Raw genomic sequence first — 131,477 nt, forward strand, 5'->3', positions numbered from 1 at the left:
GTGGTATATATTTTTTATAGCAATAAAATTTCCATTTTTCATTAGCACTCTCAATCAAGGTGTTAAATCACAAAAGTCTTCTAGGATGGAATTCCAGACCCCTGCCATGTAGTTGATTTCATGCTAGGACCAGCACACTAAATGTTGCACTTCCCTGTTGCACACTCATCGTCTCACTCACATTACTTTGGAAAGCAGCCACCAAAACTGAATCGTCCATGATAGATATATAATGATAGTTCATGGAATGATTGGCAGTATGATTTTAATGCAGGAATAGTAAGGGTGGACGAGACACCTTTATTTAGGGGGGTGGGGTCTAGATTGATAATGCCATGGTCTAGCTGTAAGTTGAAGACCAAAAAAAAGTTACTACCTGCTGGCAATAGTTGCCCTTCACCAACTAGACTATATTTCCTTATTTATAACTACATACATAGCTTGCTACACTGCTCCTCTAATGGCTCTAAGAACACTATGACTGCCCTATTAGAATATCTCAATCTTGACTGCTCTATTATAGTATCTCAAATTATTGATGCTATTGAGCTAAGCTCTCAATCACAGTTACAGATAATTTTAGGGGGAAAAACTCATAATTTTTTTACAGGGGCTACAGCTCCCCCTTGCCCCTGACTGGAATAGACTGTTTTACCATAAAGTTGTGTTAACAACTTTCAAGTGTAGCACAATAAGCACATAGTAAGCTTGTAAGTATGAACATAAGTAAGCACGTTTATCACTGCAAAGACTCCTTCATAATTAACTCTATAATAATTATCTGTATTAAGTAGTTGCATTGTGCTCAAAAAGTAGACAAACTGCCAGGTCTTTCATTCCTTATTCCAGCTCTTGCATCCATTTTCTACATCCTATAAAGCTATACAGTGAGGCGTACCGTACATTAACCTACCTACATGCCAGGTCACTTCAAAAACAAATTGTGTGATTAGTCTATTACATTACACATATGTAGTTTATAGTACAATATCCATGGCAGACAATAAAGAAATCATATATGTGTATGACCATATGCTTAAATAAATAAACACAATCACCAGTTTCTTATCCATCAATACGCTAAATATTGTGAAAGCTTAATAGCCAATTATTTCTTTACAAACTAGTTAGCTGAATTGATACCCCAAATGATTTGTATGCTTTTTAGTCTGCTCTAGCCATGCATTTATTAACTTTGATGACAGCTTCTTACAGCTGCACTCAACAATCAATGGAACAAAAAAATCAGTGATATGATAAGGGAAACAATGACATAACTATAGACAGAGATGCAAAATTAATAGATCTAGATGAACAGAAATTTGGCTTCATTAAAGCAGATAACACTGCAGATTGATGAGTATTTTCAAGATAAGTTTGTTATTTTGAACGGGTGTTGTTACACAGAGCAGTCCAATGTATATGGACCTATGACAAAGGTTAAATGTATTCTTTGGACAATAAAGTACACTAACGTGTTCAAGGAAGTATTCAACCACACACATCTCCTTACATTTAACTATCAAGTGCTTGCAATTGAATGTAAAAGTTCCAGCCCATACATACACAGATTCCATCTGGATGCATGCTCCAGGGCTCTGAGACAGTACTTTGGGTGGCCATTTTCACTTTAAAAATTAAGCAGCTACTAACAGTTGTGATTAATCTTTTGCTACAAGAATTGACCACCAAAACTGGGAGACCATGGCCTTGTGGTTCCCTAGCTGCCCTATTTTCACTACCTGTGCAAAACATGATAAAAGGACACTACAAAAACATGTGTAAAATACTGGTCTACTACACCTATAAAGTAATAGACTAGTCACATTGACAAATAAAACTGTTTTACCTCTATCTCAGTCATGAATCAATAATTTCACAAACTCATAGGCCATATACACAGCAGCATTAGGGTATTATGGCTATACCTACATTATTGAGTTGTTATTTGCTTAGGCAGTTGCACGAGATACACAATTATTATTGTTAATTTTTGTATAGGAAACCAGGTATATGTAAAATGTGAGATTACCTGAGCTGGCTCTGCAATAGAGTGCTCCAGCTGATACAAAATGATTACTTCATAACAAATGAATGGCACGGATTTCAAAATTCAATACTATTAGACTCTCCAGCAACTGCATCTTAAGATTTAAATGTCCATAAAATGCACACTTTCCAAGCAATCTATACAGCTGTTCAATTGACACAATCCAAAAGTAGATGGTAATTGTATACTGAACTACATGGTTTTACTTATAGGATACTGAATGTTCTATTAGAGTAGTAGCTTCCAATGACCTTTAAACTTTAAAAGTCTAGGATTTCACCACTTCTTAGAAACCTCAGATATTCTTCTGGATCTTCTTCTGATTTAAAGCTCCTAGGAAGACAGTTTCTAACAGTAGGAAAGAGGCAACCCACTAAAATCATTGAAGATCATTGCACTGAAAATTTCATCTCTGCCAGCCAGATGGTTAGAAAGGTCGCAGCTCTTTCAAACTTGGTGTGTAGAATACTTATACATCCAACTTCATTACCATCTTATGTGATAGGATTGGCTTCTCTTCTCTTGGCTGGTAGAGCACCTCGAACGAAAAGTTTTCTCAACCCATCCGCAGAAAATCAGCCTCCTTGGAAAACACAGGCAAACTTTTACTCACTTCTATACATGGTTTGGTAGGCCAACAACACTTGATATCACACTCAGAATCTGGGAGCTCTGGACGTCTTCTTTGGAGCGCACGGAATAAAGATCAATCACGTGAGATATTAAAATCATTGTGTTGCTCCAACAAGGGAACTCAGTTCCAAACCAAGGGTAGTATTAGTGATGGGGCACTAAGGGTAACATACTACGATAGTCGGGGATTTGTTTCTTGCAACTTCATTTTTCACGTTGCGGACCCTACCTGGGGGTTCTGAAGAACCGCCCTCTTGGAATAGGCTGGCAGCACTGCCGTACAAAGATCTAGTGTGATCGACTCGAGAAAATAAACTTGGTAGACTACATTTAACACTTTATGACTTCATAGGCAGTAGATTCTTAGCGTTATCTGGTCTCCTTTATCACTTGTGAGTTGTGACTCCTGCCACGGCAAAGTCCTTTGAGCGGGTCACTCTTTAGATTCGAAATGCTCTTTCACGTGAGTAATCTAGGCTAAATATAGAAGTGTGTCTCTAATATTTTCGTTCGGTGGATTCACGAGCGAGTTGAATGTTGTGTGTGCGCGTTCACTAGCAACCCCTGGTGGTACCGCGTAGTAGCGCACATAATTTATAGTCATTTGCGTGTCAGTTTAATATTGGTAAGCTTGTGACGGAGGTTTTTAAAAAAAAAACCACTACGGTGATGGGCGAGGGGTCACTAACTCACGAAAAAGGGGTACGGATTTCAAAATCTTGAACAAATTTCTCAAGATTTCACAAATTTCAAAAACTTTCACAAAATCGAACGAGAGCTGCGAAATCTGATTTTAAATTATACGTATAGGTCATAATAGGTGTAGTGACAAGTTCTGAAATTACTAAAATAAATAGGGGAGAAAGAAATAGAAGTTCATGCAGGAGCAAACCCTCACGAGATTGAGATAAATTGCAAAGCCATATAAAACCAGGAGCAGAGCCAAGACATAACTATTACAGGAAAACCAGGAAACAAGGCCAATCATTCAACATGAATCCCGTGCGAAACCCCTCAAAACCTGGAGCAACCGTCGAAGCTCTATCTGTGTGAAACCCCATGCACAAAACCAGGAGCATCTGTATGCTTTGTAGTTTGTGTGCTGCTAGTTTTGATAAGTTTGTGTTGCTAAGTAAATCCGAAGCGGAGCGGAACATCAGATTTCATTCTTACTTTTGTGCAGGAGCAGTTTGCGTGGATTCTCCTAGTTTTGTGCGGCTTCTTTCCTACAGCTCCTGGTTTTGTTTGGCTTCCACAACTCTCTTAATGTAAATCCGAAGCAGAGCGGAACATCGGATTTCATTCTTACTTTTGTGCAGAAGCAGTTTGCATGGATTCTCCTGGTTTTGTGCAGCTTCTTTCCTACAGCTCCTGGTTTTGTTTGGCTTCCACATCTCGCTAATGCAAATCCGAAGCAGAGCGGAACATCGGATTCAGTTTTTGAGCAGTTTGCAAAGCAGCATGGATTCTCCAGGTTTTGTGCGGCTTCTTTAACTTGCTTAATACAAATCCGAAGCGGAGCGGAACATCGGATTTTTCTAGCAGTTTGCATGGATTCTCTCCTGGCTTTGTTAAGCTTCCTTCCCACAGCTCCTGGTTTTGTGTGGCTTCCACAACTCGCTTAATACAAATTCGAAGCAGAGCGGAACATCGGATTTCATTCCTACTTTTGTGCAGGAGCAGTTGAGTGCAAGCTACGGTATATCCTAGAACGAGTATAGAATCATAATCACGATAAGAAAATAAGATTTCATATTTCAGGTATAGGATTTCATTGAAGGTGTACGAGATTTCGAATCAGTTGGTGACCCCTCGGTGATGGGTGGGCAAATTTTTATTTTTTTATTTATTTTAATACTTTTTAATGCAGTTCAGAACTGCATTAAAGGTCAGTGGGTAATAGATACCCACTGCCAAAGAAACATACATACAATACAGTGCAATAACTAATAATTACAACTGTTAGTTACTTATAATTACAATAGATAGTTAGAGATTGTTAAAATTGGTAGAAATTGGTGCTCTAGAGCAGCGGTGGCAAGGGCACAAAAGGTGAAATGTACAAGCTCTCTCAGGGTTGAAGTTATTAGTAAAATGCGACCATAAGTAGTTAGTTAAACGATATTTAATTGTGTTAGTAGATAGTGAAAGATCAATGACTGGTAAGTAATTGTATAGTCTGGCTATCCTGTTAAAGTAAAAATGATGTTGTGTTACTGATGATGTCCTTGGATGATTCAGTTTTTGGTTAATCCCAGATCTGGTGTTGCCTCTTGCAAAAGTAATGTAGTTGTAGATGTTAAAATTATCAGTGGGTGACTTTAAGGATTTTATTAGAAACAGTATATCTTGGAGTTCGTAGTGATACATGAGAGGCAGGAGATGCAGTTGTTCCAGTCTGAGTTTGTATGAGGATGTGTAATCGTTAAGAATATATTTAGTGGCTCTTCGTTGAATGCGTTCTAGTGCAGTAATGTCTCTTATTAGTTGAGGCCTCAATAGTTGTGAACAATATAATAGTTGTGATCTGACTAGTGCTAGGTATATACAAATGCACCCCCTTGCCCCCCCTTGGCTACGCCTCTGCCTGCTAACAATAATTACTGGCTCATCTCTACAGCTGTAACACTATTATTATTATTATTGGTAATACTGTGCAGACCTCTATTAGAGTATAGTGCACAGGTCACAACATACATACAAGTATACAAATTAAATAATTGCTAGTTTTTGCTTGAACCGATAAATATCATTGGAGTCAATCACATTTTGGGGTAGATCATTCCAGATTTTGATTGCCGAAGGGAAAAAGGAGTACATATAAGAATCAATCCGTGTCATTGGTTGCATAAATCTCATATTATGACCTCTGGCAGGGGCGGATACAGGGGGGGGGGGGGTCAAAGGGGGCTCTTGACCCCCCCTCCAAAAAATTTTAGTATACCAAGATCAAGATACTCTAATAGAGCAGTCACTCTAATAAAGCAATCATAGTATTAGAACAGTGTGTAGTGAGCTATTTAAGGATTTTTATGTACTTTATCAGCTATAAATGCGTGATTGGTGAGGTGGGCAACTATTGCCAGCTGGCTGTAACCTTTTTTTTTTTTTTTGGTCTCACCTAGTCTCGCGGCGCCCGACCCTAAAAAGAGGGTCTGGTGAAACTGTGTACAAAAAGTTTGGCGCCGCCGGAATGTTGGAGGCTCCAATCAGATCGCTCCATTTCAAATTGATTATGTAATGCGTACATTTCAAAAGATTCGCGGCTTACGGTTAATTACATCCGGTGACTCTGCCGCTTAAACTCATTGAGAAAACAGCCATACAATTCTGTTGGGTTCGTTTTAATGTTGAATAAATAAAGTAGCGCTATTAGTTTGGTGATGCTGTAAGCGGATCTGGTTGAATGGATGTTGTGACGTAAACAGTGCACTTACGTAACAGGTAAACGTCATCCAATAAACATTCCAGCGCTCAAACTTTTGTACACAGTTTCACCAGAGGGCGCCGCGAGACTAGGTCTCACCTTATCAAACCAGAGACAATGTAGTGCCTCAATTCATTTTTGACCCCCCCCCTTTCCATAAGTCTGGATCCGCCCCTGACCTCTGGTACTATGTACAGTGGATATGGGTGTCAGAAACGGATTCAGTGCTAAAGGAAAACATCTACGCTACAAGAATAGTCTCTATCACGCTGTATCACTGCTAGTACACATGTGTCGTATGTATATTCTAATTAATTAGTGCATGCGCTAGTGTCATGACTTGTAAGGAAGAGCCAGCAGCAGCACAGTTGCAGCTCGATAGTGGTGTCTCCAGTGTTGCAAGAGATGGATAATTTCTGGATTATTGTTTAAAAGCTGTTTCCAGCTTAGTCCGCGAGTCCAGTCCAGTCCGTGCAATAAAGTAGGCCCGCTGACACTGTTAAAATCACGAGTTTGAGTTCTGGCGCTTAAGCGCCGCAATGCCACCATACATACCCCATATAATTTATGCTATAAATCAGGGAGTGAGGTAATGCATTGATAAGTGCATTACTTCACCTTTCTCAACTGATAAATCATATTTATGTTTCCTTTCATGGATTATTATTATTATTTTTTTTAATTTATTAATGCTTTATAGTACACACATACAAGCATGAGCTTAGGTACACACACAGATACAAGAATTGACAATACACATGGTGTACTAAAGGTCTGTAGGCTTGTTCCTACAGCCAAAAGTAGTAATTATAAAATAATAATAAAAGAACACACGATAAATTGTCTAAAACAGTGTGTAGTTAATAGAGAAATGATCAGTAACACACCGACTACAGGGACAGTGGTAGTGCAGTGTATGGGGGTTGAGGGGGTCAAAGTTATGAATGAAATGATTCCAGAAGTGGGACTTGACTCTGTTCCTGATAGTGTCAATAGACAGATTAACGTCAATTAATAGAAGCGCATTCCATAATGATTAGTAAGCACTTGAAGGGTTCCCCCTAAGTTTCTACTCATTACATCAACGATACATTAGTGCATACAACTGAAAGATAACTACTGTATGTATAGTTCAAGTTGGTCCACCAGCACACTTTCATCAATGAATGCATCATCAGTACACAATCCCACTTCTACATCATCCATAGTAGCCATATCCAACTCCCTACAGAACCATGGTAGGTTGGGGTGATCACAACAAATGTTATTAGTGGGACAATCTAAACCATCCCACAAAGGGTCTGACAAGAGAAAAGCTTTAGTAGTTAGTATAGGAGGTCCATTATGACCACTTTCACAATAGTAATGGGGTACATTTAAGGAGGCCAGCTTATTACCAGGATTAGTAGCACAAGGAGAATTGGAATTGGAAGAAGGAAAAGAACTTACGCCAGAATATCCAACAGCATATGACCACATATGGTGAGGAGAGTTATCATGAGTTATAGACAATCCATCAAGTCCAGCAACAGGATCAACATGAGATGTTCTTAATCCATCAGTACCTCTTTTCTGATAGCCTCTAGCCATTCCACAAACTTTCTGGTAACTTATTCCTATAGATGAGAATAGTACAGGATAACATCCATCATTGACGCTTGGTGATCTACAGAAACTGATGCTATCATGTGAGCTCTTGTTCCATCCAATTGGACATTCATTTCCTCTGGTATGTTAACACTATAGCAATTCTAGTCCATCCACCAATATTACCACATTCTGATTGTTGCTCCATATCACAGTATACATGACGTAAACGATTAAAAGCCAATAATATAGACCTTCAGCACTTGTGCTGTAAAGCATTATAAACTAGTGTCCATTTGGTTCTACTTGGGGTACTTAGAGATAATGAGTTACTCTCTAGAGTTCCTATGGATATAATTACATGAAAATAACAAGGAGAAAACACCCTGACCACCTGGTAGACTCCTGTAAGCGTTCGAGCGTAAATCGGATGGCTGCAGGGTCGAGGCCACCCAGGTCCAGTCATGGATTTTTTCTCCTTGCTCCAACTTTTCAAACACACCTTCTGTAGCTAAAGCCTTTGAGCAGGCTGTAGGACCAGGTGTCCTACAGACCTTCAGCACTTGTGCTGTAAAGCATTAATAAATAAATAAATATCCTGACCTGTGAAATTCGAAATTCACTGCACATCGAAACATTCGACTTTTGCTTCGTTTAACTAAGGTACAGCATCATTACAGCAGTGCTAATGTATTTCAGGTGATTATTTCAGGTAAAACTTTTTACAAGGCTGTTTTTTAAAGTGCGAAAATTACGAAGCCATATGATTTCTTACCAATCTCTACTTATAAAGTACTATTATACCTAATGATATATATATATATATATATATATATATGGTAGTCTTGACTCTAAAACCTCCTTAAATACACAACATAATTTGGATTTGCTAACATTGGGATCAGTAGATGGTGAACGATAAATAGTACCAATTAGTAAATAGCTGTTACTGTACATCAGTACTAATAACATTGAAAATATCATCTTGACTGCCACTGAAGTAATATGCTGAAATAATGTATATGTATGCTATTTACTAATTGGTACTATTTATCGTTCACCATCTACTGATCCCAATGTTAGCAAATCCAAATTATGTTGTGTATTTAAGGAGGTTTTAGAGTCAAGACTACCATATTTATTGATAGCTGGTGACTTTAATTTGCCTGGCATTGATTGGAGTGATGATAATTTTTCTGGCAATTCGTACGTATGAGCAGGAATTCTATGATACAGTACAAGAATGTGTTTTATTTCAGCATGTTAATGAGCCAACACGTTTCAGACCAGGTCCATCCCCCATGTACTAGACCTAGTACTTACCAATGAAGAGAACATAGTAAAATCCATCAAATATTCTTCTGGACTGGGGTTGAGTGATCATTTGTGTTTGAATATTTCTCTTTCATGTTCTCCAATAACTATCAACCAGTCCAGCGATGTACCATCTTACAATTTTAACAAAGGGGATTATATGAAGCTTAAAAGCCTCCTTAACGAAACTGCCTGGTTGACAGAATTACAAGATCTAAATGTATGTCAGTCTTGGAATTTTTTTTATGCAACGTTTTAAGTCTGCTATGGAATGCTCTATCCCAAGGTACCATAAATCCTAAAGTAGAAAATTACCATATACTAATCATAAAGTAATTGATCTTAAACATAAGAAGAAACATTATGGAAAAGGTTCCGTAGAACTGGCAATCATTTGGATCATCTTAGGTTTACTCAAGTAAGAAATTCACTTAGACGCCTTACACATGACTTGAGGTCTAAGTTCGAGATGAGAATCGCTAAGGAAGTGAAGACCAACCCTAAAGCTTTTTGGCGATATGTAAATTCTAAGGTCAAAGTTAAACCCTTTATTCCTACCCTGGTTGATGAGTCACTTAATGATACTGAAGCAGCAACTGATGAAGGTAAAAAGATGTTGAACAAGTTTTTTACCTGCACATTCACCAGAAAATCCATGGATAACATCCCTGAGTTTCAAGACCGTGACTTTGTAACTAGTCTCGATGGTATATCAATTGATGCAGGCATTGTAAAAGAAAAGTTGTGTGATTTAAATTCTAGCAAAGCTACTGGACCTGATGAGCCCCCCCCCCCCCAGAGTGTTGAAGGAAGCTGCTGCTGAAATAAGCATACCTCTATCTATAATTTTTAAGAAGTCCTTAAGCGAGCGAGGGTAGACTACCCCCAGACTGGAAAGTAGCAACTATTATCCCAATCTTCAAGAAAGGAAACAAATCTACACCCTGTAATTACCGTCCTGTAAGTTTAACATCTGTTGTTTCCAAAGTTTTCGAATCTATTATTCGTGAGGGAATGTTAGAGCATTTGTTTAGCAACAATTTGATGTCACCATGTCAACACGGATTCCTCCCTCGTAAGTCTTGTATGACACAGTTACTGTGTGCACTTGATGATTGGACAGAGACTTTGGACAGTGGTAATTCAGTAGATGTTTTGTACCTTGACTTTAAGAAGGCTTTTGACTCTGTTCCTCATGAAAGGTTGCTCAAAACGATTTATGCATATGGTTTTAGAGGTGATCTGTTTAATTGGATACAAGACTTTTTGAAAGGGCACAGACAAAGAGTTTCTGTGAATGGTTCAATGTCTGGTTGGAGTGATGTAATAAGTGGAATACCTCAAGGATCAGTCTTGGGTCCTCACTTCTTTGCAATTTTCATCAATGATCTGCCATCATTATTAAGGAATACAGTTCTTTTATTTGCAGATCACACAAAAATATATTCCAGCATTAGTCGTGCTAACCCAATATCCTCTCTGCAAGATGATATTAATGCTTGCATTGAATGGTCAGTAATGTGGCAGTTGCCTTTCAACATTTCTAAATGTAAAATACTACATATAGGTCAGTTTAATCCAAGATATTGTTATAAGATGGATGGGATGGACATTGTTAAGGTAAATGAGGAAAAGGATTTAGGGGTGTTGATTGATTGCAATCTCAAGTTTCATAGTCAGTGTTCGGTAGTGGTTAACAAAGCTAATAGACTTCTTGGCCTTATTAAACAGACCTTTTCGGATATTTCTGTAGATTCATTTACATGTTTATACAAATCAATAGTACGTCCTATTTTAGAATATGGTAACTTGGTTTGGGGACCTTACTATAAAACAGACATCCAAAAATTAGAAAAAATCCAGCGGAAAGCAACTAGAATGATCAAATCTATAAGAAATCTTGACTACGAGGAACGATTGAAAGTGCTTAACTTGCCATCATTACATTACAGACGTTATAGAGGTGACATAATTGCTGTCTACAATATGCTACAAGATAAGTATGATATAGACTATTCTGATTTTTTTTACTTTTTCACCCATTACCCATACCAGAGGTCATACATTTAAGCTATTTAAATATTTTTCAAGAACAGATGCCAGGAAATATTTTTTTACAAGAAGAGTTGTTGAACCATGGAATAATTTACCCCAAGAAGTAGTATGTGCAGCATCAGTTGATGATTTTAAGAAATTGATTGACCAGTATTCATCTAACACTATGACTGTATAAATGTATGTAATTAGTCTACTTGTACTTTTTTTACCTGCTGATCAGGTGTAACAGGCTGTTTAGCCTTATAAATTACCTGTAATAAATAATAATAATAATAATCTCAGATAGGCTAACTAATCTTTATATGCATTGCAAGCATACATTTTTTTAGCTACATGCTATCAAAAATGCTCCCAACTTCAAACCTAAGAGGTCTAATTTTTAAAATTTTTCTTTAATACAGTCTTAAAACTGTATGTCTATCATTCATCCAGCTAAAATTATGCAACTGAATATAACTTGTGTACTAGAATTCCTCTTAGTGGAGTAAACACTGTTGTACACTAAACTTCTTGCCCCCCTTGACAGTGCCTCCTAGATCCGCCTATGGCCGTATTGTTAGTTATAAGCTTCGTATCCTTGCTGTTGGAAACTGTTACACTAATTTTCAAACATTCTAATGTTTGAGCGCAAAAATCGCGTCGTTTTGGCGGAATTTCAGCATATAGATGGCTCAGCGCCTCAGCCAGATGGCTAACATGCTTCAGTTATAACCACACCTCGCATGCAAGTACTTTACCTAGTATTGCATAGTCATTGCTAACCCACGGCGCAGTTGCTGCTCTGCTTGTCCTGTGCTCCAAAGGAAAAAACATTTTGCTTGTTGCCAGAAAAGCGCACAGGTCGTGTTGCCACCAGAAACTGGCCAATAAAATCAAACCACCGATACTTTGAGTTGATGATAGACTATACTTGAACAATATTGTTGAGAGTGAATATCATGGAATACGAAGAACCCTACGAATCACTGCAACAAAAAATCGCGTGATTTTAAGACATTTGCATCGTTTTTTTACCAGAAGAAAGTGACAAACTTGGCTGCTACGCGCTGGTGTTATTCAAGTTACACTTAGCCTAACACATGACAATAGCTAGGTAGTTGATTGGAGGATTGTTATTTGTTAATTCAACAATTCTTATATATTAATAATGTTCATGAAGAAAACAGCCACATAGCAATCCAATAATCTTGGGGTTAGTTTCGCGCAGCCAGATCACTATTTCAGCAATGGGGCTTATGTATTGGAGATTATAAGCGCCCTCGCTGAAAAATCTCCAATCGATAAGCCCTATCGCTGAAATAGTGGTCTGGCTGCGCGTGACTATGTTAGGGTGTGGTAATTTATGATTACGCAATAATTTTCATGTGATCTATCACGTGAAAATGTACCAGAAAATCTTCTTGTGTGTTCTTTTGGCTCACTTTATACGACAGAATGATGCTGCAAAGCCTAACATATTGATGTTTGTTATTGATGATCTGGGATGGAATGATACCAGCTACAAAGGGTCGGACATTAAAACACCGACCATTGACAAATTTGCCAACGAAGGAATTCGATTGCAACAATACTACGTCCAGCGATTTTGTTCTCCAACGAGATCTGCTATAATGGCTGGTCGTTATCCTTATCACATGGGATTAGCAAAGTCAGTAATAAGTGATGGTCGTCCATATGGCTTGCCATTAAATCAAACTACTATTGCAAACGAGTTGAAGAAAGGTGGCTATTCTACACATTGTGTAGGCAAGTGGGATCTCGGTATGCACAAGTGGGAATACACTCCAACATACAGGGGGTTTGATACCTTCTACGGATACTACAATTCTTGGGAAGATTACTTTTTGCACACGTTTGACTCTTACATTGACTTGAGGAACAATACTGCACCAGTTACTGACGAAAATGGAACTTACAGTACCTTCTTGTTTACTGAAGCTGTTGAACAAGTGATTGCTAAACACAATAGTAGCAAGGGGCCTTTCTTCATTTATGCTGCTTATCAGTCTGTTCATTTTCCTTTAGAAGCACCTCAAAGGTACACTGATGATCCTGCCTGTCAATCCATACCTTATGCCAATCGACGTATATTTTGTGGGATGCTACGAGCAGCTGATGAAGGAATAGGTAACATTACTATGAAGTTACAAGAGAGAAACTTGTTAGATGATACGGTTATTATATTTACAACAGACAATGGAGGACAGATGGCATATGGTGGCAACAACTGGCCATTAAGAGGCGGCAAAAAAACAGTGTTTGAAGGAGGTGTTCGAGGCACAGGATTTGTATGGAGTTCCAAGTTACCAAAACTTAACTATGATAATCATGAATTACTTCATGCCACTGACTGGCTACCGACAATAGTAGAAGGTATTGCAGGATTAGAGCTCGACAGAAACAAATGGAAATTAGATGGATACAATGTGTGGCCAGCTATCACACAGGACATTCAGACACCTCGTAAAGAACTACTGATAAATTTAGATCCTCCAACTCGTGGCTTTAGGGGGCAAGCAGCTATGAGGGTTGGAGATTGGAAGCTTATTACAGGTCTACCAAACTGCAGTATACAAGTACCACGACGAAAAAATAACACATGTCCTGATGGTTGGGTTCACTTAAATGGGTCAATAGATCATGGTCCATATACTCCATCATTCATATGGCTATTTAATATCAAAGAGGATCCAAATGAGAGGAACAATGTTGCGGATCAACATCCTGACATAGTTAAGCAGTTGAAGGAGAGAATAGAATATTACAATTCCACACATATTAAACAGTTAGATCCTGCTCACGATCCAAAGTCTGACCCTGCTAAATTTAATGGCGTGTGGACTCCTTGGCTAAAGTAGCAGTCTTTAACTTTGCACTGTATTCCTAGCCATTTAGCTATATATGTATAGAACACAGACTGTATTTTGAGTTTTACACTTTCATAGGTACAGTATACGTATGTCTGTTGTGATACTTTGTTTGACCTTGCTGTGATTAATCCTTCTATATACTACTAATTTTGCTATCCGGTATTAAATTTTCTGCATGCATGCATGCAGGCAAATTTGATTGACATCAAAGTATTGCAGTAGTGTACACATCTGTGAAAGTATTTCTGACTAATGTTATCATAATTGTGACCAGACATAGCCTTTCCAATTGCACATAATTATTTCTTTAAAGTTTGTTAAACCTCGTTTACACATATAGTATACAAATACCATGCACCACATCATAATATCATAATAGTTCTCTGAATGTTTTTTAAAACAATTCTCCATCCCCTACAGTCACCTATAACAGATGCTCTGCTGGGATTGAGTCCCACAAAGTTATTTGGTAACCCATATCTTGACTTATGTATGAATAATGGTACTACTTTGAATTTGGTCACATTTGTCAATATACCCCTATCATACCACCATAGTTTGCTGTAACTATGAAGATGATAAGCTAAAAGCTTAAGGAAATAATTATGATTAGTCCAAGTTGGGAATTGGAAAGGCTATAAGATGCCTTTTTGCATTTCTGGTCACATAAAAATATTATACAGTCTGTGTAGCTTGACAGTGTAATTATATTAATTTAATGGTGAACAAGAAATAGTGGACAGCTGGAGTAAAAAAACATAAACGTGACCCGTCTTTAAGTCTATATTGACATGACTTACAAAATCATAACTGTCAAGGTAAGCAACAACTTATAACTTTGCCAGCCCACAGCTCATTACATAGCACTAATTATAACAACTGAGAAGCTTATAAGATCCCTGTATGTACAATAGTACGTGTTCTACATAACTTATTCCTTAATCAACTGTGCTTCAAATTGAGCCCCATGTTCCAATGGAGTTGATCCAGGAGAGAGAACCTGCAAACCATGTTGTAGATTAACTTTTGTAGCTACGGTGAGTGCTTCTTGATTCGACATTGCATATGCTTCTGTCCATCATGTAAAATAATATGAGGTCACTAGATTGTATGAATTACCATTCTTGGTTTTTGGGAATGGCCTCATTATATCTACTGTTACCAGTTGAAGCCTGCTTTGTAGGGGCCAGCCTAATATGCCACCATAATGTAGAGCATAATACACAGATACCACAAAGCATTGAGCATATAATGCTAGTGCATAAAATGATGAATAATTTCAATTTTTCAGCAAATTCTATAGTCTATGGACCCCAGACACACATGCATTTCATTGGATATATTGCCCAATATATTCCATTACAATGGTCATTCAGTGTAATAAAGCTACCAAGCACCTTCCACAGACTTACTTGATTTAACTGCATAAACCAATTTGTGAAACCTAGTAGCAACTGTAACTGCAATTACCAGGTTTCAAAGTCATTTCAGATTAAATCAGGGGCGGAGGAAGTAGTTGATATGAGGGGGGGGCTGGGCTGACCCAGACTTAGTCTCTGGTTTGGTATGGTGAGACAAAAAAAAAAAAAAAAAAGGGTTGCAACCAACTGACAATAGCTGCCCACCTTACCAGCTACGCATTCATAGCTGATAAATTACATAAAAATCCTTACATAGCTTGCTACACACTGCTCTAATACTGTGACTGCTTTATTAGAGTGACTGCTCTATTAGAGTATCTCGATCTTTATCGCGGTTTTCAGCCCCACCAAGAAGGATAACTTCGGCGTGGTATCATTCTGAGGGGGGGCTTTGGCCCCCTAGCTCCCCCCTTCCACCACCTATGGATTAAATATTAAGCATAATGACAACTTTTCATAAGTTACTGTATAACATGCATCACCACAATGAAATAAAGTGAACATAATAATAATAATATTATTGAGCATAATAGGGAAAATTTTGAGCAGTGCAGCATAACACAATAGGTAAAAATTTTAGCATAATAGGCTGGTCCATACTGCTTTAATATTTTGTAATGGTCATAGTCTCTTTGGTATAGTTGCAGTACAACTTTCACATGTTAAACACCACTCCTTCAATGTCGATGAGTATCCAATCAGATAAGAAGAATTCGAATCTCTCTGAGTATTTTACGAAAGGTTTTCTTATGTCCCAAATGACCATCTGCTGTTCCTGCATGAGATTCATTAAGTATAATTATGTTCTAGCATATGTTTAGGTACTACTAGCTAATTGGCAAGTGTTGTATTTACCTTGGTAGTACCTGCAGTGAAGTATTCCATCAATTACTTCTAACTGGTTCTATGATCACCATGTGTCCATGTTTGCTTGGGTGTGCCTCTTGTACTGTTTTCATATGGATTTTTACCATCTTTATTGGCTTGTAAAAATTGGCTTGATGATTTCATCAGTAAGCTGGTTCCTTCAAAGAGCAATGCATCATCACAAGACCTGCAGCACCATTGGCTTTACTAATGATACTTTTAATGGAGTATGCAAGTGTAACTTGTAGAAACCTACAATGAGACATTCGTTAACCACCAGAAAATAGGCCAAACTGTATAAATTATCGGATATTGGCATTGCCTAAAGTGCTTGGAATCACTTCAACACTAATTTGGATGGTTATGGAAATTCGCAGATAGGAGTGTAAGTTTTGTGAACCTCAGTAGATTTCAGTGGTTCATAACAGCTAGCTAGTGGCTTTACAACTTGAAAATTCAACACTTGCATCTAAATGCAACAAATTGTCACATATCAATACTCATGCAGTATACAACAGAAGGTTATATGAATAAAATTCTTGTATTTTATTGTGTGATCAAAGAACAACTGAAAAACAGCCTTTCTTGGCTGATGTTGTTTTTCCTGACTAAATATTTGGAGAAAAAAAATTAAAAAGCAAGGGTAGAAAATATGGCCAGTCAGGCTCTGAAAGCTTCCAGCCAATTTTCAACATTTGAATGAGGCAAGCTATATATTACACTTGAAAATTCCATTATTCATTTTACTTATTTAAGCACTACATTAGCTTAAATCAAGCATAACTGTATGACCCCTAAGAATAATGCAGTTGACAGCATCATTAAGTGATAAATTCATTGATGATATATAAAGTGAGGCTTCAAAAATTGTGAGGTATGAAAATATTATGCCTTCCTCAAAAATGAATTCTATTTATATTTGAAATACCATTAGTACCATTAGTGGCCCATTACCCACAACTGTTGCAAGTAATTACTGCTAATGGGCTTAGTGTAAGCACTACAGTTTGATGGTAAAAATTGTACAAAATATTTTAATTCTGATGAATTGAATACTTCTCACTGTGCTGAATCATTGGTACAGAAACAACTTCTCTTGACTCTCTGGTGATAATGGTTTGCCTCATTTTTACTTTACCACTTTGAAAAGCTGATACACCCTTTCTCTAGCTAAAGTCTGTGAAGTTCAAATTTTCTCTATAGCTGCATGAGGTATGTGCATGAAGTCCAAACAATAACAGGTACATACATAGTATTAATACACAACAAAATGCTCGAAATCTCTACCACTTGACCACATAATTGGTGCCAAAGTGGAAATTATACTTATTGACAGATTTAATAAAATTGACCAGTCCTTCTCTTAGGCTCACATATAATGTATAGAAGTCTCCATACGCAAAGACATGCATTAAGGTAATTGAAGTTGATTGTGCAGTGAAGGGCTGCAAGATTTTTGACCAAGAACTTTGGCCTGGATCTAGTGTTACAGATTATCAGTTGGTCGGAATTCCTTGAAACATTACTGGAAAATTTGATGTATTGGCTACCATGCTAAATAAGATTCTATAGAATCTGTATACCTAACTACGTAATCATATTCCTATAATGGTTACCACAAAAATACAAGAGGTATACACAAAGATTTATAGGCAAATATACAAGGAATGGACTACCACAAGACATCATCAACCAACAAACTATTGACAACTTCAAATAATTATTATACAATCACCTTTAATTTTAATATACATTAGCACTTATGCCCCAGGCGGGCTCTGCTAATTAAACATTATAATAATAATAATACAAACTCTTTGCAAGCTTAAATATAAGCTCAAGTTTATTTGCACTCCTTTGCCCCTCAACTTGTAAAATGTGGAATAATTTACCAGCTATACAGTAGCTACATGCAGTTAGCTATTGAAGCAACATGAAGACTTTAAAGCCTGTCAGGACAATATTGAATTATTTTCGTACATAACTAATATAACCCAGCTATATACAGTATAGCTACTATTATAATAAGGCAGTGGTTACTGAACCAAAAATCGGTACAATAACGCCGGGGCTATTGAACCGACAGTCATGTGACACTTACGAAATGGACTTTTATGGGCTATAAGAAACCAACAACAAATTAAACATTAGAATGGTTGATTACATGAATCTAGTCTGCTTTAATAATCACATGAGCCATGTACTTTATAGTTCCGTGGATTTATGATTTGATTATGATTATGATTACTGAAAACACAGTTACAAACTGATATGTTCAGGTAAGGAAAACATTACAAATCACATAGATAAGAGTCAGTTATAATTTATCTAAAAATAATTGTAGAGATTGGGATTCAATAGTGTCAGTGGGTAAATTGTTCCAGTTGCAGATAGATTTGGGGTAATAGCTGAATTTATAATGGTCTGTTTTAGCAAACGGAATCTCAAAATGGAAAGGGTGGTGGTGGCAGGTGGGATATGTGGTGTTAGTGAAGTAATTTGGGACTGTTAAGACTGATGAGGAGTAAACAATGTTGTAGAAGAGTTTTAATCTAGTTACATATTGTCGGTGTTGAAGTGATGGCCATTGTAGATCTTCTAACATAGATGTAACACTGCTGTTATATCGGTAGTCTGACTTGACCCAATGAGCAGCACGTTGTTGTACCATTTCTATACTGTGTATGTTCTTCTGTAAGTATGGATCCCATACTGCTGATCCATATTCTAACAGTGGTCTCACTATACTGGTGTAGGCTAAACATTTAGTTTCTGCAGAACATCTGTAAAGGTTACGTTTAACAAAGTTTAGCATCCTTGTTGTTAGAGATAACTTGATTGATATGTGGTGAAAATGACATTTTTGAGTCAAAGAGAATTCCTAAATAAGGGTGTTGGGTAACTCGCTACAAAAAGTGATTTCTGATAGTATAGTTGAAATTAGAGGAAGATGTCAGTCTACTACAGGTAAGTACCACACACTTGGAAGTGTTTAATTCCATTAACCAAGTTTCAGTCCACTTTATTATAAGGTTGAGGTCATGTTGTAACAACAACTGATCTTGCTGACTATTGATGGTTCGATATACTATGTAATCATCTGCAAAAAGTTTCAAATGGGATGAGATGCCACACTTGATGTCATTAATGTAGAGCAAAAACATCAATGCGCCGAGAACAGTTCCTTGGGGAACACCTGACTGAACTTGCACAAAATTTGAAGCATGTCCATTCACAACAACACGCTGTGTTCGTTGAGTCAGCCAAATCTTTATCCAGTCATAAGTTGTACCTTGAATCCCATAGTGAGAAAGCTTGTTTAAGAGTCTACAATGTGGAACTGTATCAAATGCTTTCCTAAAATCAATGAAAATCATATCTACTTGGGAAGTATTATCCATGCATGGCCAATTGTATGTCTTCAACAACTGATATGAGCTGAGCCTCACACGAATGACCTGCTCTAAAACCAAATTGCTCATCGATTAATATGTTGTTGGTGTTCAGGTGCTCTGCAATGTGGTGATACATAATATGTTCTTATATCTTGCAACAAACTGAGGTTAGTGAAATTGGCCGATAATTGTTGGTGTTGCTTCTATCCCCCTTTTTAAACACAGGTGTTATGTTGGCTTTTAGCCAGTCATTTGGTATATTATGTCTAGATGTTAGGGACTGGATAAAGATAACAGTTAGAATTGGAGCAATCTCTTTTGCACAGAATCCTCATAGGAATGTTGTCAGGACCAGATTCCTTACTTGGATCTAGAGTTTCGAAGAAGTTTTGTACACCATCACATGAAACTGCAATATCTGGCATTATAGGATATGGAGTGCTGTTACAGTTTGGTATGTCAGTGGTATTCTCTTGAGTAAATACAGACTGAAATTTGTTGCTTAGAACAGTAGCTGTTGACAGTATTACCATTTTCATTTAAAGGAGGAAAACCATGTTGGTCTTTACGAATATTCTTTATGTATTTCCAGAAATTCTTGTGATTTGCCTTTCATTTTTGTTGAATAGGTTAGTTTGATATTTGGTATGAGCATTTCACGAATCGAATACAGTTTGTGATTTTATTTCTTAGAATACGATAGTCATTCCAAGCCTTTTCAGTTTGAAGAGATTTAACTTTGCGATATAAATGAGTTCGACGGTTTATTGTGGGATACGTGACTTGTGAGGTTCCTCTACCCGTACAGTAGTACTCTTCAGGAATCCGTCTACAATTTTATGTTGAAGAATGGCGGAACCACGGATGGTAACGGATTACGAAGTTGAAAACTAGTATGAAAGTTGGGACTTCACTAATGAAGAAGGCTGGCCACTGATCAGTAAAGTTTTGCAGAAAATCCAGTGTATAGCTACATGAGAGACTGCAGAACGTTTTGCTAAGTAAACAACTCCAAGGCTTGTGAAAAAGACTAAAGAAGAACTGAAATATATAATAAATGGCGTAATAACCCATGACACGTGATAAATACCTCAAATTCCAGACTAGGTTTGGAAAGAGCAGTGAATGGTGATGTAAACAAGTTATAGCAGAAGGAAATTTAAGCGCATCATTTTGAAGTTGAATATAACTTTCTAGTTCTATGGCAAATTCAATGGCAGGCAAGGAACTCTCTAATCCAACTTTTCAAACACACCTTATGTAGCTAAAGTCTTTGAGCAGGCTGTAGGACCAGGTGTCCTACAGACCTTCAGCACTTGTGCTGTAAAGTATTAATAAATAAATAAATAAAAATAATGGCATTCCTACCTCTTGATCCCTCACTACATTATAGTAGAGCGACTAAGCAACAAATTTTAATGGAAACATTCACTTTGTGATAAAAGCACCAAATTTTCTGTGGAAGTTGAGTAAGGTATACTAAATCATTTGAGATATGGTGCCACGTCAAACACATTGCCTTAGGGCATGTTTTGCAGCTTTAAAACTGGGTTATAAGCCTATTTCTAGCTGGTCAGGAACCATACAAGTGCACTCAGAGTCTTATACAATACAGATATTTCACTTGAGTTATAATTATGCACTATTAAATGTAGTATAAGTACTGTGAAAAACACCTTAATGTCCAAAGTGTCAAATGGCTAAGCAGTGTGAATTGGCAAGGGTTCAAATCCCAGGTTGGTCAAGTTTTTTTTGTATTTCCTTTGACAAAAAACAGACAAGTTTGGAAAAATCCTCTCGTGAACAGTCATTAGTACCAAGACTACCAACAAATAAAAGGATTACATCATTGGAAGGCACATGAATTGCAGTAATACAGCCATAGTGATCATGCTTCATACTCTGTACGGTGTGATGCATATCGGTTCAACTTTGAAGTACTGACTGTGTATATGGTATCAGTTTATTAGAAAACCTGAATCGGAAATAGACGTATCAGATATCAGTTGAAATGTGATATTGTTGCAGCCCTACAATTCAATAAATACAGAGCTACTCAACTTGGAATTTCTGCAATTAACTTAACTTTGTCTCTATGTTTAGGGGCTAACTTTCCTCAGTTGTACCTTAGCTGTCTTTCCAGTATGCAATCATAATCATGACTCAACACGCAAATATTGCATCAAAAGGAAATCTGAACATGCACTCCAACTATCAATTAGTAACTATAAACCTGAAAGAGTCAGAATGATGAAACAAATGCTGAGTCGAGGACCCTGTACGTACATTTATTGTCATGTAATAATTAGTAGTCAATAGCAAAGTCGTTTTCAGGGTTGCTACTCAGTGCTATAGAAAACGAACAGTAGAGAAACAACTTTGCAGTAAGTAAGCCACTGCGGAAAATATGGACTATTTCATGATACTCAGCAGAGAAGTAACTATATAATATGTGACCCTATTTTGGAAAACCATACATTTGGGCACACAGACCAATTTTCTTTTTTATAGCTACAATGGAGTGGTTATCTACCTTGTGTGAAAATTTTGTGATGATACAGTGAAGCATTCCAAAGATATGGCTAATTTACTATCTAATACATAACAAACTAACTTTTCATTATCAGTTTATAGAAGTGTATAGTGATCAGGTGTGACAAATTGATGACAAATCACTTTGTTGACAAAGATCTCCTTTCTCACAATCTAAAATGGATGAAAAGAGATCCTTGAGAGTTTAATCATGTGTTCTTTGTGCTTTTCCTCAATTAAATCACTTGTATTGTTGTCTAAAAACAAGAAAATGTTTGGTTTTGGGAATGAACAAATCACCCAATTTGTAAGATAATTGCTGTCCCACACATTGTGAAACTACTACATGGCCTGATATAATTGAGTATATCTCCTAGAATAAAGAAGCTATGGGTGTGAAATTTCACAGCAAGAAGGCTTAATAGTTGCTTTATCAGAATATGCAAAAAAATAATTTTAAAAAAATTGTTGAAAATTTCAACTGAGGATTCCCACAAATTTTGCATGTGCCCAAATGTATGCTTTTCCAAAATATGGTCACATATTATGTGATTGGATCTGTGAAAACCTGACATCATGGTGCATTTTTCATTTACTTAGCCAAGTGTATGCTCTGCATGGCGAAGTTTTAGCCTTGTGCGCTATTATTAGAGTTACAGCCCTACGAAGTAGCAACAACAGAAAGATCAATTTGCACAGCAAGTATTGGGAAAATAAACTACAGACGCTTACAAAAATGGCTGTAACTTACAAACACAAAGCAGTACAGCATTGTAACTTGCACCATTGTGTTTGCCATGAATAGGGGATTCCATTACTGGGTACGTGTTTCCTCCACCTTTCTTCACTACATAGAGAGACAAAATCAGTTAAGAAAGATCAATCGCATCGACATGACATAATATCTTTCTTTTAGTCTACTGCAACGAAACAAAGATTCTCCCCTTGAGTAGGCGAATAAGATGATATCCAGGTTTTTTATCATAAGATCCTTTCTTCACAAAGAATAAAGCATTTTAAAATTTTATGAATTTTTTTATCAATTACACAAATATTGTACCCATTACAATGAATGGCTTATACTAAACATTTAGGCTTGCATCATTATGTGAGATTTTTGCAGATCCAGTCACACATGCACTACCACAAATCGACACTTGGCATTGTCAGTGGAAGATTATAGGACACAAAGGTAAGTCTATGATGGATGTACTGTAGGTACTGAGATATGCAAAAAGGCATCAGTCAGGCGAATGCACAACCCAACAATGAAACAATCAAGTCTGTAGCCTTAGCAGTTATCAAGTTATGTTAGTGTGAAGGCATCAGTCAGTCAATCAGTCAGTCAATCAGTCATCAGACAATTCCACTGAATAATTAAAAAAATATTTATATCAACCTATTGGAAGCATTCCAGAAGGCACTTTTGCCAAACTGTCAAGACACCATGAAGGAATGTTTTGGGTGACAGAAAAGCCCAAATTTCATGATCCCTAATAGACAGTACTATTGTACTGTATGAAATAGTACTGTATGATTACATTGCTACACCAGTCCATATACCACATTTATACACCAAACGCACTACAGACACATATTATGTGTGATACCAAGGGTTTATAATACACATCAAACTTAATGTACGTATATACTGTAATCTGCGGCAACACAGTGGTGAATCAGTTGTATACCTATGAAACAATAGCACATAATTTGTATTTGTATTTTAAGGATAAAGGCTTATGCCAGTACATCCATAAACAAAATTAATTACGTACTTAGCTATTCTAATTACCATACAAAATCAAATAAGCAATTACTGTAGCAGTGTTTTAAAATCATTGATTGAGGGAGAATCAACAATAGATTGGGGTAATGAATTCCAGTCATTGATTACTCTGTTACTATAAAAATTAGATCTCATAAGAGTGTCACATGTACAGTACATGTACTTGGATACATGTAGTAAAAATATTTATGCACTCTGTACTATCAAACAGTACGGTAGTACTGTTTAAATAGGGTTTGCATCAAAAGTGACGAGCGCCGCCAAAAATACCGCCTTTAAAAACCAACTTGGAAACTTATTACGCGACGAGAATCACCTTTACGGAATAATATTAGTCCATCTAACATCAAATGAAGCGTAAAAAACAAGAAAACGCTTACTGGCGGCCGGATATAGAATTTTTTTAAATTGGTAAAACTGGAAATTTCGTCTCACTCACTCACTCACGGGAGCCTGTATTACGCGGAATAACGGAATAGCAGCAGTGGTTGGCTTAAAGCACTTCCACAGCCTGCTTTGGGTCTAGCTATTCCTCCTCACGATTTTACTATAGCTTTACGTTTGTGGCTTGGCATTCCTTTGTTCCCTTCTTTACCACTCTGTACTTGTCTATCTGTCATTGACCAGTTTGGTGATCATCTGCTGGGGTGCTCTCATGGTCCCTTGAGGATCCAGCGTCATAATGTTTTAGTGTCTGTTGTACACCATGCCTTGCTCCAAGATCACCCTGGTGTTCTTAGGGAGCAAGGCATTTCATCTGACCAATCTCGTCCTGGCGACATATACCACCCTGACTTTCATCTTGGTCATCCTGCCTATTTTGATCTCTCCGTCAGGAGTACCACTCAGTCTGCTGTCATATCTTCTGCTTCTTCTCAGGCTGGGGTGGCCGCTGCTGTTGGTGAGATAGCTAAGGACAACCAATACCAGGATATTGTGAATGATAATGGAGGAGATTTTATCCCTCTTGTATGTGAGACCTTTGGTGTTTGGTCACCATATGCCCTATCAATTTTAGGATCCATAGCTGACAGAACAACTGTTAGAAACGGTTTACCTAGAAAGTTTGCTAGGCGCCAACTTCTCCAGCAACTATCTGTGACTTTGTGGAGGTACAATGCGAAAATGATACTCCGCCAGTATTCGCTTACTGCTGAGGACGAATTTCCTGACTTTGACATTGGTTAAGTTAAGTATGTAGGTAGTAATAAGTATATAGTTAGGTAATAAGTAGTAGTATGGTCACTATGGTGTAGTTTTCAGTATGTACGTGTGTTATGTCCATAATTATTGTTATTTACAATAGCAGAATTACGGAATAAGCGAAAATCACATTCTAAATATTTTGTTATTGTTTATAGCATCTATAACATTTTTATATACATTCCTCACCGCGTAGAGAACACAATCACGATGGCACCGATCCTCGGGGCGATCTTTAAATATGATATGTACAAAGATATTCACTCTAGAACAATCTAACTAAGCTAAACTACTGTTAGATACACTTCACTACATAATCGCTAGAAAACTAGAAGTTCTTTGTGCTATACTTGCTCGTACCAGCTGTCACACGTGACTAGCTAGCTAGCTAACTGGCCGAATAGTTTAGGACAAAACAATCCACCCCCTAGGTAGCTACCCTGCATGCATGGAATAATCTGACCTTTCTTATAACTCTGTTACCATTTCCTAAAGTGTTTCAAATAAATTCGGAGAATAATACTGCTTTCAGTTCCCAACATCAGAGCTCCAACCTCGGCTCTACCACTTAGTATAACTCTATTAAATTCGGGCAGTTACTCGTGTGTGACAGCTGGTATGAGTAAGTATAGCATAAAGAATTTCTTGTTTTCTAGCAATTGTGTAGTGAAGTGTATTAAGGCCACTCCAAATAAGACTGTAGTTTCCCGTCCTGAGGTTTTCGTTTTTCGGTGCGGGCGGGAGGCTTATTATCATTATTCATTATTAAAGATTCGACTGCTCTATTAGAGTATCTCGATCTTGAGAGGATTTCGAGGTCATGAAAATGGCTTTTTTGCAAGCTAGCAACCATTAGAACCGTTCGTTTTAGGTTTCATCGTGCTTTTTAGCAATGCAAAATAAAAGGCTCCATGAGAAGTTTCCAGAAAGCAGCACAGGAAGTGGTTTTGGAAAATAACGACAATAATGACCATTTAATGCGGGTGCCCAGACGTGATGCGGGCGGAGGAAGGGAAACTACACTCTCATTTGGAGTGGCCTTACAGTGGGAATCCCTAAATTGGCATTAAATCCCTACTTTGGCATTGAACACAAAGTAATTGTTATACCATGCCAAAGTAAGAATTTCCCACTGAGCTATGCTGTAATAGCTACCATTGTTCTTCTCTTGTTTCACTACTTTTTTATTGCTTGGATCCCTACTTCATTTTTTAAATTTGTACTTTTTAATGTAACCGAATTTCGGAAAATCAACCATATGTGCACATTTGACACTTAAAGCTATTCTTAATACCTTAAATTACTAGAAATATTTTTATAACTCTGTTCTGCTCATAATGGCAACCCATTAAACATGAAAATTCTAATTATTTCATGTGCGCCCATATGGGTGATTTTCCAAAATTCGGTCACATAATTATACTAGTTACATATTCAGTTGTAAATGCATTCATATATTATGACAAAATTTTAATATTGGTGACACATGAAAGCAAATGTAACTACACACAATCAGGGATTCACAACAGTGACATCATTCCTATAGTTTTAGGTATGGACAATCCTTGTTACAGGTCCAGACTTACAAGTGGCCATACCTACTGTACATTGAATAATGTAAGCCCACAATGAAAGTTGAACAGAGGATGAAACTGTAACTGTAGCAGACCTGTAACAGATGCAGTCATATCCGTAATGGGAATTGTCCATAGCACACAACCATCTTGAATCCCTATTTTATATGGTTTGCTACAATTAGATGTAACACATGAGAATCAATTAATGCACACCATAAGCTGTAAAACACTTGATGGTAAAACATTCAATACAAATGCAGTAGGACATAAAATCATGTAGTCATTCTTATCACAAAATCTCACAGATTTGCTGCTACAATGCTTGTATTATGATATTGCCATCATGACACTGATGTGAAGGTAACAGGCTATACCAAATACATAAAAAGACCCTTTCGACCTTGAATGGCAGACAACAAAATACTTGCACAGCAGCTAGACCAGTGCTCTACTTTGGTATCCTAATAATAGAATAACACCAGCAGCCATTATTAAGAGGGTATAAATTGACCACTTGGATCAGAAATTACCAACAGGGGTATGATTGATGGTGCCAAGTCCCACAGGTGCACCATGGCATTAGTCACAAGCAATTCATCTAGGAACCATCTATAATTTTCAGCATTTTCACAAGCATACAGAGAGTACTCTCTATTTACCTATCCCCTACCCCTATCCGAAAGCGTACTATCAAAAATGATGCTTTATTGTATAATGAATTATTCAGACTTAACTGAACATTGCTAAATACTATGAACCATTACTTTACATGGGCTACTAAGACCACATTTTTTTTAAATATACAGGTGCCCCTCTAGTGTACTCTCTGTACTCTTGCAAAAGGGCTGAAAATAATGGATGAGCCTAACAACAAACAACTTGAAATTGTCCAGGAGATAGAAAAATCAACATGTACATTATACCGTGATCTAAGTGCATCTGAACAAATTTTGAATGTGTAGGCTTACTTAATTAAAATTATATTTTACATTGATTTGCAATGGTACAAAGTTCAGATAGAAATACTCTAATAGAGCAGTCAACCACTCTAATAGAACAACCATATTTCGTATTTCTCTTAAGAACTGTAAGTAGCTAGCTAGCTACTTTATTTACCTGTGCCAAACAGTAAAAAAATAGTCCAAAATTTTATAACAGAGTGTTAAAATCTGAAAATATTCCTGGAAGCATGCCTCAAGACCCCCAGAACAACATCCATGTCTGTTGTATGCTTCAAATGTCAAATTTGCTCAGTCCCTTAACTCTTTAGTCTGCACCTGATATAGTTACTGTACCAGAAGCAAGCACAGTTAAGCAGCCTACATTATACCTAACATAGTTATAATATTTTTTAAGTGACACCAAGAACTGGTCATTGTTGAGAGGGAACCATTTTAATGCTATTGTAGCATTACAATTACAAGAGCTAAAGTAAAAAGAACAATTATTAATATATCACAGTGATAATTCAGATTGTTAAATCAACAATATTCTGACTGTTGGGTGTTACAAAAAATAAAATAACAAATCTTGTCATTTTGACAGCTATTCAGAGTTATTTTATCAACACTTGTTTGATTAATTTGTGGAATAAAACTGTTGCAAGGCATGTAACCGCTAACTGTTATGATCAAACCATTTTTTTTAAATGGTCCTGTTGACATCGGCTACTTCAATCTGGAAGCAATCGATATGGATTTGTTTTCATTGTCTATGTGGTAGTTGCTATAGTGACATGATGTGTTTAAGTCTAGACTTTCAGAGCAATAGCATTAAGGCCAAGCAAAGTTGATTGCTAGTTTCCCATTTCCACCTGTACAATTTAATGTAGATGTCTCAAAATGTTCATTACATGCATAGTTATTGATTTTCAGAGTTTTAACATTGTATTGATGGGTTATTTTCTAACTATAAAGAATAATGACCTCCCATGCATCACACTTTCAAAATCTTGAAATGAGAAACTAACAATCAACTCTAATGATTGTACAATGTTAGTTCCTGTAAAATCCTCAAATGTACTGGTTGTGTCATTTATTGTTATGGCATGAGCTTTCTGCTTTACTGGCCACACAACTCCACGAGTCTTAATCCAGATGGATAAACAATTTTTATCTTTATAGTATGTTACTACAGAATTATTAATTGCTTGTACAAATATGGGCTTTTTACTCAAGTTAACTAAAACTACAACAATATTCAATGACAGATAACAGTTCAGTATCTCTATTCCACTGCCGAGCAAAATAAGACTTTTGTTGATCATCGAGGCTCACTTCGTTGGTGATGATGAAATACAAGGAATATCTATCGTGAACTATTTTTCGAAATCTATCCTTTTTTGCTTCTGGGTGGCGTTCTTCAAAGTCAAAATTGTAGCCATTGGGATACGGTGTATTAACTGAGTCGGTGAGGTCGAAATCAATTAACTTGGCATTTCCACCATCAGTAAATACGATGTTGGGCAACCTTACGTCAGAATGTACATAGTTGGCATGGTGGAGCAGGTCAAGTGCTTTAGCAACCGGCTTGAAGTCACCAAGAGTAAGTGTTTTATCAGTATTACGAATACCAGGAATATACTGGTATTGTAAAAGTTGGAAACGGCCATCATTTGTTAAGTTTTCAGCTTTCATTCCTTGTAAGTACTTTTCACCAAGAATTTCCTTGACCAACTCTACATTAGGCTTAGTGCCAATGAAAGTATCAAACAGCTTATAAACAAGGTTATCGCGCTTATAAACATTAGGTAAATACAAAACATCTTTCAGTACAACATTTCTCTGAGGCTCAACGTTGAACGACCCCTTACAATTGCAAACAGCACTAACAGCATATTTCAGAGCAGTAAAAAATTTTGCTAAATCTGTTGAATTATCACTCATCACTTCGCAGACTTTAATCGTAGCATGTTTTTTTTCATTTATTGGCCAGCACAAAAACAATGATAATTTGTCTGGCGTGCATGGCATTACAAGCATCGGCTTATACAGTTGAGCAACACTAACAACTGACTGAAAATAACCCAGACTTTCACTGTAAGCCACATTATATTCACAAAGATCCTTCTTGAAGTCAGAAACCAAGATAGGTGAAGATGGTACACCATTTTCCAACTGGGCAATGTAACTATCAGGTCTGTTGCTATGCTTTGAGTCTTTGACCAGTACAGGCTGATGAAGAACACATCCCTCTCGTACATCTTCAAATAAAAATCTGTCCAACGCTTGGGAAAATACAGAAGAATATGTATATTCTAAGCTATCCAACACTTTAGGTTGGTACTGATAAACTTTCATTAAACTCACAAACCTTTCAGAAAACTGTTGAGCAACAGGTATTGGAGAACCAGAATAACTTTCATACATACTTAAACTGAGCCAATTTTTATATACCTCAAACTCTTGAGAGAACTTTGTGATCGTTGTAGGTGGTTCTTTTGCTGCTTGTGAAATAGAGGAGGAATGGAAATACTGTGGAGGGCCTGGTTCAACTTTCCGCAGATACAAACATCTGCTTTCTAAACTTGTATCTAGAATAAATGTGTCGAGATCGTCTATTGCTCTACCCAAACAGTTGTAAGCAGTAGATTGCAGCTTAGCACCAACATTTTTACTGCTCTCCCGAATCACTGTTTGAATACTGTCACAATCATCACTCACGGTTACCTCTTTACCATCAATATTAAGTTTAAGCTCTACATCCTTGAAAATAAGTGGCTCAGTTTTGGAAGTGAAAAGTGACCATATCTCCAGCTTTTGATCAATTCTTTTTCTTTTGTGAAATGCAATTTGAAGACTGTCATTTTCCCGTAATTTAAATATTGCAGTGGATGGGCGACAGAACTTCTCGCAAGCTGGTTTACTTTCAAATTGGATGTAACATGAAAATCTCACGATAGTCAAGGGGTGATCCTGTGATGTTACAATCGTACCCAACTTTGTATACCCTAAAATTCTCCTGTTATATATGGTTATAAGGTAATCATGGAAATCTTCAATTTCAAAGCCCAAGTTCATGAATAGTTGTCTGACAGTTTCGGACGAAGGACACTCGAGACGATCAATAAAATCAACACACTTTACCCATATCTCCACTTCACCTAAGAATGAGGACACATAAGTACTACAAAACACACATAAACATGCTTACCTACTCCGGTACTGCTATGTGAAGATGTCTCCATACGTGGAATATTTTCTCCCTGGATACCAAACAAAACAAGTTGATCAATAAATCACAAGGTTTATATCACAATATAAACTTATTCTTTAATAGTTATACCATGGCCACGGCCCTTGGACACGGACATATATATCAGGCAAATCCTTCATGGCCATGGTACATCAAACAGTAAGTTTGTACTGTTTATGTAAGGACCCTCCCAAATACACAGTACATTTCAACTGCATGAAAACCTGCCCAACTTATATGTCTAAGTATTATTTTAGCACCTTAGGTTATTTTATTCATCCACAAAGTGGTTATTTGGTTTAAAATAGTATACGAATTAACGTTCCAATTTCCGGTCAATCACACCAGGTGTCAGCCTATAATTGAATTTGTCTGGAAATACTGTCCTTTCAAAGTTTATAGTGTTAGCATTGGGCTAGGATGGAGGCCAGACATGATGGTATTGACATGTAATTAAGTTATGTGTTTTTGGCTTGTACTGACCACAAAGGCATGCCCAAGTTAACCTCTGAGGTTAACAGTTTATTATGTTGTGCCAGCCTACTATCAGTCACTCAACAACCAAAGCACATATCGACACGGGACTTTAATGAAATTAAGTGCTCATCATCTGGCAACTCCAAGTTCAACTCCAAGCTCAACTCCAAGTTTGTTGTTACAAACAGCTACATACTTCCTTTCGTTCTCTACAAAGCTTTGAAGGTGTTGGTGTAGAAGAAAGCTTGAGCTACATTCCTGTCAAAATCACAAACAAACAGCAAAAGCACTAGCACATAGAACTGTTAACCCAGAGGTCCCGGGTTTGATTCCTACGCATGACAACTTTTTCTTTTCTTCTCAGCGCCACCTTTTTGTGACACACCGTTTCATGTGTCAGCTATTGACGAAGATTACTCGGCAATCTGTGCACATATTGACACGATTTACACGTGAAATGAAACGTTCACTATCTGGCTACGTCGCAAAGTTTATTGCAAGATTGTACGTGCATTCCTTTGTCCGTTACAGCACCTTGAAGGCCATGATGTAGAGAAAACTTCAGCTGCATTCCATTGCTAACCACACGATAAACAGCTCAGCTGGTAGTGGTTACTGCTGTATAGGGTGTGGGTTCACATCCCACTAGTGACAAAAAAAACCTGTTTTCTTTATTCATTTATTTTTATTTTTTAATTAATTTTTTATACACCTTTTTGGTGCATACTTTTTCTAACTGAACTTTTTCTCTCATAGCAAGTTCATAGCTTCCTGGTATTGCTACACCGCATATAGACTGTTGGAAAAGTATACAGTAGCACATTTGATAAGTATAGGGCAGGCATGGGAAGGCCAATTAGGTGCAGTTTGTATGTTTGTCCCATGTGTTCTATTAGAGTAAGAGCCTTACAGTGCCTGCATGATAAGGACCGCACCACATAATTTGCATATGTCTTAATAATTACTAGTTTAGCAATTCTGCTGTTTAGTTAACCCCATGTTTAACTAGTGCTTGCATGATGGTCGAATAAGGTTTATACAAGAAATAACCATGCATGCATGATACTTTAGGACATGATCTTTAATGTTTCATTCCCAATGCAGTGGTTCATGCCATTGTGGAATGTGAAATAGTCCTGCATGTAGGGCAGGTACCAATGCTAGTGTATTTATAATCTGATTGCCATTAGTACTTTTACTTGTGGTATTCATGATTTTTATTAAGGCACGAACACATGTTAGCTACAAGCGAAACATGCGTTCACACTTGTCGCCTGCCGCTCTTCATTAGGTTACGCTAGGCACGCCATCATCAGCAGCTTGTAACGCCTTGTGATTCCAGCTGGTAACATAGTCCCCTACATAAGCAGCTTACAATTACAATACAAACTACCAGCATACCCTATCACTCGAGAAAACAAGGCACGAACGCATGTTAGCTACAAGCGAAACATGCGTTCACACTTGTCGCCTTATAATAACACTTACTTTTAGACTAATTCACACTAGTGTAACTCTTGATCCATCAGACAATCATTTGCTAACACTTCAGCAACAATTTTAAAGTAAAAAACATGCTGCTCTTCCTCGTGTTCTCTGGCGCAAAACACAGGCGCTTAACATGGATACTACAAGTATGCGTAGTAATGCCAATTATGATGCAACAACCGCATGTGGTTTCTGGGTTGGCACTTAAACGGCTTCAAATATCAGCGAGCACCCTTAAAGTGTGTACAGGGGATAAAGGTGGGCACCACAAGAATAGCGACAAGGGACTTTTGTCTCCTCTACATGATATATGTTTGGGATACAGGGAATCTCTTTCATACATTAATCTTCACAGTAGTGCAGAATGTTTCAAAATGGCAAATGCTTACTACCACATAAATTTGGAGTGCATTCAAAGAAAGCATCCCAGTTTCACTGCAACTCAGGTAGAATGTTCCCCCCATCTGATGTATAAGAAATGCTCACAGATGTGCATTACAACTTTCTGCAACAGGCCATTGGCTACACGTGTTAATGTGGAACACACAAGTTAACATTAACTATATGGACATCAATTTAAGACTGGTTCTTTTTATGTTTTAATCAAAAAGCAGTGATCATGTTATTTAATTAATAAAAATGATAACTAATGTTAATAATAGCTGCTGCAGTAAATCGTGGGATTAAAAAGCTAAGACAGTCAATGTACTGAGCCTCTGGCAGGGCAGATCTGCAAGTAGAATTGAGCGGTATTTGGCATTAGTAGTTAACAACGGTATTAACTTAATACTGGTACGCTATTTAAATAAACCGAATACCGAAAGAAATGTGCCTGCACAAAATGAATGCCAATGAAGTGGACAACGAGGAGAGTAAAGAATAAACTGACAAAGAAGAAGATTGATACAGTGTGACGAAAAGATAAAACTAAATTGGTAGTTTGGGCACATTTCCGTGTTAATGATGGGAAGAACGTTTGTTTGTACTGTTAACAATCAGAAGTAGTGCATGATGAGAACATCTCCAACTTCTTTTCGCAGCTTCGAAGAAAGCATCCAGCTATGTACGACGTGGCAGTCAAGGCTAAAAAGCAGCAGCAGCAGAAAGAAAGAGGAAACACAGCACAAGCCCAAGTACAAGCAACCATGGGCATCAAGGAATCTTTCGCTCAAATGGAGAAGTACAATGAGAAGTCGAAACGATGGAAACAGATTACAGATGCCGACACAATATATTTGGCGAAGAATATGGCTCCATCTATACTGTTGAAAAGTCTGGATTCCAACAACTTGTTGGCACATTTGACAAGCAATATGAGGTACCTTCTAGAAAGTACTTCACCAAGACAGCCATCCCAACTTTGTATAACACTAGTATATTAAAAATTATGAATTTAAAAATGAAGTAGGGTTTCAAGCTATAAAAAGCAGTGAAACAAGAGATGAACAATGGTAGCTATTACAGCATAGCTCGGTGTCAAATCCCTAATTTGGCATGGTATAACAATTATTTTGTGTTCAATGCCAAAGTAGGGATTTCCCACTGAATTATGCTGTAATAGCTACCATTGTTCATCTCTTGTTTCACTACTTTTTATAGCTTGAAACCCTACTTCATTTTTAAATTCATAATTTTTAATATACTAGTTTGTTTAATTTTTTTGTTAAAGCATACAGCTAGCTATAAACGTGTGACTGTTTTATTAGGGTGACTGCTGTATTAGAGTATCTCTAGTCAGCCTGCGAAGTTGTGCTTGCCCCAAAAAGGGGTGTGGTCATTATGGTTTCGATCGATTATTAGACTAGAGTATCTCGAATCAGCCAACTTGAGGGTGTGTGGTCACAAATACAACTAGCGTCGTAAAAGGGGGGTGGTCATCGTGGTCTCGATCGATAGATCGATAATACGTAGGATAAAGAATGGGCGTGACCTTGTTACCTATCGTGGAGTACTGGTACCTCCGTACAGTCGGAGGCCATACAGTAGCGTAGCCTAAGCGCCTTAAATAATTTCGTGGCGTCTATTATGCTGCTTAAAGAAACAGGTGTTGATATGGAAAATTAATGCCTCGGTATGGTTTCGTTGGATGAAGAAGACAAGCAGCCTGACTGAAGATAAAAGAAAAGACAAGGCGCACACTCGTCAGAACCCCAAAAAGCACATCCCACCAGTGAGTTTGTTGTTGTGGCGTAAAATGGTGACCGTGCGCTGCTTCGTTTTGGGCTCTAGGCTTGCGACTGTGGTCAGTGAGTGAGTGAGTGAGACGAAATTTCAAGTTTTGATGATTTTTAAAAAATTCTATATCCGGCCACCAGTAAGTGTTTTCTTGTTTTTAACGCTACATTTGATGTTAGATGGACTAACATTATTTCGTAAAGGTGATTTTCGTCGCGTAAGAAGTTTCTAAGCTGGTTTTTAAGGGCAGTATTTTTGGCGGCGCACGTCACTTTTGATGCAAACCCTACTTAAACAGTACTACCGTACTGTTTGACTACCAGGGATACAGTAGCTGCAGAGATCAGTGATGTGAGGTATTTTTCAGCAACAACAGATTTGTGGAATGAAGCCTAACTTGTCTTACACAGTCCATTTTATTCGTAACTGGAAATTAAGGTCAAGGTGTCTTCAAACCTCATTCATGCCAGAGGATCACACTGGTGAAAATCTAGCAGAAGCTATGAGATGTAGTGTAGAGGCTTGGGAATTGGAAGAAAGCAATCAGGTTTGCTTGACAACAGATAGTGGGGCCTATATAGTGAATGCGGCATAAAGACTGGACTGGATGAGACTGTCTTGCTTTGGTCACAACCTACATGGTGCTATTACCAATTCTATCAAGAGTGATGATCGATGTACAAGAACTTTAGGACTAGCTAGTAAGATTGGCTGACCTTAAGCATAGGTGACCGTATCAGACAGGTGTCTATCTGCAAGGTATTCAGATATTTCTGTGATCTTCTAGGGCGTGGTTGCTAGTGATGATACAACCCAGTGATTTCAATTGTGGGTTATAAAATTGTCGTCCTTGACTCAGGTGTTTACTTTGCATGAATTTGATGGTAGGACCTGTGACTTACAAGTTTGACCACCGTCACAGATCTATCCGCAGTACATGCCTGTGTGTCACCCCTTGCCACTGCCCTCGTTAGCTGCTAACAGTATGCAAGGACTAGCCCACAACGTACTTATGCACCTATCAATGTTAACCGACACACCCCACCCCTGGAGGTCCCCATACACCAACTGGGGATTTGACATCTACGTCTTACCCCATCCCTGGAGCTTTTGACAGCAGAAGTATAAATTATTTTTATACGTAAATCAAATCCCCTATAGAAATCTTTCTTATGAGGTGGGGACACAGTGGGGGTATTGATGAGTTTCCTTGCCCCAGTACTGGGAAATTTGACACTAGAATTTGTCAAATCCTCACCCTACCACAGTTGAGGAGGTGGGGCATTACATGGATAGGTTCATTACAATTTCCACTTATCAGATAACTTTATTGCCGAGAGTAATCGAAGAGAGGATGGTCCACACTTGCCTTCTGTGATAGTCCTGTTGTGTATAACTATACAGGTGGTATACATTTTGGCCAAGTATTCTAATTTATTAGTGCATGCTTTATCTTTGTGTTTCATATTTAAAACGAGAGACAGAACCGAGATTACCAGCAGTCATAGTTCAAACATTGAAATCTCTCCAACATTGTAAGAGCTAGTTTACTATTAGAAAGCCTGTTTTCAGCTCAGTGTGCGTGGAATAAAGTAGGCCATCTTAAATAAGTGGGTGGCTAGTTTACTGCTGTCCTCAAAGATACTCAAGACTTTATTTATCAAACGATCTTTTGAACAAATCATTGATGTTCTTGCTACTGACATGGATACATCACATGCTCCCACCCAACCGAGTACACCCTCTCCTCACTTTCATGGTCTTAAACCAATTGAAGCTGTTGATGAGTTGAACAGTGTAAACCCATTCATAAGCTCACTGAGCCTACAGAAGTGAAGTGAACAAATGAAGTAGTAACACACCTGTGTAAGAAAAAATTAGACATTTTACATTACGTTTTCAACTACAGAATTTTTATAAAAAAATTTATTTAACAGAATTTTCTAGTGACTGACGGACTGACTGACTGATACCTTCAGACAAGCGTAACTCGATAACGGCTAAGACTATGGGCTTGATTTTGTAACTGTTCGATGTCTCTTCAGCCTGACAGGTGTCTTTTGGCATACAGTGGTACCTACAATGCATTCTTCGTGGACTTACCAGTGTCCTCCTTTGTGTCCCATTCATCTTTGCTGACAGCGAAAAGTGTCAATTTGGTGATAGCATGTGATGGCTTCCCTTTGTAACGAAAATCGTCCGTATTTGTCATAGTGGCTATTTTGATAGCAGAGGTGCTTTTCAAACAGTTCTTGATTCGTACTGCTGTGTAACGAATTGAATATATAGCCGACAACGAAGCATAATGGATACTTCACTTTTCAGACGATAACTGCGAGGATAATTGATATAAAGGGGCATGCGGCACCATTTCTTTCGGTATGCATCTATTAGTGCTGCACCAATGATCGGTTGAATTATCGGTAACAACCAATATTAGCTAATTTTACAAGTATCGGTATCGGCTACGAAGCGGAAATAATTTGCCGATTAACCGAAACCCACAATCAATTGTTAAATTGATGGCAATGAACAGGTGAAAGTAAAGAAGGTGGTGAATGTAGCAGTAAGTGGTTTGCTGTAACTATTTTGGCTTGCTTGTTTGCACAAGTATGGTTGCAAGGCTATAATAGGCTGTGTATATTTATCGGCCGCCCACGCAATTAGTTGATCACTCTTCACAAAGGGTCTGTAGTCCCACTAAAAACACTGTTTGATACACTGGCTTAGCTGTTTTATAACTACTTGGCTTCCTTTTCCATGAAAGGAGATAGTAGCAAAACTGTATAAAACATTGTAAAAGTCGGACGCCCACGCAATTAATTAATTGATTACATTATCATTACAAATGCAGTTTATACACATAAACTTTAGGTGATTTTCTGCTCCTCCTCCTCCTCTGTTCTGAAGAATTGAAGAATATCGGTAAATATCAGCATATCGGTTACAGGAATAGGGAAACAATCGGTATCGGCAAATGTAAAAAAATGCATATCGGTGCAACACTAGCATCGATTGCACAGGTGCTTTTCAAACAGTTCTTTATTCAAATGCTACGTAATGGGTTGAGCATACCTGACAACGAAGCGTAATAGATACTTTACTTTTCAGACGACAATTGGTGCGTGCAGTGCCATTTCACATGCGGCATGCGTGGGTTCAACCGGTAATAAATTATTTACAAAAAAAATTACCGTAAGTTCTCTAAATATTCGACACCCTAATTACAATAGGGAAATAATTTCTCTAAAAAAATTTGGCAAGTATGCCACGTTGAGCAGTAAGTCTGCACCTTCATGTTGTCAGATACTAGTAGTGAAGCTATCTTTTTATCTCTTTGTGAATCTGATGATGAGTATAAGCGCCGAAGACGCGAAGGAGCGTGATACTAGTGGTTCCAACATTTGACTAATTATTTAAACCTCAGTTCACGTAGGGCATTCATCCTATATTCACTGCTACTCAGTGATTTATTGCATCATCACCATCAAGCTGTTTATCTTCAAAGGAAGCCATGATGAGTCTAAGTACTTGTGTGCTATTTGTAAACTAAAAGAGACTGAACAACTCTTAACAATGAACTAAGTAGCCATATGTTTTGTAAGCTCTCTGTGCTGTACTGAGGACCAGAAACAGAGCTGTGTTGAAATAATTCTTTTAATTACCCTACCAGTATTACTGACACTCTATGGCTGCATATTAACTGCTAGCACCTGTTAACATAACCAAGCACAGCCCAGGAAATTACTGCTCTCTTTATAAGGACATGTTTCATTAACAAAAGATAGAACACAGCTATACCCTGAGTGTTACGCTCCTTCGTGCCTCTGGCGCTTATAACCTCCTGGTATGATAAAACTAGTGACGAGAAATCAAGAGACTCACTGTCAGGTGGCGAAATTGAAGATTGTACTATAACGAATGTTGAACCACGCCAACTAAACCATGGTGACAGTAGTGTGGATTCAGATATTGAATGTATTGGGGTTGAGTTACCTAAGCCACCTAGCCTTAAACGGCAACGCAAGACCATACTGGATTACTTTCCTAAAGAAACTGCACCCGGCTCGTCCCAACGTGAATATCCAGAATTTCTTCGGAGGTATGAGCCAACGGATGTACCATGTCGACCTGCCCGTGGAAGCAAAAGTAACTCACAGAAAAAGCTGTCTCCAAATGATCTCGCTAGTGCTTCACGTCAAGACAGTATTTAAAGCTCTCCCCACTGTGGTAAAGAAAAACGTTGGTCATACAAAACATACAGTCTCAGTCAAATAATAACAGTTGTACAATATGCTCAGAGTATGCTGCTAGCATGCGCTATAAAGTAGCCCAATCAACTATCTATGGATGGAAAGATGTCGATAAAACTCCTGCTGCTGGTGCAAAAGCTAAAAGGAAGTTTCCATCCTCCAGGAAAGGGAAGCATTTGAAGAAAGGTGCTGGTTGACCCACGACATATTCTAAAGAAATTGATGAAAATTTGCTAGCTTGGGTATTAAAGCAAAGAGACCTGCACTTACCAGTTTGAAGGTTGGAGTTAAAGCTCAAAGCTAAAGCATTAATCTATCCAACTTACCCAAATTTTAAAGCCTCTAATGGTTGGGTAGAGAAGTTTATGTGCCGTCACTCTTTGTCTCTAAGGTTAGAATGCCATTGCCCAATCTCTGTGTTGTGTGATTTGAAATTATTGTGTTAAATCATGTCATTCTTTTATCCTATAGGGCAAAGACCAGCATACAACAGAAATTGCCTGCACAGTTTGAAAACCAGCTGGAGAGCTTTGTGAAGCAAGTGAAAGAGTTGCGGAAAGCACACAGTTTTTCTCCAGAATTGATCATCAACATGGATGAGACTCCATTATATTTTGACATGCCTGCATCTCGCACTATTCATAAAAAGGGAGAAAGGCAAATCAGAGTCAAGTCAACCGGCGCAGAAAAATGACATTTTACAGTCGCATTATCTTGTACTGCATCAGGAAAAATGCTTCCTCCAATGATTATCTTCAAAGAGAAAAGAGCACTGAAGAAATTGCATGTTCCAAAAGGAGCTGTTGGTATGGTTCAGAAAAAGGCGTGGAATGATGCACCATTGACTAAAGTGTGGATCAAGAGAATATTGACTAAATACACTCAGAAAAGACATGCTTTGCTTGTCTGGGATACCTTTTTGGGTCACATGACTGAGGATGTATCAGAATTACTGTCCAGACACAATGTGACATCAGCAGTTATTCCAGGTGGGTGTACTAGTATGGTGCAACCACTGGATGTTTGCTTGAACAAGCCATTCAAAGGCTTGTTTCGGAACAAGTGGATGGATTATATGCAGCAAGCCATATCTCAAAATGAAGCAAGTTGCACAAAGCCCACAAATAAACAACAAGTTGTAGATTGGGTTGTTCAGTCCAGTGACAGTCTTGGTTCAAAAGAAGTTGTCAAAAAGTCTTTCTTAGTGTGTGGAATAACAAATGCTTTAGATGGCTCATAAAATAGTTTGATTTGTTGCAGCAAAGAGCTTCCAGATATGCGCATTGCTTATGGAGTTACAGTTGATGATGACAGTGCATCAGAGAGTGATGATCCTTTCAACAGTTGTGATCATACACTAGCAGCAGCAGATTGGAGAGTGATAACACTACTTTACTATTACTATTATAAATTTAAAAATAAAGTAGGAATCCAAGCGATAAAAAGTAGTGAAACAAGAGAAGAACAATGGTAGCTATTACAGCATAGCTCGGTGGGAAATCCCTACTTTGGCACTGAACACAAAATAATGGCTATACCATGCCAAAGTAGGGATTTCCCACCAAGCTATGCTGTAATAGCTACCACTGTTCTTCTCTTGTTTCACTACTTTTTATTGCTTGGATTCCTACTTTATTTTTAAATTTATAATTTTTAATATACTAGTTCGTTTAGTTTTTTGTTAAGGCATACAGCTAGCTACAAACATGTGACTGTTCTATTAGGGTGACTGCTGTGTTAGAGTTTCTCAAGGCAGCCTGCAAGATGTGTGCTTGCCAAAAAGGGGAGTGGTTTCGATCGATTATAGAGTATGTCGAGTCAGCCTTCCAAATTGAAGGTGTGTGGTGACTGAAATACAGCTAATGCAAAAGGGGTGTGTCATCATGGTTTCAATTGATAGATCGATAATGAGTAGAATGAAGAATGGGCGTGATCTTGTGACCTATCATGAAGCTATCTAGTACCAGTACCTCCGTACAGTACCCTCCGTCATAGATTATATCAGTAAGGAATATAATCTATTCCTCCGTACAGTAACGTAGTCTAAGCGCCTTAAATAACCTTGTGGCGTATATTATGCTGTTTAAAGAAAGTGTTGATACAGAAAATTCATTGTTTGTCAAATTTGCTTTCACAGGTGTCAAATTTGTCAATATGGTTTCGTTGGATGAAGAAGATAAGCAGCCTGATTGAAGATAAAAGAAAAGACAAGGCGCAGAGGGCACACACTCGTCGGAACCCCAAAAGGTACATCCCACTGGTGAGTTTGTTATTGTGGCATAAAATGGTGGCCGTGCACTGCTTCGTTTGGGCTCTAGGCTTGCGACTGTGGTTAGTGAGTGAGGCTAAAATTCAAGTTTTGGCGATTTTAAAAAAATTTATATCCGGCCATCTGTAAGCGTTTTGTTGCATTTAATGCTGTTTTATGTACTACTAGCATTGGTACCTGCCCTACATGCAGGGATCACTTTATAATAGTAACCAAGCATTAAACATCAGTGCCATTCATGCCCTGCAGCATACATGGTGGTAACATTTTAATACCAACATTTTGCCAAAATCATGGGAAGCATGCAGGTACCCCTGAACTTGCAGAATTGCAGTAGCTAAACTACTATACTGTAGTAATGTGTATGCTTATAACACATAGGTGTGAACAATGTGGACGGTTTGTAATACCTGTCCTATTATGCAGGCTATAGTTACATGTAGCATCATTTGATAAAAGATTGACCACAAAAGACATTATTTATAGGTACCTACCCTATAATGTAGAAGTTGCCATATTGTGCATTATAATATATTGTGGGCATGCACATCATGTAATGGAAACCATGTATTAAAATTCATGTAACTATGTTGCATGTATAATGAATGTCACTTTTAAATAAAGACCATTAAATACCATTAGGCCATCCTGCAAGTACGCTGGAATGATGTGAGCATACAGATAATTTTAAACAGGAAAGCTGTGTGTAGCTACATAAGCAAATACAACTGTAATATTGTACTACCTGTCCATACCTATCAAGACACACGGTAGTGTGTCATGCGGCCCAAGAAGCTGGCGCACAACACCCGTGAGTATATTGACAGGAAGAACGAAAATGCAATTTTCGCACCTCCGTAGCTCTGTGCTGTCTTGATGAAACAAGACGATTTTTGCTGTGGACACTCCCTCCAACTTCAGTACTCCACATTCCAAATTTGAGCGAAATTGCTTCAAGCGTTCCCGAGATATGCAACTTCAAAAATTGGCTTAGTTTATTCGTGTTTTTTTTTCTTCTTCATCTTATTTTTCTTCCTATTTTCGCACACTTCAAAAACCGCTATAAAACGCGAACACAATATCCGATTGCCTTGAAATTTGGCACACAGAAGGGGGATATAAAGGCGCATCTCTGTACCAAATTTGGCTGGAATACGATAAACAGGCAAAGAGTTATTAGCGATTATTCACGGAAAATAACACCAATATGCTGTCACGCCTACAGGGTAAACCGCTTACGGGAAGAAGCTGAAAATCGGTGGGTGAATAGGTTAACTATTGAACCTCAAACCTTTTGTGGTTTGAAAGAAATCGAGCTAAAAACCAGGAAGATACAACGAAAAAACCAACAGTGTGTAACAATTATGCAATCGAGATTAACTAATAGAAAAACGACTACTTTCCACGCCCACCAGAAAAATCGCTTGGGGTAATGCTTTGAAATTCACCGTACAGATGGAGTAATCATCTTAGAAAGGATCTTCAATGGTGTGGAAGAATCAGACTTAAAGCCACGGAGTTATAACACGAAATCAAACTTGGTGTAGCAAGTGCGAGATCGAGATACTCTAATAGAGCAGTCACCCTGAAAAGAATTCAAAAGATCAGCTAGAAACTAGTAACCTGTATAGAGATAAGCTACAAACAATTCACCCTGTAGAGATATCAGCTAGAAGAAGTTACCTTGTAGGGAGTTCAACTACGTAGTTCAGCTAGAAAAAGTCACCTTGTAGAGAGTTCAGCTACAAAGAAACCACCATGTAGAGAGTTCAGCTACAAACAAATCGCCCTGTAGAGGGATCAACTAGAAGAAATTACCTTGTAGAGAGTTCAGCTACTAACTAGTGACCCTGTAGAGACATCAGCTAGAAGAAGTTACCTTGTAGAGAGTTCGGCTACAAACAAGTCATCCTGTAGAGAGATCAGCTAGAAGAAGTTACCTTGTAGATAGTTCAGTTACAAACAGTTCACCCTGTAGAGAGATCAGCTAGAAGGACTCACCTTGTAGAGTGTTCAGTTGCAAAGAAACCATGCACCATGTAGAGTTCTGTAATAAATATATGTATTATATATATATATATATAATTTGTACATTTATTGATAAAATCAGAAATATTTAAGTATTCATCTGCTTCATCTTTTCTTCTTTCCTGTGGAAAAGAAAAAAAGATTAGTTTAAAAAGCCCCAAAGCTGGCCATAGGTCGGCTTTGGGGTATACAAATACAAAAAGAAGTGAAATCTAATCCAAAACAGCCAAGCTGTAAAAAAAGAGTGCGACCCTCAAAAAGGCTATGGTGAAAAAAGATGTGAAATCCAAGGTGGCGGCCAAGAAATGGCTGTGATGGTAGGTTAATGGTAAAAATTTTAATAACAACAATTCAGGTGAATTTTGTGCCAAGACCAAGCGGCACCAAAATTCACCTGAATTGTTGTTATTAAAATTTTTACCATTAACCCATTAACCTACCATCACAGCCATTTCTTGGCCGCCACCTTGGATTTCACATCTTTTTTCACCATAGCCTTTTTGAGGGCTGCACTCTTTTTTTACAGCTTGGCTGTTTTGGATTAGATAATATTATGTCTACCACACAGGCGTAAACTACATATTATGTGATATTAGTATAGTACCTGCCATGTAGGCCATACATATGACAATTAACTTACTGACAACAAAAAGCAACTACATAATGGTAGGGTGCAGTACATGCCTACAGTGCAGGCTGAGCTTTGTATGTTAACAATACTACAACATTCCCTCCTGTTCCCTTTACTACACCACAACCTATTGTCATCATCTCTATCCTCCATGATCCCTACATTTACAGTACTGTATGAGTAATACTGTATAAGTAAGCTACTACTGACTATTATCACCTATTGTCATCACCTTTGTGCAGTAAAATTAGCTACCACAAACTATTATCAACCAGTACAGTGGAACCTGTTAATCAGGACACTTGACACCTACATAATCTGGACACTTGGTAATGCTCCTAAAGTATCCCTTAGCATGTAACTGAACTGAAAATTCAGGAAACCTTGACAATCAGGACACTTTTGGTCAGTCCCTAATACACAGTCTTCACTGTAGAGTGAGAAAAACCTGTTACCAAAAAGACTGCCAAAATGAAGAAAAGTTGTAACCAAAAGGTTTGGAAAAAGAAAAAAAAGTGATACAACTGGGATTTGACGTCCCATCCTACCGGTTTCCAGCCTAACGCTCTACCACATGGACAAAATGTCACTTGTGGTTACAGAGTCTTTAAAAGTTGTTTATCAAGACATGCTTAAGTTGAATGGAATAGGTGTTTACTTGTGGTTTGCATGCGGTTTACAGAAAGAATTCGAGCGAATTTTTATCTGCACCCTTGCACTAATCGCGCTGTAAATCACCAACGACGGTGGTTAGAAGCTTCATTTAAAAGCAAGGTAATTCTTAGCACTTAGTTTGGCACAAAAAATGCTTCGATATGTGCATCAGCTGGCAAGAAAATCATTGGACGCCATCGAAATTGTAGACGGACAGACGGCTTTTCAGCTTTATATATATAAATATGGACTAGTACTATTCCGTAAAAGTGATTTTCGTCTCGTAAGATATCTCTAGGATGATTTTTAAAGGCAGAATTTTGGGCGGCGCACGAAAATTTCACCTGGATTCCTACTTAAACGGTACAACTGTACCGTTTGATACTGCCTATAGTCTTATAATCATGCTTACCTAGAAGTGAATTTATAATGATATGCTTACTTAACTTCGTGTAAATCAGCACATTTCAAGTATAAAGTTTACCATACACCTTTGGCTGTTTGAATTTACAAATGTACAGTGTACAATGATATTATGGAAGTACACTAATAGTTGGTAGGTCTAGTTCTTCCAAAGCTCATCATAGTATCTGTACATTTCTGGGTGCCCCCGAAAACTGCAACGCACAAGGGATCTCCATACCACCGACCTCCCTACAGTATCTTCGCAATCCAGTTACTTCATCAGTTATCTTGCCATCATGTCTTGTAAAATAATGACTAATCCTGGAAATTTCACGAGAAATGTGGCCTACAATTACTCCAGCATTGTCCACCTTACATACACTCATTGCATAGCGATCATGTCCGTTGCGAGGTTGATGCAATCTTCTCCAACTGGCGGGTCCCACACAGCTCTATACACATGGTACCCTCTGACCGTAGTACTAATGTTCAATACTGCTGGACTGTAACATAAACCATGTCTTTCTGTAGGTACACCATGGCTGTTGGATTTCCAGACTAAGAAACACTACCTCCAGCAGCAATCCAGAATTCAATACACCTAGAACGCACTTTGGACTCAATTCACATACATTTCAGGAACCCATCTTCATATGGATCCCTAATAAATTAATCAAATTGTGTGCTCTCTAATTGCTAATTACTCAGTGTATGTATCTATATAGCTAAGTGTAAACCTACACTTTGGATGCCTAAAATGAAGCACGTGTACTAGGTTAAACGCCACACCTCGACGATAGCACACCCATCTAGCAAGTTTGAGTAGGAACAGGAGAGTATATAGTTTAGAATTACACACAGATTAGGGTGAAAAGGTTGCGGCTATTGACTTATATAAACTGAAAATCTCACTGCCGGTGCGACGTTTAACCAAGTAAACACATTACAGGAGCCACTGGCACTAAACTATAATACATACTACTACATAACATAACTGCATCACTTCTAATTCAGCACGGCAGCCACACTTCTTTTCGTTGCTGCCGGAACGTCCGACCCACTGATGTCTGCCCGGGCACCTCGTCCTTATCCAAGTCTTATAATGCTCTTGCTTCATTAATCCTTCTTAGTATAAATTGGTTTCACAACCGTGCCGAGTGACAATGAATGAATGGGTCACAGAGTCCAAGTGCCTTCATGGTGACGCCGCTTAATCTGCTGCCCAGCAAAACTCTAGTTTCATCTCCAGCTTAGGAACTTAGTAGACTACAATGTACATCAATAAACTCCATCAGACGTCACAACAATTTTTGCCTTGCTTAAAACGTCCACAAACTGACAAATTTAAATCCGCCTCAACTATGTTAAATGCGCGCTAAAGTATTAGAGTACTAAAGCTCTATATATAGTAACGAAAGCTATATATATAGCTTCTAATGAGCGACCTGCCAATCGCCATACAACGGTATCACACTGTACGCTATTATTGTCAGTATTATCTTAAGCACTAAAACAACAATTGTGAACAGCTGTACAAGGCAGAAACTACATGTATAGTACGAAGAAAACTGATATTATTTATTGCTACAGCTAGCTAGGTACAGAGCACATAACTTACATACATTGAAATATGTCACATGTCTACAGACCTGGACTCACCATGACCAAGCCAATTGTCCCAGTCATCCAATATAAAAGTTTTGCTCTCATCACTACTATTTTCTGAGTCATTGTCTTGAGCTGTTCGTTTCCTGTATTCCTTTCGTTTCTTCTGGTCTGGTTTTCTTGATTTTGCTTTCCACCACAATTCAATGCATGGATCAGGATCAAAGTCTTTCATTGAAACACCATCTGCAATTACAGTCAGCATATCCCACAAGGAGTTGTTCCCAAGTGACGACCTCCTATCTACCTTGATTATCTTCAATACTGAAAAAATCCTCTCCAATTTTCCATTAGATATAGGCAATGTAAACAACAATCGTGAGAGTGCTAGCATGTTTGACCAACTAGACGAATTAGGGCAATGAAATAACCTCCACCATACGGCACAGTAATCCAGTGTAGAAAGAGAAATAAATTGTGTAGCATACAATTGCATGTCGCAGAATTCCTCTCTAAGTTTGCTAACATCTACTCCAGCAGATGACAGTGGAAATTTAAACCTTTCTCCCAACCTGAGAATAGGTTCCAAAGGATCTGCTTTCCCAGCTTCATCCTCAACCTCACTCTCACAGTTATCTTCGTCTAAAGACCTCTGCCATCCCTGGGTTGCCAAAACAAAAATAGCATCTCGAATAAGTTTCAGATCTGACCATGCCAGCCTGCTTTTCATGCAAGACGTTACTGTTGTGCAGAATTTTTGATGGTTGTTCTCAAAAAATGATTTAGCTTGTGTTACATTTTTCAACTGCTGCCCTTGATAACTACGACCATTATCCAATTTAGTAATAGTAGTGCAGTAAGTTCTCCATTGTTCCAAAGGTTTAACACTAAGTTTGTTGATTTCCTTGACAGTACGAACCAAGCTTGAGAATGCACCTAGCACATCAAGATCATCTTCCTGCAGTACTCTTGAAAAAATAGCACATGGTGACAACAGGTCAACAAAAAAAGCACAGCCTAATAAGTACTTCGCATCTAACCACTTATGCATGTAACCCTGTAATTTGGCACGGTCCACAGATTTTACAGAGGGGTCTTTAGATAAAGTAGTGAGGTGTGTAGTGTAAGCCCCAAACTTGGATAGTACACGTTTCATAGCATTTAACTTGTGTGCTACTCACCTTGACCCACTTGCACGCAATGGCCTAACTACTGCATCATCAAACTCCACACATTCACGTAAATCTGTGACGACGACTTCTAATTCCTGACATTTCTTAGGAGATTTTTCATAGATGTAGTAAAGACGGATAAGCATATCATCCACAAGATCAAAAACAGTGCCTTTTAATGCATCTTTCAAAGCAAGCTCTTGTCTGTGTGCTAAACACCATGTCCAAAACACCCACTCCAATTCTGCCTCCACCAAGCCTTTTAACCCAGCAGCAGCGATGTTTGCACTTGCACCATCAGTACCTATGCCAACCAGAGTTTTGCAATTCTCCTTATCTAATACTGCAACACCAATATGCTGAAAAACACTTTGCAGACATTCAAACAATCCTTTACCATCTGCACTCTGAGGCCAGGAGACTGTAAAAAAATCCATCCTGGAGTGAACCTTTTCATCATCTCCGTTAATATCACATCATTGCACCAGAAATACTTCATCGTCAATTTTTGCTACATCTGTTGAACCATCCATGAGGATAGAATAGAACTTGTAGTCCGGTAGTCAAATGCAAAAAAAGCCATGTACCCAGAAAAAAATGGTATAAAAGAAATTTTGGTATCATTCTGTGTGAAATTTAATGGAGAATAACATATCCAAAATCCCAAAAAATCCATCTTGGGAAAAAAATTTTTACTGTTGTTTAAATGTTTGTATGTAATTTCTGTAACAAATGGTTGACAGCTGGTGTCTAATAGAATAGTAATCACCTGCTACAGCTTACTTGTTGAGTTGATATTTGAGGAAAATGGATCACAAGCACAGTGCTAAGGTTGTGCATTGCATTAGTTTGGAATTGGCAAGTCCAAGTGATAGCTGATGAAAATAAGTTTTTACGCAGTGCTTAAAGGGGTAAAGTACACTCTACATTTAACCTGCTTATGAAGGACAGTTTCTGAGGTTCCTGTGAACTTCTATGATTACAATTTTACCTCTAAAAAGGAATAACAGTAAAATTTCAATCCTCTTGCTCCTTCCAACAACTTCATCTCTTATATTCTATCTTAAAGAAACATGCAAATCTCACGTATATGGCCAGCACATTCGTGAGGTTGAACATGCCACCTATGCACCCATCACAATTAGCTCACGAAGCTACTATCTTTTATAAGCCTTTGACTTTTCTTTTATCCACTAAGCGAGGGATGAGTATTCAGTAGTTTTAGGTGTGCTTCATTGTTGTCTGGGATTTTCATTGCTTTGATCAGCTATCCACTGTATTTGTAGGGCATGTTCTTGTGTATACACTAGGGCTCCACTGCAAAAGATTTAGTGAGTACGGAGTCCCTTGTATTAATAATGTTTGGGTGTTCTCTCTTTGATGGTCCTTATGAATATTTTAATATTGGTATCACGATTATGATAAATTTTATATTGATACATCTGTGTAATCACACACATTCCTACTGGAAAACTCAGTGAACAAAGTATATTGTGATAGTTGTACGTGGCAGATCACATAAATGATTTTAATGCAAAAATGGCTGGCAATAATTTTGTTAACAGTAGTGTGAGTACCTGGATGTCTCAAGGTACACACCCACCCATGTCGCCAAGTGCATATGTCTTTCAAATGTGTTACTGTAAATGCGTGATCAGCTTCACCTCCCAGGAACCATAATAAGGATTTGACTATTATACAATCAAATTCCCTACGGCACCACGTGGCATCATTCGACATCATATGTACTTGGGCTACTGTAGGGGCATTGTTTGAAAGTAGAGCGAGATAATGATATACTTACTATGACCATGATACACATAGGGCTGCACCGATTCCACTTTTTACCGATACTTCAAATACCAAGTACTCAGCTGGGAAGTATCTGCAAGTACAAGTACCGATACCAAGTACCTTAAAGTAGCTACTTCATAGTGCACACATTTATTATATAGTGCATTTCATGGTATTCTTGTACACGTTTTCAGTATGGTTCATGTTTATAATGAAGTAGCCAATCAAGATTCACAGAGAAAGAAGTCACTGAAATTCAAACCAGTGGATATTCCAGTATTCTTCTGGAGAAGTGTAGATAATATCATAATGGTGCTTACAAAAACACAAAATATTCTAATATTGAAACAGTCTACCTGATTGCTCTATTAGAGTTATTGACTGTTCTATTAAAGTATATCGATCTTTTTCTCAGTAAAGCGTTTTCACACGTACGTTTTTCGGCATAGATCAGCACAATTTTGCTGGTAGTTAACTATTAGTGTTATACTTGATGTTTTTAGGTGTCCACTGTGCTAGTTTTATTCTCGCACGTGATAAGAATCGGTATATGCAACAATATAATGGCCGATTCCGATACTTCATGAAAACAGCAGTATCGGCCCGATACCGATACCGATACTAGAATCGGTGCAGCCCTAGATACATATATGCTCAGAAGCCATGGCTAGCTACATTCACCCTCTACTATTCTTGTAAGGGGAGAGGAGAGGAATAATATAGATATATACAGATATTCACTTCCTGTTATGAATAAATGAATGATTGCATTAAACTTTAGCCTGTGTGAGATGCATTCATAAAAAATGTAGTTACTGTAGGTATGTAACCATAAGCACTGATCTTGTTATAGCTACACAATGATCAAAATATTGATCATGCTTTTTTTGTCATTTTCAAATAAAACTGCAGAGCAAGGGTGTGTAATATTTCTCAAGATCAGAGTATGTAGGTAAGACTCAGTACATCTTCAATATCAAACGACCAGAATGATTTTATGGCAAAAGATGGCACCATAGGACCTGTGATTAAAATCAGTCTTTGGAGAGGCAAACTGTGAGCAATATAAAGGATGAAGGCACATACTGTAACATCAACCCTTTAAAGGGAGTGCTGCAGTTTGGAAAGTGTTTTCTTAATCCTGATACTGATAACGACACGGCTGTTGCAAAGAAAGCTACAGGTAATTAGCTTTTGCTACGTAGTTTAAAAGCTCCTCCAGGGCAGACTGAGATACGAATATACTGAAGAACCAAACACCCTGTATTACATCTCAGTATGCATTCATCTCAGAAATCTAAGTAAGGTTTGTGAAGCCAAAATTTCTATGATTCAACTAATGCACAGTTCAAGTAATCAGGAGGATGTGAGATTAGGAGCTAACATCAGTAGCATGCTGCAGTGCAGAAGGCATGTAATCAAAACTAACTGCTTTTACATAGTTCTTTAAGTAAAACAGAATGCATTGAGCTAGCAGTAGCTTCTTATCATTGAATGGGAGGCAGAGGCATACACTGTAGCTTGCAGGATTACCTATGTATGTAATGTGCAGCTTTTCTCTGTTGCTGGTATAGTGAGGAGAACTGTGTACAATGCTATCATTTTGAAAAACAGCTTTCTGATTGTCACTACACTAAGAAGTCTTAGCTAATGCTTTCCCTGTAACTTTGCAGAATAAAATCAACCATAAATTACAGTATGTCTTTTAGCATTTTATAGACAGGCACTAGGCCAGTTGTTTCCAAATGAAAAGGTGACTGATAGGTGACTACCTATATCTGGTGTAAATGCCAGCAGCAGAGTATGGCATCCTATTGAGTAAAACTATTAGCTGGCCACACCATATCCACATCAGTTTGCTAGTTAAAAGATCAGAATTTTCTTTAGCTGCTCTTTCACAGGAGCCAGATACTTCAGTAGTATCCTTAGCCACCTATCCAGCTGCAGCAGCCACCCCATGGACAGCACAGAAAGCAGAGGAGGAAATTATATGCAGACTGAGTAGTACTGCAAACAGAGACATCGAAATAGGCAGGATAGCCGTGTTGATAATCAGGATCAAATATAACTCCTGCATTCTATAGGTAGCTACTATAAAATTAGGTTTACACTAACATGTGGGATTCTTGCAGATTCGGTTACAATTTGTCAACATAATTACTACAAATCATTTGTGAACAAATCTCTGCTATTGAACTCAGTGTTTAGAGTAATAGCTTTTAAGAGGAGGTGATTTCATTCCACTAGTTGTGGAATCTTTTGGGGTAAGGACACCTTTTGCAACATCAATTCTTAGACCCATTACTGATCGTAATTCAATCCAAAGTGGCTAGGAGAAACTTACATCAACAACTTTCAGTGTGTTCATGCTGAACAAACAATGCCAGGATTATTTTTATGATATTGGGCTCACAAGGTTTGGATGATGACTTTTCCTTTTCCCCATAATTGTACTCTCGTTGTTTTAGACACATCATAGTTGTTATACATGTAGCTATAGTTTATAGTCACAATTTGTAATTTCATGTGTAATTGTACGCATGTAAAATAGCCACGGTTTCCCCCTGATTTTATAAACACAATGCCTTTGGGTGAAATATTTTGGAATTTTTGAGTGCTTCTTTCTCAATGAAGGAAGGTGCTAATAGCAAAAACTTTGATAGCATAGTGATCCCCAAAGCAATAGGAGTTTGTAAATCTTTGTTTCATGTCTGTACCCCCAAGGAGACAAAACGTATGAGCATTAGTCTGCCTTGTGTTGGACAAGCAGATCACCATAGTTTTGTTCTCGTGTTGTCAATTTCACCTGGCGGTGGTTGTAGGAAGAGTCTGGAAGACAAAACTTATGTAGCAATGGATTCGCCTGTTCATGGAGAATCTGATGATGCAAGTTGCATCTTGGTAGAGGACTGCAATCGTAAGTTATGACCATTTAATTAAGTGCCTGTAGTTTATATTCTGTATTGTCACTGTACAAATTGATTTTAGTTCTGTTGTTACCACTTTGTAGTAGTGTCACTTCAAAAGTGCTTGGCTTCTAGAGCTGAAACTTCAGTTTACCATTCCTTGGCTATCTAAAGAAAATGGAAATATGAAAATAATGAACTAGTACTAACGTGTGGGGTTCTTGCAGATCCAGTCACGATTGTTAGCAGCTACTTGTTCTTTGCACATACCGATTGAAAGTACTTGGACATTTTAAACTGATATAAAACAAATTCCCCAAGGGGGATTTTTTGGGACTTTGGACATGTTGTTCTATGAGAAAAGAGCTTTAAAACGATACCAAACTTTCTTTTATACAATTTTTTCCGGGTTACAAGTTTCATCTACCAGACTATTGGCAGTCATAACAATGTCACACAAAGTTTTCCTTCTTGATTCTGCAATGTATGCACATTTCCAGCATTTTCATTAATGTATGCAGTTCCAATATCGACACCATGGCGAGTTTAGAGTTCGCAGATGGATGGATACTTGCTAAATTCTAGCTTGTTCTTGGCCACAAAATATGCGATGTCAAATTTCCTCCTTAGTCTATCCTTGTGTTCCTCTGACAATCCCTGCAGCTGTACAAACTTATAAATTCCACTACTGGATGCCCCCTCTAGCACAGAACTAGCGCCAGATTCCTTGTTACAAAGGGACATTACATATAGATGTTGGTCGCTTCGTGCATGATCTTTTATGTTACTCGTCCTGACTGAATCAGCTCCTATCAACTACTTATCGCTATAGTTCCGCTTACATTTTATCCTAGCCTTGTACTTCAAACAAACTTTGCACTTTAGCTTTTCGACTATCTTCTTCCTCCTTTTCCACTAACATCACAGTCGAGCCAAGAGATTGTTTGAAATTTTTTGTCAAATTCCAATCGCCACTTTAAGTAAGTTGAAAAACTGACGCTTCGTTTCTTCACTTCATTGGTAGTGATGACTGAGCCTCGCTCTGAGCATGTTCGCTTTCGGCTTGACTCTGTTGATACAATTTGAACAGAATCACTAGAATCATTGATGTGGGAATCCATAATACCGTAGTCACCTCCAGCAAGCTTTACTCACATGTAATCACGTGAGAAATGCTCCTGCGAAGCCGCAAGTCTCGCACGCATTCTTACATTGCTACTGTTCTCTACGCAGCTCTCATATTCTGTTGTGCGTAAGTTTTACTCTTATGATTTATCAAGTTGGATCCATCAAGTTTAATTACTAACTAATTGTGTGCGCTCAGGCTGCTGGCAATTTTGCCTGTCGGATATGTGACCGAGCAAACCAGTAAATGATAGGCCAAAACACAACTTTGCTCGGAAATTGGCTGATGGCCGACTGTTATTTCTAGCACTGCACACAGCAGGTTGGTGACACCACCTCTATGTGCTAACAGAGAACATCACTATTTGTTGCTGCCAATGAAACAGGTATTACTTACCCTTCAGGAATGATATAGCCTGCTACAAGCCCCTAACTGCCAGGCAACACTGTAGGTACACCCCTATCATACAGCAAGCTAGTAGGTACATCCCTGCCTGGTAGGTACAGTGGAATCCCTCTTAACGGACACCTCTGAATGGCGGACAGCCTCTTTATAACGGACAATTAATAAAGTTCAAATGGAACTTCCAATACCTGTGTAGATTAAGGGTGCTCTGTACAGTTGCGCGTATGGCTTCCTGTAAATTATGTTTTCTGCTATAACTTACGAACCGATTAAACTATTCTGCTAAACTCTTTTTATTTGCAATAAGCTATCACTACTGCACAGTTTAGTCCAAATCCCATGTCTTCACTCACTGTAGAAGGCGAGTTATAAATTTTCGCTTCAAACTAGAACTAGTCCCACAGTTTATGCCCTAGAAACTTGATTCTTTAATAATACATTATTGAAAACTGTACAAACACACATGCGTTTCTATTTTTGTTCTCTGGCTTCTCAGTCATCAGATACTCTTCTTCCGCTTTTGTGCTGGCACTAATCAGTCTTCTTTACCTCCACGCCATTCCTCGCCAGAAGGAGCTATCAAAAAACGACAAACGCTCTTTTAATGCATAAATATCATGGTTGCCCATCTGAAATTTTCATGCCTATCGGGTCTAAAATGACGAACTAGTTCTAATTTTAGTATCAAGGTGTAAAAACTGAGGCGCCCGCAGCCACAGTTATTGTTTCTTAATTGCATAAACAGAAGATAATCAGTAAATTACGGATCGCTATATTCATTAGACCATGATGAAGAAGATACAACACTTACTTTGCTTCCTTCATGTATATCGCTCTTCTATAGCGGACACCTCTCTATTTGTAAACCGGACACTCCACAGCAATTCCCAGACATGGCAACTTACACCTTGCTAAGTAACAAAGGTTCATTGCCAGTTACAACAATCAATCGAACTACATCATTTAATGCAGAAAGCACTGTATTCTACAAAATGCAAGACAAATTGCTGAAGTTACAAGAAGCCGTATAAATGTGCACGCAAGTACTGCTGTTAATGCTCTTAACCAGGTCTTCTGAAAATAGTAGCTGGTGCACTTTAAGAATAAGCTACAAGCTACTGTAACATAATCTGTATAGCCAAACATCTTGATAACTAATCAAATACGGAGTAATCCGGGTAAGTCTTTATGGGAGCATGTATAAAATTTTATGGTGCCGAATTGTCTGGATAGTGTAGTAGAGGCCACCACACACCATAGGTAACCCATACTCAATAACATCACTTCTGTTGCTATTAAACTAATCATATCTGGTTCACATGGTACCATAACTCATCTTGCTCCACCACTTGGTCTAGTCTCGTGCCTTAACTGATTTTTTATATTAAAAAATTAGAAAAACCCTTAAATAAGGACACCTCCATATAAAGGACATAATTATTTCATTTCTCCAATGGTGTCCGTCTTAGAGGGGTTCCACTGTACACCCCTACTATACAGCAAGCTGGTAGGCATGCCTCTACCATACAGAAAACTGGTAGGTGCACCTCTACCATACAGCAAGCTGGTAGCACGCCGTACCATAAAGTAGCAGATAGGTGCACTCCTGCCATATACCAAGCTAGTAGACCACACAGCAAGCTGTTAGGTGCACCCCACCACGCCACAAGTTGGTAGATACACCCCTACCATAAAGTAACTGGTAGGTGTACCCCTATCATACAGCAAGCTGGTAGGTACACCCTACCATACAGCAAGCTGGTAGATGAACCTACAGAAAGCTCGTACATATACCCCTACTATACAGCAAAACAGCAGGTGCACCCATACTTAAAAGGAAGAATAGTACCAGACTAAATTATTTCATCTGAACATGCACCCCAACTATTAATTAATGAAAAGTTAATGGCCTATTGCTTTGTTTTTAGCCTTGTTCACCCCAATTATACTGTATTATAAACGAAGAATAGCACAAAAGGTGCCTCTGCAATCAATCCACCAACAACAGAAAATACATTTGTCTGAGCGTTTGCCCCTACCATGTAAAGTTAATGGCCATTAATAGCAGGTATATTTCCTGTTCAGCTATGGTAGAGTACAAGCAAAGAGGCAACTCTGCCAGTCAGTATGGAGAAGCCACATTGATGTACTACTGCTAAACAACCACTTTACACCGTCAGCAAAAGTAAATGGACTGGAAGGAGGACAGATCATGATGTGTGAATTGTACATACTGCGGTATACCAAAAGCCACCAGTCCGGCTGAACAACATCTAGCATTAAAAATAATCAAGCATGCAGTGCTAGCCATTGTTGAGTTATGCTTGTCTGAAGGCATTAGTTAGTAGCAGTCAATAAGCTAGAATATTATTATGTTAAATAAAAAGAAATAAAATTTCGTAGCAACCTATTGGAAGCATTTTTGGCTGCTCTAGGGCTTGTCAGTACTCCTCATGCCAAATCGAGCAAAACTGCCTAAAAGTAAAATACAAGCTCTCAAAGTTTGGCTTTTTTGTTTAAGGGGTTACATTACAGAACTTACATTTCCTAATTTTTCCTTATACAAGTTCATTTACTTATCAAATATGTAACATTATTATGACTAGTGAACCCACGCATACCACATCAAAAGAATGCTGTAAAGGACGGACAATCGATAAACAACAAGTCCCCAGATGATGTTTGCTAAAGTCCAGCCTAGATACATGGTTTGGATGCCAAGTAAAATGGTCTCTAACTTGACACTTAAAAAGTACATCCAAAAAGATATGATTATTAAAGAAAGAAGGTGCGATCATCAGCTGAATTTGAATCCACAAAACCATAATACAAGAACGGATTGCTGGGGTGTCAATTTAAACCACAAATCCCTATTTTGGCTTAAAATCACAAAAACAGAGAATTTCATGAACACCAAGACAAATAGGGATTCGCGTGTTACATTACCACCCCAGTGATCCCTTCCTATCCCATTACTTATTTCAATATCCCTATTCCTTATTTACAGGTAAAAAATTTAATATGCTTATGCAATTGTTATCAACATTCAGCCATGCCAAGTTTTACAAATATGAGACTCCAATAACACATACCTGTCCTGCCATCTTGGGTCTCTTGGCTGACGGCTCTTCAAAACTACATCAAACCAAAATTGACCAGATTAAATGTACAAACATCAAAACATGCAATAGTCTATACACAAGAGTTTACAAAAACTGGAAAAGGGGGAACAGGGATTGCTGAAACAAGAAGGGATTGCTGGGGGTAATGTAAATCACACATCACTATTTTCAGGCACATTCATTGTGTACACTAGACAACTGCCACAGTATACTTGCTGAGATGTGTAGCTAAGTTGGGTAGAACTTTTGTAAAGTGATAGCATTGAGATTGAGATCTTTTTAAATAGCTGATTAAAGATGCTATGATCCAATTTGTTCCTACTTCTCTTCCCAAGACCAAGACAAATACATCTCACTAAGTATAGGTTAGGAACCTAGACCGAGGCTCTTCGTGGTTTCTAAAACACGAAGAGCCGAGGGCGTGGTTCCTAACCGACTTAGAAAATGCGGGCGTTATATATATCGCTATGTAGGTGGAACCATTGTGGGATTGAGTTATATGTCGTTTCAAAATCGTCACAGTGTTAAAACAAGTCATGCGACCATGGCCACTAGTAGAGAAGATTGAACGTGTTTTCGAATTAAAGCTTGTAACTAGCTACATTATCGCTGCTTCTGTTAGCTGGTGGATCAAACAAAGAGTGATAGCTACTGTGACAATAAAGTTAAAGCCAGCACTACCAAGGGTTTAAAGTAAGTGGTAACATTGTTGTCAATGGTTAATAATACTTGGTCTGGCGCTAGGCCTTCTGTGACTAAGCCAGTATATACATGATTTCACACCTACATAACTTTTTTTTACAAGAAACAAATAAACATTCTACAAGAAAGCTTACCTATTTAGTTCTTTTAATAGGGAGTCCGCTTAAAGTACAGTAAAAGCATATTAAACAGGCTTGAAACATTGACGGGCATTAAATAGAACTCCGTTATATTTCTGGAATTCTCCGCTTATGATAGCAAACGTACCTACAACGTTATAGTCTAGCTCCCATAATCGAATTGGTGTAGGTGTGCTTATAAAAGGAATGGAGTAGGTCAAGCTCTGTTGGTCTATGGGCTCTTAGCCTGTATATGCTTTGCAGAGCATGCATAGCAAATCAATGATCAAAAGTGAGATTTGCAATGCTGAGGTCTATCTGTTAGCAGGTTTCTAACTAAGTTAGTTAGAGGCCTGCTAGCAGGTTTCTAACCATTTTAGAAACCTACTAGCAGGTTTCTTCATGGTTTTTAAAGACCTCATTATCTGCCAAAGATCAAAGCATACTATGCATAGCATTTTCTAAAAGCATATCTGAAGCAATCAAACATAAACATGTTGCTTTATTAGATAGTATATTAAAAATTATGAATTTAAAAATAAAGTAGGAATCCAAGCAATAAAAAGTAGTGAAACAAGAGAAGAACGATGGTAGCTATTACAGCATAGCTCGGTGGGAAATCCCTACTTTGGCATGATATAGCCATTATTTTAGTGTTCAATGCCAAAGTAGGAATTTCCCACCAAGCTATGCTGTAATAGCTACCATCGTTCTTCTCTTGTTTCACTACTTTTTATCGCTTGGAATCCTACTTTATTTTTAAATTTTTAATTTTTAATATACTAGTTTGTTTAGTTTTTTTGTTAAGGCATACAGCTAGCTATAAACATGTGACTGTTCTATTAGGGTGACTGCTGTGTTAGAGTATCTCGAGGCAGCCTGCAAGATGTGTTTGCCCAAAAAGGGGCGTGGTTTCGATCGATTATAGAGTATGTCGAGTCAGCCTTCCAAATTGAAGGTGTGTGGTCACTGAAATACAGCTAGTGCAAAAAGGGTGTGTCATCGTGGTTACAATCGATAGATCGATAATGAGTAGAATGAAGAATGGGCGTAATCTTGTGACCTATCGTGAAGCTATCTAGCTAGTACCAGTACCTCCGTACAGTACCTCCGTCATAGATTATATCAGTAAGGAATATAATCTATTCATCTGTACAGTAGTGTAGTCTAAATGCCTTAAATAATCTTGTGGCGTCTATTATGCTGCTTAAAGAAAGTGTTGATACGGAAAATTAATGCCTCGATATGGTTTCATTGGATGAAGAAGAAGACAAGCAGCCTGATTGAAGATAAAAGAAAAGACAAGGCGCAGAGGGCACACACTTGTCGGAACCCCAAAAGGCACATCCCACTGGTGAGTTTGCTATTGTTACGTAAAATGGTGGCCGTGCACTGCTTCGTTTGGCCTCTAGGCTTGCGACTGTGGTCAGGCAGTCAGTCTAAAATTCAAAGTTTTGGCAATTTTTAAAATTCTTTAACCTGCCACCTGTAAGTGTTTTGTTGTATTTGATGCTGTTTTATGTATTATATGGACTAGTACTATTCCGTAAAGGTGATTTTCGTCTCGTAAGATATCTCTAGGGTGATTTTTGGCGGCGTGCGGAAATTTCACATGGATTCCTACTTAGTACCGTTTGATACAGAAAGTCAAGGTCTTGCTTATGATATAAAGCTAAGACTTAGAGCTGCCCAACTGTCTCACGATTAGTCATGAACGATCTCTTTTAAAGCTTTTTATTTTACAAACAAAAGGTTAAGCCAAGTATTGGATCCCTAGAGGAGAATAATGGACTTATGCAATTTGGTTACTCTCCTCCTGTATCATACACTATGAAGAATTATGCTTTGAATGTGTCTACTGTCTTGGAAATGATGAATGGGGAAAAGTACCTTGGTATATGGTGCACAAGTTATTTGAAACCATCTTTACTCTGTCAAAAAGCTGTGGCTAAGGCTTTATAGATTCTCGACCTTATTAGAATATCTTTAAGGTTAATTTTACTGATACGTTTGGTTATATTATATAAAATGTTTGTTTAGCCACACTTGGAATGTTGTGAACAAACTTTAGTCTCTACTTGGCCAAGGATATTGACATTCTTGAAAAAGTACAGAAGTGCAACAAAATCTGTAGCCTTGAAAATCTTAATTTCTCATTCTCTGTATTGCAGACACCAAAGAGGTAATAAGATTGAAACACACAAAATACTGAACAGATACTATGGCACAGAACCACCCACATTTTTCACTTTAACCATCTTATCTTCTACCTGAGGTCACTCAATCTATTCAAAAAGTAACATTTGCAATACAAACATATACATATAGTTCATTGTGGGTGATATTTTGTGTTGGCTATATACCAAAAGCAGGGTTTTGTCTGGGAGTTTCTGAGTGGTGGCAAAAGTTAAAAAGAAGTGATATACTATGTGTTGCATTAGAATGTTGTGTGTTATATTAGAGTACATTTGAAGTTCATCAGTGATATATGCACTGGTCAGATTTAAGGTACTGGTTGGTTTATAAAGGTTAAGGTTTCTATGTAGCACCTGCCATTAGTCTCACTATCAGAGCAGTTTTGCTTGTGCAGAGTTCTGCACACACTGGTTGACAGTGGTTCAAAGTGACCAGTAAAACCTCAATACTTATTTTCAGCATAGCCTTGTGGCCACCACTAAACCATCATCAAATGCCAATTGTATCTGCCCCCCTCCCCACATCATTATACTACGCAGCAGTGTAACCATCAATATAACTAATTGTCTATATCTTATCACCAACTAATTACGATAGTATCGACATATTGTGGCAGCATTATAACACTCAAGCAGCAATTCGATGATTATTCGAAGCAATCGACGCTCACAAAGGCTTGCAATCTAGCCTGGCAATATTGCATTGCCTAGGCATCCTAGCCCATTACTTACATAATTATACAACCAGGTACTAAGAATAATAAGAAATGTGACTAATATTATACCATAAATGAATAAATAAGTAATGTTTAAGAAAACTACAAAGCCTAGGGCTACGCACTAACTAGCTATATAATTGAAGACACAAACATATAATTATACCTTTTTGCACTGGTAAATGAACAAACGTGGTATTCTATATAATGCCCATTACAAGGTGTGGGCAACCATGCTCGATTACTACTGTATAGCTGGTAATTTTCGAAAGGTTTTTATTTTCAAATATTTCGAAGAGGCCCTTCTCTTCAAAAATAAATCCCCACGTCCGGTTGTTCTTCGAAAATAAATTCCCACAAGTGAAAGCAACGATCCAACTTTTGGCAATTTGCTTGTGTATTCCTTGAGTTTAGCTCAGTATTACTGATGATAATGGGTAAACTGTATCATTACTGTGCCAATAACCAGAAAACAGGTAATCCAGAATAAGAATTGATGCCGTCTGCTCTAGAATCTATGGTAGCTAGATAGCAGTAACTATGATCGAGTGCGATGGAGCCAGTGAATTTACTCCACTTGAGACTCACTCAGTCTTCTCTCCAGTGCACAGGGATGGAAATTATTCCATCAGTAAGTCAGTTTTTGGCAAGCATTCATGCATCTTCATTTTGTGACACGAATTGCCGTTTATTTGAAATTTATCCGGATTTTGAAATATGCAATCTTCGAAATTAAAATACTTCGAAAGTCAGATTTTGCTTCTTGTGTGAAACTTTGTTTTGAAAATAACCCGCTATACGGTATCAAAGCCAGCGGCTGGATCTTCCCGCTTAACGAACAACATGATCAGTCATGGCCTCTTTTTTCTAATTGTGTATCCGTGGCCTCATTTTAGGCCACACATAGTCCACCTCGTGTTGAAAACATATGTTAAATGCCTTGGCATTATTACCTTAGGTCAAAAAATCGATGCGGCAACCATTCAAATTCGACCAACACTCAAATGCTTGTAAACGATGTTAAGGCCTTATTTTCACAATTGATTGTGGGCCCATTTAAGTGCGGCAACTACTGAAAGTGTGGCGTTTAACCTATTAAATATGGGAACTGAAATTAACAATTATAGGTGACAGCAGTAAATGTGTAGGGTATGGTGACTGACGGGATGATTATGAGATTTACACTGCCTCTTTAATTTTATTTCACATCTCATTGCGGTCTGCTCTTGTAAACTCCAACCATGTCTTACACTTTAACTCGTGAAAATCACTCTAAGGGTGTGGCAGTTGAGAGGTATAGATGTGGCTTTCATTGCCTTCTATTTTGGGATAATCAAGAGAACAGTCACTCTAACAAGTACACGAAAAAATTTGGAATTTTCAACCAGAGTAGGGACCATAGCACATCGATGAAGAGATGCACAGTAGGGATATAACACTTCTTATTGTTTTACTGTGATTTAATATCATGGACTACTCCTACTTGTTTCAGTACTTTTTATCGATGTGCTATGGTCCCTACTCTAGTTGAAAATTCCAAATTTTTTCGTGTACTTGTTTGTTAACTTTTTTTGTAAATAATTTTATTATGACTGGTGAACCCACGCATACCGCATCTGAAATGGCGCCGTGCACCCCAGCTATATCAATTATCGTCTGAAAAGTGAAGTATCCATTACGCTTCACTGTCGGCTATGTTCAACCCGTTACACAGCAATACGAATCAAGAACTGCTTGAAAAGCGCCTTTGCAATCAAAATAGCCACTATGAAAAATACGGACGATTTCCGTTTCGAAGAGAAGCCATCACGTGCCAGCGCCAAATCGACACCTTTCCCTGTCAGCAAAGATGAATGGGACACAAAGGAGGACACTGGTAAGTCCATGAAGAATGCATTGTACGTACTGCGGTATGCCAAAAGGCACCTGTCGGGCCGAAGCGATGTCGAACAGTGAAAAAATCAAGCCCATAGCCTTACCCGTTATCGAGTTACGCTTGTCCAAAGGCATCAGTCAGTTACTTACTTACTTAGTCAGTAGAAAATTCCGTCGAATAAAAAAATTTTTAAATTCCGTAGCAACTTGTTGAAAGCATTTTGGGTCGATCTGAAAGCTTGTTTGGGCTTAGTTTTACCTCACCAATACTGCCTCATCGTCGTCAGGGAAAATTAAGGCTGACTTTTGGGTGATTTTATTTCGTGGGCCACGCCTACTGCTTTGTGGTCCCTACTATACAGTTACTATCGTACTGTATGATATAGGTTGTTAATAGGTAGGACTCCTTCAGGATTCATTAGTGATTGTAATTACATACCTATATATCACTCATGCTTGAACGGCCTATAATACTGTGAATTTGTAATTCTTATACCCACACTCTGCCAGCTATGTACTATACATACATTCCCTATTAGTGATTGTAGTCGGTTCCATGTGCCCCGAGCCTATATATATAACCAAGTACTGAGAATAATAAGGAATGCAGTTACCTCATAAATAAATAGCTATGTCCACACAACAAGCAACGTAATTGGAGGTCATTACTTATTGTTGGAGGTTAGTTTAACACGTTTGATAGTGTTGCTTTGCATTATTCTTGCGTGGCCAGACTCCTCAGGGCCTTTAACTTGTAGTTTGATTGGGAAAAGGAATACTGCTTAGCTATTTTGCAAGCCATTATCAGGAAGTGCGGTTTCCAGATGGTAAGCTTGCATGATGCATATAATTCACCTAGAGTTGGGCAGTATTGCATTTTACAATTTTTGATACGGTATTTAGAAAAATACCTTGGTACAACTAATACCTTCAGTATCAGTGGAACCTGTCTAAGTGGCCACCTCATTGAAATCTACCTGTCTGCTGATGATGCTGCCACCTACACATAGTATTAAGGTCTGCCAGTTGGTCTCCAGCTTAGACAGGCTCATTATATTCCACTGTATTTTGAAACAGACATCTATGTATGATTATATAGCTTTGTACTTTTATGATATATAACTCATTATGATTGGGAGTGTATAAACAGTGGAATGGACTACTGGAATGGCTCATTATATTCCACTGTATTTTGAAACAGACATCTATGTATGATTATATAGCTTTGTACTTTTATGATATATAACTCATTATGATTGGGAGTGTATAAACAGTGGAATGGACTACTGGAATGGCTCATCATATTACACTGTATTTTGAAACAGACATCTATGTATGATTATATAGCTTTGTACTTTTATGATATATAACTCATTATGATTGGGAGTGTATAAACAGTGGAATGGACTACTGGAATGATGGAATGGAATTTTTTAATGTTAATTGTCAGTTTTTACATCCAAATAAGTACAACTCCTCTCCTTAAGTAAGCAAATAAATAGGATCACCTCACCATAGACAAAGTTTACCAATGTATTGTACTGTAAAGTCAGTTATGAACATGCACGATAGCAGTTTATTGGGAATACCAAGAAGACTCCTTTCTTAACCCTTGTTCCCAAATGATAAAAAGTTAGCTACTGTAGCTAGCTGATTATATGTACACATTGTAAAAGTACATTCGAATTATTCATTCATTTATTATCAACTTTACCAGTTAGGCACTGGAGGGTGAAAACGAAACAGAAGGCAGAGTGGTTACTACTGTCCTAGGAGCCTAAGTGTAAATCTTTGGGTAAAGTGAAATGGGACTATCTTGTTAGCATTTACCTTTTCCACAATTGTGTCGAAAAACAAATTTAAGCTAAAGTTCGTTGTGGCAGTGCCACATTGCACAACGAACTGAACTTTCATTAAGACAGTTTCAGACAAGTAATAAAGTGTTGATTTATAAGTCATACAAGTGTTGTGGTGAGGAAAAACATGCTAGAAGAGCTGACTTCAAGGGGAATCCTATTTATTTGCTTACTTAAGGGGTAGAGTTGTACTTATTAGGATGTAAAAACTGATATTGAAACTTTAAAAAATCCTTTCCACCATTCCAGTAGTCCATTCCACTGTTTATACACTCCCATTATGATTGTAACCTTTTTCATATATGAAATAATAACAATTGTGTACATTACATCAAGTAAAGACTCTATTCAAATGATAACCCACACAGTATTCACATACGTAGCAAATTAGCAATACACAGTAATACAATTAAGTGACTGATTCAGAGTTAAGCAAGATGCTGGGACAGAAATACCAACTTGTCAACCATTGTAGGCTGCGATGGGGTGTGACAATCTTCTCTGAAGTGCACAAAAACACGTTCAGATGGTGAACTTGTTGCACACACTGACAGGCATTTCGTAGCCAAGTGAGACAAGCAAGGGTAATTACGGCACTCAATACACCACCATTCCAATGGGTCATCTTCAACACCTATGCATGGCCTGTCTGTGTAAGATTGTATCTCCTTCACCACTTTGTCTCTTGGTGTCAGCCTTCGCTGTTCACTCTCATTGGAACTCCTCAAAATTCTTGCAAACTTGGACCTCTTTGGAGGAGGCTACGCATCACAAGTGTCACTACCTCTCATAGCAACTGAGGTAGCTAACCCTAATTCTAAGGTATACATCTAATCCTCACTGGTTCTTTGAAAGCTGACTGGTTTTCCTCAGCTATATGCTCTAATTTAAACCTTGGATCTAAGAAAGAAGAGATATCTAGGACAGCGTTGAAACCAGGTTGGGTCATCCGGGTCTGATTCAGTTTACAAATTATCTGGGTCTGACCCGGATTGGATGTAAGAAATGAAATTGATTTTCTGACGACATGTAACTTATAAACGCTAGTCGCATAGCTCTTTTGTGAGCCACGCCCACTTATCGCATTACAAACATACCCTCAGCCACACCTATTTATTAGTAAGTGCAGTCTGTAGCACGAAACTGTGTCCGTTGCTGTCTGCAAGCTTACGTTGAGCCACGCCCACTAATCGATTATTGCATGAGTTGCTATAGTCTAGTCTTGCAGCAGGATAAGTACTTTTGTGAGCCACACCCACTTTAATATATCAGGAAATTGTAATACTTGGTATGTAAGAAGCCACACCCAATTGCTATCTGTAAAACTTGAAGACCTTGACAGAAAGAAATCATGCATTTCTTGTTTACTTGAACTTTAGTTAATGCACAACATGAGTGGAGTCATTTTTGGTTTTTCCTGGTAGGTTAAAAAAAGAAAAGCCTACCAGGTTTATCCAGGGGCTGCCTTGGGCTGGGAAGTCTCAAATGCTGCCTTGGGCTGGAAAGTCTCAAATTTATGTTTAGCTTATTATGATTTTGGCTAGCCCTCACTCTTCTGTTTTGTATACCAGCAACATGTACAACACTGATGAGCTGTAATAGTAGCTTTATGCAGTGTAAATCCTTCAGTGTGTGCTTTTGTGTGTTAAAGCAAGAGTTCATAATATATATATATATATTATGAACTCTTGATTAAAGTCATTAACAATAGCCCACGCTTGATGGCGCACAACCCAATGTGGTGCTGTGTTGTGGTTGGCCGTAAGGGTAATAGTATGATGAGGGAGGTATTACTGATACCGATACCACTGGTATCAGTATCAATACCAAAAGTGGTATCGGTCCACCTTTAGTTTTGGCTCGATATCTTCTTCTTGGATCACACAAACAATTGATCTCGATTTGTCGTCCAATAACACCTGTACGAGAAAACACTAGAGTCCCCCAAGTAGAGGTTGCCATTTTTTGATACTTTTCAGTCACTACAGATCTTTGAACCAGTACTGCAGAAATACCATTCATGAGCTTTACAAGGATTTTGTGTGAAACGAAAAATCTTTTTGTTTGGGAATAGTTTGTGTGGGTAAAGAGCACAAAAGAGAGAATATCGCTATAGCAAAAACTGACTTGGGTGAGAGATCCATTTATTCCTGTTCCTGCTAATCAGGGGGTGTGACCATTTCAATATAAGCACATTAGCTGCTACAGCACATGATGAAAGCCACATAGTGCCTAAAAATTAACACAAGGAGCATTTATGAAGCTAATGTACCATATGGCTTCTACTGTAGTGGTGAATGGGTTAAGCAAAAGCAGGAGGAACTTGGTATTCCACAGCACAAATTTATTTCACCAGTAGCCACTAGATGGGAGTCAATCAATGAAATGGTTTTTCGCGTTGTTGAGCAACAACAGGTGTTGTGTTGTGTTGTGTTGACTTGTTACCACAGCAAATGGCGTTTGATGCCATCGGACTAAGTTAGATATGGTTGTCAGTTGAGTTTTTAGTATAGCATTGAGCACTTCTAGGGGTTTTGTCAAAACTACAAATTTATTTTTAGTTTTCTAAATGACATAATGCGTAATATTCATGGCTTTTAGGGTAAACAATGTATATGCACAATTATTTGGACCTTACATGGTTTTAAATATGTCATCTCACCACTGCACAAGTATATTATCCACTTTTACCTAATAACTAACTTTATACCACACCCTAGATTGCAACAGGTCTATTAGTTGTGCCCAGACTAGGGCCGGAAGAAAGCTTTGGAAGCTTCGAAACCTTTGAATGTCTTGTAACCTTCGAAGGTGGTTTTACCCATGTAAAGCTTCGTAACCATGGATACTGCCAGATCTAATCAATCAAAAAGCCATGTGCTTCTTGCAAATATCATTGACAAAATTATGGTATAGTTGTAGTCTAAGCAGTTGCACTAGAGCTATACTACAGCTGCAACATAGAATGAGACCATAAGGGTATACACCTAACAATTACTAACATGACATAATCTACAAAGCTCTGAAGCTTCAGTGATTTTCTCGCAAAAAGCTTCAGAGAGTAATATTTGATCTTTGTTCCAGCTCTAGCCCAGACCACGCCCACATGTGTCTTCAAAACCAACATTTACTTTCAGGCTAGTTCACATCGGTAATGCTCTTGGACTCCCAGACGATTGTTTTCTTGGCTGTTTCTTAGTCTTTTGCGGATACCGTTAGCATAGAAATTTTCGTGGTGTATAAATTTTCGTGGATTTCGTGGTTTGCAACTGATCCACAAAAATTAATCCATTTAGAAACTCACGTCTCAGCTCTTGCAGGCCTATATTTCCTTGTACAATTAACGCACATCATAGTATATTTATAATAGCTATAGCTAATGTGCTATGTACCACTTGATGATGATATGTGCACCTGTTCACCAGTGCCAAATAGATACTGATGGCCTTGTTCAAGTATCTAAGTCCTGTTTCCTCTGATTTCAGCAGGCAAGATTCTTTTGTCCCCCACAAAATGGTTTGGCTTAATCCTAGATAACTAAGTACGCCAGCGTGAGCCTAAGCTATAAACCTTAAATGCGACCTAAAAGCACGAATTTTGCTCCCCGTGGCTCCTCTAGAAAATAAACTGGTCTATCGTCGAGATAAAACCACGAAAATTACACCCACGAAATTTAATACACTTGCACACCTGTCTTTTTGGCAAACCACGAAAATTTTATCAATGAAATTTAATACGCTTATGGTACTTCCAGTGATGCATAACATTGCCAATTATGATGTAATACCCACATGTGGTTAAGTGGGCAAACCCTTGGATGGCTTCAGCAACCCACTATCACCCTCACTTTCACCCTGCTAGCACCCTCAACGTCACCCTACATAATAATTAAGAACATACAGACTAGTACCCGGGATTGGAATCATCCATTTTTAATGCTGGATCATAAGTAGTAGCTATACCTTTGAATTTATTACACAGAAGACCAGTTGTACAGTTGTAACTACTACACTTTTGCACGACTAGAACCTACTTGTTGTGTTGTCTTCTTTACTGGTAAGTCTCTATCAACACTTCACAGAAGCATCATGGATCCCAAAGAGTGCTGTATCGAAAAGTTTACGCTTCACATTGACGTAATACATGATGTCATAAGGATATTATGAGATTTCTCTTTACAGTCGAGTGTTTCTTATTGTGTGTCGTCAGCGCCATCTGGACTGACATTAGAACTTGAACAGCTGCTCTTGACAAATCATTATCTACATAATCCTGTAGGTAACAAGGCCCTCAATGCTTATAATTCTAATTGATAAGTGCTGTGCTGAGAAAAAGTGGTCTGATCTCACCACACGAGACTAACTCCTATGGTCTGGGTGCAAGACTAGCCCAGATCATACTCTTTCACAAGGAAGGCACCCAAAAACTAAGTGTCATGCATTAGTATTGTACAGAGAATGGCGTATTTTGCTATCCCTTTTTTTTTTGAAGGAAGTAACAATGGTCCGGCAATCCCATTTGCATCGGACTCATGTGAGATAATTCCAATCCTGGGCACTTGTCTGTTAAAAGAAGCTCAATCAGATGGAGGACCTTTAACTGATCTGATAGACCCGAGTGGCAAAGTAGGTCAAAGGGACAGAGCGTAGCCAGACCATTAATTTTCTTTTTTGAGTAGAAAAGGTAGGGTCTGATACAATGACAATAGAAATCCAGTTTAAACTTAGCTTTCAGTGAGCATTGATTTGGTAAAGCCTAAACTTCATAACCTTGTTAACAAGCGATGCATACACTATCTCAATTATTAAGGGTAAGCAATTATGTCCAATGGCTTCCGTGAATTAAAGTGTGTGTCTTATATGAAGCTGTAAAACAAACACAGATACTGTTCTTCACCTGATGAATAACACTTGTTTTAGTTGAGACATTGAACTTCTCTTTAATGCAAATCTGAGTGAAATCCTCTGAAGTATGTACAAATTATGGCGTGGTTACAAAATTAGCAATAAAATCAATTCTACAGCTAATTGTGAAACAATTCTTGCAGTGGCTTGTAATAACGTTATCTTTAAAAGTATGGAAACAGATTTTTAGGAATGACTACTATGGATTCAAAAGAGGAGATTACTGTTTTTCATAGAAAATTTAGAGAGTTCAATAGCTCATTTGATAAAGTATTTCAAAAAATTACTTCCATACTTTTGTTTTAAAGTCAGCACTTCTAACTGGAGATGTTGATTTTTACTTACCACAAACACATTTGATGCAAAAGGGGATGGAAAACAAGCACAGATCACTGAAAACCAAGATTTTGCATATGAAGTCATAGGAATTAGTAGTGTGCCCCATTAACAGAGCTACAAAGTTTAAGGTTTTGCCAATTAATGCTCACCAAAACCTGGTAATTGCACTCAGTAAAACTGATTTTCAGCGGAGCCTTACACATACATACACAAAACACAACTAGCCATGCCAAAAGTTTGAAAAGGATTCAGACACTACTTTCCGGCCTGCCCGCACAAAAAGAAAATACTGTTGCTACTGCTCTGGCAGTAACATGCATAAAAAATCAAACAAACAAAAAAGTGACTGAGCACTGATTCAAACCCGGGATCTCCCATACTCAAGTCAAGTGCTCTAACCACTATGCCACGGTGCTTTCAGGTACCCATCTCCTTTAGTTTGTACCTTATAAATGTAGAACAGAAGTGACCTCTATATAAAGTAACAAAAGTGAAGAAACCAACCGATCCTAACTTCAGGTTTGCCAACATAATGATGTCTTTAACTGTCTGTATGAAGGTGCGAGCTAGGGTTGGAGCGAGCCAGGCCAACCCTAGCTCGCCTAGAACTCCCCAAAAACTTTCCCTCATACAACTAGCGTGCTTGATACTCCGAGTCACTGCCGGAAAAATAGCAACTGAATAATTTTTTTTTCAGGCTGCCGGAACCCGCCGGAACAAATAGCAACTTCGAAAAAAGAAAAAGTACTGGTCTGGCTACGCGAGATGACAAATACAACAAAATCATTACAAAACAAGTTACACAATTATATTCCACTCTAACCTTGACGAATCCACCTTTAATTGCAGAAAGAAGAACCGCAAAACAACATTCACTAAGACGGAGCAACTCGTGACTTCAGTACAAACTAGACAAACTTAATCAACCAGTTTCCAACACATGTGATTTGCTCTGCTGTGATGGGTACCCAGGCCTCGACAAAAAGTTGTCTGCCCGGGGGGAGGGCACGGGGTCCATCGATTAGAATTATAAGCGCCGTAGTATCCAACAGAACAGAGCAAATCACATGTGTTAAAAACTGGTTGATCAGGTTTAGGGTTTCCAACTCAAAATAGGAAGGTGCTTCCTTTTGTTGTTTCTGGTGATTTTCACACATATTGACCTTTAAGATAAAGCAAACAAGTGCTAATTTATTATTAGATTGTTTGTAGCATTGGGTATCAACATAAGTTTAATACACAAAAACATACAAAAAGTGGTCACGTGACCAAAAATGTCATATAGTTAAATTGAGCAACTTATTAGAAAATCACTGTGTTTTGGGGTGATTGAAGCCACAATTAATGTATTTTCTTGCCTTATAATGAAGAATACTACATCTTGTAGTGCTATAGCACATCCTTTATAACTGTAATGGGATTTTTGGCCAAGTGACCACTTTTGGGTATTTACAGCTAAAACTGCAGTGATGTTGAAAGCAATAGACAGTTTAATAATATATTAGCACTTGTTTGATTTATCCTAAGGTTAACCTGTGTGAATATTATCAGAAACAATGAAAAAGACTGATGCATCATCCTGTTTTGCAGTGGAAATTCTACATGAAGGGATTTTTGGTCACGTGACCACTTTTTGGATATTTACATATGTTAAATTGTGTAGATAGTGACTGCTGCAAACAATCCAATAACAAATTAGCACTTGTTTGCTTTATCTTAAAGGTAAATCTGTCTGAAAATCTCCCAAAACAACAGAATGAAGCACCTTCCTATTTTGAGTGGAAACCCTATCAGGTTTGTCTAAATTTAGTGTTCACGAGTCGGTGAAGGGTTCTTCTTTCTGCAATTAAAGGTGGATTCGTCAAGGTTAGAGTGGAACATAATTGTGTAACTTGTTTTGTAATGATTTTGTTGTATTTGTCATCTCGCGTAGCCAGACCAGCACCTTGCTCCGGCAGCCGGAAAAACTGTTATTTTTCCGGCAGTAACTCAAGTATCAAGCACACTAGTTGTATGCAGGTAGATTTTTGGTCAGTTCTAGGCGAGCTACGGTTGTCCCTAGTCTCGTCCCCCAGACCCTTCCTCAAAATCTAAAATCGATAAGCGCGCTTGAAGAAGGGTCTGTGGGACGAGAGCGGGGACTAGTCTGGCCGGCAGCGCCCGCCCCTTCGCTTTTGGAGTAATCTGGTAACCTTAGTATCGTGGATTGCGCATCCGTGGTCATTTAAGCGCTTTGGGGCCATGGTCACACGTGATTAATAACCAATCACATTGAAGTAGCAATGTCCTGGTCTTATTCAAATGATTTGCGGTGGCGCATTGTCTGGCATCATGTTTGTTTAAGAAAGCCAGCTGAAGATGTGGCCAAGACACTTTTTGTTAGCGAAAGAACTGTGTTGAGGTATGCTGAGAGGTTTAACGCTACGGGTCAGGTGGAAAAAACAGTACGACAAAATGGTTGCTGTTCTAAACTGAGCGAAAACGATAAATACCTTTTAATTGACCTCATATTGTCTAATCCAGGAATATTTCTGAGAGAACTACAAGCAGAATTGCAGAAGGCAGGATGTCAGGTTGATGTATCTACCATATGTCGTGCAGTGAATAAAATTGGGCTCAATCGACAGAAGATTACACACATAGCTTTACCAAGATCAGAGTTACTGAGGGCACAGTTCATTGCTGAAATGTCTGCATTTGATCCAGCGATGATTTTATGGATAGACGAAACAGGCTGTGATAGGAGGAATGCACTGCGTCAATATGGGTATGGCATTCGAGGTCTTGCTCCTCAGGACCACCAGCTGCAGCTCAGGGGAGTACGTTACTCTGCTATAGGCATACTATCAATGGATGGTGTGCGGGATGTGTACATTACAGAAAACACTGTCAATGGAGATACCTTTTTGGACTTTTTGTATACCCACCTGCTGCCTCTTTTGATGCCATTTGATGGAATTAATCATAATTCCATAGTCGTTTTGGACAACGCTTCCATTCACCATACCGATGCTGCCGTGAATGCCATTTGTGGTGTTGGAGCCTTGGTCAGGTTCTTACCACCTTATTCACCAGACTTAAACCCAATAGATTGTGTTTTTGGAGAAGTTAAACAGTTTCTGCAAGCAAATAACTTATTGCTGGATACATCACTGTCAATAGCAAGCATATTACTGATGACATTTCAGTCAGTTACAGTGGATAACTGTAGACAATATATAAAGTTTTCTGGATATGTCTGAGAATATCATGCGCAACTGATAACTTCAATTTTTCATTGACCTGTATTTCAACTTTACTGATTAGAAGATACAAAAGCTACAGTGACATGTGCATACATACGCATACACACATTCATATTAAAATCATGAATTACGGGTGAAGTCTTGAACAAAGTTAAGGTTTCAGTTTTGTAAGTTGGTCCAATATAGGTTTCTTCTGTTCAATAAATTCGGATTGTGTGATAGCACCACAATCAAATAGCTGATACAGATCTCGTAACTGTTGTAGGTAACTGGCCCTTAAGTTAGCCACTTTCTCTGGTGAGATTGATGTTGATGATGTACATGAATCAGGCTTGTTAGGAGCAGCACTAATTGAAGTGATATTCTTTGCCATTTCTGACATGGCATTTGTCAGGGCATGTACAGTACTATTACTGTTTGACGACTTCTGGCGACCACAGAATGCTGGATTGCCGGGTCGATCATCCAAAGACCTGTAATAATGTACAACTATACATAACACACCACATTATACTAGCTACCACATACACACTTACTTGTGAGTACCAACATCAACCATTTCCCCCCAGAGTCTGTACTGAATGTTAGTAAATCTAGTTCCATGCCTTTCCCGTAACTGTGAGATTATAGATTCCACTCCCTTGTTCTTTTCTTCAAGTGCACTTAATTTCTTACGTTTCTTTTTCTGTGGCAAAGGATCATCACTGTCACTGCTATGTTCATTTTGCTTTGGTGCATAATACCACAAGGTGACACTCTCTCCGTTCATACCACATTTCCATACCTCATCGATGTCAGCTGAGGAACATATGGTCAGTTTGCTACCACCTTTTAGGTACCCTATTGAACAATCCGGGTCAGCTGAAATTAAACTTGCTCCAAACTGCTTTCTCAACTCCGTTCGCATCAAAGTTGGTGTTAAAATGGCTTCTTTAGTCACTCCTCTAAGAACACAAGTCTCAAAGTCCTTTTTCTTTAGTGGGTTGAATATTTTAACATTAAAACTCAACGTGGGTTTTACTGGTGTATTCACTGGCACAAGAGGACTGCGACTAGTAACAGCTGTGACTGGAGGAGTATTTCTTGACGCTTGACTGAGTAGCTGTAACAACATTGGCAAAGAATTCTGAGTAGGTGGCGGGTTTCTTGGGGGAACAACAGGTGCATTATTGGACACCGGCACTGTCACAGTTTTGCCATGCTCACTGGACGTCGCTGTGGTGTTCCTTGCTCCCACCACATTCACAACTGTTGTGACCGTAGGCGTACTATTACCACCGAGATTACCGCCAGTATTTTCCGCGGACATTCTGCCACACCAAGACTCAAGCCAAGATCCAGTTGATCTCGTGCCTCAAACAAATTTCATTGGCTATTCTTGATTTCCCTAAACTTTCAAATGACCACGGATGCGCAATCCCCGATATATAGTACTTGTGCTACTACCACTATAGTGGTAGAGCCAATCAAATCGCAGCATCCAGTTTAAACAAGTATTTGTGATGTAAAACGTGTACTTTGCGCCATGAATAACACAATAACCATAGTTAGCGAATTTGGAATAGTTGGAAGGCAGCTGATACTCTCCGAGTGAGACTCCGAGATACACACGCCATAGACCTACATTGAGAAGTATTAAGTTTTGTGCTTTCTTTGCCGAGTTACAACAGCCTGAAAACAGATAAATTATTATATTACCACTCATCACGCGCAATTTGAAACCACCTTTGAATTCCAGTAGCACAAGTACTGTATACTACAGTTACCAGACCCTTACTCTAAAAGCGAAGGAGCGGGCGCTGCCAGACTAGGACAAGACTAGGTTGCAATTGGCCTGGCTTGCCCCAACCCTAGCTCACCTCGAACTCACCTTCATATAGTGAAAGACATCATTATGCTGGCAAACCTCAAGTTAGAGTTGGGTTCAGCCTTGGTTTCTTCTTCTAGTCTCTGGTGGCCAGACCTTTTTTTTTCATTTGGTCGGGAAAAAAAAGGGTCTGGTCTGGTTTAATACTCGCACTTGTTCTCAAAATCCTGGTTGTGGTTGGGATTTATTCTATGCACGCGTATTAATGAATTCTCGAAGTATGCTCAAATGGACGTTAAATCTGCCATTGACTGGGCAATTGAAAAGATAGGATTCTAGTGATGAACAGGCAAGCTACGGTTTTGTAATGTTTACATTGATTATAATAAGCTCGGATAGAATAAATCCCGAGGATTTTGAGAACAAGTACGTGTATTCGGACCAGACCCCGACCAAATGAAAAAGAAAAAAAAGCGGTCTGGCCACGCGAAACTATTATTCACCTTTGTTACTTTATATAGAGGTCACTTCAGTTCTACATTTATAAGGTAGAAACTAAAGGAGATGGGTACCTGGAAGCACCTAGGCATACAGTGGAACCCCTCTAAGACGGACACCATTGGGGAAATGAAATATGTCCTTTATATGGAGGTGTCCTTATCTAAGGGTTTTTTTAAATAATCAGTTTTAATGCACAAGACTAGACCAAGTGGTGGAGCGAGATGGGTTATGGTACCATGTAAACCAGGTATGATCAGTTTAATAGCATGGGTGTCCCATGGTGTGTGGTCTCTACTACCTTACCCAAATAATTAAGCACCACAAAAATTTTATACATGCTCTCATAAAGACTTGTCTGGATTACTCTGTATTTTATTTAGTTAACAAGATGGCTGGCTATACAGGTTATGTACCGTATATACTAGTTGAAGCGCCGCCGCGAGTGCAATATGGAAAAAAATAGCACGAGGGCGTGGGCAAGAGACTAATACAGCACGAGACGAAGCCAAGTGCTGTATTAGGTTTGAGACCATGCCGAGTGCTATTTTTCCATATTGCACAAGCAATGGTGGTGCTTTAACTGGTTTATTGTACTAAAGTAGTGGCTGTGAAAAGTGGGGGTGACACCAAGTAGCAGGAGGTAAGTGCCTATCCACGTAAGTTCGAGACCATGTGTATTCAGTGCAGTGATTAACTATTCGAGGCCATTATTCATACTCGTTCATATGGCTAGCTACGTAGCTTTAATTGATTTGAGCTGCCGAGAGCGACAGTAAGCGGCCAATTGCTTCTTTCTCAGTTGAGGCCTGACTTAATGCCCATGAGTAAGTCTGTGACTTTGTTATAGAGAGGCTTGCTATCGTGTTTAGCGGGTGAGAGTGCATTTATAGAAGCCATGGTGTGGCACTGGGATAGTCTGGCAGCGCCCGCCCCTTCATTTTTAGAGTAAGGGCCTGGAAACTGTAGTATATGGTACTTGTGCTACTACCACTATAATGGTAGAGCCAATCAAATCGCAGTATCCAGTTTAAATAAGTATTTGTGACATAAAACGAGTAGTTTGCGCCATGAAAAACACAATAACCATGGCGACCGAGTTATGAACAGTTGGAAAAACAGCTGATACTCTCCGAGCGACACTCCAAGATACACATGCCGTAATGATTTACGTTGAGAAGTATGAAGTTTTGTGCTTTCTTCAACAAGTTACAACAACATGAACAGTTAATTTATTACGTTACGCGCAATTTGAAACCACATTTGAATTCCGATCGCACAAGTACCGTATACTGCGGTTACCAGACCCTTACTCTAAAAGCAAAGGGGCGGGCACTGCCAGACTAGCGCTGGAAACGATACCACGAAGGTAACTGGAAGCGAATTAACTTATCATGTTCCACCTGGCTTTACAGGAGTCATTTTGTAGTGTTGATAACGCCATGTGCTCTGTTCCTTTGCTAACTGCATTCGCTAAGAATGGCTTTCAGGGTAATTCGCCCACTTGTGTTTAGGTCATGGCATTGTTCTATGTGTTTATGATCTGTCATAATTGTTGAATAGCTTCATAACATTGTAATGGTTTGGTGAAAGGAATGCGATAGCATATCATGCTTTGGTCAACTTGTTTACTGTTTCAACAGTGCTGTATTGGGATCAAAGGGAAAATACAGCACACTTGGGCAAATACAGCATAGTTGAAACAAATACAGCACCCTGCCAGCTTTGAAGTGTGCAGCCAGGTGTACAATATGGAAATAAAAGTACACTTTTCACTTTGATCTTTTCACCCAAAGTACAATAAAGCCTAAATATTTTGAGGGAAAATTTTTTTGCAGTTTTGGGTGTTGTCAGCAAAAATTTTACGCTTGAAATATTTAGACCTCCATATAGTCTAATACATTTTGGGAGTGTTTGTAAATCCGCGAAAATTTTATTTTTAGCAACATTGCTCAACCTCAAAATATTTGTCCTTTTAGGCTGTACGGTAGTTTATCCTGTAATGCAGTTAAAGTGCACCAGCTACTATTTTCAGAAGACCTGGCTAAGAACATTAACAGATTTTTCAAAATCAATACGGTGTAAAGTATCTAAACCAAAACAGCCAAGCTGTAAAAAAAAGAGTGTGGCCCCCCAAAAAGCCAAGGTGATGCACAAATTCACCTGAATTGTCGTAATTAAATTTTTTGCCATTAGCCTACCATCATAGCCATCCACCTTGGATTTCACATCTTTTTTCACCTTGGCCTTTTTGGGGGCCACACTCATTTTTTATAGCTTGGATGTTTTGGTTTAGATATTACTTCTTTTTGCATTGCAAGCCACAAAGCTGGCCATATGGCTGTGATGCTTCCTTTTAACTTGTAAGGAATTGTGAAAGAAAGGAAGTAATTGTGTGTATAGCTTTTGTATGATGAAATATTTGTATATTTAACACTGAATGATGATTATCACATATTGTAGTTATAAGGTGACTTCTTACATAACTAAACTGTAGCTGAAACTCTCATTGTTTGTAGCTGAACTCTCTACAGAATGATTTGTTTCTAGCTGAATTCTCTACAGGGTGATTCGTTTGCAACTGAACTCTCTACAAGATGATTTGTTTCTAGCTGATCTCTCTATAGGGTAACTTGTTTGTAGCTGAACTCTCTACAGGATGGTTTCTTTGTAGCTGATCTCTCTACAGGGTGACTTGTTTCTAGCTGATCTCTGGATGACTTGTTTATAGCTGATCTCTCTACACGGTGACTTGTTTCTAGCTGAACTCTCTATAGGGTTATCTGTTTGTAATTGAACTCTCTACAGGATAGTTTCGTAGTAGCTGCTCTCTCTACAGGGTGACTTGTTTCTAGCTGATCTCTCTACAGGGTGAACTTGTTTCTAGCTGATCTCTCTACAGGGTGAACTTGTTTCTGGCTGAACTCTCTATAGATGATTTGTTTGTAGCTGAACTCTGGTTTCTTTGTAGCTGAACTCTCTACAAGGTGATTTCTTCTAGCTGATCTCTCTACATGGTGATCTGTTCGTAGCTGAACTCTCTACAGGGTGATTTGTTTGTAGCTGAACTCTTTATATGATGGTTTCTTTGTAGCTGAACTCTGTACAAGGTAACTTCTTCTACATCTCTCTACAGGGTGACTTGTTTGTAGCTGAACTATCTGCAGGGTGATTTGTTTGTAGTTGAACTCTCTACAAGGTGATCCTTCTAGCTGATCTCTCTTCAGGATGACTTTTTCTAGCTGAACTCTCTACAGGGTGATCTGTTCATAGCTGAACTCTCTACAGGGTGATTTGTTTGCAGCTGAACTCTCTACATGGTGGTTTCTTTGTAACTGAACTCTCTATAAGGTGATGTCTTGTAGTTGATCTCTCTATTGGATGACGAATTGTTTCTAGCTGATCTTTCTATAGAGTTATAACATGTTTGTATAGCTGAACTCTTTACAGAGTGGTTTTTTTGATTGGTTGCTGAACTCTCCAGCTACACGGTGACTTGTTTGTACTACAGAGTGACCTGTTTGTAGCTGAACTGTCTACAGAGTGACTTACTTGTAGCTGAATATTGCATAAAGTAACTTGTTTGTAGCTGATCTAGATGAACTCTCTACTGGGTAGTAGCTGAACCCTCTACGCAGTGATTTGTTTGTAGCTCTCTACAGAGTGACTTGTTGTAGCTGAACTCTCTACAAGGTGACTTGTTTATAGCCAGTATTGGGAGTAATGCGTTACGTAATATTATTACTTTTGTGGTAACTAAGTAATATAACGAAATACGCTATAAAAACAGGTAATATATCTCAAGTTACTTTACTTACAAATGTATCGTGTTACCTAAATAATGTAGTTACTGTAACGAGTCTATTGTTACATAATATTATTACTACAAGTAACGGAGTTACTAATTTCGTTAGTAATCCACTGAGTAATACCTAGCCACAACGAAGTAATGAAGCATATTCACCAGCTTTTTACTTATAACCAAGATTTGCACATTGTCCAACAACGCAATCATGTCACGTGGTAAGGTGGTAGTTTCACACGTGACAGCTTAAGGCTGTGGACACAAAGTAATATAATATGTAATATTATTATAGTTACTTTATTTTATTGGTAATATGTAACTGTAACTAAATAGTTCAGTTGCAAGTAATATGTAACTAGTTACTTATAAAAAGTAACTTTCCCAACACTGTTTATAGCTGAATTCTCTTCAGTATGACTTATAATGTTCTGAATATCTACAGCAACATATTTGTAGCTGAACTCTCTACAGGGTGACTTGCCTGTAGCGAAATTGTGTATAAGATTAACTGTTTGTAGCTGAACTCCCTACAGAATAACTTGCAATGTAAATTATGTAATATAATTCTATAATGGAGTAGGTTATAAACGTAGCTGAATGCTCTACTATAGTATGTTCACGTTGAGCTGAATCCTCAAAAACATTTAATAACTCATGGATGCAATTACACACGATCTTGAAATTTGGCTCGTTTATAGTACTGCTTGACCCGCTAAAAATATTTCAAAATCTTTTTGTTCAAATGTTTGAGATAATATTTACGGCCAATCAAAATTTTCACAATACATTTCCTATGGGGAAGCCATATAAGTACAGTGTCCATTACAGCCCTTTCCCGAATTTGTTATGAAGCCAAACCGTACATGTCTGTTGTTGACACTTTTGCTGTTACCAATAATCATCTGGTTGGCAGAACTGTTAACTCTGTTGAGAAAAAATCCACTTTTAATTTTTAGCTGTTTTTCAGGATTCAGCTCAACGTGAACATACTATAGGGTGACTGTTCTATTAGAGTATCTCGATCTCGCGTAGTTGGCTTTGAAATCATAACTCAGTGGTTTGTAATCCTATTCTTCTGTACTACTGCAAGGACTTTCTATGATAATTATTCCAGCTACACACCGATTTTCAGCTCACTGCTCTAAGCGGTTTGCCTGGTAGGCGCGAAAACTAATAGTTTTTTTATTCATAAAAATCGATTGCCTAATTGTGACACAGGTTGGGTTTTGTGTCATATCTCGTTGGCCTTTAACTGGATTCCTTTAAAACCACAAAAAGGCACTCCTACGATAGTTACTCCATCTACATAACAATTTTCAGCTCATTCTTTCAAGCGGTTTACCCTGTGGGCGTGACAGACCTTCGACCTTATTTTACGCAAATAATCGATCATAACACCGTGAATGTTCATTGGATTCCTACCAAACTTGATACTGAGATTCGCCTTAATGAGCCCTTTAAGTGTGCCAAATTTCAGCCCAATTGGAGCACGCAATCGTGTTTTATGGCGGATTTTGCAAAGTGTGCGAGAAGAAGAGAAGAAAAAATCCCAAACTTTGGTCGCTCGTATCTCGGAAATGGCTGGAGTGATGTTCTTCAATTTGGAATGTGGACTCCCCTACCTAGCCGGCACTTCTGTAGCAACTTTGGTTCAATCGGATAAGGAATCACGGAGCTACAAAGATGTGAAAATTGTGTTTACTTTCTTCCTGTTAATATACTCACAGTGTGGCGCACCGGCTTCTTGGGCCACACGACACACTACCGTGTGTCTTGATATTATTGCGGTTATTGATTGTTTTTTAGAAATTCATGTAATGCAAAACTGATACAAAAGTCCATCCAGGGGCGGAGGGGGGTTTCCAGGGGTTTCAGGAAACCCCTTTGGATTTTACACAGTGCTTGAAACATTAAGAAATTGACACTTCAGGTTTCCAGAATCTGGAATCTGTCATGGAACAGGACACATTTTAAACTTTTATCTTATAAATAATAGTTTCTAACATGATAGCAACGCTTATAGCATTGTTCTGAATTATGATTTTGGTGAAAAGATCGAGATACTCTAATAGAGCAGTCAGGCAATATAAACTACTCTAATATAACAGTCACTTAGCTGTAGTGGAAACCCCTTTTCAAAATTCCTGCGTACGCCCCTGCCATCTGTAGCTAACATACACTTATTTAAAAAATGGAACTAAAAAGTTGATGAAGTTATTACAAACAAGTTTGCTGAAAAATTTTTTTGCTAATGATAAATTGAATACAATTTTGCTGATAGCTAGGAAGTCATGAGGAAGTTAAAGATTAGCTGATAAGAGTATCAGTAGATTTACATTTCTGGTAGTAAACGGTTTGTTTATTTGTTACAGACGTATCCAGATTTAGAGAAGATTCTTTCTGAATGAACACTTGTTGCACACACACACAAGTAATGTTTAGCTAGGCGGACCAATGCAGGGTGGACTCTGCCTCTGTATCCACCACTGGAGGGCATCAGTACCTGTTGGCATTACTGCCTCATCACAATATTCTTTCACCTGGTGTTTTACATGTTCCGTAGTACTGAGAGAAGAGCTAGCCTTCACAAGAGAAGGAACATCATCAGCAATGTGCTCCAATACAGCTCCCAAGCCCTTCAATTTTTTTGTTGGTATAATTGTTTCTGTGTTTGGTTCTTCCACCACAGGACTACAATGAACCAAAGCTTCTTGCATCATTTCAGCTGTGTCATCATGAACCACGATAGTGGGTTCATAATAGGGATCACAGAAGAATTTTTGAAAATCCTAATAGAGCAGTCACCTAAAACCAGCCTTAGAAAGCAGACTCAAGCATAAAACAACACTCAGAAGGCTTATTATCAAACACTGAACTCATACAAACGGTGATATAGCAGTAAAAATAGTCTAGACGAAATTTGGAAACATTCAAAAATTACGAATTTTACGCAAATTGTTCATATTATTATTCATAATATCATTATTATTATTTTGTTTCACTCGTGTACAGCCCAAGGCTTCCATTTTTTCGCGATAAAAAACTACACAGCCTTACTCACTGAGTCCTTCCACGTGTCCATGACCCATTAATTAACCCGTACTCCACAGATCGCTAACCGGCCTCCACCTCGATAAATTTCTAAGTTCTTCGCCATTGCTTGCTGTTCCGTATACGAAAGAAGCCGTAGAAGAACAAAATTATGGGGTCTTGTGTGCTCAGGGATACGTATTGTTCGACTATAGTCTTTATAACGTTAATAGATGGCAGATTGAAGTTGTGCAGCACTCTTTTACCTTACAATATCGCCATAATAGGGTCTCTAGTGAGCTGTCCGTCTTCGCTACGAGAAGCCGTTCAAGTGTGCATGCAAGGTATCCAGTTTATTCTTCCTAGCCATCACAGTGAGTGCTTTGTTTGTCCATTATAGGGGGAAGATAAATGGTAGCGCTGATATCATGGCTGCTTTTCACACGCAAAAAAGGTGTTTATTACAACCCTACCACTTAAAAATATTTTGTGGTCTAACCACATATCATCAACAACCCTCCCATATGGTATCTATGTCATAAACAACTTACAGAGTGTGAAGCCTGACAGTCTTATATGGGAGGATTGTGTGCTACTGTGCTTATGTCACTGTAACTACCTACTGTGTACTTATTCTAGCACATTCTCCGATCAGCTAGTGACATTGACAGTTGCAAACATTTAGCTATGACCACATGCTAACCAGACTTTGCTGACTATACCTATGGTGTTCACTTTGTGACACACTGTTGCTAGCAGGCTACACCTAGGCTTTCCAGGGCTAGAGCCCAGTCTAAGTCCTGGCAATTGGAACTCAATATGCCAGTTTAAAGTACTCCTGCATGGGTAATGACTGCCAAATCCCTGGTAATCATGTAAGACTGGCTACGCCACTGGCCACTAGTAGTGACATTGTGATTTGCACATGCAGACACCGGCATAGGAAGACTTTTCGGCCAAGCCTAGCCATCTCCTATTTAGCTTGGGTAATACCAACTCACACGGTTGCTGCTGCATTCAGCCTTGTTCATACGTGCATTTATACAAAGGTGTTGTAAAGCGTCATCGCTACAATAATAGCACTACAGCTACAATGTATAGCTATCTCTTCACTACCTATTCTGCTAGACAACTCTACACCTATAATGCACTTGCTTGATATATGCATCGTTATATCACGTGAAAATTTATCTTCTCTTTTGAAAAAAAAATTGGACTCTACAGGAATTATAACACTAACACCCCGTTTACACTACAGGTCGATTCAGCGGAGATCGACTCGGATTGAATTGGACCGGTTTCAGAGCGGCGTTTATACTTGAAATTTTAGTTGCTCTCAGCATTCAAAAAATAAAACCACAATTGCATTTTCAAAAAATGTCTGACTTAGCCGAAACATTACTGCTTGCTTCACAATGTGCAATACCATCTAAACAGAGAAGTGATTCTAGGAAGCGTGTCATGAAGAAAATTCGACAGAAGAGGTAGAAACTGGTAGCTGTGACGATGTCTATGATGCTTTCATTGTATTGTGATGATGCCATCCGAAATCCCAAGTAAGTTTGGATGTTTCCTCGATCGTCGAATTGGTGGGAAGACATTGTTTTAAGTAACTTTGGCCAGCATGACTGGATGCAAAATTTTAGAATGAGTAAACAGTCGTTTGATTATTTGTGTGATCAGCTAAGGGATATATTGGAGAAGCAAACAACAAACCTGAGAAAGCCATTAACTGTGGAACAACGTGTGGCCATAACATTGTGGATATTAGCTACAACATCTGAGTATCGTACAGTGGCCCATCTGTTTGGGGTAGCTAGATGTACAGCGTGTGTTGTGGTCCATGAAACATGTGATGCTATTGTCACAAACTTAATGACCATGTACATTTCTTTTCCCACTGGTGAACAGTTGAGTGCAGTTGTTCAGGGTTTTAAGGCCAAGTGGGGTTTTCCACAGTGTGCCAGCTCTATTGATGGTTCTCATATTTCAGTGACTCCTCCTGCTATGAACCACACAGACTACTATAATAGGAAAGGGTTTTATTCTATGATTGTACAAGCAGTGGTAGACCATAACTGCTTGTTTAGGAATGTCTGTGTAGGTTGGCCGGGAAGTGTGCATGATGCTAGGGTATTTGCTAATTCTCTTTTACATCATAAAGTGATTAACAAACAGCTCCTTCTAGGTAACACTGTACAAATTGGTGGCTGTGATATACCCACACTGTTGGTAGAAGATAGTGCATACCCTATACAATCATGGCTAATGAAACCCTTTGCCCATTCCCCCACATTATCTCAAGAGCAAAAGCAATTTAACTACACTTTGTCAAGAGCTCGAGTTGTGGTAGAAATTGCATTCGGGAGACTGAAAGCACGATGGCAACGTCTATCCAAGAAGATGGACTTCCACATTGATAATGTGCCACGTGTTATTACAGCTTGCTGTGTGCTACATAATTTCTGTGAGGTACATGGGGACTCTTTTGATGAAGACTGGCTACAAGACAATATTGATGGCAGTGAAACAGAGAGCTCTTGTGATGATCACCACTACATCAACAGCAGTCGTGAAGGAGTAGCTACAAGGAACGTGTTAGTGGAATATTTGTCATCATAAACTTTAGTAATACAACAATAACACATTATGCACAATCATGTACTCAATGGTTCATAATATACTCACAAGAGTCACAACCTATCATTAGGATTGAAATACCCTGGTTGCGGGGAGAACGGTTGGTACATAGGATATTGAGCAGGGCTAGGGGGAGGCAAATGGCTTACCAACATCTTCATCATTTTCTTTTGAAATTCCTGATCCTTTTGCTTCATTCTCTCTTCAAATTCCATGTGTTTCTCTTCTAACTCAACATACATCTTTTCTGATTCCTTTAATCCATCTGTAACAGTTTTCATGGCTTTTGTCATGATATCTTCCATAACTTCTGCTTTAGCACGCTTCCTCTTCTTCCCCTTACCCTTGACAATCTTTTCAACATTACCAGTGGGTTTAGCCGTCTCTCTCTAATTCATCTTCATCGTCCCCTTCCCCTTCGTTATCCTCATCAGTTAAATCTTTATTCTTTTCTTCATTACCCTTTTCTTCCTCATCTGTTGTGATCTTCTCTATACTAGATGTTGATGCACAAGCCAAGTCTTGTAATGTGTCCAAAACAACTGGTGGTGTGACGGATGGTCTGTTACCCATAATATCATTAATTCTATCATAAAACTTCCACTGCTTCCGCTTATTTCCTGTCTCTTTGTGGCCATCTTTGATCTTTTTGTATTCTTGCTTCAGCTTTTAAACTTTTCCACACACCTGTTCTCCAGTCTTCTCAACACCGTACACGCGCAGTTCCTCCGCCATTCGGTCATACACATGTTTATTTCTTTTGGATCCTTCAAGCTGTTCTTGGGTGTTGTCCTCCCCCCATATCTCCAATAATCTGAACACTTCACTGTCCGTCCATGTGAGGGTCGCCATGCCACTGTGAATCTGCACGTAATTCTTTGTATATGTACCCCGTTTATCAATGGTGGAATCAAACTTCTAGTGCGAACTTGTTTACACCTTGAACTTGGAGCGGTCTAGAGCGAACTTGTTTACACCTTGAACTTGGAGCGGTCTAGAGCGACACAGACCCCTATACCCAGCAGGTCCAAAATGGAGCGATTTGGTGCAGTTCGCTTTAATTATTGTTTACACTGGTTCGTAAACCGCTCCAGTCTGCACCAATTCGAAATAGAATGCTAGTGTAAACGGGCTGTAACAGTTACCATTCTTATAACTTGTATCATAGAGTTTCAATCTTGTCCTTCTGTTAGAACAAACACCTAAGACATCTTGTTCTTCTTCAAGTCTCCTGTGCTGTCATTAACACTGTCTCCTGTATGATAGGTGCACAATCAGTAATTCTTCTGACAGGTAGGTAGCTCATATAGCAGTGTGTTTTCAGCAATGGTACCAAGTGTGACGATGATGACTCAAACACTGAGTATAGACTAGGAATTAATGTATCCTGCCTTATATTTTGTGTGTGTGTACAAATCAGGATGAAAATATAGTCTTTATCATAGATTACAAAATTAATATTTCATTAATATATCTAATGAGTTAGCCTTTTAAACTAAGGAATCTCTGTTAGCTTACTACACTATAATGTGTCAATTAACTTATAATCTGTAAATGGATTTGGAATAAAGTACACAAACTAGACATATTAAAAATTTCACTGGGATGGTAATGTAAACCACAAATCCCTATTTTGACTCTCTATAATACAAAATTAATAATGCATTAAGATATCTAGTTATTGAGTTAACCTTTTAAACTGAAGAATCTCTGTTACACTGTAGCTTCCTACACTAATGTGCCAATTAACTTATAATCCATATATGGATTTGGAAAAAAGTACACAAACTAGACATATTAAAAATTAAAATTTTAAAATAAGAAATAGGGATCGCTGAAAAAAGCCACGAAACAAGCAAGGGATCGCTGGGGTGGTAATGTAAACCACAAATCCCTATTTTGACTCTATAAATGTTCCATTTGAGTATAAAGAGTCAAAATAGGGATTTGTGGTTTACATTACCACCCCAGCGATCCCTTCTTGTTTCGTGGCTTTTTTCAGCGATCCCTATTTCTTATTTTAAATTTTTAATATGTCTATCATAGTTAGACACACATTTCTTGAACCTCGGATCAAGAAAAGCAGCTTTGTCCAATAGCTGCTAGATCCTGTCATCATTATATCGCTTGCTTATATCATTGTTTATCTTCTGCTTAATCTCTTTGATAAACCTCGAATCTGTGTCTTCATCCTCTGTCAGAACATCAGCTATGCACTTCATAACTGGACGGATTGCTGACACCGTAACAGTTTTCTCAGCAGAAAGAGCATCTGTCAAGTAGGAAAAGGGTTCAAGTACTTAAGAGAGTGCCTCTATAACCCCGAATTCTTCATCTGTGAGCAATTTGTGCTAGTTCTTGTGATCCTCTGGGAGTACTGCACCTATAGCTTGCTGATGCTCAATGATGCGAGTAATCATTGCATATGTAGACCCCCATTGAGTGACGGAAGCCATAGAGATTCTTGCTTTTCTTTTAAGTCACAATTCCGCTTCCAACTCCTGCTAAAAGTTTCAACAAGTGCCCGACATTTCTTCATAACTATCTCCACCCTGTATATCTGCAGACTCTTAGAGATAGCAAGGTCCAGACTATGGCCGAAGCATGACAATCGCAGTATATCTTGATCAGAGAAGGCTGCAATGAAGTTTGATCCGTTGTCCGTGGTGACACAAGTTAACTTGTCCAAAGGTAAGTTTCAAAATATTGGTAAGTGCATCATGAAAGATGAATTAAAAATTGGAAATTTTAAAATGGGAATAGGGATCGCTGAAAAAAAGCCACAAAACAAGAAGGGATCGCTGGGGTGGTAATGTAAACCACAAATCCCTATTTTGACTCTGTCATAAATCTTTAGTTACATGCTCTGTCATTTTGAAGTGAGTAGAGATTTGTGGTTTACATTACCACCGACAGAGAGTCAAAATAGGGATTTGTGGTTTACATTACCATTCTTGTTTTGTGGCTTTTTTCAGCGATCCCTATTCCCATTTTAAAATTTCCAATTTTTAATTCATCTAGTTTGTGTACTTTTTAATTAATCCAGTAATGGATTATGAGATTTCTTTTATTGATAATAAAGACTGTTGTGAATAGTGTAATTTTGCATTCTGCATAGTAACACTGTCAACATTTCAGTACACACATGAAACTGATCAAATTGCAATGTGCATACAGACTGAGAGTCTCCTAATATGAGCTACAATTTACATTACTGGTGCCTTTAATAGCCATCAAATTCAGTGCAACGATTGTAGTTATACACTTGACTGCATTATTAGAGTATTTAAGTAACTGCTCTATTAGAGTATTTAATCTGGATAACCCGCCCACGTACAATAATCACAGAGCGAAAACCACCTTGCAACAAAGTCATCAGCCCAGATTAAGCTTCCTGGCCTATACTGAGTTTAATAAAGACAGATTCTATTAGCCACAAGCAGCGCACACCAAAAAAGCTAACTTTGAGTTCGATCTTGTATGGCTTCTCGAGCATAATGGCTTTTTGGCAGGAGGAAACGGCCCGGTTTGGGCTGTTTCCATCCGAAAACGAAATCAAAAATAGGTCATGGACATGCACAATGATCCATTCAGCAAGCCTTGCTACTTTTTATCCCTGGATTCTCCTTGTAAACTTCGCTATGCCTGTGAAAGAATAATAATAATATTATGAATAATAATAATATGAACAAACTGGCATATTTCAGTTTTGTCTGAAATACACATACTGTTTCCTTTTCACTTGATACTTAGTACTGGACCTATACTCATTGCAAAGAACCATCAGAGGGTTGTTTTGAGTTGAAGGATGCTTTTCAAGGTGGTTTTTAGGTGTACTTTCTATTAGGATTTTTGCAAAAAAACATGGGCGATCCCTATTATGAACCCACTATCGTGGTTCATGATATTTATTCCTGTATGATCTTGGAACATTGGTGTTGTTTCTAGGTTGATTGATTTCAAATTCCACCCATGATCAATGTGATTTAGAGTCAAACTCAGGAAGGATCATGTGATGCACTTGTCCAAAAGTCAGTGGTAATGTGAAACTCCATCTATCTGTGGTTTGATCTTCATGTCTCGCATGTGGGCATACAACTGAGGTAACTCTTTCTCTGAAAAGTGCTTTCTGGAAGGACAATTATACCTGGGCTTAAGTTTATACATTAGACTACGAAAACCTGTTTCCTTAACAGTAGATGTTGGATGCATTCCCATTGGTAAGAAATTACAAACTGCCTTGTTTATTTCTCATGCTTGAGATGAGTTGGGCAGATACTGCCAAGCACGGTTGATTGATTCAACTAGAGTAAGTTGGGTGGGGTCCTTTTCTTGAATGCTTGAGGTCAAAAGGGTTGATGACTGTGACGTACCTTGCTGTTGCTCTCGGGCAAGTAAAGAAGATGCTTCCGTATACAAACGAGAATGTTGTTCGCATGAATGTGTAAACAAGTTACTGGTGTTTCCATTCTTCGCCGAAACGTTTTGTTTACATGTTCTACAAACAGGTCTGTCTTCTAACTTTTTTCTTATGTATCCATTTTCATCGAGCTTTAGGCCAAAATAGTTCCAGATAACACTTCTCGAGTTAATCTTCTTGCCAAGCATGTTTTTATCCATTTTTACGGCACATTCGCTTGAGATACCGTGTGGTATACCACAGTATTTCAAATATCACGATATTTTAATTACGTTTCGGTTTATGTTAGTACCGTAATTGTATTGAAATATTGATTTACTGCCCAACACTAATTAACAGCACTAGTACTTGTATATGCATTCATATGGCTTCTCATAACTTCACTGGACTCAAGTATGGGAGGCCCCCGGTTCGAGTCTGCACTCAGTCTCCTTTTTGTTTCCTTAGGTAGTTATTAAAATTCACATAACTGCCAAAGCAGTAGCAACAGTGTTTTCTTTTTGTGTGGGCAGGAAAGTAGGGTCTGACAATAGAAATCCTTTTCCTTTCTGCATACAGTAGTTAATAGTTATGTATGTGCAGGGCTCCACTGAAAATCAGTTTTACTGAGTGGATTCCCTGTCAATTACCAGCTTTTGGTGAACATTAATTGGCGAAACCTTAAACTTCATAGCCCTGGTGCATGCATCACTGGATTATGACAGTAAGACTATACCAAATCAACGCTCAAACGCATACTCTCAGATTGTCTAAATCCTGTGGCAATAATATCAACGGTCAAACTTAGCTTAGGCAATATTTAGTGGCTCTATCTGTAATATGAACAGATGCACTGATGCCTTGTTGATTCTAACTTAAAATCTGGTTGTGCAGGTGATATCATGAATACCTTAGAGATCGGGGAGGATGGGCCGGAATTAAATAAAAATCATGAATACCACAAGTAAAAGTACTAATGGCAATCAGATTATAAATACACTAGCATTGGTACCTGCCCTACATGCAGGACTATTTCACATTCCACAATAGCATGAACCACTGCATTGGGAATGAAACATTAAAGATCATGTCCTAAAGTATCATGCATGCATGGTGATTTCTTGTATAAACCTTATTCGACCATCATGCAAGCACTAATTAAAATGTTGTGAACATGGGGTTAACTAAACAGCAGAATTGCTAAACCAGTAATTATCAAATTATGTGGTGCTGTCCTTATCATGCAAGCACTGTAAGGCTCTTACTCTAATAGAACACACAGGACAAACATACAGACTGCACCAAATTGGCCTGCCCTATACTTATCAAATGTGCTACTATATACTTTTCCAACAGTCCATATGTAATGTAGCAATACCATGATGCTATGAACTTGCTATGAGAAAAAAGTTCGGTTAGAAAAAGTATGCACCAAAAAAGTGTATTAAAAAATAAAATAATAAATGTAAAAAAAAAAAACATGTTTTTTTGTCACTAGCGGGATTCAAACCCATACCCTATACAGCAGTAACCACTACCAGCTGAGCTGTTTATCGTGTGGTTAGCAATGGAATGCAGCTAAAGTTTTCTCTACATCATGGCCTTCAAGGTGCTGTAACGGACAAAGGAATGCATGTAGAATCTTGCAATAAACTTTGCAACGTAGCCAGATGGTGAGCATTTCATTTCACTTGTGAATCGTGTTGATATGAGCACAGATTGCCGAGTAATCTTGGTCAATAGCTGACACATGAAACAGTGTGTCACGAAAAGGTGGCGCTGAGAAGAAAAGAAAAAAGTTGTCATGGGCAGGAATCGAGCCCGGGACCTCTGGGTTAACAGTTCTATGCGCTAACGCTTTTGCTGTTTGTTCGTGGTTTTGGCTGTTTGTTCGTGGTTTTTACAGGAATGTAGCTCAAGTTTTCCTCTATACCAACGCCTTCAAAGCTTTGTAGAGAACGAAAGGAAGTATGTAGCTGTTTGTAACAACAAACTTGGAGTTGCCAGATGATGAGCGCTTAATTTCGTTAAAGTCCCGTGTCGATATGTGATTTGGTTGTTGAGTGACTGATAGTAGGCTGGCACAACATAATAAATTGTTAACCTCAGAGGTTAACTTGGGCATGCCTTTGTGGTCAGTACAAGCCAAAAACACATAACTTAGTCACATGTCAATACCATCATGTCTGGCCTCCATCCTAGCCCAATCCTAACACTATAAACTTTGAAAGGACAGTATTTCCAGACAAATTCAATTATAGGCTGACACCTGGTGTGATTGACCGGAAATTGGAACGTTATTTTGCATACTGTAGTTGAAGATGAGTTTACTTGTGACATGACCAAATTCAACCACTTTTGTTGTTGTTCATATGGAATAATTTTCTTCACACAATAGACTTCTTAGTTGGTGCTTTGCTTCCCTTTCTTCCTGCCATTTGTTGCGTCAAATTTGTCATTGATAATCTGGTTAAATTTAGTGTGATAGCTTTTTGCCCTTTTAGGAGCCTTTGAAAATGTACTGTAATTTTTAACAAAAGCTTCCAATAAATTATTATCTTCAGCAGCTGCAACACAATGTGCATAGATCAATCGTTGCATGAAGTTTGGTCAGTCTTCGTCACATTTAACGGCCATCTTTAGTCACTGTGACAAAGTGAGGCTTCTTGGAGGTACTAGCCGCCATACGATCTGAGGCTGCACAACCAGGAGCTAGTTATTTGTTATACGTTCAACTGCTTATACCCAAATGTGGCTTGAAACCAACGTAGGGATCCCAGACTGCAAAGATGCAACTTCAACATCTACTTAAAGCTTGTGATTTTTATTTGCAATAACGTTACCGGTTGATTCAATACTCTGTTCTCGTAGCAGTCTGTAAGCCTACAACACAAGCTTTGTGAAACTTTCTCTTAGCGTTTTTTCACTGTTCATCATTCAGTACAGTAAACCAATCACTTGCAGCTACCAACACACTCTGATATTGTTCTTTTAAGATGTACTGTCTAGGGCTGAAACGATTAGCCGAATCTTTGGATTAGTATTCGTTTGCATTGTAGCCGAATAATAAAATAAACAAACGATTATATGTACGTGATCACTATATGGTGACCTGTGATTTATATAGCTGTCAGCAATTCTGAATGAAGAGGAAGATGATGCTAATGAAATTGTGGGCCCAAAAAAGAAATAATTGTGGGTTTCACTGGTTGTAGTGATACCATTTTAAACCAAATAACCACTTTGTGGATGAATAAAATAACCTAAGGTGCTAAAATAAACACTTAGACATATAGGTTAGGAATGTTTGTGGCAGGTTTTCATGTAGTTGAAATGTACTGTGTATTTGGGAGGGTCCCTACATAAACAGTACAACCGTACTGTTTGATATACCATGGCCACGAAGGATTTGCCTGATATATATGCCCGTGTCCAAGGGCCGTGGCCATGGTATAACTATTAAAGAATATGTTTATATTGTGATATAACCTTGTGATTTATTGATCAACTTGTTTTGTTTGGTATCCAGGGAGAAAATATTCCACGTATGGAGACATCTTCACATAGCAGTACCGGAGTAGGTAAGCATGTTTATGTGTGTTTTGTAGTACTTATGTGTCCTCATTCTTAGGTGAAGTAGAGATATGGGTAAATTTTGACAATTTTGTTGAACGTTACGAGCGTCCTTCATCCGAAACTGTGAAACAACTATTCGTAAATTTGGACTTTGAAATTGAAGATTTCCTTGATTACCTTATAACCATAAATAACAGGAGAATTTTAGGGTTGACGAAGTTGGGTACGATTGTAACATCGCAGGATCACCCCTTGACTATCATGAGATTTTCATGTTACATCCAATTTGAAAGTAAACCAGCTTGCGAGAAGTTCTGTCACCCATCCACTGCAATATTTAAATTACGGGAAAATGACAGTCTTCAAATTGCATTTCACAAAAGAAAAAGAATTGATGAAAAGCTGCAGATATGGTCACTTTTCACTTCCAAAACTGAGCCACTCATTTTCAAGGATGTAGAGCTTAAACTTAATATTGATGGTAAAGAGGTAATCGTGAGTGATGATTGTGACAGTATTCAAACAGTGATTCAGGTGGGAAGTGAAAATGTTGGTGCTAAGCTACAACCTACTGCTTACAACTGTTTGGGTAGAGCAATAGATGATCTCGACACATTTATTCTAGATACAAGTTTTAAAAGCCGATGTTTGTATCTGCGGAAAGTTGAACCAGGCCCTCCACAGTATTTCCATTCCTTTTCAATTTTACAAGCAGCAAAAGAATCACCGACAACGATCACAAAGTTCTCTCAAGAGTTTGAGGTATATAAAAATTGGCTCAGTTTAAGTATGTTTGAAAGTTATTCTGGTTCTCCAATACCTGTTGCTCAACAGTTTTCTGAAAGGTTTGTGAGTTTAATGAAAGTTTATCAGTACCAACCTAAAGTGTTGGATAGCTTAGAATATACGTATTCTTCTGTATTTTCCCAAGCGTTGGACAGATTTTTATTTGAAGATGTAGGAGAGGGATGTGTTCTTCATCAGCCTGTACTGGTGGAAGACTCGAACCATAGCAACAGACCTGATAGTTACATTGCCCGACTGAAAGGTGGTGTGCCATCCTCACCTATCTTGGTTTCTGACTTCAAGCAGGATCTTCATGATTATAATGTGGCTTACAATGAAAGTCTGGGTTATTTTCAGTCAGTTGTCAGTGTTGCTCAACTGTATGAGCCGATGCTTGTAATGCCATGCACGCCAGACAAATTATCATTGTTTTTGTGCTGGCCAATAAATGAAAAAGAACATGCTACGATTAAAGTCTGCGAAGTGACGACTGATAATTCAACAGGTTTAGCAAAATATTTTACTACTCTGAAATATGCTGTTAGTGCTGTTTGCAATTGTAAGGGGTCGTTCAACGTTGAGCCTCAGAGAAATGTTGTACTGAAAGAAGTTTTGTATTTACCTAATGTTTATAAGCATGATAACCTTGTTTATAAGCTATTTGATACTTTCATTGGCACTAAGCCTAATGTAGAGTTGGTCAAGGAAATTCTTGGTGAAAACTACTTACAAGGAATGAAAGCTGAAAAATTAACAAATGATGGCCGTTTCCAACTTTTACAATACCAGTATATTCCTGGTATTTGTACTACTGATAAAACAGTTACTCTTGGTGACTTCAAGCCGGTTGCTGAAGCACTTGACCAGCTCCACCATGCCAACTACGTACATTCTGACGTAAGGTTGCCAAACATTGTATTTACTGATGGTGGAAATGCCAAGTTAATCGATTTCGACCTCACCGACTTGGTTAATACGCCGTATCCCAATGGCTACAATTTTGACTTTGAAGAACGCCACCCAGAAGCAAAAAAGGATAGATTTCGAAAAATAGTTCACGATAGATATTCCTTGTATTTCATCATTACCAATGAAGTGAGCCTCGATGATCAACAAAAGTCTTATTTTGCTCGGCAGTGGAATAGAGATACTGAACTGTTATCTGTCATTGAATATTGTTGTAGTTTTAGTTAACTTGAGTAAAAAGCCCATATTTGTACAAGCAGTTAATAATTCTGTAGTAACAGATTATAAAGATAAAAATTGTTCATCCATCTGGATTAAGACTCGTGGAGTTGTGTGGCCAGTAAAGCAGAAAGCTCATGCCATAACAAATGATACAACTGGTAAATTTGAGGATTTTACAGGAACTAACATTGTGCAATCATTAGAGTTGATTGCTAATTTCAAGATTTTTAAAGTGTGATGCATGGGAGGTCATTATTCTTTATAGTTAGAAAAAAAAACCATCAATACAATGTTAAAACTCTGAAAATCAATAACTATGCATATAATGAAAATTTTGAGACATCTACATTAAATCGTACAGGTGGAAATGGGAAACTAGCAATCAACTTTGCTTGGCCTTAATGCTATTGCTCTGAAAGTCTAGACTTAAACACATCATGTCACTATAGCAACTACCACATAGACAATGAAAACAAATCCATATTGATTGCTTCCAGATTGAGGTAGCCAACATCAACGGGGACCATTTTTTTTTAAATTATTTGATCACAGTTAGCGGTTACATGCCTTGCAACAGTTTTATTCCACAAAATTAAACAAGTGTTGATAAAATAACAACTCTGGATAGCTGTCAAATTGACAATAAGATTTGTTACATAATTTTTTATGACTACAACAGTCAGAATATTGTTGATTTAACAATTTGAATTATCACTGTGACATATTAAGAATTGTTCTTTTGACTTGAGCTTTTGTAATTGTAATGCTACAATAGTGTTAAAATAGTTCCCTCTCAACAATGACCAGTTCCTGGTGTCACTTAAGGTTGCCAGTTTCCAAGCATCTCCTACCATGATCCTTGTAACATGTAGCTGGTAGGCATCCAGTTAGTAATTGAACAGTAAAGTGGCAAATGCTAACTGATTGGTAGTTTAAATTCACCTATTTTCCAGAAAATTGTGTAATTTGAAATTGAATCTGGTAGCAATATTGACAGTTTAAAAATATTATATTGTGTTAGGTATAATGTAGGCTGCTTAATTGTGCTTGCTTCTGGTACAGTATCAGGTGCAGACTAAAGAGTTAAGGGACTGAGCAAATTTGACATTTGAAGCATACAACAGGCATGGATGTTGTTCTGGGGGTCTTGGGGCATTCCCCCAGGAAGATTTTCAGATTTTAACACTCTGTTATAAGATTTTGACTATTTTTTTTACTGTGTTGGCACAGGTAAATAAAGTAGCTAGCTAGCTACTTACAGTTCTTAAGAGAAATACAAAATATGGTTGTTCTATTAGAGTGGTTGACTGCTCTATTAGAGTATTTCTATCTGAACTTTTGTACCATTGCAAATCAATGTAAATATAATTTTAATTACCGGAATACACTTGACCAGTTTCTGGAAACCTTAGAAACTCCCCCGTATGGATGATTGTCATTACACCCATAGTTTCCTCATTTGGTATTACGATATCACCTTCTCAGTTTTGCTAAGCAGCTTCTCTACAATTGTGTATGTTGCCATTTGTTGCTTTCTGTCACTATTTGTGCTATCAAAAAATACTGATGTTAGTCAGAGGCACGATGAGGTTCAATGGCAAGAAGTACATGGCAATGAAAGGTGCTATACTAAATGTGAATTTGTGCTGACACTATAGCACAATGACTCATGAGCTGACATTGTGCAAGAAACTGCTCTCAATGAGACTACATGATAAGGCCACTATTTAATGCTTTCCTGTTTTTCATCACATGTATTTTTACTACCACACGTATTTCCCCATTGTTAAAAGATTTAACCATTATTTCATCTGATTAACCAAATATTGAGCATGTGCAGCTATAATTTTGACATACTATTTTGACCAATTAGACATCTTTGACTAGTGAACAAGTATATATACTAGAACCTTCATTCATTGGTCTTCTAGTGTGATGAATACTTGCAACCATGCAATCATAGGCTAAGTGACACTTTGTCAGGCTTCTACAAAGTGGTCAAGTAAGCCTCCACATTCAAAATTTGTTCAGACGCACTTAGATCATGGTATAATGTACATGTTGATTTTTCTATCCCCTGGACAATTTCAAGTTGTTTGTTGTTAGGCTCATCCATTATTTTCAGCATTTTTGCAAGAGTACAGAGAGTACACTAGATCTAGAGGAGCACCTGTATGCTTTTAAAAATGCGGTCCTAGTAGCCCATGTAAAGTAACGGTTCATAGTATTTAGCAATGTTCAGTTAAGTCCGAATAATTCATTATACAATAAAGCATCAACATTTTTGATAGTACACTTTCAGATGGGGGTAGGGGATAGGTAAATAGAGAGTACTCTCTGTATGCTTGTGAAAATGCTGAAAATTATAGATGGTCCCTAGATGAATTGCTTGTGACTAATGCCATGGTGCACCTGTGGGACTTGGCACCATCAATCATACCCCTGTTGGTAATTTCTGATCCAAGTGGTCAATTTATACCCTCTTAATAATGGCTGCTGGTATTATTCTATTATGAGGATACCAAAGTAGAGCACTGGTCTAGCTGCTGTGCAAGTATTTTGTTGTATGCCATTCGAGGGTCGAAAGGGCTTTTTCTATGTATTTGGTATAGCCTGTTACCTTCACATCAGTGTCATGATGGCAATATCATAATACAAGCATTATAGCAGCAAATCTGTGAGATTTTGTGATAAGAGTGACTACATGATTTTATGTCCTGCTGCATTTGTATTGAATGTTTTGCCATCAAGTGTTTTACAGCTTATGGTGTGCATTAATTGATTCTTGTGTGTTACATCTAATTGTAGCAAACCATAAAACAGAGATTCAAGATGGTGACAATTCTCATTACGGGTATGACTGCATCTGTTACAGGTCTGCTACAGTTACAGTTTCATCCTCTGTTCAACTTTCATCGTGGACTTACCATTATTCAATGTACAGTAGGTATGGCCACTTTTAAGTCTAGACCTGTAACAAGGATTTTCCATACCTAAAACTATAGAAATGATGTCACTGTTGTGAACCCCTGAATGTACGTAGTTACATTTGCTTTCATGTGTCACCAATATTAAAATTTTGTCATATATGAATGCATTTACAACTAAATATGTAATAGTACAGAGTGTATAAATATTTTTTACTACATGTATCCAAGTACATGTACTGGTACATGTGATACTCTCGTGTGTTATTGTTTCATAGGTATACAACTGATTCACCACTGTGTTGCTGCAGATTACAGTATATACATACATTAAGTTTGATGTGTATTATAAACTCTTGGTATCACACATATGTGCCTGTAGTGCGTTTGGTGTATAAATGTGGTATATTGTTATTGTTGTTGTTATTGTTAGCACTTTACAGTGACCAGCACTGAAGGTCTGACAGCAACATGTGCTGCAGCCTTAGGATTACGTAACCTAATTTCAGGGACTTAGACCTAATGACTTGACTTACTGACTGACTGATAAGGTGTAACAGAAAAGGGGCCAAAGTAAGGAAAAAAATCCCTCCAACCCCAGGATTCGGACTAGCAATGTACTATTTCATACAGTACAATAGTACTGTCTATTAGGGATCATGAAATTTGGGCTTTTCTGTCACCCAAAACATTCCTTCATGGTGTCTTGACAGTTTGGCAAAAGTGCCTTCTGGAATGCTTCCAATAGGTTGATATAAATTTTTTTTAAATTATTCAGTGGAATTGTCTGATTGACTGACTGATTGACTGACTGATGCCTTCACACTAACATAACTTGATAACTGCTAAGGCTACAGACTTGATTGTTTCATTGTTGGGTTGTGCATTCGCCTGACTGATGCCTTTTTGTATACCTCAGTACCTACAGTACATCCATCATAGACTTACCTTTGTGTCCTATAATCTTCCACTGACAATGCCAAGTGTCGATTTGTGGTAGTGCATGTGTGACTGGATCTGCAAAAATCTCACATAATGATGCAAGCCTAAATGTTTAGTATAAGCCATTCATTGTAATGGGTACAATATTTGTGTAATTGATAAAAAAATTCATAAAATTTTAAAATGCTTTATTCTTTGTGAAGAAAGGGTCTTATGATAAAAAACCTGGATATCATCTTATTTGCCTACTCAAGGGGAGAATCTTTGTTTCGTTGCAGTAGACTAAAAGAAAGATATATTATGTCATGTTGATGCAATTGATTTTTATTTATTTATTTATTTATTTATTTATTTATTTATTAAGGCTTTACAGCACAAGTGCTGAAGGTCTGTAGGACACCTGGTCCTACAGCCTGTTTAAAGTTGTTACAGAAAGTGTGTTTGAAAAGGTGGAGAAAGGAGAAAAAATCCATGACTGGACCTAGGCAGCCTCGAACCTGCAGCTATCCGATTAACGCTCGAACGCTTACAGGAGTCTGTTCTTAACTGATTTTGTCTCTCTATGTAGTGAAGAAAGGTGGAGGAAAAACGTACCCAGTAATGGAATCCCCTATTCATGGCAAACACAATGGTGCAAGTTACAATGCTGTACTGCTTTGTGTTTGTATGTTACAGCCATTTTTGTAAGCATCTGTAGTTTATTTTCCCAATACTTGCTGTGCAAATTGATCTTTCTGTTGTTGCTACTTCGTAGGGCTGTAACTCTAATAATAGCGCACAAGGCTAAAACTTCGCCATGCAGAGCATACACTTGGCTAAGTAAATGAAAAATGCACCATGATGTCAGGTTTTCACAGATCCAATCACATAATATGTGACCATATTTTGGAAAACCATACATTTGGGCACATGCAAAATTTGTGGGAATCATCAGTTGAAATTTTCAACAATTTTTTTAAAATTATTTTTTTTTGCATATTCTGATAAAGCAACTATTAAGCCTTCTTGCTGTGAAATTTCACACCCATAGCTTCTTTATTCTAGGAGATATACTCAATTATATCAGGCCATGTAGTAGTTTCACAATGTGTGGGACAGCAATTATCTTACAAATTGGGTGATTTGTTCATTCCCAAAACCAAACATTTTCTTGTTTTTAGACAACAATACAAGTGATTTAATTGAGGAAAAGCACAAAGAACACATGATTAAACTCTCAAGGATCTCTTTTGATCCATTTTAGATTGTGAGAAAGGAGATCTTTGTCAACAAAGTGATTTGTCATCAATTTGTCACACCTGATCACTATACACTTCTATAAACTGATAATGAAAAGTTAGTTTGTTATGTATTAGATAGTAAATTAGCCATATCTTTGGAATGCTTCAATGTATCATCACAAAATTTTCACACAAGGTAGATAACCACTCCATTGTAGCTATAAAAAAGAAAATTGGTCTGTGTGCCCAAATGTATGGTTTTCCAAAATAGGGTCACATATTATATAGTTACTTCTCTGCTGAGTATCATGAAATAGTCCATATTTTCCGCAGTGGCTTACTTACTGCAAAGTTGTTTCTCTACTGTTCATTTTCTATAGCAGAGTAGCAACCCTGAAAACGACTTTGCTATTGACTACTAATTATTACATGACAATAAATGTACGTACAGGGTCCTCGACTCAGCATTTGTTTCATCATTCTGACTCTTTCAGGTTTATAGTTACTAATTGATAGTTGGAGTGCATGTTCAGATTTCCTTTTGATGCAATATTTGCGTGTTGAGTCATGATTATGATTGCATACTGGAAAGACAGCTAAGGTACAACTGAGGAAAGTTAGCCCCTAAAAATAGAGACAAAGTTAAGTTAATTGCAGAAATTCCAAGTTGAGTAGCTCTGTATTTATTGAATTGTAGGGCTGCAACAATATCACATTTCAACTGATATCTGATACGTCTATTTCCGATACAGGTTTTCTAATAAACTGATACCATATACACAGTCAGTACTTCAAAGTTGAACCGATATGCATCACACCGTACAGAGTATGAAGCATGATCACTATGGCTGTATTACTGCAATTCATGTGCCTTCCAATGATGTAATCCTTTTATTTGTTGGTAGTCTTGGTACTAATGACTGTTCACGAGAGGATTTTTCCAAACTTGTCTGTCAAGGAAATACAAAAAAAAACTTGACCAACCTGGGATTTGAACCCTTGCCAATTCACACTGCTTAGCCATTTGACACTTTGGACATCAAGGTGTTTTTCACAGTACTTATACTACATTTAATAGTGCATAATTATAACTCAAGTGAAATATCTGTATTGTATAAGACTCTGAGTGCACTTGTATGGTTCCTGACCAGCTAGAAATAGGCTTATAACCCAGTTTTAAAGCTGCAAAACATGCCCTAAGGCAATGTGTTTGACGTGGCACCATATCTCAAATGATTTAGTATACCTTACTCAACTTCCACAGAAAATTTGGTGCTTTTATCACAAAGTGAATGTTTCCATTAAAATTTGTTGCTTGGTCGCTCTACTATAATGTAGTGAGGGATCAAGAGGTAGGAATGCCATTAGAGAGTTCCTTGCCTGCCATTGAATTTGCCATAGAACTAGAAAGTTATATTCAACTTCAAAATGATGCGCTTAAATTTCCTTCTGCTATAACTTGTTTACATCACCATTCACTGCTCTTTCCAAACCTAGTCTGGAATTTGAGGTATTTATCACGTGTCATGGGTTATTACGCCATTTATTATATATTTCAGTTCTTCTTTAGTCTTTTTCACAAGCCTTGGAGTTGTTTACTTAGCAAAACGTTCTGCAGTCTCTCATGTAGCTATACACTGGATTTTCTGCAAAACTTTACTGATCAGTGGCCAGCCTTCTTCATTAGTGAAGTCCCAACTTTCATACTAGTTTTCAACTTCGTAATCCGTTACCATCCGTGGTTCCGCCATTCTTCAACATAAAATTGTAGACGGATTCCTGAAGAGTACTACTGTACGGGTAGAGGAACCTCACAAGTCACGTATCCCACAATAAACCGTTGAACTCATTTATATCGCAAAGTTAAATCTCTTCAAACTGAAAAGGCTTGGAATGACTATCGTATTCTAAGAAATAAAATCACAAACTGTATTCGATTCGTGAAATGCTCATACCAAATATCAAACTAACCTATTCAACAAAAATGAAAGGTAAATCACAAGAATTTCTGGAAATACATAAAGAATATTCGTAAAGACCAACATGGTTTTCCTCCTTTAAATGAAAATGGTAATACTGTCAACAGCTACTGTTCTAAGCAACAAATTTCAGTGTGTATTTACTCAAGAGAATACCACTGACATACCAAACTGTAACAGCACTCCATATCCTATAATGCCAGATATTGCAGTTTCATGTGATGGTGTACAAAACTTCTTCGAAACTCTAGATCCAAGTAAGGAATCTGGTCCTGACAACATTCCTATGAGGATTCTGTGCAAAAGAGATTGCTCCAATTCTAACTGTTATCTTTATCCAGTCCCTAACATCTAGACATAATATTATACCAAATGACTGGCTAAAAGCCAACATAACACCTGTGTTTAAAAAGGGGGATAGAAGCAACACCAACAATTATCGGCCAATTTCACTAACCTCAGTTTGTTGCAAGATATAAGAACATATTATGTATCACCACATTGCAGAGCACCTGAACACCAACAACATATTAATCGATGAGCAATTTGGTTTTAGAGCAGGTCATTCGTGTGAGGCTCAGCTCATATCAGTTGTTGAAGACATACAATTGGCCATGCATGGATAATACATCCCAAGTAGATATGATTTTCATTGATTTTAGGAAAGCATTTGATACAGTTCCACATTGTAGACTCTTAAACAAGCTTTCTCACTATGGGATTCAAGGTACAACTTATGACTGGATAAAGATTTGGCTGACTCAACAAACACAGCGTGTTGTTGTGAATGGACATGCTTCAAATTTTGTGCAAGTTCAGTCAGGTGTTCCCCAAGGAACTGTTCTCGGCCCATTGATGTTTTTGCTCTACATTAATGACATCAAGTGTGGCATCTCATCCCATTTGAAACTTTTTGCAGATGATTACATAGTATATCGAACCATCAATAGTCAGCAAGATCAGTTGTTGTTACAACATGACCTCAACCTTATAACAAAGTGGACTGAAACTTGGTTAATGGAATTAAACACTTCCAAGTGTGTGGTACTTACCTGTAGTAGACTGACATCTTCCTCTAATTTCAACTATACTATCAGAAATCACTTTTTGTAGCGAGTTACCCAACACCCTTATTTAGGAATTCTCTTTGACTCAAAAATGTCATTTTCACCACATATCAATCAAGTTATCTCTAACAACAAGGATGCTAAACTTTGTTAAACGTAACCTTTACAGATGTTCTGCAGAAACTAAATGTTTAGCTTACACCAGTATAGTGAGACCACTGTTAGAATATGGATCAGCAGTATGGGATCCCTACTTACAGAAGAACATACACAGTATAGAAATGGTACAACAACGTGCTGCTCGTTGGGTCAAGTCAGACTACCGATATAACAGCAGTGTTACATCTATGTTAGAAGATCTACAATGGCCATCACTTCAACACCGACAATATGTAACTAGATTAAAACTCTTCTACAACATTGTTTACTCCTCATCAGTCTTAACAGTCCCAAATTACTTCACTAACACCACATATCCCACCTGCCACCACCACGCTTTCCATTTTGAGATTCCGTTTGCTAAAACAGACCATTATAAATTCAGCTATTACCCCAAATCTATCTGCAACTGGAACAATTTACCCACTGACACTATTGAATCCCAATCTCTACAATTATTTTTAGATAAATTATAACTGACTCTTATCTATGTGTTTTCCTTACCTGAACATATCAGTTTATAACTGTGTTTTCAGTAATCATAATCATAATCAAATCATAAATCCACGGAACTATAAAGTACATGGCTCATGTGATTATTAAAGCAGACTAGATTCATGTAATCAACCATTCTAATGTTTAATTTGTTGTTGGTTTCTTATAGCCCATAAAAGTCCATTTCGTAAGTGTCACATGACTGTCGGTTCAATAGCCCCGGCGTTATTGTACCGATTTTTGGTTCAGTAACCACTGCCTTATTATAATAGTAGCTATACTGTATATAGCTGAGTTATATTAGTTATGTACGAAAATAATTCAATATTGTCATGACAGGCTTTAAAGTCTTCATGTTGCTTCAATAGCTAACTGCATGTAGCTACTGTATAGCTGGTAAATTATTCCACATTTTACAAGTTGAGGGGCAAAGGAGTGCAAATAAACTTGAGCTTATATTTAAGCTTGCAAAGAGCTTGTATTATTATTATTATATTGTTTAATTAGCAGAGCCCGCCTGGGCCATAAGTGCTAATGTATATTAAAATTAAAGGCGATTGTATAATAATTATTTGAAGTTGTCAATAGTTTGTTGGTTGATGATGTCTTGTGGTAGTCCATTCCTTGTATATTTGCCTATAAATCTTTGTGTATACCTCTTGTATTTTTGTGGTAACCATTATAGGAATATGATTACGTAGTTAGGTATACAGATTCTATAGAATCTTATTTAGCATGGTAGCCAATACATCAAATTTTCCAGTAATGTTTCAAGGAATTCCGACCAACTGATAATCTGTAACACTAGATCCAGGCCAAAGTTCTTGGTCAAAAATCTTGCAGCCCTTCACTGCACAATCAACTTCAATTAACTTAATGCATGTCTTTGCGTATGGAGACTTCTATACATTATATGTGAACCTAAGAGAAGGACTGGTCAATTTTATTAAATCTGTCAATAAGTATAATTTCCACTTTGGCACCAATTATGTGGTCAAGTGGTAGAGATTTCGAGCATTTTGTTGTGTATTAATACTATGTATGTACCTGTTACTGTTTGGACTTCATGCACATACCTCATGCAGCTATAGAGAAAATTTGAACTTCACAGACTTTAGCTAGAGAAAGGGTGTATCAGCTTTTCAAAGTGGTAAAGTAAAAATGAGGCAAACCATTATCACCAGAGAGTCAAGAGAAGTTGTTTCTGTACCAATGATTCAGCACAGTGAGAAGTATTCAATTCATCAGAATTAAAATATTTTGTACAATTTTTACCATCAAACTGTAGTGCTTACACTAAGCCCATTAGCAGTAATTACTTGCAACAGTTGTGGGTAATGGCTAGGCTCCAGCCTATTATGCCCAAAATTTTATCTATTATGCTTTTGAGCATTGCTGAAAAATTAAGCCTATTATGCTCAAAATTATGCTTTCAAAATCAAGATTATGCTCTAGAACTGACTGTTTTATTAGAGTATATCAACTTTTTCTGACTGCTGTATTAGAGTAAGTGACTGCTCTATTAGGGTATCTCGACCTCATTTCTGCAAAGTGTGAAAATCAACAAAGAAACGGTTTAATTAGTTATATTACGTGTTTTTAAATATGAAATGCACGAATAATACTAGCTATTGGCAGTGAATATTTGCTTTCTTTCAGGCGTGTATTACGCATTTTAATTAAAATTTCAAATGTCCCTATTATGTAGTCTCGCCTGACCAGACCGCTTTTTTCTCCTTGCCATTGGGTAGGGAGAAAAAAGGGTCTGGTCAGGTTCGAATCCCACACTCGTCTTGACACTACCCGGATAATTGGGTAGTGTTAACCAAAGAAACGTGATGCATCTTTAAATAGTAGCCGCTCGCGTCTTTGATATATCACGTTTCTTTGGTTAACACTACCCAATTATCCAGGTAGTGTCAAGACGAGTGTGGTATTCGAACCGGACCAGACCCTTTTTTCTCCCTACCCAATGGCAAAGAGAAAGAAGCAGTCTGGTCACGCGAGACTACATAATAGGAACGATACTTGTGACCTAATTTTAGAAAACCGTTGATATCTGCACAATTTTCAAAGTGCATTTTATTTGTTCTTTGTTTTCTACAGGGACAGAGGAATGGACTAGCTAAGTTTCAGCTTCATAAGTTAAGCAGCATTGGAAACACAGCACTAGACAGCCAGACGAGCAAATAAATTGATATGTACAGAAGCTATCGAGAAAAGAATCTACAGGCGCTTACATAAACCATCATAACTTACTGATACAATGGCATACGGATTTGAATCTTCGCTCATTGTGTTCGCCATGAATTTGTGCATCCACCAACGTATAGTTTTTCCCCAGGCATGCTTCTGTATTCGAGAAGGAAGGCAAATTCACTGAAAAACGACTGTCGGTAAATTCTTTCATCACCGCAACGTAAACAAACGTCTGTAACTTTGACATGTATGGAGATGAAACAAAGATTTTTGTACTCCCTTTGAACAGGCGAACACGACGATGCCCAGGATTTATCCATTGGAGGCTTAATTCGCCCACCAGTGAGGTAATAAAAACTTGCGTAAATTTTTTTCTGGAGCTTGCGTTTTTTACCCATAGTTTTTAAATGCATTTTATTACAAAAGTACTAGCTATTGTGCGTATATCGACGGTTTTCCAAAATTCGGTCACATTTGAAATTTTAATTAAAATGCACAATACCGACGCGCCTGAAAGAAAGCAAATATTCACTGCCAATAGTATTATTCATGCATTTCATATTTATAAATACGTAATATAACTTATTAAACCGTTTCTTTGTTGGTTATTCACACTTTGCAGAAATAACATCGAGATACCCTAATATAGAGCAGTCACTTACTCTAATACAGCAGTCAGGAAAGGCTGATATATTCAAATAAAACAGCCAGTTCTAGAGCATAATCTTGGTTTTGAAAGCGTAATAGGCTTAATTTTTCAGCAATTCTCAAAACATAATAGATTCGAACTGGACCAGACACTTTTTTCTCCCTACCCAATGACAAAGAGAATAAAGCGGTCTGGCCATACGAGACTACCTATTATGCTGGGATTATGCTTGATGCTTTTGGTCACCTATTATGCTTTAAATTATGCTGGCATAATCGGCCGGTGCCTAGTAATGGTACTAATGGTATTTCAAATATAAATAGAATTCATTTTTGAGGAAGGCATAATATTTTCATACCTCACAATTTTTGAAGCCTCACTTTATATATCATCAATGAATTTATCACTTAATGATGCTGTCAACTGCATTATTCTTAGGGGTCATACAGTTATGCTTCATTTAAGCTAATGTAGTGCTTAAATAAGTAAAATGAATAATGGAATTTTCAAGTGTAATATATAGCTTGCCTCATTCAAATGTTGAAAATTGGCTGGAAGCTTTCAGAGCCTGACTGGCCATATTTTCTACCCTTGCTTTTTAATTTTTTTCTCCAAATATTTAGTCAGGAAAAACAACATCAGCCAAGAAAGGCTGTTTTTCAGTTGTTCTTTGATCACACAATAAAATACAAGAATTTTATTCATATAACCTTCTGTTGTATACTGCATGAGTATTGATATGTGACAATTTGTTGCATTTAGATGCAAGTGTTGAATTTTCAAGTTGTAAAGCCACTAGCTAGCTGTTATGAACCACTGAAAATCTACTGAGGTTCACAAAACTTACACTCCTATCTGCGAATTTCCATAACCATCCAAATTAGTGTTGAAGCGATTCCAAGCACTTTAGGCAATGCCAATATCCGATAATTTATACAGTTTGGCCTATTTTCTGGTGGTTAACGAATGTCTCATTGTAGGTTTCTACAAGTTACACTTGCATACTCCATTAAAAGTACCACTAGTAAAGCCAATGGTGCTGCAGGTCTTGTGATGATGCATTGCTCTTTGAAGGAACCAGCTTACTGATGAAATTATCAAGCCAATTTTTACAAGCCAATAAAGATGGTAAAAATCCATATGAAAACAGAGGCACACCCAAGCAAACATGGACACATGGTGATCATAGAACCAGTTAGAAGTAATTGATGGAATACTTCACTGCAGGTACTACCAAGGTAAATACAACACTTGCCAATTAGTAGTACCTAAACATATGCTAGAATATAATTATACTCAATGAATCTCATGCAGGAACAGCAGATGGTCATTTGGGACATAAGAAAACGTTTTGTAAAATACTCGGAGAGATTCGAATTCTTCTTATCTGGTTGGATACTCATCGACATTGAAGGAGTGGTGTTTAACATGTGAAAGTTGTGCTGCAACTATACCAAAGAGACTATGACCATTACAAAATATTAAAGCAGTATGGACCAGCCTATTATGCTAAAATTTTTACCTATTGTGTTATGCTGCACTGCTCAAAATTTTCCCTATTATGCTCAATAATATTATTATTATTATGTTCACTTTATTTCATTGTGGTGATGCATGTTATACGAAAAGTTGTCATTATGCTTAATATTTAATCCATAGGCGGCGAAAGGGGGGGGGCTAGGGGGCCAAAGCCCCCCCTCAGAATGATACCACGCCGAAGTTATCCTTCTTGGTGGGGCTGAAAACCGCGATAAAGATCGAGATACTCCAATAGAGCAGTCACAGTATTAGAGCAGTGTGTAGCAAGCTATGTAAGGATTTTTATGTAATTTATCAGCTATGAATGCGTAGCTGGTGAGGTGGGCAGCTATTGTCAGTTGGTTGCAACCTTTTTTTTTTTTTTTTTTTTTGGTCTCACCATACCAAACCAGAGACTAAGTCTGGGTCAGCCCAGCCCCCCCTCATATCAACTACTTCCTCCGCCCCTGATTTAATCTGAAATGACTTTGAAACCTGGTAATTGCAGTTACAGTTGCTACTAGGTTTCACAAATTGGTTTATGCAGTTAAATCAAGTGGAAGGTGCTTGGTAGCTTTATTACACTGAATGACCATTGTAATGGAATATATTGGGCAATATATCCAATGAAATGCATGTGTGTCTGGGGTCCATAGACTATAGAATTTGCTGAAAAATTGAAATTATTAATCATTTTATGCACTAGCATTATATGCTCAATGCTTTGTGGTATCTGTGTATTATGCTCTACATTATGGTGGCATATTGGGCTGGCCCTTACAAAGCAGGCTTCAACTGGTAACAGTAGATATAATGAGGCCATTCCCAAAAACCAAGAATGGTAATTCATACAATCTAGTGACCTCATATTATTTTACATGATGGACAGAAGCATATGCAATGTCGAATCAAGAAGCACTCACTGTAGCTACAAAAGTTAATCTACAACATGGTTTGCAGGTTCTCTCTCCTGGATCAACTCCATTGGAACATGGGGCTCAATTTGAAGCACAGTTGATTAAGGAATAAGTTATGTAGAACACGTACTATTGTACATACAGGGATCTTATAAGCTTCTTAGTTGTTATAATTAGTGCTATGTAATGAGCTGTGGGCTGGCAAAGTTATAAGTTGTTGCTTACCTTGACAGTTATGATTTTGTAAGTCATGTCAATATAGACTTAAAGACGGGTCACGTTTATGTTTTTTTACTCCAGCTGTCCACAATTTCTTGTTCACCATTAAATTAATATAATTACACTGTCAAGCTACACAGACTGTATAATATTTTTATGTGACCAGAAATGCAAAAAGGCATCTTATAGCCTTTCCAATTCCCAACTTGGACTAATCATAATTATTTCCTTAAGCTTTTAGCTTATCATCTTCATAGTTACAGCAAACTATAGTGGCATGATAGGGGTATATTGACAAATGTGACCAAATTTCAAAGTAGTACCATTATTCATACATAAGTCAAGATATGGGTTACCAAATAACTTTGTGGGACTCAATCCCAGCAGAGCATCTGTTATAGGTGACTGTAGGGGATGGAGAATTGTTTTAAAAGACATTCAGAGAACTATTGTGATGTTATGATGTGGTGCATGGTATTTGTATACTATATGTGTAAACGAGGTTTAACAAACTTTAAAGAAATAATTATGTGCAATTGGAAAGGCTATGTCTGGTCACAATTATGATAACATTAGTCAGAAATACTTTCACAGATGTGTACACTACTGCGATACTTTGATGTAAATCAAATTTGCCTGCATGTATGCATGCAGAAAATTTAATACCGGATAGCAAAATTAGTAGTATATAGAAGGATTAATCACAGCAAGGTCAAACAAAGTATCACAACAGACATACGTATACCGTACCTATGAAAGTGTAAAACTCAAAATACAGTCTGTGTTCTATACATATATAGCTAAATGGCTAGGAATACAGTGCAAAGTTAAAGACTGCTACTTTAGCGAAGGAGTCCACACGCCGTTAAATTTAGCAGGGTCAGACTTTGGATCGTGAGCAGGATCTAACTGTTTAATATGCGTGGAATTGTAATATTCTATTCTCTCCTTCAACTGCTTAACTATGTCAGGATGTTGATCCGCAACATTGTTCCTCTCATTTGGATCCTCTTTGATATTAAATAGCCATATGAATGATGGAGTATATGGACCATGATCTATTGACCCATTTAAGTGAACCCAACCATCAGGACATGTGTTATTTTTTTGTCGTGGTACTTGTATACTGCAGTTTGGTAGACCTGTAATAAGCTTCCAATCTCCAACCCTCATAGCTGCTTGCCCCCTAAAGCCATGAGTTGGAGGATCTAAATTTATCAGTAGTTCTTTACGAGGTGTCTGAATGTCCTGTGTGATAGTTGGCCACACATTGTATCCATCTAATTTCCATTTGTTTCTGTCGAGCTCCAATCCTGCAATACCTTCTACTATTGTCGGTAGCCAGTCAGTGGCATGAAGTAATTCATGATTATCATAGTTAAGTTTTGGTAACTTGGAACTCCATACAAATCCTGTGCCTCGAACACCTCCTTCAAACACTGTTTTTTTGCCGCCTCTTAATGGCCAATTGTTGCCACCATATGCCATCTGTCCTCCATTGTCTGTTGTAAATATAATAACTGTATCATCTAACAAGTTTCTCTCTTGTAACTTCATAGTAATGTTACCTATTCCTTCATCAGCTGCTCGTAGCATCCCACAAAATATACGTCGATTGGCATAAGGTATGGATTGACAGGCAGGATCATCAGTGTACCTTTGAGGTGCTTCTAAAGGAAAATGAACAGACTGATAAGCAGCATAAATGAAGAAAGGCCCCTTGCTACTATTGTGTTTAGCAATCACTTGTTCAACAGCTTCAGTAAACAAGAAGGTACTGTAAGTTCCATTTTCGTCAGTAACTGGTGCAGTATTGTTCCTCAAGTCAATGTAAGAGTCAAATGTGTGCAAAAAGTAATCTTCCCAAGAATTGTAGTATCCATAGAAGGTATCAAACCCCCTGTATGTTGGAGTGTATTCCCACTTGTGCATACCGAGATCCCACTTGCCTACACAATGTGTAGAATAGCCACCTTTCTTCAACTCGTTTGCAATAGTAGTTTGATTTAATGGCAAGCCATATGGACGACCATCACTTATTACTGACTTTGCTAATCCCATGTGATAAGGATAACGACCAGCCATTATAGCAGATCTCGTTGGAGAACAAAATCGCTGGACGTAGTATTGTTGCAATCGAATTCCTTCGTTTGCAAATTTGTCAATGGTCGGTGTTTTAATGTCCGACCCTTTGTAGCTGGTATCATTCCATCCCAGGTCATCAATAACAAACATCAATATGTTAGGTTTTGCAGCATCATTCTGTCGTATAAAGTGAGCCAAAAGAACACACAAGAAGATTTTCTGGTACATTTTCACGTGATAGATCACATGAAAATTATTGCATAATCATAAATTACCACACCCTAACATAGTCACGCGCAGCCAGACCACTATTCCAGCGCTAGGGCTTATCGATTGGAGATTTTTTAGTGAGGGCGCTTATAATCTCCAATAAATAAGCCCCATCGCTGAAATAGTGATCTGGCTGCGCGAAACTAACCCCAAGATTATTGGATTGTTATGTGGCTGTTTTCTTCATGAACATTATTAATATATAAGAATTGTTGAATTAACAAATAACAATCCTCCAATCAACTACCTAGCTATTGTCATGTGTTAGGCTAAGTGTAACTTGAATAACACCAGCGCGTAGCAGCCAAGTTTGTCACTTTCTTCTGGTAAAAAAACGATGCAAATTAATGTCTTAAAATCACGCGATTTTTCGTTGCAGTGATCGTAGGGTTCTTCGTATGCCACGATATTCACTCTCAACAATATTGTTCAAGTATAGTCAACTCAAAGTATCGGTGGTTTGATTTTATTGGCCAGTTTCTGGTGGCAACACAACCTGTGCGCTTTTTTGGCAACAAGCAAAATGTTTCTTCCTTTGGAGCACAGGACAAGCAGAGCAGCAACTGCGCCGTGGGTTAGCAATGACTATATGCAATACTAGGTAAAGTACCTGCATGCGAGGTGTGGTTATAACTGAAGCTTGTTAGTCATCTGGCTGAGGCGCTGAGCCATCTATATGCTGAAATTCCGCCAAAACGACGCGATTTTTGCGCTCAAACATTAGAATGTTTGAAAATCAGTGTAACAGTCTCCAACAGCAAGGATACAAGGCTTATAACTAACAATACGGCCATAGGCGGATCTAGGAGGCACTGTCAAGGGGGGCAAGAAGTTTTAGTGTACAACAGTGTTTACTCCACTAAGAGGAATTCTAGTACACAAGTTATATTCAGTTGCATAATTTTAGCTGGATGAATGATAGACATACAGTTTTAAGACTATATTAAAGAAAAATTTTAAAAATTAGACCTCCTAGGTTTGAAGTTGGGAGCATTTTTTGATAGCATGTAGCTAAAAAAATGTATGCTTGCAATGCATATAAAGATTAGTTAGCCTATCTGAGATTATTATTATTATTTATTACAGGTAATTTATAAGGCTAAACAGCCTGTTACACCTGATCAACAGGTAAAAAAAGTACAGGTAGACTAATTACATACATTTATACATAGTGCTAGATGAATACTGGTCAATCAATTTCTTAAAATCATCAACTGATGCTGCACATACTACTTCTTGGGGTAAATTATTCCATGGTTCAACAACTCTTCTTGTAAAAAAATATTTCCTGGCATCTGTTCTTGAAAAATATTTAAATAGCTTAAATGTATGACCTCTGGTATGGGTAATGGGTGAAAAAGTAAAAAAATCAGAATAGTCTATATCATACTTATCTTGTAGCATATTGTAGACAGCAATCATGTCACCTCTATAACGCATTGAAGGAACTATCATGAAGTCATTTTTGAGTGCCACCCACCAAACGTGGTGGGCGTGGCACTATCCTTCCAAATTTAATGTACAAGTCTTTTTCTCCTGATGCTTTCCTGGCTCTCAACTCTTCACGCAGTTGTTTGCTTTGCTCACGTTCTTTTAGTGTTAAGTCAGGTGAAACATACACATTACTCCACTTAGAGCTAGTACGAAGCTTGGTAGCATTTCTAAGTATTTCTCTTTTAGCAGCTAGGCCCCCAATTTCTACTCTCAATAGGCGGGGCTTGTTGGCTTTAGGTGCCCCCAGCCTAGTTGTCTTTGATGCAACATTCTCAGGCACTCCAAATTCAGAAGTTAACAAGCTGGAAACTTGTTGAAGATCATTAGTTAAGCGTTGAGTATCAGGACAATCTGAAGGCTCAGGGAGATTATGGATAATGAGATTCTTTTTGTGCCTTTCCCTGTCCACATACTCATCAACTGCTGCAACAACACTTCGGTGAGCTGGAATTGGAGCCGGAGTTGAGCATCAGAAGCATCCATAGCTTCCACAGTAGGTATAGACGTCTGAATAGCTTGTTGAAATTGTTTTGTTTTCTCTGTTAGGACATCAATAAACTGGCCCATGGCTTTGTCCAGTGATTTATGAATGGCAGAATCAATAACCTCGCCAATGGAGCCATTGCCAGTGGACTTACTAATAATACCCATTACAGAGCCATCACAGCCAGTATAAAACCAGTGGAGGCTCTTGATACCAGAGATACCATTAAAGAGATCCTCAGGGATATCACAACATACATTGTAGAACCACAAACAACAATATTCACACTGTAGAACATACTCACTAGAACCCTTGCACTTATCACATGTATATAACTCATCCTGATCAGCGTCCTTCTGAGAAACGGAAGGCCTTGGTGTAGGAACCTCGTAGGGCTTATGCACCTATCAATGTATTGCCCCACTACCCCCCCCCCCCCCCTCGGGCATATATGGGGCTATAGTGGGGATTTGACACAGCCGAATGTCAAATGCCCCATAGTAGGGCAAACCTATCGTGTCAAATCCCCACCGTTGGCCCCAGTTGCAACGCGGGATTAACTCGGGATTTGACATAGCGAAGGAAGTTACAACAAAAAATATTTGGGAACTTACTGAACGATCGTCAAATGCCCCATAGTGGGGTAGCAGTTTCGTGTCAATTCCCCCTGTAAAGCCCCACTTACGCCCGAGGGGGGGGGGGGGGGGGGGGTGGTGGGGCAATACATTGATAGGTGCATTACCCGGAGCCTTCTTGTTCTTCTCTCTGGCCTTCGCGCCGTCTCCCTTCGTCTTGGGCATTCCAAATAGTGCTTCCCGTTGGTGATATCCTTAAAACCAACTGTCTTCAACGAGTAGATTCTACTGTGTGATGTTAGATAATTCAGAAAATCACTAGTAACGCAAATCCCGGGTCTCAGACTCTTCTTTTACGGAGAGAGAAAGACCCTAGCCAAGCGTGGCGTCACGTGATTTTTTATTTTAAATATAACCTGTTTGATGGTAAAGTGTACTAAATCAAAATATAATGGTGTATAGTAGTGTTATAATGACATTAGAAATGTGACTGTTCTATTAGAGCAATGACTGTTCTATTAGAGCAATGACCGCTCTATTAGAGTATCTCGATCCTGGTACAAAAATTTTAAACTTATTTGCCTCACTTTCTTTACAATGTACAGTATAACTGCATGTAAGTACATTTATAACTGTTGTCTTCTATTTGCCTATTGGCTTTCTATACTTCTGAATACAGTACACTAGTATGATGATTCCAGTTTCTGGTATCAATATAGTACTGTGAGTCCAAGGGGGCAAGAAAAGGGCCAGGGGGGCATAACACCCCTTGCCCCCCCCTCAGATCCACCCATGAATACGGCTATCTAGCCCAGTAATTATTATTATTTATTATTAATCAGCAGGACCCTCCAGGGGTATAATGCTGATGTGCAACTACATGTGTACAATTTCAATTAGGTACTTAACTATATACGTATGTACAATTACGACAAGTTACTTATTTATATATATATGTACAATTACAATAATAAACTATAAAAATATATACAATTACGATAAGTTACTTAACTATATACATAGAAGGGGCTAATTTTTGCTTAAATTCTTCCACACATGCAGTCAGTCTCAATAATCTCATCATCTAATCTATTCCATTCTGGTACAGTTCTTGGGAGGAAGGAATATTTATATACATCAATTCTTGGTTGGTAAGGTACTAGTTTAAAGTTTTGTGAGTGTCGGGTCCGTAAATGCATAGAAATAAGCCGGCACTCACGGTAATAATATAATTAAATCAATAATACAAGAAAAGGTCTTCATGTTCACACAGTGGGCAGAGATCGAGGCAAACTCTGCCAAATCCTGTAATGAAAGAATTTTTGCCATTACAGAAGCAGCATTGCCACGTTGAACATTAAGCACTGATGTGATCGAAATTCAAATCGCGGAAATACCCATTTAATCGGTTTCATTTCTGAAAACGAAAATTGAAGTTCGCTCCTTTTGTAAATATTTGTGTTAACCGTTCACTCAGGCGTGGTCTGGGCCAATGCAGTTGTGTGTTATAGCTACTGTGATGGCATCAAAGAGAGTTTAAGACTGCTGGAGTAATCGAGATGCTGAACCTAATACATACAAACTTGTAACCAAGGAGATCATTGAACAACAGACTTGCTTTAGGATGTCAGTGGTTAGTGCCCAGCGTCAAGCTAAGGCTGATGTTATAGCTTTGAGACATCGGCAGCTGGTTTGTAAGCAATCGGAACTCACACCACAGTTGCCAGCTAGTTTACGTCGTATTGTTTCTTTATCTAGTGAGAAAGGTGCCTCATCATGGTTATCAGTGCTTCCTATTGAAGAACATGGTTTTGCACTCCATAAAGGTGCATTTAGGGATGCACTGTGTCTACGATATGGTTGGTTGCCCAATGGTCTACCTGCTAAGTGTGTCTGTGGTCATGGCTTTACTGTTGATCATGCAATGAATTGTGCTACAGGTGGTTTCCCTACTCTACATCATAATGAACTTAGGGACTTCACTGCTGCTACTCTGTCTGAAGTATGTCATAATGTGGCCATTGAACCAGTGCTGCAACCCCTGTCTGGTGAGTCCTTTTGCTATGCCTCAGCTAATTTACCCTTCGATCATCTTCTATAACAAGAGGTCATGATTTAAAGATCTACAAACCACACGCTACCTGCTTGCCACGCCGTCACTTTTATTCAGTAAGAATTATAAATGATTGGAATGGACTCCCATATGACTCAGTTAATGTTCATTCAACCAATTTGTTTAAGACACACCTCGATAGATTTTATTATGATTACCAGTATGATATTGTATAGTTATTTTTGTAGTAGTTTGATTGTTTAGATCAGGTTTTTACAGGCTTTGCCTCCTTACCTGTACCCCCAATAATAATAATAATAATACGGCCATAGGCGGATCTAGGAGGCACTGTCAAGGGGGGCAAGAAGTTTTAGTGTACAACAGTGTTTACTCCACTAAGAGGAATTCTAGTACACAAGTTATATTCAGTTGCATAATTTTAGCTGGATGAATGATAGACATACAGTTTTAAGACTGCATTGAAGAAAAATTAAAAAAATTAGACCTCCTAGGTTTGAAGTTGGGAGCATTTTTTGATAGCATGTAGCTAAAAAAATGTATGCCTGCAATGCATATAAAGATTAGTTAGCCTATCTGAGATTATTATTATTATATTGAATCAAAATATAATGGTGCACAGTAGTGTTATTGTTCTATATGCGTATACGCGTACGGTACAACCATACGCGCACGGTACAACCATACGCGCATGGTACGGAAAATCATACCATCTGAGTATACAGCCAACCTGGTATGCGTATAATATCAAGCAGAAGGTTTTTACACTGCCATACCTATTGACTATCCCGGATGGCACTCTGCTTTCATTTATTTTAGGGGAAGAGGGAGGGGGGAGACGCTAGTCTCGCTTATCGGTTTCTGTTCAGTGAAGATCGAGATACTCTAATAGAGCAATCATATTTAGCTATTCTATTCTCTAGAGTTGAGATGTATTTAGCTTTACTGCGATTAAGATATAATTTGCTTTACTGCATGATGCAAATTAACCACCTTGTTGATATCCCAGCAAATCCATTTCTGACACCCATATCCACTGTACATAGTACCAGAGGTCATAATATGAGATTTATGCATTGTAGCTAAATATAAACAAAAGATTTTGATATAATTATCCATATAAATACGCATTAAAATACTGCATTCTGATTGGTTAAAACATAGCAGCCATATTAAATAATTTGCATCCATTGGCAATTTTTTCAGGAATATATATGTATATTATTTCATTAAATATTTTATTTCATTGTTGCTACATATAATCTTGTTTACCTTTAATTTGTTAGTACACTTCCACTTAAAAATGGATATTTATGCCTGGTGGTGCTAAAGGATGTTGAGCAGACAATTTCAGTCAGATGAGCTCAAGAAGTACAATGTAATGATTGCTCAAACAGAGGAAGACCTCACTGTTAAAATGAAGAGTAACCACAACTCTCAAGGAGTTCCCAGAGTAGGGAGGATTTAACACTGCTGGAGAGTAACCATTACTCTAAAGGAGTAACTGGGGAGTAACACATGCTCTGAAGGTGGTGTCACTTACTCTTCAGAGTAATGGTTATTCTCTTCAGAGTGTTGGCTACTCTCCATGGGGTGTTGAATCCTCCCTACAATGGGAACTCTTCAGAGTGTTGGTTACCCAAAAGTACCTTCTGAAATGCTTCCCCAATAGGTTGATATAATTTTTTTGTGGTACAGAATCAGAAGCCTTTGCAAAATCAAGCAGTAGACAATGTACAGTGCTTCGTTGATCTAAACATTGAGACCAATCATCAACAGCCTCAGTCAAAAGAGTTACAGTAGATCTTTTATTTCTGAAGCCAGATTGAGAAGGACTAAGCAGTTGGTGACGCTCCAAAGCAGAAACTAAGTGTCGGTGCAAAATACACTCAAAAACTTTGATTACAACAGAATTGAGATTGATTGGTCTGTAGTTACTAGGATTATGCTTGTCGTTACGCTTGTATATCAGAACAATATTTCCTGAAACCCAGTCAAAGGGAAGAGTACCTGTTGATAGTGATTTGTTGAATAAGTGACAAAGAGGAATGGAAATATAATCTGCAGCATTTTTCAGTAGGAATGAAGTAATGTTATCAGGGACACAGGCTTTGTTAACATTCAAGCGGCACAGTTCAGCATGAACTTCTTCAGGTGTTATAGGGATTGAGTCGATGATAGTAGGATGTGAGGATTCAGGAGTTAGTGAGTCAAGATTAGAGGTATTTTCCCTGAGAAAAAATATTCTCTTAAACAACGATGCCTTATCAGAGTCTTTGGTGATTGTATTACCAGAGTCATGGAGTGGAGGGATGGGATTACGATAGCCTTCCACTGTATTAATCCACCTCCAGAATTGCTTTGGGTTGGTATGGCTTTGCTGACACACTAAATATAAATTAGAATGACTTGCAGTCTCGTGGCGAAACTTTGAATGGACCAGGTTACTGATAGATTTATACTTTCTCAGAGTGGCTGGATTACCTGAATGCTTGTACTCATGATATAAATGCTTTTTCCTGTGGATTAATTTTATTGTAGATTCTGAAAACCAATGCTTCATTTTCCGCTTTTTCCAACGAACTGATAGAAACACATAATCCACAGCAGAGGAAAAACTCCAATTTGTTTTCAGCTAGATGTGTATCCCTGAGTCTAGGCCCCTGTTCCTTCCCTGTATGTATGTGTGTATGTTGTCTTAATAAAACAAGACGTTTTCTCTCTCTTATGTTTCTGGTCATTTGAAGTTTAGTTTTAGATGCGGGTAGGTGGAATTCAGCAACAAAGCAACAATGAAGTGACTGCTCAGTTAGTGTATTTTTGTGATTTACTAACCGTTCTATTAGAGCATATCAATCTGTACTATGCACTGTGCAAATTTCTTGCGGGTTTTCACTGATAAAAGGCAAATTATGATACTTAAGCAGTTTGATTTAGCATCTTTGTTACAGCCCAATATTTATTTCTGAAATCTGGAAAATCTGATGCGGGCATTTTTCCCATGTATTTCTGAAATTTCACATTCTCCAAAAAAGGATGCGGGCAATGGACCAGAAACATAATTACCAACTGAAGTGGCCTTATCAAGTTACGCTTGCCTGAAGGCATTGGGTAGGCAGTTAGTCAGTAGAAAATTCCATTGAATTTTTTTTTTTCGTAACAATTTACTGGAAACTTTTAGGATCGTACTGAAGGCACGTTTGGGCTTGGTTATACCTAACTAATACTGCCAAAGTGCCAAGATGGAGTTGTTTGGATGAATTTTTTGGCTAGGAAAACCCAAATCTCCATGATCCCTAATATGCAGTACTACCGTACTGTATGATAAGACTAGTCTATTTTACATAACTAGTGTACATACCAAAGCAGAGATTTTTTTCACACTGATTATTATGTTTATGGATTCCAAATTTAATTAGAGTGGGTAACAAGAAAATGCAACTTGGCATAAACAGTTGTGGAAGCTACCACTTTGTCGTAATTTAAGTGTTTGTGTTTTAATTAAGTGTCTTTATTGCTGGTGTGTATACTTGTGCTGTTGTGTACTTTTGTATGCTGTTTACAGGGCTCCACTGATAATCAGCTTCCAAGAGAAACCATTGAAAAGAAAGTGAAAGATTTAATACCTGAAGTGCAGCCACATGCAGTACTGTTAAATTAAAATTGTAGCATCAAAAGGCTTACTTTATAAGCAAAGTACTGGATATTGGTCAGAGGTAACAAAAGTGACTACAGATTCAATATTTCAACCATCACTACCGCTATTAGCAATTGTGATTTCTCCTATATCTTCTGCTGTTACACACTCAGAATAAGGAATGTACACCTTCCAAAAGTCACCTTTATTATTTTTATAGTCATCTCCTGGCAGGTTATAGGCAATTCTAATAGAGCAAATGAATTTTTATCAGATTTGCCATTTACTTTGATCCCAATAAACTTTGCTTGATCACTTTCAGCATCTGGTAGACCTGATGTGAATGCCATTACGTAGATGTACTTGATGTAAAACCCTAAAGTGAAAAATAAATCACAACTAACATATCTATATTACATGAATAACAAAGTATGTATACATATCTGCATAACCATTTCTACAATTAACTAATTATTCATGCAAATAAGTGATTAGCTGAGCAAAAGTCTGACATATTCATACTTAACAAATTATATTACACTGGTGCAACTTAGCTACATGTATGTGAGATTTTGCTAAGACGGTCACATACAGTATTATCATACATGCACCATGAGAACTTCTTTTACTCGTTTCTCCGGACAGAGTCAGGTTCACTCTCATAAGAGCAGTATAACTCAAAGTCAAAGTACACAGAGCAACAGAAACCACAAGCAAATTCATCATGGAAAAATGCTGATCAAACAATGCAATTTTTTTTTCAATTGACATTACAAACAACCTCTGCATTTTTATAGTAATCGAAATCCTTATACAGTAGCTATTTAGCTAGTTTATATTGTAGAAGCATCATTACATTGCCTAGCTAACAGAAGCCATCAACAGAAACTAACAGTATATATGCTACTCATCATTAATGTCAAAATTGAACTCATACACACACCTTAAGTGACTTAACATTAATTTCCATTTTCATCACCTCCATATTGTTAATTGTGTGCATCCAGTTCCTTTTTATAAGCAACCTTTCCTAACTCTAGTATCACTAGCAAATCTATAAGAACAGTGATATCACTAGATGTCGTCACCTCATGCATGAACTCAGTGCATACAACCTTTTACATCACTTTAGGTCACTTTCAGTATTGTATTGTTTATGTATAAATATGTTGTACCTTTGCATGTACTTTTATCAGCTGTGCTTAAGTAGCTGTCCAGCTAACGAATGCACAAACTCCACATCACTCCTTCAACTGAGAACAACCACTTGCCCATGTGACCCTTGTCAAAGAGTTTACATTTACGTACTTCATTGGCTGGCACAAAATTGATATGAAAGTGTGACCGCATACATCAATGAAGTAGCCATTTTTAAAAAAAAATGGAATTTATTCATTGACAACTACAATAATGTTCTTGACCAGGTCATTGTTTTAGTATGAGCAAAGATTATACTTACATTAGCGTCATGATACACATGACAAAAACACCCATAATTATGATGTATGTGTCACTGCTGGTATGGTTACTATACACAGGGGGGTTTCTGAGGTTTCCAGAAACTGGTTACATTCAGATTGAGATACTTTAATAAAGCTGTCAATCACTCTAATAAAGCAGTCACAGTATTCAGAGCAGAGCAGTAGTGTAGTAAGCTACATATGTAGCTATAAATAAGTATTTTTGTATACTTTATCAGTGCTATTGATATATAGTTAGTGGAGGACAGTTATTCACAGTAGCTAGGCAGTTACCTTTTTTGGTCTTCACCAAAAGTCTATAGCTATGCTCTTGTAGCCACCAAAAATCCTGGAGCTGCCTATGATACAGCATTTTTGGGTGGTATTCACCTTATAATCTATGATATTGTGAAGGAAGTCAACATTTAGGCACCGGCCTATGATGCCCGAAATTTTACCTATTATGCTTTTGAGCATTGCTCAAAAATTAAGCCTATTATACTCAAAATTATGCTTTCAAAATCAAAATTATGCTCTAGAAGTGACTGTTTTATTAGAGTATATCAGCCTTTCCTGACTGCTCTATTAGAGTATCTCGATCTTATTTCTGCAAAGTGTGAATAACCAACAAAGAAACGGTTTAATAAGTTGTATTACGTGTTTTTGATTATAAAATGCACTAATAATACTATTGGCAGTGAATATTTGCTTTCTTTCAGGCGCGCGTATTGCGCATTTAATTAATTTTTCATACATCGTCCCTATTATGCTGGCATTATGCTTGATGCTTTTGGCCACCTATTATGCTTTAAATTATGCCGGAATAATCGGCCGGTGCCTATCAACATTACACATATGTGATGGTTTAGTTGTGACCACATCAGAAGCCATAAACTTTTAACAAAAGCCAAGGAATGTTATTAGATAGTTTTCTCTCATACAGATGCACACCATCCAACACTATAATACTGGTAGTTAATGCAGATAAAATTTGACTTTGGTAATGATCTATCGGCACATCTAAACTGAAGACACTACTATTCAGTCACAATTTCTAATGTGTCTGTACACAGCTTTCACTATGTTACTTTACCACACAATGTATACCGATGTATATAGTCACATTAGAATATTCACCTTATGTCAGTTATAAACCAGTCATGTGAGCTATATGAAACAACATTAATTAAAATCAATGCTACCTATGGCATATCATGTTATAATACAATTTGTCACTGCAAAGCAAAATCACAGCAAACCATATACTGTATAGCACTCCAGTTGTTTATATTCCTAGCACATACAGGACCAAAACAATGGTGCATTTTCATCTCATAGCAATAGTGCGCACTAATATACCATATCAGCCATGTGACCTAGGTGAAGCAACATTATCAATGGCTACTAGAATAAGCCACCAATGTTCAACCACCATGAGACCAGATGCAATTACTCTCTGCAACTACCACCACTGATGCTTATTCTGACTTTCTCTGTGATTATAATTTACCTCAGCATATTGTTGAGCCATCCACAGTTACTACATCTGCCACTCTTATTGGCCATATCATTACTACTCCCAACATTAAGGTCAATTCTAAACATCAATCTATTGGTTTAAGTGACCATTTACAGTGAAACCTGTCTAATCAGGTCCTTGCATAAAGAGGCCACCTGTCTAAACTGGCCATTTTAAAAATTCCCACGCGTACAAAGTGACCTGCATAATGCAGCTATATACCTCCTCAATGAAATCAGAAAATTTTGTCCCTATGTTGACCGGAATAGACAGGTTTCACTGTAGTGCAATTTCTGGATGCTGACATGTCAATGGTATGGCCTAAACCAACCCTGTTTATGTTCTCCCATTTCAATCATGTAGTTGGGATGCTATCAAAGCATATGTTGCTTCTACTCCTTAGCATGTTATGGGTGTCTGATTATATAGATAATATGTGGAGTCCTGTCTGTTTAGTGTAATTGATCAATATGCTCCTCTCAAGCCAGTAAAATCCATGTGTTCTTAAAGACCAACACCATTGATGACTCCAGAGCTGCTGCTATCTATCAAAGAGAACAACATTAGACAATACTAAACGGCGCACAACAAAGACCCTCTCTACTCATGACATTGCTGTAAACAAACTGCGAACAGGCTAAAGACATTTATTCGTGAAGCAAAGCTTCATTACTTAAAGGCATTAGTGTGGTCCACCGGCATCTATCCAGCCAGCTATGGAGTAGTGTCAATAATATTACAGGTAGATCAAATTTAAAGAGTTGAAGAGTTGTGATTCTGGTACGTACGTGAGCAGCACTATTTCTCCAGATTCCCTCAATGAGTTGCTCTGTAATGTTGGAGTTTCTGAGGCTCACCAGACAGCTGACCACTTTGAGACTCCACCTACTCCACCACCTTCTGAGCCCTTGCACCATTTGCACTCCGTATGCTCCAGCACCTTGATATCTGCAAATCTACAGGACCAGATGGTCTCTCAGCTCATTTTTAAAGGAAGTTTCATTTAAGATTACTGGGCCTCTAACTAAATTAAATAATGCATCCTTACATTGTGAATCTATTCCTAGTGATTGGAAAAGAGCAATGTTATAGCTGTCCATAAATCTGGTTGTGGAGATCATAGGTGATTCCAAGGGGGGCCAGCCAGCTGAAAATAACGTTTAAAAACTCTTGGGGAAAAGTTGCAGTATAGATTGGCATTGTTATTTTTAGCATTTTTCATGTTTTTAGCATAAAGTTTAGGCTGTTTCCAAGCCTTAAAAATGCAAAAACCTTGTAGCAGTCATTGGTTACAAAATTCTGCAGTTACAACAATTTGTTTCTCTTTGATGCAAGCACAGCAAGAAAAGTTGCAGTATAGATTGGCATTGTTATTTTTAGCATTTTTCATGTTTTTAGCATAAAGTTTAGGCTGTTTCCAAGCCTTAAAAATGCAAAAACCCTGTAGCATCTGGGGGTTGCACCCCCAGACCCCCTTAAATTCTACTTTATGCTACAGCCAAACAACAATAGTTATGCTGTTCCCCCCTCTAGGTCAGGTCTAGAATCGCCACTGGTGGAGATGATCCTTCCAACTTTAGACCAATTTCTGTTGTCCCTATTCTTGCAAAGATATTAGAGAAGCTAGTTGCCTCCCAACTAAGTATTTATTTTGAGCAGTTCAAACTCCTGAGTCAATATCAGGGAGTTTATCGTGCAGGCAGATCTACTGAGCAGATTCTTTTATTTGCCATGGACTCAATAACACAAGCCTTAGATGCTGGTCAAGTTGCTTGTTTTTGTGGATCTCAGAAAGGCAAGTTATTCATGACATTGAACTGACCTGGTTCACCAATTACCTTTCCCATTGTATACAGCGTGTTGGCATAAGGATATGTTGTTGTCTTGGTCTCCTGTATAGGGTGGAATTTCACAGGGCAGTGCATTAAGCCCATTGCTATTTCTTGTATACATTATTGCTAGTCACTACTACATTTACTGATGATACTACTTTGATATTAAAATCATGATGTTGTGAAAGATTGTGCTCTGGCCTACAGAGAATCCAGGCATGGGTTGCATCAAAACCTTAATGTCAATAAATCTAGTATATGTGGTTTGCTTGAAAACGTGTACCTAGTGTAGTTTCTCCTATAATCCTAGTAGATGATCACCAGCTTAAGGAAGTGGATAAAGTAGGAATTATTTTTGACAGATATTTCAATGAGGCCCTCAGTTAAGTAGCGTGTGTAGTATGACCTACATTTACTTAGCTTCCACCAGAAATCTTTTATCATAAGATGTTGGTTGAATCATTAGTTTTTTCTAGGATTGAGTATATGTCTTACCTGTTTGGGGTCTTCCACTTAAACAGTCACAGTTAGCACATCTACAATAATAGCAGAACAGGTGTGTTCGTGTTATTAAATATTTAAGGAAATAATTATGATCATGTTTCAGGGCATCGTAGACAATTAAACTGGTTGCCAGTCTCTGATCAAATTAAGTTTAAATCTAATTGTGTCATGTTTCATTACTATCACAATAACAGTAAACCATGCTTGGTTCTCAATCCACCAATCTCACAACATAAATATCATACATGTTGCAAGGACAGCTTTGCTAACCTGCAAGCTTGTCATCTCTCCTCCACCAAACACTTTTCTTATTCATCTGTCACATCTTGGTAGAATTCTCTCACTGATGCCACATGTGTTACTTGTCATTATGAATTTATATTCTCTGTTAAGGACTTTTACTTAAATAAGCTTGTGTAGTTTATTATTGTATGTGTAACATGGTTGTCTAGTGGTTGTGTTTTGTACTGTGCTTATTGTTTTGTATGTGCTCTGGTAGAGAAGAACGGCCCTTGCCTACTACCGTGAGGATAACTAAAAATCAATCAGATATTTGACTTATGTAGTCACTATTGACTGTGAATCACAAAGCTCAAAAGTCACTTCTGTCATAAAATCTTGAATTTGGCCACATGTTCAATAGTAAATAGAGACACACATGATGCATGACAACACCTAAATTTTTGCACAAAAAATTATTTTATTTGCGCTTCTCTGACAGTAGCAGCCTAACTACTGCACCTATAGCATGCATATGGGGTTTACTATTCTCTCTCTCTTAAAAATGCCAGCAGTTTCTCTCCAAACTTACATGTTTATGACTCCCTGTATTCACAGACTTTAGCCTTCTCACAGGTTACTAGTGGGATAGCATTCACAGATAATCTGCCCAGGACATTAAAGCCAGAAAATACTCTAATAGAGCAGTCACCGATTATACAATTGCAACAGTCAGAAGTTCTGAGGACCATGCTCAGGTATGTTGATTCCAGTAACTGTTAATAGGGTATCATCTTATCAAAATGCTTATTCAAATGGTGATATTATTATAATAGGTGATTGTTATTATTTGAGTAATGGACTGCTCTATTACAGGATTTGATCTGGCTAATGTCCTGGACATTTTGAAGAGACATTCCAAAACCCCATTAAAATGGATTTGGATTGTGTATATGTGCCAGATGCAGTAGCTAGGCTGCTACTGTCAGAGAAGCACAAATGAAATATAGTTTTTTGTGCATAAAATAGTCTAGATGCAGTCATCGTGGGTATCTCTATTAAACAGTACCTAATACTTTCAATCTTAATAAAAGAAGCTTTGCATTCAATATAGGTGACTATTTTGATGTGCATGAGCTTCACATGTGGCCAAATTTAGTAGAGTTGACTCTTGAGCATTGTAATTTTATAGCCATTATTGCTAAGCCAAATATCTGCATAATATAATTGGGGAGTATTAAAATTGCTCTCTCATATAACTCACATAGAAAGACTTGATCAGCTTCAAGCGATATGTATATGAGCAGTGCCACTCAACCAATAATAATTTTTTGTTTGTTTGATAATTAAGAACATTGCGACAAATCACTTTTGCATTTGGGCTGTTTTGGCACTGCTTACCTGCCAACACTCTGGCAGTAGGAAATGAAGTTCATGCATTGGGCTTTAAAAAGCATAACTCTACTGCTATGTGCCAATGTCTCAGGTTAATAATAAACCACCACATCTAAAGATTGGGAAATACAAGTAGCCACGATGCTTCAAGCAAGCACTGTAACATGGCTGCTTTGACCATACAATATTGTGCAAGATCCCTGAAAAGTAATAATAATTGATAATGCACCTTACCATCCAGTAGACATTCTTAAGTCTCCTAGTGGCAAAGTAGTTGGAATATTTCTGCAACCAAATGTGACCAGAATTGTGAAAAGGGACTTCCACACACATCCAATTCTATGAATTTGAAAGACCATAACGTAGTTGTCAAAGCAAATACAAACCGCAAATTTTCTCCATCTATTAACCTATGTTGGTTCTCACTACAGTCCAACTTTCAAGCCAATAGCTTATTGAAATCTGAAGTTATTAATTGTCAAAGTTGGTATTTTGGTTTTATTGGAGAAGAGCTTACTGACCAGAGCAAAATAATCCTATTGAGGCAGTGAAGAAGGATGCTTTGTACCTGGTCAAGGGATTTGGTAGCTCTTTCTACCTTTCAGAAATGTTGGATTTAGTCCTGTTTGGGATGATCCATCTGATTACCCAGGGGAAAAGTCAGGCTATAAGCATTAACAGCAAGTTGATGAGTTTCGGTCACTTCAAAGAACTGGTGACATGCTGTAACTTGTACAAAATATTGATGCCAAAATTACAATTCAGATTGGTTTGACATAGATGCACAGCAGGAGGGATATGAAATTACCGTGATAAATAAATTATTCAGTAGGAGCTCAATAGCAGTTCTCCCCACAAGAAATTACAAGTGCTGAATCTGATGCTGACGGAGAATTGTTTGTTCATATGAAAGCTGTTGTAATAAGTTTTTCAAGCTTGTGTGGTACTTCTGGCAATGGTGAGGTCAGCCATGCATGCATGGTTTGTAGAGTTCGAAGACCAAATACCAAATGTTTCTTCACTGCAAGTGGACCTCTATAGCATCTTGATATCTCTGATCCTTGGCTAACTTCCTGATTGCAGCAGTTATCCTAGCACAAGAAGAAGAAGAAATGAGAGAACCATGGAAACATTACAGAAGATAATTACTTAATTGGTCAATAGTGGCAAGATGTGCACATAGTGAGAAGATAGGAATTCCAAGCCACTAACGAAAGCCAACAACAAAATTTGGCCCATAGCAAGAAAGACTGATAGTCTTGAGCCAGCCCACCCGCTACTAGCACCAGATGAGTGAGTGAGAGAGAGAGAGAGAGAGAGAGAGAGAGAGAGAGAGAGAGAGAGAGAGAGAGAGAGAGAGAGAGAGAGAGAGAGAGAGAGATGTGTTGATCTCATATGTTACAATAACATGAACTCACAAAAAGCTGCAGCAGCACAAAATAATAAGCACCAAATCGCCAGGAAGACTATACTGTATGCAGTTAAAGATTAAAATGAAACTCTTTTGAAAAGGAGAGCAATATATAGAATGGTACTGTGCTCAGAAGTTGGATGATCTTACAGCATTCTAGGCAGCTGGGTAGTAAATGAAGCCCAACTTAAGGGTCTTTTAAAATGGCAATATATTATCTCGAACAGCCACAACTTTGGCTAGATGAGAGGACAAGAATTGATCATAAAACTTGTCTGTTCTTCATTATGGCAAATAGAGGACCCCAACAGCTCCAACCCCAGCACATTTGATACTGGTGAGAAATTCAAGGAAAGGGTTTCCAGAGGTTCACATTTAGACAGATTCAAATGAAGGGCAAATTGTGGACCTTGAGTTGAGATTGAAGCTAAAAGCCTCAAGGAAGAATTTGAATGTCCCATCATCTATAATACCAAAGATGTAATGTAATGAACTTAACAGAATCAATAATTATCAACTGCAACAAAACCAAAAGAAAAAAAATCATGCAAAGGGCCTTGTTGTACCCCAGAAGAGGCCATGATATGTCTAGAGCCAAAATGAAGCTCAGCGGGTTGTGAGTAGCACCATTTAACCCACGCAGAAATCTCTGGAAGACTATCAATTCAAAAAAGCAGAATGACTGCATTCTTAAAAGCATTCTTCATATTATCTATCTTCTCTACATATGTGGCTTAATATGAGGTAATATTCTCCTTAAAAATCCTGAAAAAAATCATTGTAACCAGTTACACAAGTTACAAAGTTACAACTTTAACTACTAATATCTCAGTAATCTTTTATGACTTTATATAATTTAGCTCCCAATATCTTACTACAATTGGTTAAAAAGGTATTTAGATGTTGTGAAAATTTATCTTATAACTGGTTTCAGAAGTTACTAGGTTACAGTAGAGATGAACTGAATGGCACAACAAATTGTAGTGGGAAATGGTTAAAGCAGATGACAGTGGCCACAACAAATTGCAATAGGTTACAATGCGTTACAGTAGGTTACAATGGGTTACGGTAGGTTACGATGGGTTACAGTAGGTTACTATAGGTTACAATGGGTTACGGTAGGTTACAATGGGTTACGGTAGGTTACAATGGGTTACGGTAGGTTACAATAGGTTACAATGGGTTACAATGGGTTATGGTAGGTTACAATGGGATAAATTACAGTAGGTTACAATAGGTTACAATGGGTTACGGTAGGTTACGGTAGGTTACAATGGGTTACGGTAGGTTACAATGGGTTACAATAGGTTACAATGGGTTATGGTAGATTACAGTAGGTTATTACAATAGGTTACAATGGGTTATGGTAGGTTACAGTAGGTTACAATGGGTTACAATAGGTTACAATGGGTTACGGCAGGTTACAATAATTTACAGTAGGTTACAATGGGTTACAATAGGTTACAGTAGGTTACAATGGGTTATAATAGATTACAATGGGTTACAATAGGTTACAGTAGGTTACAATGGGTTACAATAGGTTACAATGGGTTACGGTAGGTTACAGTAGGTTACAATGGGTTACAATAGGTTACAATGGGTTACGGTAGGTTACAATAAGTTACAGTAGGTTACAATGGGTTACAATGGGTTACAGTAGGTTACAGTGAGTTACAATAAGTTACAGTAGGCTACAATGGATTACAGTAGGTTGCAATGTGTTACAGTAGGTTACAATGGGTTATAGTGAGTTACAATAGGTTACAATGGGTTACAGTAGGTTACGGTAGGTTACAATAGGTTACAGTAGGTTACGATGGGTTACAATAGGTTACAATGGATTACGGTAGGTTACAGTGAGTTACAATAGGTTACAATGGGTTACGGTAGGTTACAATAGGTTACAGTGGGTTACAATAGGTTTTACAATGGGTTACGGTAGGGTACAATGGGTTACAGTGAGTTACAATAAGTTACAATGGGTTACGGTAGGTTACAATAGGTTACAGTAGGTTATAATGGGTTACAATAGGTTACAATGGGTTACGGTAGGTTACAGTGGGTTACAATAGGTTTTACAATGGGTTACGGTAGGGTGCAATAGGTTACAATGGGTTACAGTAGGTTACAGTGAGTTACAATAGGCTACAGTAGGCTACAATGGGTTACAGTAGGTTACAATGTGTTACAGTAGGTTACAATGGGTTACAGTGAGTTACAATGGGTTACAGTAGGTTACAATGGGTTACGGTAGGTTACAATAGGTTAGGGTAGGTTACAATAGGTTACAATGGGTTACAGTAGGTTACAGTGAGTTACAATAGGTTACAATGGGTTACGGTAGGTTACAATAGGTTACAATAGGTTTTACAATGGGTTACGGTAGGGTACAATAGGTTACAATGAGTTACAGTAGGTTACAATGGGTTCCGGTAGGTTGCAATAGGCTACAGTAGGTTACAATGGGTTACAATAGGTTACAATGGGTTACAGTAGGTTACAATGGGATAATTATAGTAGGTTACAATGGGTTACAATGGATTACATTAGGTTACAAAGTAGGTTACAATGGGTTACAGTAGGTTACAATATGTCACTGTAGGTTGCAATGGGTTACAGTCGATTATAGTAGGTTGAAATGGGGTAGCAATTACAACAGGTTACAATGGGGTAACAAGTACAATAGGTTACAATGGGTTGCAGTAGATTACTATAGGTCACAATGGGGTTATAGTGGGTTACAGTGGGATACGGTAGGTTACAATTAGAATTTCAGGATTTTTAAGGAGAATATTACCCCATTTTAAGCCACATATGAGTTACAGTGGGTTAGGATAAGTTACCGGGTTACGATGTGTTACAACAGGTTACCAATTTATGCCCTCGTTTAATTTCAGATTATTTTTTTTACGGTTTTTGATAAATTCACAGTAACACCTGAAGAAGTATATATACTCTCAACCATGCAATAATAAATATGTAGATTGAAAACAAATAAGTTAGATGCAGCTGGTCCTGACAATTGTCAACCTTATGTTTTGTTTAGCATTTGTAATGGTCTAGTTTTACCCTTGACACTGCTTTTAATAAATCACTTGAAGAATCCACTCTACCCAACTCATG

At 38.0% G+C, this 131,477-nt stretch overlaps 2 protein-coding genes, 1 long non-coding RNA gene and 1 pseudogene across 3 annotated transcripts; 2 read left to right on the forward strand and 2 right to left on the reverse strand.

Moving 5' to 3' along the window:
• Positions 1–12,451: 12,451 nt before the first annotated feature.
• On the forward strand, positions 12,452–14,012 carry LOC136248190 (arylsulfatase B pseudogene; annotated as a pseudogene).
• A 14,235-nt stretch (positions 14,013–28,247) lies between these two features.
• On the reverse strand, positions 28,248–71,047 carry LOC136247543 (uncharacterized). Its single transcript, XM_066039300.1, has 4 exons — positions 70,957–71,047; positions 57,398–57,440; positions 30,876–30,927; positions 28,248–30,825 (listed from the first exon to the last, which is right to left on the reverse strand). Exons 2-4 carry the CDS (start codon positions 57,407–57,409, stop codon positions 28,901–28,903), a joined length of 1,989 nt encoding a protein of 662 aa, XP_065895372.1. The 5' UTR covers positions 57,410–57,440; positions 70,957–71,047; the 3' UTR covers positions 28,248–28,900.
• A 132-nt stretch (positions 71,048–71,179) lies between these two features.
• On the forward strand, positions 71,180–93,140 carry LOC136247544 (uncharacterized). The gene is made up of 3 exons (XR_010697636.1): positions 71,180–71,224; positions 71,928–71,999; positions 93,087–93,140. It is a non-coding gene; the product is annotated as an uncharacterized lncRNA (long non-coding RNA).
• A 16,954-nt stretch (positions 93,141–110,094) lies between these two features.
• On the reverse strand, positions 110,095–111,698 carry LOC136246240 (arylsulfatase J-like). The gene has a single exon (XM_066037668.1). The coding sequence runs from the start codon at positions 111,631–111,633 to the stop codon at positions 110,236–110,238; it is 1,398 nt and encodes a 465-aa protein (XP_065893740.1). The 5' UTR covers positions 111,634–111,698; the 3' UTR covers positions 110,095–110,235.
• Positions 111,699–131,477: the final 19,779 nt, after the last annotated feature.

Source organism: Dysidea avara, chromosome 2, assembly GCF_963678975.1.
Source record: "Dysidea avara chromosome 2, odDysAvar1.4, whole genome shotgun sequence".
Taxonomy (NCBI): domain Eukaryota; kingdom Metazoa; phylum Porifera; class Demospongiae; order Dictyoceratida; family Dysideidae; genus Dysidea; species Dysidea avara.

Bases quoted from the DNA above. Each gene is read 5' to 3' on its own strand.
- LOC136247543 (XM_066039300.1), bottom strand. The intron at 30,826-30,875 runs GTAAGCATGTTT...CCTCATTCTTAG, and splicing joins ACATAGCAGTACCGGAGTAG to GTGAAGTGGAGATATGGGTA.
- LOC136246240 (XM_066037668.1), bottom strand. From the start codon at position 111,633: ATGTTTGTTATTGATGACCTGGGATGGAATGATACCAGCTACAAAGGG.